Here is a 114,517-nt window from a genome sequence, read left to right as displayed (position 1 = left end):
TTAGGAGCGTTAATGACATGTTAATATAGGTAGGCCTCACTGCCTAACCCCATACAGTAGACTCCCAGTTCCTGGCTGCTCCTATTCCCAACCGCAGGCTTCTCCGTTGCACAACACTAACTTCTCTTCCATTCTATTGCACCCACCAAGATTTCAAGCACAGCACAAGGCTCAGAAACCACCATTACACCGCTTCTCGGTTGGAATGACACCGTGCCTTGCCGGTTCCCTCACTGCCTCTAACAAACAGCCCTACAAACATCATCAAAAATTCGTCTCAACTGCAGAAATAGACTAATCCGAATAGCTGACACTCTACGCCACTCTTTTCGTATGGTGCTACGTTTGAACAAAGCTTCCCGACTCCGATGGAAGCCGATTTTCGGCCCAAATCTTCATGTACAAACCCCGCCATTCTTACCTTAACTCAAAAGGAAAGGCCTAACATCCGGGCCACGGTGGTATAAGCCTCTCCGGAACTACGTCACACAGCGTCCGTCGATGGCCCGCAAAGTGCTACGGGAATTGTAGTCCCAGCCGTCAAACTGATTTAAAGCGGTATTGGAGCTAACTCGGTCAGTAACACATTTCAGTATAGTCTCTCTTAGTTTTTAAGTCAGTTCGAAACTAATTTAATTATGAATTATAATTGATTGATTTTCAGCTTCAAAATTAATATATAAATTAAATGGTAATAGGTGATGGTTTGGGCTTTGTCTTGGGCCACCATCTTTCGCTTCTGGAACCAAGGTATAAATCCAGTTCAGACGAATAACACTTAACAACTCATCTGTTAAAGTCCAAGGTAAAATGAGTTTGGACACTCTCACACTATTCCCCATTGGAACATTGGCCTTGAATAAAATTGTCCTTAATTAGGCAATCTTTTGGGCCTCCTTATCTCGAGAGACAATGGATACGCGCCTGGAGGTGGTCAGTGGTTTGTGAAGCAGCGCCTGGAGTGGCTATAAAGGCCAATTCTGGAGTGACAGGCTCTTCCACAGGTGCTGCAGAGAAATTTGTTTGTCGGGGCTGTTACACAGTTGGCTCTCCCCTTGCGCCTCTGTCTTTTTTCCTGCCAACTACTAAGTCTCTTCGACTCGCCACAATTTAGCCCTGTCTTTATGGCTGCCCGCCAGCTCTGGCGAATGCTGGCAACTGACTCCCACGACTTGTGATCAATGTTACACGATTTCATGTCGCGTTTGCAGACGTCTTTATAGCGGAGACATGGACGGCCGATGGGTCTGATACCAGTGGCGAGCTCGCTGTACAATGTGTCTTTGGGGATCCTGCCATCTTCCATGCGGCTCACATGGCCAAGCCATCTCAAGCGCCGCTGACTCAGTAGTGTGTATAAGCTGGGGGTGTTGGCCGCTTCAAGGACTTCTGTGTTGGAGATATAGTCCTGCCACCTGATGCCAAGTATTCTCCGAAGGCAGCGAAGATGGAATGAATTGAGACGTCGCTCTTGGCTGGCATACGTTGTCCAGGCCTCGCTGCCATAGAGCAAGGTACTGAGGACACAGGCCTGATACACTCGGACTTTTGTGTTCAGTGTCAGTGCGCCATTTTCCCACACTCTCTTGGCCAGTCTGGACATAGCAGTGGAAGCCTTTCCCATGCGCTTGTTGATTTCTGCATCTAGAGACAGGTTACTGGTGATAGTTGAGCCTAGGTAGGTGAACTCTTGAACCACTTCCAGAGCGTGGTCGCCAATATTGATGGATGGAGCATTTCTGACATCCTGCCCCATGATGTTCGTTTTCTTGACGCTGATGGTTAGGCCAAATTCATTGCAGGCAGACGCAAACCTGTCGATGAGACTCTGCAGGCATTCTTCAGTGTGAGATGTTAAAGCAGCATCGTCAGCAAAGAGGAGTTCTCTGATGAGGACTTTCCGTACTTTGGACTTCGCTCTTAGACGGGCAAGGTTGAACAACCTGCCCCCTGATCGTGTGTGGAGGAAAATTCCTTCTTCAGAGGATTTGAACGCATGTGAAAGCAGCAGGGAGAAGAAAATCCCAAAAAGTGTGGGTGCGAGAACACAGCCCTGTTTCACACCACTCAGGATAGGAAAGGGCTCTGATGAGGAGCCACCATGTTGAATTGTGCCTTTCATATTGTCATGGAATGAGGTGATGATACTTAGTAGCTTTGGTGGACATCCGATCTTTTCTAGTAGTCTGAAGAGACCACGTCTGCTGACGAGGTCAAAGGCTTTGGTGAGATCAATGAAAGCAATGTAGAGGGGCATCTGTTGTTCACGGCATTTCTCCTGTATCTGACGAAGGGAGAACAGCATGTCAACGGTCGATCTCTCTGCACGAAAGCCACACTGTGCCTCAGGGTAGACGCGCTCGGCCAGCTTCTGGAGCCTGTTCAGAGCGACTCGAGCAAAGACATGTCCTTAATTAGGCAAATGAGAACAGAAAATGCTGGAAATACTCAGCAGGTCTGGCAGCATCTGTGTAGAGAGAAACAAAGTTAACGTTTCAGGTCTGTCAACTGCCATTTCTGGCACTTTCTGTTCTCATTTCAGAGTTCCAGTATCCGCAGTATTTTGCCCTCTGTTAGGCAATCTGCCTCGAGATCATCACAATATGACTTTTATGAGAAATGGAAAACTGTACCCATAAAGTAAGAGCTTGGGAGAAGGTCTTGCATCTGCTTAGCTTTCATAGAGTCAAATGAAACATGGTGCCAGTACTATACGAACATTAGTGAGCAATAAAATCACTTCCCGTCACTGCAAAAGTTAAGTATAAGAACATAAGAAATAGGAGCAGGAGTAGGCCATTCAGCCCCTCAAGCCTGCCCTGCCATTCAATAAGATCATGGCTGATCTGTCCCAGGCCTCAACTCCTCTTTCAGGCCTGCTCCACATAACCCTCGATTCCCCAAGATTTCAAAAATCTATCTACCTCCTCCACATTTAGTGACCTAGCCTCCACAACTCTCTGAGGTAGAGAATTCCAGAGATTCACCACCCTCTGATAGAAGAAATTCCTTCACATCTCAGTTTTAAATGTGTGCCCCCTTATTCTGTAATTATGTCCCCTAGTTTGAGATTCCCCCACTAGTGGAAACATATTCTCAACATCTACCCTGTCAAGCCCCCTTAAAATCTTATATGTTTCAATAAGATCACCTCTCATTCTTTTAAACTTCAATGAATAAAAGCCTAACCTGTTTAGTCGTTCTTGATAAGACAACCCCCTCATCCCAGCAATCAGCCGAGTGAACCTTTTCTGAACTGCCTCCAATGTTAGTATATCCTTCCTTAAATACGGGGACCAAAACTGTGTGTAGTACTCCAGGTGTGGCCTCACCTGTAACAAGACTTCCCTATTTTTAAACTCTAATCCCCTAGCAATAAAGGCCAAAATTCCATTTGCCTTTCTAATTACTTGCCGTACCTGCATGCAAACTTTTTGTGTTTCATGTACAAGAACACACAGATCCCTCTGTACTGCAGTGTTTTGTAGTCTTTCTCCATCTAAATAATAATCTGCCTTTTTATTCTTCCTAACAAAGTGGATGACCTCACACTTTCTCACATTGAACTCCATCTGCCAAGTTTTTGCCCACTCACTAAACCTATCTATATCCCTTTGCAGATTCTTTGTGTCCTCATCACAACATGCCTTCCCACCTATTTTTGTATCATCAGAAAATTTGGATACACTACACTCTGACCCTTCCTCCAAATCATTAATATAGATAGTAAATAGTTGAGGCCTTAGGACCGATCCTTGTGGCACTCCACTAGTTACGGCTTTCCAACCTGAAAAAGACCCATTAATCCCGACTCTCTGCCTTCTGTGTGTTAGCCAATTCTCAATCCATGCCAACACTTATAAATGTAGTCTTATACCATTTCCCAGTCTATTACTCAGCGTTCTTTAATACTTATTTTTTACTTTGCTGGTTTTGGGTCTACATTCTCAGTATTGTATTTCTCACTTCTTTCCTGTCATTCATAGGAACAGGAGGAGGCCATTTGGCTCGTCAAGCCTGTTCTGCCATTCAGTGAGATCATGGCTGATCTGTGACTTAAACCAGTATATCCCTCCTTTGTCCTAGATGTCTTAATACCTTTAACAAAAATCTATTAATCTCCACAATTAAAATTAACAATTGACCTAGCATGAATTGCTGAGATTTTTACTTTAATACATTTTCGACTCATAACTTTGGTTAGATAATGCTATTCTTTTCACTTCTATTTGCTTCCTTTTTCTTCTTGCTGTCTTCAGTCCTCTTGGCTCAATTGTATTGAGGCAAATAGCTTTAATGCTTTTAAAAGGAAACTGTATGAGTACATGAGAGAAAAGGGAACAGAAAGATATGCTGAAAGGCTGAGATGAGGTCGATGGAATGGGAGGAGACTCGTGTAGCATAAACACCAGCATAGACTAGCTGGGCCAAATGGCCTGTTTCTCTCATGTATATTCTATAACTGATCTCAGTACCTTTTGGCAAGGGAGGAAAATCACTATTCAATGATCTCTATTGGTTGGCAAGTGAGTACTGGATTAGGCTCACCTGAGATAACAATTATTTTTGCAGATCCTGGCACATCCACCTGGCAAAAACCAAGGGAAGTTTTCTTCTTGGGTCTGGATCAGAGAGAAAGGTTTTTTTTATTCGTTCATGGCATGTGAGCATCGCTGGCAAGGCCAACATTTATTGCCCATCCCAAATTGCCCTTGAGAAGGTGATGATGAGCTGCTGACTTGAACTGCTTCAATCTGTGTGGTGTAGGGCTGTGCCATCTGCTACAAAGATGCCTGTGACTACTACTACAGTGTAGGACCAACAATCCACAAATAACTTGCATTTAGGTTGCACCTTGAATGTAGTAAAATGACCCAAGGCATTTCACAGAAGCATTATCAAACAAAATTTGACACCATAAGGATATATTATGCCTGGCCAAAGAGGTAGGTTTTAAGGAGTGTCTTAAGGAGTAAAGCGAGGTAGATTTGTGGGGCTGGAGGTGGTTATGGAGACGGAGAGGGGCAAGGCCAAGCAGGGATTTGAAAAGAGGGATGATAATTTTAAAAAATCAAGGTGTTGCTTAACTGGGAGCCAATGTAGGTCAGTGAGCACAGGGGTGATGGGTGAAAGGTACTTGGTGCAAGTTAGGATGCAGGTAGCAGAGTCTTGGATGAGCTTAAGTTTATGGTTGGTGGAAGATGGGAAGCTAGCCAGGAGTGTACTGAAATTGTCAAGTCTAGAGATAACAAAGGAGTGGATGAGGGCTTCAGCAGCAAATGAGCTAAGGCAGTGGCAGAATTGGGTAATGTTATGGAGTTGGAAATATGAGGTCTTAGAAATGGTACAGATATGTGGTTGAAAGTTAATTTCTGGATCTAATATGACATTAACGTTGTGAATGGTCTGGTTCAGCCTCAGACAGTTGCCATGAGAGGGATGGGCTCTGTGGTTAGGGAACAGAATTTGAGGTGGGACTGAAGACAATGGCTTTGGTTTTCTCAACATTTGATTGGAGGAAATTTCTGCTCATCCAATACTGGGCGTTGGACAAACAGTCTGCCAATTTAGAGACAGTGGAGGGATCGAGACGGGTGGTGTTGAGGTAGAGCTGGGTGTCATCAGCGTATATCCGGAACTTGATGTGCTTTTGAAGGATGCCATCAAGGAGCAGCATGTAGATGAGAAATAGGAGGGGCCAAGGATAGATCCCTGCAGGACACCAGAGGTAATGATCTGGGAGTGGGAAGAGAAGCCATGTATGTAATTATCTGGCTACAACTGGATGGATAGAATGGAACCAGGCGAGTACAGTCCCATCCACCCATAGATATACTGGTAGTAATGGTTGGGTTGGTATGCAATTTAGCTACAGCTCCTTGCAGCCTCCTGCAGTGCTAACTAGGGGATCATACTATGGAATGGAACAGAGGGCAACCCTCATCACCAGCAGCACCTCCACTTCAGCATCTGGGGGGGGGTGGGCAGCTCATGTGCTGTACTACTCTATCACTTGTCTTCAGAGTCATGACCGCATCCACGGTTTCCCTTCCATCACCTTTGGCCTGCCATTTCTAAACCCCTGTTTCTTCAGCCCTGGTTTCAGATGCTTTATGAGGCTTTCAGAATCTTTGTGTCTCTATTGTGACCCTTCCTTTAATTAACCCAATGCCTGTATATTTGACAGGCATTCCTCCAGTGGCCTCCAATCTTCCACCCTACCTAATCATCAGCTTATCCAAAACGCAGCTTCCTGTAACCTAACTCATGCCAAGTCCCGATCTTCCATCATCATTGTGCTAGCTGACCTTGCGTTAACTCCTGGTTAAGCAATGCCTCAATTTTAAAATGGTCATCTGTTTTCAAATCCCTCCATGGCCTCACCTCTCCCCATCTCTGTAGCCTCCTCCAGCCCCAGTTGTCCAAAATCTCCACACTCCATAAATTCTGGCCTGTTGCGTATCCCCAATTTTAATTGCTCCACCATTGGCAGCCATGTCTTCAGCTGCTGAGGCCCTAAGCTCTGGCATTCTGTCCCTCAACCTCTTTGCCTTGATCCCCTCCATTTAAGACACACCTTAAAACCTATCTCTTTGACAAAGCTTTTGGTCAGTTATCTTAATATGTGGCACAGTGTCTAATTTCGTTTGATAAGACTTCTGTGATGTGCCTTGGGACCTATTACTAGGTTTGAAGCACTGTATAAATGCAAGTCATCGTGAAGTCTCCTTAAACCCATCTGTGTCTGCACTTGGTGCTGTGGATAATTATGTAAAGAAGCTTACACTAGAAATTGAGTGCTATTGCTTTAACATTTCCCTTGGCATTTGTGCCAGTCCTTAACCATTTAGAACTTAAACCCAAAGATAAAAATCCACTCCTTATGTTTAAGCTTGTTTGTACCCTATCCATTGGCCTCTACATCACAAGATCATTTGGACTTGGGCATCAGAAGTACAATCTCAAAGTTTGTGGACAACAGCAAATTTCAGGGTGTAACTAATACCGAGGAAGATTGCAACAAAATATAAGAAGATATTAATAAATTTCCAGACTAGGTATATAATTGGCAAATGAACTTCAATATCGTTGAGTGTGAGGTGCTATATTTTGGTTGGAAGAATTACGAGGCCACATACTCCTTGGAAAATTAGTGTCTAAATGGGATACAGGAACAAAAGAATCAGGGGATACAGATACAGCAATCACTAAAAGTACCATTGCAGGTCAATTAAAAAAAAAAGCCACTGGGGTTCATTTCTAAAGGGGTATAATTGAAAATAAGTTATGTTAAAGAACCTTGCTTACCCCACACTTGGGAGAACGGTGAAGAGTTCTGGTCTCTATATTATAAAAAGGATATAAGAGGCATTGGAGGTGGTGTAAAAAAAGATGAAGGATACCAGAACTGAGGGGTTACACCTTTCAGGAAAGGTTGAGTTAGCTGGGGCTCCTCTTTCCAGTAAGACCTCAGAGGGCTTGAAGATTATGAAAGGCTTTGATAGGGTAGATGTAGAGAAGTTATTTCTATTTGTGGGGGAGACCAGAACTAGGGGCCATAAATATAAGATAATCACTCATAAATCCAATAGGGAATTCAGGAGAAACCCTTACCCAGAGAGTGGTTAGAATGTGGAACTCACTACCACAGGGAGTTGTTGAGGCGTATAGATACATTTAAGGCAAAGCAAGATAAATAAATGAGGGAAAAAGAAATAGAAGGATATGTTGATGGGGTTAGATGAAAAAAAGGTGGAAGACTGTGTGGAGCATAAATGCCAGCATGGGTCTGTTTCTGTGCTGTTCTGTACAAATACTATTTTCCATCCTGGCCAAGGTTAAATCAGATTAAGTGCAGAGTAAATCTCTAAATTCTTAGCAACATGCCGTAACTCCAAGAGTACCATCACTAGCGAGCCATTTCCCACACCAAAATCACCCTATGGAGTGATATTGTGCTACTGCACCCTCCTATATGTGGGTAGTTGCATGCAGAAAAGATAGAGATGAGAGAACAATTATGTCCGCCATGATTACTGTCATTTGTCTTGTTTTGAGTATGGGACTTCAGTGCCATCTATTAGGCCCTGGTGTCTAGTGTTCAAAGCCTCTGAAGAGGTGGCCTTGGGACTGTAATCGAAGCGAGGCTTCAAGCAATCATCGTCTGTGGTTTAACGTGGAAAATTTTCAGCCACATTTTGCGACTCCATAGCAGGAGCCTCCAATGTGCAAATGACTGCAAGCCTGGAAAGTCATTTGGGATGTATGGGTCATCTCCAAGATGGGTAGAAGCATTGGCCTGCAGGAGATGAGGTCCAATCAGAAAGTCTAGGCCAATGTTTTCAACTCACACCAGTCTAGTTCCAAATTACCTTGAGGTTTTTCTGTGCCACTGGGAAGCATCCTCCAGTATTAAACACAATCAAGCTCTTGCATATTATTGACTCTGTAATCACACTTTATTCATCTTCAATTATAGAGTTTTAAATCTAATATCCATAATTTCAGTAAATAAACTTACAAACTGCAGAATAAGCATCCCTAGATATGAATGTATATTTCCAGTCGATTACAAAAATAAAAATTGAAGTACATTTTAGAAAAATTATGAAGAGTTGGTTTCATTTTCAGTGGCTGTTGGTCTTCCATGTCAGAAAGGGGACAATCACCTGTAATAATCCACAACTATTAAAAAGCTATAGACAAGGTATAAAAAACACCTGCCAATAAAGTAATGAGGTGGCTCACTCACTGTTTGTGTGATATTGACTTGCACGGACCAAAAGGTCCCAGCTTTCATTCCCTGTTTGTACTGAGTTAGCTGATCTCAGCTGGGGCTGCAGTCGGGGCACAGTTCTCCTGAACACTATTGGGTTAGGGTGTGGATGGTGGGGCAGGGGTGGGGGGGTGTGGGGAGGAAGAGAAATGTTTCTGCTCCTGATTGTTATCCACTGACCCCTGCTCAAAGCACACATGAATGTTAGCTGAAGGAGAAACTTTGCTTGGCTGTGCTGAATCCTATGGATAAATCGTCTGCCAGAATCCTGGTCTAGTCTAACCCACAGACAAGGTCAGCTAGGGAAATAACTAGAAGTACAGTACTACAATAAAAGCAAAATACTGCGGATGCTGGAAATCTGAAATAAAAAACAAGAAATGCTGGAATCACTCAGCAGGTCTGGCAGCATCTGTGGAAAGAGAAGCGGAGTTAACGTTTCGGGTCAGTGACCCTTCTTCGGAACTACAATTACTGTAGTTTACTGTACTGTACAGTACTACAATTTGCCTTAGCACCACTGAACTAATTAAAGACAAAAAAAAAGTTTCCGTTCCTGATTACTATCTAGTGACACATGATGGAAGGTCAGAACTCAGTGGTGATGTTTGCCACCCCCTCTCTCCACAATTGGATTGGCTGCTGAAGGCCAGGAACTTGGTGAGAAACTGGAAGATGGCAGGTACATGGGTTATCTCAGTCTAGCATGCATTCAAAACAAGAGAAAAGTGGTGGTGGGGGGTGGGGGGGGGGGGGGGGGGGGGAAGAGTGGCGGAGGGAAGCGAGGAAAGAGGAGGAATGAAGAGTAAAAACTATTAAAAACTTCACACTTGTTACACGCATATATGATAGGTCATCTGCATGTCATCACTCAAACTTATTTTCAATCAAAAATATTTTATTCCTTTTTTCCCCATGACTGCAACCTGTTATTTTTATGGAAATGTGTAATAAGTTCTAAAAACATTTTTATTTGAAAATACTTTAGACCCTTTTGCTTTATAATATCAAAACTACAGCAAGATTAGAATCAGAGCCCAGCCATGAGAATTCTTCAATGGCCCAGTTATTCAAATCAGCATGTAACTGAGCCATTTCAACAATGACATCCTCTGGTTTAGGGAGGGAAAAAGTCAGTCAGGATTCCCTTTTGAAAATGCGTGAGAAGAATGTGATCAACCTGAGCTGTATTGATTTTCCTGTTGGTCTACGTTCATAAATGAAGATTGGTCAGAGAGGCAAGATTACAATTGAGAGATATCAAGTGTACAGCACAGACACAAATCATGTGGCCCAACTGGTCGAGGCCAGCATTTATGCTCTACACAAGTGTTGGATCCCATCAGTTACAAAGGGAGACGAAGTCCAACCGTAACAGTTTGGCTTTCGTGCAGAGAGATCGACCGTTGACATGCTGTTCTCCCTTCGTCAGATACAGGAGAAATGCCGCGAACAACAGATGCCCCTCTACATTGCTTTCATTGATCTCACCAAAACCTTTGACCTCGTCAGCAGACGTGGTCTCTTCAGACTACTAGGAAAGATTGGATGCCCACCAAAGCTACTAAGTATCATCACCTCATTCCATGACAATATGAAAGGCACAATTCAACATGGTGGCTCCTCATCAGACCCCTTTCCTATCCTGAGTGGCGTGAAACAGGGCTGTGTTCTCGCACCCACACTTTTTGGGATTTTCTTCTCCCTACTGCTTTCACATGCGTTCAAGTCCTCGGAAGAAGGAATTTTCCTGCACACAAGATCAGGGGGCAGGTTATTCAACCTTGCCCGTCTAAGAGCGAAGTCCGAAGTACGGAAAGTCCTCATCAGGGAACTCCTCTTTGCTGACGATGCTGCTTTAACATCTCACACTGAAGAGTGCCTGCAGAGTCTCATCGACAGGTTTGCGGCTGCCTGCAATGAATTTGGCCTAACCATCAGCCTCAAGAAAACGAACATCATGGGGCAGGACGTCAGAAATGCTCCATCCATCAATATTGGCGACCACACTCTGGAAGTGGTTCAAGAGTTCACCTACCTAGGCTCAACTATCACCAATAACCTGTCTCTAGATGCAGAAATCAACAAGCGCATGGGAAAGGCTTCCACTGCTATGTCCAGACTGGCCAAGAGAGTGTGGGAAAATGGCGCACTGACACTGAACACAAAAGTCCGAGTGTATCAGGCCTGTGTCCTCAGTACCTTGCTCTATGGCAGCGAGGCCTGGACAACGTATGTCAGCCAAGAGCGACATCTCAATTCATTCCATCTTCGCTGCCTCCGGAGAATACTTGGCATCAGGTGGCAGGACCGTATCTCCAACACAGAAGTCCTCGAGGCGGCCAACATCCCCAGCTTATACACACTACTGAGTCAGTGGCGCTTAAGATGGCTTGGCCATGTGAGCCGCATGGAAGTTGGCAGGATCCCCAAAGACACATTGTACAGCGAGCTCGCCACTGGTATCAGACCCATCGGCCGTCCATGTCTCCGCTTTAAAGACGTCTGCAAACGCGACATGAAATCCTGTGACATTGATCACAAGTCGTGGGAGTCAGTTGCCAGCGATTGCCAGAGCTGGCGGACAGCCATAAAGACAGGGCTAAATTGTGGCGAGTCGAAGAGACTTAGCAGTTGGCAGGAAAAAGGACAGAGACGCAAGGGGAGAGCCAACTGTGTAACAGCCCCGACAATCAAATTTTTCTGCAGCACCTGTGGAAGAGCCTGTCACTCTAGAATTGGCCTTTATAGCCACTCCAGGCGCTGCTCCACACTCCACTGACCACCTCCAGGTGCTTACCCATTGTCTCTCGAGATAAGGAGGCCAAAGAAAGAAAGTGTTGGATCCCGTCAGTTACAAAGAGAGACGAAGTCCAACCGTAACTTTTAGAAACTTTATTGCAGTATATGTTGTTACATTGCAAGGATACAAAAGGAACAAAAATCAAAACAAAAGAACATGCAAAAGAACAAAACATAAGAACATGTGCTCACTACAGCAAGCCTTTCTTATAGTTATTCAAACAAAACTAGTAACGCCGCCACCCACCCTTGTTTCTGAGTGGTTTGCAGACTTCTATTATCAGTGCATGATTGGTTCATTCGTCCCAGCATTTTATTCTTGCATCTTATTTCAGTAGTTTCACAACCCCCCTCCTTGAACTGTTAGGCTGATTATTAAACAATAGGCTACTATTAAACTATCTGCAGCTGTCCTGTTAGCTTCTGCTTGTTAATTTTTTATAAATTGGCTCCACAACTCCAGTTAGTTTGTTAGCTGATTAGCTTACTTTTGATCTGTCCCCACAGTCCCCCCTTTGATTCTTCAAACTTTAAGAATCATTCCATCAATCCCACCTAGGTGGCTTTAATGGTCTCTACTTGTCTAGAAACAGCCTTCAACACCCGAAGGGGTTGCGCTTAATACGTTGCCCACTTGTGCCACAAGAGGGGGCGGTGGGAGCTCTGTAAAGGCATAAGCTTGGCAGGGGCTTCAGTTACTTGTTTACTACAGCACTTAATAAGCAAAAACGTAAAATACAAAATTATGATTACAGGTTTGGTTCGCCAAAAGTAAGCAAATACTTAAAATGCATGCAAAGCGGATAATAAAAATTCTGAACATATTGGCAAATGGTAATTGTCCTGATAGCAGGTCGGTGTTTAGTCATGGGTCGCTCGCTTGATGGGACAGGCGTGTATCCAGGCTTTCTTCCCTTCCACCTTAACTGCTGCCTGGGTGGTCAGTAGCACCTGGAAAGGTCCCTCCCACTTGGCGCCCAATGGTTCTTTATGTATTTTCTTCACATAGACCCAGACTCCCATGACGATGTCGTGCCCTCCTTCTGGTGGGACACCCCAAGCTGCCGATACCTGTGAGGAAGCAGAACTGATAGCTTTTGTTAGGTTCTGACAATATTCTAGTAGAGCGTCACTCATCAGGTGACATCAGCTTTTCGCACATCAGTTGTTCTCGGCAGAGACATGGGTCCCCCTATTATTTCAAATGGACTCAGGCCCATAGTTCTGTACGGAGTCGCCCTAATTTTGTGTAGGGTTGTCACCGCCCATCCTGCTTTCCGGGTACCGTCAACAAAGGAGGAGCCGTCTGTAAAAAGGATTAAATCCGGATTGTGCAATGCCTCCTCCGCCGCTAAGGTTACTTCCTCTGTCACTCTCATAGTCTCCACGCAGTCATTGTCTTCCCCCTCTTGCTCCCCAGGCAACAGGAGCATAGTTGCTGGGTTTACCAGGCTGGCTCGGACTATATGGAGGTTGGGGGCCTTTAGGACCGTTGTCCATCTGGCTGCTGTCACTTGGGATACTCTATTCATGGATAGCAATTTGTGGACGGTGTGCGGACACTTGACTGTTAGCTTTTGATCCAAAACCAGACCTGCAGTAGCCATCACAGCTTGGCATGTGGCTTCCATGGCCCTTAGGCAACTGTCCCATCCTAGGGCCACGGTGTCCAGTTTTCTCAAATAGTATCCAATAGGCCTCTGTTGGTCCCCATGCTCCTGTATCAAAATGGCGGTCACGTATCCCTCTTTTTCATGTACAAACAGGGTAAACGGTTTCCCATTGTCGGGGATTCCCAGGGCCGGCGCCGAGCACAAGGCCCTCTTTAAATTCTCGAAGGCCTTTTGTTGGTCTTTCCTGAGAGTGACTGCCTCCTTCGAGGTCCGCTTCCCTTTCAAGAAATCATTTAACAGTTGAGCCAGCTGTGTGTAGGTGTCGATCCAATTTCTGTTGAAGTTACACAAACCCAAAAAGGACCTAATCTCCTGGATAGTGGTGGGCTGTTTGGCAGCCCGGATGGCTGTGGTCCTGTCCTGGGTAAGTTCCCTCTTTCCTTTCAAAATCTTTTGTCCCAGGTACACGACCTCTTCTTGGGCTATTTGCGCTTTGTCGATACTGGCCTTGTGTCCTCTCCGATGAAGGTGGTCCAGTATAGTACGCAGATCTTGTTCATGTTGTTCTTCCGTTTCAGAGGCTAACAGGATGTCATCCACGTACTGGATGATCGTGGAGTGCATGGGAGGTAACTCCCTCAAATGGTTTTGTAGGGCCGTATGAAATACCATAGGGCTGTTGTGGAAACCCTGTGGCAGCCGGGTCCAGGTGTACTGTTGTTGTTGAACGGTAAAGGCGAACCACGGATGGACCTCGGGTGCCAGTTGCCCCGACCAAAATCCATTGGCCATGTCGATAACAGAGAACCATTCATGTTCCGGCCTCAGGGCATTGAATATCATGGAGGGGTCAGCTACCAGAGGAGCCTTTTGATCAATACACTGGTTAGCCCTTCTATAGTCAACAGTAAGCCGCCAGGTCCCGTTTGGTTTCTGTACTGGCCACACAGGGCTGTTGGAGGTAGTGTGTGTTTTAACCAGCACGCCTCTCTCCTCTAATTGTCTAATTACAGATAAGATTCCTGCAATAGATGTTGGACTAATGGGGTACTGTTTAGTACAGGGCGGAGCGAATCCTGTAAACGTTACCGGTTCCATTTGAAGTAGCCCACAATCGTTCTTATCCCGAGCCCATATTGGGTGCTCCCTCAGCTCCTCCTTTTTCAGACTTCTGATAGACCATGTTACCTGGCCGCCTTCAAAATGCAAAGAGGAGTTCAGCTGGGTAAGAACGTCCATACTCAGAAGGGCCTGGTCCACCGGACCTATCCAGACTGGTGTTATCAATTCGTGTGGACCAAGACCAATGCATATGGGCTGAGTTTTCCTGATTACCAACACAATGTTCCCAGCCCCATGTACAGATTAGGTGTTAACGGACTGAATATTGAACAGCAGCAAGTGCAAACCTGAAAAAAAACAGTGGGTAAGCAAACTGAACAAACTAAGATGAAATGAAATAAATGCATAAAAAAAGATTGTAAAAAATGTAAAAAAGAAAAAATAACTAAAAATGAAGGTAAAATGGGGAGCTGTCATGCTCTGAAATTATTGAACTCAATGTTCAGTCCGGCAGGCTGTAGTGTGCCTAATCGGTAGATGAGATGCTGTTCCTCGAGCTTGCGTTGATGTTCACTGGAACACTGCAGCAATCCCAGGACAGAGATGTGAGCATGAGAACAGGGCGGAGCGTTGAAATGGCAAGCAACTGGAAGCTCGGGGTGCTGCTTGCGGACTGAGCGGTTCAGTTTGCTTACCCACTGTTTTTTTTCAGCTTTGCTGCTATTCAATATTCAGTCCGTTAACACCTAATCTGCACTAATGCTTTGTCTTTCAACACACCATTAACATATTGTTTGCCTTTGCTCCATGACCTTTTGGTCAGCAATGTGGCCTTGTCCAATCTACACCTTCTCCTTTGTTATCTCTTGCCCCACCTCCACCTCACTTGCTTATAACCTGTGACTTTTCTAATATTTGTCAGTTCCGAAAAAGGGTCACTGACCCGAAACGTTAACTCTGCTTCTCTTTTCACAGATGCTGCCAGACCTGCTGAGTGGTTCCAGCATTTCTTGTTTTTATTTCAGATTTCCAGCATCCGCAGTATTTTGCTTTTATTTCAGGTTACTGCGAAGTTAGTTTGAGATCGCTGTATATTTGTTGTCTGCAGGAGTGTTGTGCTTGGATCGTGTTCTACTGGCAATTGGACTACTTGGTATTTCTTGTTCGAATACTTCCCTGATTTGGCATCAGTTTCTTCGCAATGTCATGCCGTTGGGAGTGCGTAGCTGTTACGATCATGGTTCTGGACAGATGCTAATGATTTCCACTGGATTCCATGTTCCATCGGTTGGGTGTTGTATTCGTACCTTTTGTCCGATGTTTAAATTGGGTAATTCTTTACCCGCATGTCAGTCGTGTGCACCCTTCATCTTCCTGTTTGTCAATGAATGCATCTTGTACTTCTAGAAGTACCGATTAATGGTGACTGGAAAGGATTGTTCGTACTTGTCCGTCAAACAATAATTCTGATGGTGAAGGAATGGTTGCACTGAGCAGTGTCACGCTAAGATGTGCAAGTCATGTTTAGTTTGCCGTCATTTAATGATTAAGGACTTTACAGTACGTACCATATGTTTCGCCATGCCTTTTGACCTGGGATAGTGTGGTGATGAGGCAGTATGTTGAACTCACCACTTTTCACACATCGCCTTGAACAGTTTTCCAGTATATTGAGGTCTGTTGGCCGAAACAACTTCTTGCACTGCCCCAAATAGGCTAAAGATTGCACTCAAAGTACCTGCAATGGCTGTGCTGGATGGGTCATGTAACTGACTGATAATGCGAATTTCGACAAGTAGTCAGTCATAGCCAAGAACTTGGTCACGGAAGGAGACTTCCAGAGGGACAGCAGAAACGCTTTAGAGATGTCCCCAAAGCATCCCTGAAGAGGAGATCAGACATCCCCATTGACTAATGGAAGTCCCTGGCTCGTGACCGTCCTAAGAGAAAGCTCATTTGGGAAGGCATCATACGCCTCGAGGGACGTCGTCGGGAACATGTGGAGGTGAAATCGAGGCGGCAGAGGGAGCGCCCAAACCTCCAAACTACTCATCTAACTGACCCTTCAAGCACCACCTGCCCCTCATGTGGCAGAGTCTGCAGATCACGCATTGGACAAATCAGCCATCTCAGAACCCACTGAACCAGAGTGGAAGCAAGTGCTCCTCGATCCCAAGGGACAGCCTAAGAAGAAGACCAGATGATTGCTTGCAGGAGGTTCTTACCTGCTCTTGATCAGAGAATGACGTGCTGAGGGATTGGGGTGTGGTGGTGGTGTGAGTTGTGAAAAAAGAGGAGAAATAATAAAGGCAATTTGTATTATTATTGGTGAGGCCATGTCAAAGCAGTTATTGAACCAATGAAGTAGTATTGTTTCACAGGCATGATTGCAACGTACATAAATCAAATCAATCTCAAAAAAATTGTGATTGGTTGTTCTGATCAGGACCAGTGTTCAGTATCTCAGCGTGTTGACTCAGCGTTTCAGTTCATGCTTGGCAACCACAGCTCTGTGAACTTCATCTGGACCATCAGCTAGTCGCAATGCACGTGCCCAGCTGAAAAATTGAGCCAATGGGTAGTCACTGCTGAGCCCCGCTGCTCCAAATGCCTAAAAACACAGAAATAAAATGTCAGCAAACACTGAATTGGAAGATGATGCAGATCTAAGCCGGAGATGCTTAGCAACCATTGAGAGGAAAAGGAGCAAGTGGAATAAATTGGGATAGTAGCTCCAATGTTATCCTATGATCGCACACTCAAGGGGAAGTTACAACTGGTGATCAGTGGGCTCCTTCTATCCCCACCCCTCTCAATATGCGACATTCTACTTTCATTACACACATTATCCAGCAACTCACCCAATGACCAAAAAAACCACTCAATTAAGTCTGACGGGTCAGTGTCAAATGGGGGCTGGTCATTAAATGGCCAACCCTTGGATGGTACTAATACAATCCTGATATTTAAACTCCTGACTTAAAGATTATGCAGGGTAATTTCTCATGAATATAGCCCTGAGTTCCTTAATTATTTAAACCTTCAACGTACAATGGATGGACTCAGGTTGATCTGTCACTCGAATTAACACTGGCTTTCAGGCAAACCTTTGGCAGATTTCTTGTACTGTCAAATTAAAAATCTTGGAGAGCAGAATATATTTTAGCTTTTGGTTTTGTGTATGGGGTTAGAGATGTTGCAACTGTTAAGGATCATTCCCTGCAAATGTATAAAGGAAATGATCAGGTTTGAAGTTAACCCGCATTGGGCTTTTACTTAGAACCATTTATAGCCAAGCAGTTCACACAGGTATATCAGCAGAAAAAACAAAGACTATGTAACCCAGGCAGGAAGACAGAAATCTACATTTTTATTTGTGTAGGTTTGTATTAGCCACCCTCACCTGGATAGCACGATCAATGACATGTAACGCCATATTTGGTGCCACCAATTTAATCATTGAGATCTCGGAGGCCGCTTCCTGCAATAACAGAATATCTTATGTTCATAAAATACTGCAGTGAGCATGAACCAGGAATAAGAGAAAGGATGCAATACATAAGGGAGGCAGTATGACACAGAACTAGCTTCACAGATAAATGGATTACTAATGGAGCGCATTAAGAAGCAGCGATGACTTCAAAACTGGGATCTTACAGATTGCGTGTCCACAAAAGACTATTTGATCACCCATGTCACAGAATCATAGAAGGTTTAAGGCACAGAAAGAGGCTACTTGGCCCATTGTGTCTGTGCCGGCCAAAAAACAATCCACCTATTCTAATATCACCTTCCAGCATTTGGTCCGTAGCCCTGCAGCTTACGGAGGTGCATATGCAGACTCCTTTTGAATGAGTTGAGGGTTTCTGCCTTAACTACCCTTTCAGACAGTGAGTTCCAGACCATCACCATCCTCTGGGTGAAAATGTTTTTCCTCATCTCCCCTCTAATTTTTCTATCAATCACTTTAAATCTATGCCCCCTCATCTCTGACCTCTCCGCTAAGGTGAATAGACCCTTCACCTCCACTCTATCCAGGCCCCTCAACATTTTGTACATTTCAATCAGATCTCCCCTCAGCCTACTCTGTTCCACGGAGAACAACCCCATCCTATCCAATCTTTCCTCATAGCTGCATTTTTCCAATCCTAGCAAAATCCTCGTAAATCTCTGTCCCCTCTCTAATGCAATTAAATCCTTTCTGTAATGAGGTGACCAGAACTGCACTCAGTACTTAAGTTGTGGCCTAACCAATGAGTTATACAGTTTCAGCATAACCTCCCTGCTGTTGTATTCTATACATCAGCTAATAAAGGAAAGGATTCCATATGCCTTTTTAACCACCTTATCGACCTGTCCTGCTACCTTCAGGGATCTGCAGACATTCACTCCAAGGTCCCTCACTTCCTCTACACTTTTCAATATTTTCCCATTAATTGTGTATTCCTTTGCCTTGTTTGACCTCCCCAAATGCATCACCTCACACTTCAGAGTCATAGAGATACAGCACCGAAACAGGCCCTTCGGCCCAACGAGTCCGCCCCGACCATCAACCACCCATTTATACTAATCCTACATTAATCCCTTTTCCCTCTCACATCGCCAACCTCCCTCAATTCTCCTACAACCTACCTACACTAAGGGCAATTTTTTTTACAATGGCCAATTTACCTATCAACCTGCAAGTCTTTGGCATGTGGGAGGAAACCAGAGCACCTGGAGGAAACCCACGCGGACACAGGGAGAACTTGCAAACTCCGCACAGGCAGTACCCAGAATTGAACCCGGGTCGCTGGAGCTGTGAGGCTGCGGTGCTAGCCACTGTGCCGCCCATCCAAGTTGAATTCCATTTGCCACTTTTCTGCCCATCTAACCAGACCATCAATATCTTCCTGTAGCCCACAGCTATCCTCCTTGCTATCTACACACGGCCATTCTTCGTGTTGTCTGCAAACTTCTTGATCTTGCCACCCACATTTACATCCAAATCATTTATATATACACCACAAAAACCAGTACTGAGCCCTGCAGAACACCACTGGAATCGCAAAAACAATTACTTGTCATTACTTGTTAAAATGTAGCAGTTCTTCTGTGCATGACCAACAATAAGTTGGAGGAGACACTGTTTCATGATGGAAGTGTTAAGTATTATTTAGTATTGTATTATATGGTATATTAGATCTCCTGTGGCATTGCTCACTTGTGGTCTGAAACAGAGACTGGGAATGATGTGATTGTTTGGGGCAATGAAGCTGATGCTGGCTGAAAATTATAAACCAACAGAATATAAGTCTAGCATCAATGAGCGGCCCAGCAAAATTCAAGCACAGCAAGGGAGCAAGTGGCAGTAAGGTTGCATATGTGCAAATTCTTGAAAAATAAAAGAACAATGAGGGCTAAAATGAACAACACAAACCCAGTCCCAAGTGAGGAGAAGCAGAAAATTAATGCAGAGATTAGTAACAGTCCATCGGTAAAGTTTGTGGGCAACCAGCGTTCTTTATAAATATTTTTTTGATGAACCCCAAGTCTGAGAAGTTGTTGGGACACAAGTTGGAACACTCAAAGCAGTCAGAAAAAGATTTCACCCATTCAATTGTTTAGTCTTGTTATATTTTTATTTTTTTAAATTTATTTTTATTTAGAGATACAGCACTGAAACAGGCCCTTCGGCCCACCGAGTCTGTGCTGACCAACAACCACCCATTTATACTAACCCTACAGTAATCCCATATTTCCTATCACTTCCCTACACTAGGGGCAATTTACAACAGCCAATTTACCTATCACCTGCAAGCCTTTGGATGTGGGAGGAAACCGGAGCACCCGGCAAAAACCCACGCAGACACAGGGAGAACTTGCAAACTCCGCACAGGCAGTACCCAGAATCGATCCCGGGTCCCTGGAGCTGTGAGGCTGCGGTGCTAACCACTGCGCCGCCCATAAATTATTAAATTGTTTCACTTTTTGAATGGAATTTTTATCACCATAGACTGATAGAGGTTAAATTAATAGCACATTTAAAAAATTTGATTTTCTTTATCAATGGGTCAATTGGTAATTTCTTTTGTGAATGAGTCAATCAACATGCTTCACACCTTACAAATGGCTTCACGCTGCGTACAGGAGCATATTGGTTAGGTTACTGAACTAGTAATCCAAAGCCTTGGACTAATGATCCAGAGACATGAGTTCAAATCCTACTATGGCAGCTGGGGAATTTAAATTCAATTTAATAAAATGTGCAATAAAAAGCTAGTATCAGTAATGGTGACCATGACATGCTGAATTGTTGTAAAAACACCTTTGGTTTACTAATGTCCTTTAGGGAAAGGAAATCTGCTGTCCTTATTTGGCCTGGCCTACATGTGACTTCTGACCCACAGCAATGTGATTGAGTCTTAAAAGCCCTCTGAAATGGCCGAACAAGCCATTCAGTTGTATTCAAGAAGCTTCTCAAGGGCAATTAAGGATAGGCAATAAATGCTGGCCTTGCCAGCGGCACTCACATACTTGGAATGAAAAAAAACTGTGTGGCAGCCACAAAACATTATAACTGATAAATGGACTAATATGGCAACATTCTATAAACCAATAAGCCATGGAAATAGTAAGCATGCTTTACACAATGACTTAAGTATTCTAGTTGCTTGTACAGTTTTACAGAAATCCTGCTGCAGTCTGATTTAATGGGACCGTGGAGCAAAATAGAAGATTTCATTTTCAATGAGTCTTTACCTTGTTTCTCACTGTATCCATGAGGTGGGCGGCTTTCAATACTAGTAACCGTGCCTGCTCAATTTCAATCCGGGAGTTAGCAATGTCTGCCCTGATAGTGCCCTGCTCAGCTAATGGTCTTCCAAAAGCCACTCGTGTTTTTACCTATGTACAGTGGGTGGGAGATTAGAAAGTGAGTTAAAGTCTACATTGCATTACTACATTCCCTTTATAAAGTTTCATATATTTTAGCTGATGGAGCACTGGTGAATTAGGCCAGAAATGCCTGTGCTTTTGTCTTTGTGGGCTATTTAGATGCATACATGGAGCCTTCTGAGCTACGTATAAAGTGTAGGTCAATGTCCCCAATAATTTGCAGGTATTTCAAATTGTTGATACTAATACTCAGTGCCTTCATTTACCATTTATTTATTGAGGCTACAACACCGAGAGCAACCCTTTGCAACAGAGTGTATTGGCTGCATAGGGCCTGTGGGCTGTAATCTGGACTGCCCTGAATTAGCAGGATCTAAAATAATGGACAAAATAAACCCGTCCGTCCCCCAGCTTCCCATACCTCACATTTCTGGCAGGGTTAGACTTACACAAGTCAACCTCAATAAATAAACAAAAAGCAAAAAATAGGCAAATACTAGAAATCTGAAACAAAAACTGAAAATACTTGAAACACTCAGGAGGTCAGGCAGCATCTGCAGATTGATTAGACCAGTTAAAGCTTTGGGCATGGATCTTTCTTCAAAACTGGAAAATTAGAAGATGGCGGACAGGAAACAAAGAGTAGGGATAAATGGGTCTTTTTCCGAACAGCAGAGAGTGACTAGTGGGGTACCGCAGCTATTCACAATATACATTAATGATTTAGATGAGGGAACTAAATGTAATATCTCCAAATTTGCAGATCACTCAAAACTGGGTGGGAGGGTGACTTGTGAGGAGGATGCAGAGAGGCTTCAGGGTGATTTGGACAAGTTGAGCGAGTGGGCAAATGCATGGCCAATGCAGTATAATGTGGATAAATATGAGGTTATCCACTTTGGTAGCAAAAACAGGAAGGCAGATTATTATCTGAACGGCTATAAACTGAGAGAGGGGAATATGCAGCGAGGCCTGGGTGTTCTCGTACACCAGCTGCTGAAGGTAAGCATGCAGGTCCAACAAGCGGTAAAAAAGGCAAATGGTATGTTGGCCTTCATAGTGAGAGGATTCGAGTACAGGAGCAGGGATGTCTTGCTGCAATTATACAAGGCCCTGGTGAGGCCACATCTGGAATACCGTGTGCAGTTTTGGTCTCCTTATCTGAGGAAGGATGTTCTTGCTATAGAGGGAGTGCAGCAAAGGTTTACCAGACTGATTCCTGGGATGGTGGGACTAACATACGGGGAGAGATTGAGTCGGTTAGGATTATATTCGCTGGAGTTCAGAAGAGTGAGGGGGGATCTCATAGAAACCTATAAAATTCTAACAGGATTTGACAAGGTAGATGCAGGAAGGATGTTTCTGATGTTGGGGGAGTCCAGAACCAGGGGTCATAGTCTAAGGATACGGGGTAAACCTTTCGGGACTGAGATGAGGAGAAATTTCTTCACCCAGAGAGTGGTGAGCCTGTGGAATTTGCTACCACAGAAAGCAGTTGAGGCCAAAACATTGTATGTTTTCAAGGAGTTAGATATAGCTCTTGGGTCTCAAAGGGTATGGGGCGAAAGGGGGAACAGGCTACTGAGTTGGATGATCAGCCATGATCATAATGAATGGCGGAGCAGGCTCGAAGGGCCGAATGGCCTACTGCTGCTCCTATTTTCTATGTTTCTATGTCGTTCTGCTGGAACACTACAATCATGATGAGGAGACTTCAACTAAGATCAGTGTCTCCAGTTACAATTGCAAATTTCAACCAGTTTGTTTGTACAGTAAGGAAAAGAATACAAGGAAAGATCCCATTCTACTCAACAAAAAGCTAAACGAAGCCACATTTATGGCATTCAGTGTCTTAATCTTAAGACTGAGGAAGACAATCTGCCTATATAAAAAGATTTTTTTTTTTTTAAATGTGGAAAATGTATGGTAGATGTGGCCGGGGGTGGGGAGGGAAATTATCAAAATTAAAAGTAAAAGTATTGGTCATTTGCCAAAAATTCAAAACTGGGAGTTAAGAGTGATGCCTGACACATCCTAGAGGAGGCTACAGGGAGTGCTGATGACAGCCTGGGAGCAGACAATGGGCCTGCTTTCATAGCAGCAAGCAGTAAAGATAGGCTTTCAATGAGCTTTCCAACTGCATGTATTGATAGGCCCCAAACATTTGAACTGGAAGGAAGAAATTTTTGAATGAAGGGTTCTGACTATTTTTGTTCTGCATTTAATAGTTTGTATGGTTTAAAAATAACGCTCAGTGACTTCAAAGGCCGATATTGCTGTAGAAATAACAATGAGGCTAACAATGCTCACCGTTATTAAAGTGTATATCAAACAGCAACTTCCAGTGACCACACATACACAGTTAAAAGTTAAAATCCTGAAGTTGCTGTGAGTTACCCTGCTCCTCCAGAAGACGTACCATACTGGTACCTCATTGTAAGACTTGGCATGGAAATAGAAGGAACAGCGTGAAGTTGCTGTACTCACATGATATATACCCATTAAACTCGCCAGAAAAAGTTAAGGCTTGTCCATTTCAGTGAAATAATTTGTTTTAGTGGCACATTAAACCTTAATTATTGCCTAACAGCCTCTCGAGTTGAAAATTAACTTTTACAAGTGTGGAGTCACATTATTGTTAATTTTGGAGATTTAAAAAAATTAAAAATAAATGTATATTTAAATAATTTTAAAAACATTTTCTTTCTGGCTCATTTATCGATCTCTCTCTCTCTCAATCCCAGCTTTCTGCCCCTCTTTATTTCGCTTTCTGTGCCTGATTTGACACTCAATTACATATTCTAACTGCCACTTCCTGCTTTAGACTCTGCACTGCTTATTAATGACTCTTCAATCTGATTGATTAAGGAGATACACAGTGTCTTGTCCTGTTCACACAGGCCCCAGATGCCCCATAGAAGGAGCTGCACTTTTCTGATAGTTATCTGATTGGAACTTCTAGTTCAAAATTCTATGGAACGTTTATGGGCAAATACAAGTGTAACAAAAGTTGGTGCTGTTCTTTCACCGCTGAGAGTAAAATATGGCCCTATATATTTTAGTGGCAATTACTCAGCAAAGTTGGAGTCATAGTGAGGCTAATTTTTATTTCAAGCACGAATGGTGCAGTAGATGCTGAAATTCTTGATGCGCTCCTTACCCTGTTCCACCCACCATGATCTTTATGTGGACCAGCAAACAGGTGAATTGCCTACTTAATACTTCCCATACCTTGGGAGCCTTCTCTCAGCAAGGGCAGACATCGACGATGAAACTCAGCATCGCCTCCAGTGTGCTGGCACAGCCATCAGTCGTTTGAGGAAAAGAGTGTTTGACGACAAAGACCTCAAACCTGGTACCAAGCTCATGGTCTAAAGGGCTGCAGTGTTACCTGCCCTCCTGTATGTGTTGGAAACATGGACACTGTACAGCAGACATCTCAAAGCCCTGGAGAAATATCACCAGCGGTGCCTCCGCAAGATCCTGCAAATTCAGTGACAGGACAGGTGCTCCTATATCAGTGTCCTCTCTCAGGCCAACATCCCCAGTATGGAGAGATTGGTCATGGCTAGTCAGTTATGCTGGGCGGGCCACATCATCCGCATGCCTGACACAAGACTTCCAAAACAAGCTTTCTACTCCCAGCTCCGTCACGGCAAGAGGCTACCAGGAGGGCATAGGAAATGCTATAAGGATGTCCTTAAAGCCTACCTGAAAAAATGGGACACCTCCACCGATTCATGGGAATCTCTTGCTCAAGACCGTCCAAAATGGAGAAGAAGCATCCGCGATGGTGCCAGCGAGTTCTAACAACATCGACATGCCCAGGCAGCAACCAAGTGCAAACAGCAGAAGAAGCGTTCAGAATTTCGAGCATCCCATTCACTTGCCTCACCAAACACCACCTGCCCCACCTGTGGCAGAGTGCGTGGATCCAGAATTGGACAATTCAGTCACCTAAAGACCCACAACCCTGGAGTGGAAGAAAGTCATCCTCACGGCTTAGCAGTATGCAGGGAGAGAGGGAATGGGTGACCACCAGACAGTCAAAAAGAATCAGGCAGGTAGTGCGGAGACCCCCCGAGTGCATCTTACTCTCCAACAGGTATTCAGTTCTGAATACTGAGGAAAGTGATACTTCACCTGGGGAGTGCAGCCACAGCCAAGTCCATGGCACCATGGGTGGCTCAGCTGCACAGGGGGGGTACAGGGAAGACTGGAAGTACAGAGGGACCTTGCTGTATTTGTCCATAGATCACTGAAGGCAGCAGCACAGGTAGATAAGGTGGTTAGGAAGGCATATGGGATACTTGCCGTTATTAGCCGAGGCACAGAATATAAGAGCAGGGAGGTTATGATGGAGCTGTATAAAATGCTAGTTAGGCCACAGCTGGAGTACTGTGTACAGTTCTGGGCACCACACTATAGGAAGGATGTGATTGCACTGGAGAGGGTGCAGAGAAGATTCACCAGGATGTTGCCTGGGCTGGAGCATTTCAGCTATGAAGAGAGACTGAAAAGGCTAGGGTTGTTTTCCTTAGAGCAGAGAAGGCTGAGGGGAGATATAATTGAGGTATGCAAAATTATGAGGGGCATTGATAGATTAGATAGGAAGAGACTTTTTCCCTTAGTGGAGGGGTCAATAACCAGAGCGGCACAGATTTAAGGTAAGGTGCAGGAGGTTTAGAGTGTATTTGAGGAAAGAAATTTTCACCCAGAGGGTGGTTGGAATCTGGAAAGCACTACCTGAAGAGGTGGTAGAGGCAGGAACCCTCACAACATTTAAGAAGTATTTAGATGAGCACTTGAAATGCCATAGCACACAAGGCTACGGGCCAAGTGCTGGAAAATGAGATTAGAATAGTTAGGTGCTTGATGGCCGGCACAGACATGATGGGCTGAAGGGCCTGCTTCTGTGCTATATAACTCTATGACTCTGTGTAGGGGCAGATGATATTGATATGGTTCTTAGTCACAGAGTCATAGAGAGATACAACACTGAAACAGGCCCGTTGGCCCACCAAGTCTGTGCCTACCAACAACCACCCATTTATACTTATCCTACATTAATACCATATTCCCTACCACATACCCACACTAGAGGCAATTTACAATGGTCAATTTACCTATCAACCTGTAAGTCTTTGGCTGTGGGAGGAAACCGGCGCACCCGGCAGAAACCCACGGTCACAGGGAGAACTTGCAAACTTCGCACAGGCAGTACCCAAAACTGAACCCGCGTCGCTGGAGCTGTGAGGCTGCGGTGCTAACCACTGCGCCACTGTATTCGTAATGAATACTTTGCATCTGTCTAAACAAAAAAGAGGGGGACGATGCAGATATTGTAGTTAAGGAGGAAGAGTGTGAAGTATTGGATGTGATAAACATAGGGAGAGAGTAAATATTAATGGGATTAGCATCTTTGAAAGTTGATAAATCACCAGGGCCAGATGAAATGCATCCTCGGTTATTAAAAGAAGCAAGAGAGGAAATAGCAGAGGGTCTGACCATCATTTTCCAGTCCTCAATGGATACAGGTATGGTGCCGGAGGATTGGAGAATTGCTAACGTTGTACCTCTGTTTAAAATGGGAGCGAAGGATAGAAGGAATAATTACAGGCCAGTAAGTCTAACCTCAGTAGTCGGCAAATTCTTGGAATCTATTCTGAGAGACAGGATAAACTGTCACTTAGAAAGGCACAGGTTAATCAAGGATAGTCAGCATGGATTTGTTAAGGGAAGCTCTTGTTTGACCAACTCGATTGAATTTTTTGAAGAAATAACAAGGAAGATAGATGAGGGTAGAGCAGTTGATGGTCTACCTGGATTTTAGCAAGGCTTTTGACAAGGTCCCACATGGCAGACTGGTTAAAAAATAAAATCCCATGGTCTGCAGGGAAATGTAGCAAGGTGGTTACAAAATTGTCTCAGTGGCAGGAAACAAAGGGTAATTGTTGACGGCTGTTTTAGCGACTGGAGGGCTGTTTCCAGTGGCATTCTGCAGGGCTCAGTACTGGGTCCCCTGCTTTTTGTGATGTATATTAATGATTTGGATGTAAATGTAGGGGGCATGATCAAGAAGTCTGCGGACAACACAAAGATTGGTCGTGTGGTAGATAGTGAGGAGGATAACTGTAGGCTGCAGGAAGATATGATGGTCTAGTTAGATGGGCAGAAAAGTGGCAAATGGAATTCAACTTGGAGAGTGTGAGGTGATGCATTTGGGGAGGTCAAACAAGGCAAAGGAATACGTGATTAATGAGAAAATACTGAAGAGTGTAGAGGAAGTAAGGGACCTTGGAGTGAATGTCCACAGATCCCTGAAGGTAGCAGGACAGGTCGATAAGGTGGTTAAGAAGGCACATGTAATCCTTTCCTTTATTAGCCGAGGTACAGAATACAAGAGCAGGGAGGTTATGCGGGAACTGTATTACTCATTGGTTAGGCCACAACTTGAGTACTGTGTGCAGTTCTGGTCACCTCATTACAGAAAGGATGTAACAGCACTAGAGAGGATACGGATGACATTTACGAGGATGTTGCCAGGACTGGAAAAATGCAGCTATGAGGGAAGATTGGATAGGCTGGGGTTGTTCTCCTTGGAACAGAGAAGGCTGAGGGGAGATCTGATTGTGATGTACAAAATTTTGAGGGGCCCGGATAGAGTGGAGGTGAAGGGTCTATTCACCTTAGCAGAGAGTTCAGTGACGAGGGGGCATAGATTTAAAGTGATTGGTAGAAAAATTAGAGGGGAGATGAGGAAAAACATTTTCACCCAAAGGGTGGTGATGGTCTGGAACTCACTGCCTGAAAAGGTAGCTGAGGCAGAGAATCTCAACTCATTCAAAAGGAGTCTGGATATGCACCTCAAGTGCTGTAATCTGCCGGGCTACAAACCCAATGCTGGAAGATGGTATTAGAATAGGTGGATCCTTTTTCGGCCGGCACAGACACGATGGGCCAAGTTCTGTGCCTTAAACTTTCTAAGGTTCTATGATTCCCGAGGGACTGCCTACTTAAATATGCAAACTTGGATTCTATGTCTTTAAAGCGACTGCTGCAGGCCACTCTGGAAATGGGAGAAAATGTCGTAGTACTGATTTTTGTGAGGCCAGGATAAGCATGAATTTTATTACCTGCTGGCAGTCGCTTCATTTCCTCCCCACACTGGAGTTGCTTCCCCAGCCTTTAAGGGCTTGACAATACAGAGGTGCTGCCAGATTGTCCCCCCACAACTCCGATCAGTGAGCCACCCATCAGTGCTCATTCAGTGCTGGCAGCTCACTAAAATTGGACATCAGCCCTGGTGAGCTGAGTGGTCACGTGCCTCAATTACACAGGCCTCTCTTTGATGCAGTCTCCAATCCCACAACAACACTTGCAAACTGGAATTTACTGACAGTCTCCTCAAATTAATCCTTGACAAAGCACATCGGGAAGTTCTTTCTCATCTCATTGATGATCGAGGTTATGTGGGAACCCTTGCCAATTTTTCCCTTCCTTTTTAGCTTATTGTAATTCCTCCACTGGTGTCATGGTTAAGAATCACTAATTCTAAGGATCAAACCTGGAACCTCCCTACTCTAAATGGCACAGAACCAATTCTATTTATCTTATCTAAATCTTTGCTGGCCATTCTGCACCCATTAAGCTGGGTCTCAGATCCCAACCAATGCAGCTCCTCCACCTGTCACAAGGTGGTGCCATCAACCCTCCATTTCATCCCTTTCCATATGCAGAAGTAGAAAACGTCAAGTCACCTTGTGAGGGAGGAAAAGAAAAAACCCTGGATTGAAGCCACATCCTACTCCATCATGGTACAGTGAATTAGAGAAAAATTCTTTCATTTATATAGCACCTTATATTGTTAAAACATCTCTGAACACTTCTGGAATACAGGAAATTTACTCCCATATCAACAGCAACAAGCACCGTGACTTTGCACTTAACACAGGGTTGTCCAACCTTTTCGCGTGGGGGCCATATTACAACTTTAATCTTACATAGAGGGCTGGTGAGACAATTTCAGAAAGATAAAATCATTAAAAATTTATCTTACGGTTAATCACAACAACAAATGTGCATTTTTGTGAAGAAGCTTCAAATGAGAAAACTAATTTATTGACTTACTTTCTCATCACTATGTTGGACACTGATTTAGTGAGATACCTGCCATTTTTTTTTGCTTGCACAAGTAGTCAATGTTTGCCCACACATTTCTTGTCGCATTGCCGAGTGTTCCAGATAGACGTACATCTGTCAGGAGTGATCTTGATCCCTCTCTCTCCGTTTCTTCCCTCTCTGTGTTCCCCCCCTCACTGTTGTTTCTCCCCATTACTGTGTTTCCCTCACCACCCCCCCCCGTGTTGTTTCTCCCTTCTCTGTATCGTCCTTGCTCTGTGACCCCTCCTTCTCTGTCCCCCCTCTTTCTCCCTCTGTCATTCCTCCCCCCTCTGTTCCCCCCCCCCTCTCTCTCTTCTCTCCCCCCACCCCCCTACTCTCTCTAACAGTTGCAGGGAGCAGGAGCGCTCAGCACAGCAACTTTGTGGTTGGTCAGTTTCACAGCTGACTGGTGCTGACATCTGGAACAGCTGTTTCTGAACGTCGGACAGATTCGGGGTTTCCCGGCAGGCTTTAAAAAAAATCCGGAACCTGCCAGAAAAGCCCAAATCTGTCTGAAGTTGGGAAACCGCTGTTCCCGCGATGCTGGAACCTGTCAGCTGTGAAACTCGGCGTGATTTTATGAAAAAGCTGGCCTGAAAGAAGAAGACAATGGAAAATTTTTCATCTCTGAAATACATCCGCCGGCCAGATCCTGATTTAACAGGTCAGTGAGAGGCATTTTAAAATGATCAACCTCACTCAATGTCAGATACTCACTCGTTCCTTCATAAGTTGCAAAGCTCGATCTGCATAGCCAATGAGTCGCATGCAATGGTGTATTCTTCCTGGTCCCAGCCTACCTTGAGCAATTTCAAACCCTCGGCCAGGCCCCAATAGAATGTTCTCTTTTGGTACTCGAACATTTTCAAATACAAGTTCTCCATGACCTCCTACAGTAAAGTAACAAATGTGTTTTTATACCCATCATAACTACAGCAATATCTCCCTCTCATCATTACAGCTGTACCATCATCTCCCTTCTCAATCAGTCCAGACAGATGCATTATTTCTACTACTTCCCTGTCCCTACCTGACTACTGGATCAACTCTTCCCCTCCTGTCCTAACAGCTAGATAAATACCCGACCCCTTCTTTTCAGACTAGTCACAGAAAATGTACTCAGGTAGCTCTACCATCTCATGGCACTGGTCAGCCATCTCATTAGTTCTCAGTTCAGCCACCCAGCTGTTCACAGAATTATACAGCATAGGAGGCCACTTGACTGATTGTCCCTGTGCCAGCTCTTTGAAAGAAAAATAAATTAATTTCACTCCCCTGTTCTTTCCCCATAGCCATGCAAATTTTTCCTTTTTAAGTATATATCATCCAATTGCCTTTTGACAGTTACTATTGAATCTGCTTTGATCAACTTTTCAGACAGTGCAAAATGACTGATCTTCCCACTGGCTTTTGTGATTGTCTTAAATCTGTGTCCTCTGGTTACTGAGCATCTCACCAAGTGAAAACAGTTTCTCCATATTTACTCTATCAAAATCCCTCATGTGGTTTAGGGTGCCAACTGAAATGCTTCACAGTAAAAGATGGCTTCATCTTTAAGAGAAGGCCAATTCTTAGAGGCTTTCGTCCTGTCCTTTGGTGAGACACCAACAATATGGGCACAGCACAACAGAAAACCCTTGGCTCCTTTCCTCCCTAGATGAATGGAACTGTGCAGGGAGAGCAACATTGGTGGTTTTGTGAATTTTATGCTCATCAATGCTAGGAAGTGGTACAGTTTCCTATATCAAGCACACACTGTCAGCAACAAGCACTCTCAGATCAAAGATAACAGAGTTAGCTAGAAAATAACTCCACTTTGTTCCAGCCTCAGAAAAATACCTCTTCTGAATCAGTGTGGCACTCTCCCCCGTTTATACCAGACAACCTGTGGTTTCCCTGAACAAGACTACAAATTTCACATCACATTAGGGGCAGTTTAGTGCCTTGGAACATGTCCACAAGGAATTGAGTCAAGATTAAATAAACTTATTCGACAGAACCCTTGCAACCAATGGACAGAGAGAATTTCTAACACTGCTTCACCCAAGATATCAACCATACCAGAACCAACTGTGTCACCTTGGGCATCTTCTAAATGTAACTTTGTTCCAGGGTTATCTCCAAGCAGATACTCTGCTCATCTACACAGGTCCCTCAATTGCACAATACACTTTCACCTCACCCAGGTCTCCCTCCAATAATAGCCTGCCTCACCTGGAGGATCTTCCATCCCATAAACAGATAGGGGTCGGACAATCTTAATCCCTGGTGTATCCATAGAAACCAGAATCATGGACTGCTGTCTGTGACGATGAGCATGTGGATCAGTCTTTCCCATAAACACACAGAGTTTGCAGCGAGGATCCATTGCACCTGTCAAGACACACGCAAGATCAATCTGTGGAATCACACCCAAGACCAGAGAATCACAGGTGGTTGTCATACTTTCATAGATGGAATCATGTAACACATTGATCATACTGCTCATATTAATTCAGTTATAACACCCCTATAATTTTCTTCAACCTACAAATAAAATGCCACAATGGGCACTAGAGGGATGAACTCAGATAGACAAAATGGCCTTTTCTCATCCCAGCTCTTGCTTTATTTTCAAATTCAGATCCAAGAAATAAACAGATACTGTACTAACCCACCGCATCCTCTCAATATTCTCATTCAATCATGCTGTGCATTTTTCCTTGGTCATTCTTACCCGATATCCACCATTTGTGGCCATTGAGGATATAAATGTCTCCCTCTTCAACAACTGAGGCTTCAATGTTCGTAGCATCTGAAGAGGCAACCTGCACATTGCAAGAACAGCAAGGTCATACGGAATAATCAGAAACCTCTGAATGTCATGGTCATCCATAAGTGACTATCTCCTCGCATCAGAATCTACAAGATTAGCAAAAGTTGAAACTTTACTAATGCTAAAAAGCCTGAATACCAGTGCTTTAAAAAAAAACAAAATTCCCCCTCCTTTAAGGGTGTGGTTTCTTTCTGGGATTTGGTTCCAAGGACACAATCATTCAGTGTACCTCACCCAAGTAGTCATTCTTCATGTGGAACCATGACAAGGAATGTTAGCCAAACCATATTCTTTCCTCACCCAATGTCCATACATGCACCTTCCAGCAAGATTCAATGAATGGATTGTGATTAGGAGCAGAGACCCAGGCTAGTTTTTCTCCTCACCTTAGCTACAGAGGCCAACCGTAGTGTCCTTACTGCTGAGAATAGCTAAATCTGTACAAGTCAGGGACATGCTCCCTATGCAGAACCTATTGCCTAGTCCTATCTATGTTGTCGCTCCCCATATGGACCACAACAACTAGATTCTCCCCCTCTCATTGCAAGTTCCCCCCAGCCTGCTCCCTATATATACAGACAGGAACCTCACTCCCTGACTTGTACAGAGTTAGCTACTCTCAGCAGTAAGGACATTACAGTTGGCCTCTGTAGCTAAGGTGAGGGGGAAAAGTAGCCTGTGTCCCAGCTCCTAATCATGTCCAGTGTGAAGGGGAGAAGTGTTTTAAACCTAAGTAAAGATAATTACAAGGGTATGAAGGCAGAACTAGCTAATGTGAACTGGGAAACTAGGTTAAAACGTAGGACAGAAGAGATGCAGTGGCAGACTTTCAAGGAGATATTTAATACTCTCAGCAAAGATTTATCCCAGTGAGAAAGATTCTTTGAGAAGGTTGCATCATCCGTGGCTATGTAAGGAAGTTAAGGATTGTATCAAACCGAAAGAAACACTGTACAAATCTGCAAGGATTAGTGGTAGATCAGAAGATTGGACAGATTTTAAGAACCAGCAAAGAATAACAAAAAAAATACAGGGAGGAAGTAGAGTATGAGAGAAAAATAGTTAGTAATATAAAAACAGATAGTAAGAGTTTCTACAAGTATTTAAATGGGAAAAGAGTAAATAAAGCTTGTGTTGGTCCTCTGGAGAGAGTCTGGGGAATTGATAATGGAAAACAAGGAAATGGCAGAGGTGTTGAACAGGTATTTTGTGCCTGTTTTCACTGTTAAAGAATTTGAAAACTTCCCAAAGATACTTGAAAAATCAAGAGGTGAAAGGGAGGGAGGAACTTAAAACAATCACCATCACCAGGGAAAAGATGCTGGGAAAACTATTGGACCTAAAGGCTGACAAGTCCCCAGGACCAGATGGCCTGCATTCTAGGGTATTAAAAAAAGTGGCACAGAGATAGTAGAGGCTTTGGTTATAATCTTTAAAAAAAATCCTTAGGTTCTAGAAGGGTCTCAGTGGATTGGAAAATAGCAAATTTAACACCTTTATTCAGGAAAGGAGGGAGACAGAAAGCAGGAATCTACAGGCCAGTTAGCCCAACATCTGTCATAGGGAAATTGCTAGAATCCATTATTAAGGAGGTTATAGAAGGATACTTAGAAAATCATAATGGGATCAGACAGAGTCAACATGGTTTTGTGAAAGGGAAATCGCGTTTAACTAATTTATTAGAGTTCTTCGAGGAAGTAACAAGCAACGTGAACCTGTAGATGTGGTGTACTTGGATTTCCAAAAGTCATTTGATAAGGTGCCACATCAAAGGTTACTACTACACAAGATAAGAGCACATGGTTTAGGGGGTAACATATTAGCATGGATAAAGGTTGGTTAGCTAACAGGAAGCAGAGTAGGGATAAATGCATAATTTTCAGGTTGGCAAGCTGTAACTAGTGGAGTGCCATATAGATCAGTGCTGGGGCCTCAACTATTTTCAATCTATATCAATGACTTGGATGAAGAGACCAAATGTAAGGTAGCTAAATTTGTTGATGACACCAAGATAGGAAGGAAACTAAGTTGTAAAGAGTGTACAAAGGGATAGAGATAGGTTGAGTGAGTGGGCAAAAATTTGGCAGATGTGGGAAAACGTGAACTTGTCCACTTGGCAGAAAGAATAGAAAATCTGTATATTATTTAAATAGAGAAAGATTGCAGAACTCAGTAGTGCAGAGGGGGATCTGGGTGTCCAACACGAGTCACAAAAGGTTATTATGCAGGTACAGCAGGTGATTAGGAAGGCAAATGAAATGTTGTTGTTTATTGCAAGGGAAATGGAACATAAAAGTAAGGAATTTTTGTTACATTTGTATAGGACCTTGGTAGGACCACATCTGGGGAATCGTGTACAGTGTTGGTCTCCTTCTTTGAAAAAGGATATAATTGCATCAGAACCAGTTCAGAGAAGGTTCACTCGACTAATTCCGGGGATGAAGGGCTTATCGTATGAAGAAATTGTTATGAAAGTACTTCCATTTTTAAATATTTTTTGAGGACTCGTGTTTTAGAATAGTGGAGATGGATTCATTGGAGGACTGAAATGATTCCACAGATGCTGGACAATTTTTTAAAAGGGTCACTGGAAGGACTCTGTTTAAAAACATTTACTGGAAGTCATATGTCTTCAGCTAAGCAAACAACAGGTGCCTTCTGACTATGGGAATTGTTGACAAGAGAAATGGCATGTCAAGATTTATGGTGCTCAAGAGTGGGTTTCATTTTTGAATACTGTTTTGAGTCTGTTGGGTTTGTACCCTGCTGAAAGAAACACCCAGCTCATCTTTTCTCCACCTCTGAGAAACCCTGCAAAACAAAGCCAATGTGTGATAGCTGCAACGCCTGATGCCGCATTTCTCCTGAGAAGCTTCTGGAAAACTTCCTTCTGACATCTCCTGAATGAACTGCTTCTGAAAAGATCTCAGTGACCCGTCTATGTGTACTTAGGACGTCAGACTGTATGCCATCTGGAACATAACATAACTTATCCTTTTTCTTCAAGAATTAACAAGTACTTTGGCCAAAGCATTTTTATTTTTCCGGTGTGTGTGTGTGTTGGGTATTTAGAAGGGAAAATATATATTTACTGTCATATTTCAAACTGTGTTAAAGCTTTGCATCTTTATTGACTAAGTCTTGTTTTATAATAAATTAGTACTTTTGTTGTTTATTAAAGAAACCTCGTTGGTGGATTTTATTATGGAACTAAAATAGAGTACATAATTGGCTGCATCGGTAACTGGGTACACATTTAAGTATATGTTGTGACCTGTGCAGAAATGGAACTAGAGAAGGACAGTGCATTCCTCCCACATAGGTCATAACAAAAAGGTTGAACAAGTTGGGCATATACCCATTGGAGTTTAGAAGAATGAGAGATGATGTTATTGAAACATATAATATCCTGAAGGGTCTTAATAGAGTGGATACCATGAGGATGTTTCCTCTTGTGGGGGAGGCTAGAACTAGGGGACACAGTTTAAGAATAAGAGGTTTTCCTTTTAAGACGAAGATGAGGAAAAAAAATTTTTTCTGAGGGTCTTTCGTCTGTGAAATTCTCTTCCCTGGAAAGCAGGGGAGGCTGGGTCACTGAATTTATTCAAGGCTGAGTTAGATTTTTGATGGATAAGGGAGTCAAGTGTTATGGGGGGCAGACAGGAAAATGGAGTTGAGACCACAACCAGATCAGCCATGATCTTATTGAATGGCAGAGCAAGCTTGAAAGGCTGAATGGCCTACTCCTGCTCCTGAGTCCTATGTTCAGTGCACTTAACAAATGAAACAAAAAAGGAGTCCTAAGACATTAAAAATACAGTGACAAGATGTCGCTGGGATGCAGATGTAGGTCCTGTTTAAATGGCGATTTGGGTGCCTTTAGTTTGTTAACAAAAGAACTCCAAGGAGTACATTGGTAAAGTAACCTATAACTATATATCATTACATGTATAAAATAAAAACATTTTACAATTGTATGCCAGTTAGCACAACACTATATAGCTGGTAACATGGTTAAAAATGTCATAAGTCTGATTCCAATGGGCTCTGAGATCATAGAAAAACCTGGAAAATTGAATTGGATGACCAAAGAGTAAGGCATAGGATTCCCACAGCCTAACACATTCCAATAACCCTGGTCTAGAAGGTGACAGGTAATTCTGTAATTGAACTATGTACAAAGGAGAATGTTCCATGGGATATCAGAAAGAATTTCATTGGCAGGAAAAGCTTCATTGTTGATATTCTAATTTAAATTGCTGCAGGTTGTTGTGGTGCAATCCCAGAGCTTTTCAGCAGTAACTGTTGTGGTGAGGCTCTGTATCCTGTGGAAGATTGACAGACCAGCCATAAACCGCTACAGCCAATCTGTAGACATTACATCAAACAGAGGATAGGAAAAGGCCATTAATGTTTAAGTCTCTTTATCCTCTATTGAAAATGGCTAACTGTGAATAATTGGTCTGTGGTTTCATTAATTACAACACCAAATTATACATTTTTGGTAGTAGGATTTAGATATTAATAATTCTACCAACAGCTGCTATTAAAGGCTACTATTGCTTTGCAAACAAAGGTAGCCAAAGGAAGCAAGCTATTTGTAGATTTACTGTTGTGAGTGAATCTCGTATCTAGTCTCATTGTTGCATTATTAAAGTGCAGATGAATATTAATCTTGGTTCCAAAATTACATTTAATTCATTCACATAATGATGGCCATCTGATAATGCTCCAGATGTTGAAGCGATCGCCTGCATTGTTATCTGTTTAGTCTGCATTTTGAACGCTAATGCATAAGGGGCAGAGTCATTCATCATCTCAATGTATTATCCCATGGGAAGGCTTATGCAGTGGATTCTTCAGGCCTTCAGATGCCTCAGCAGCTACCAAGGTTAACTCCCGTGGGAATATGTGCTCAATATATTTGTATCTAGTTGCATTCTTGTTATAGGCAACTTTAAATATGCAAAAGGCAGAGGTCAGATCACCAGAGGACTCGGGTAATGGCTATTTATGTCAATACTGTCTGTCCTATTGAAATGAGTATCCTCCAAAGTAAAAAATAATTCTGACTATTTTAGAGCTTCACTGACAACGTTTTAAATGGGGGAGGAGCAGGTGGTGGAACAACAAAAGTCAGAATATCAGTTATACCTTGGGCTCAGTCATGGCAAAACAGGACCTGATTTTCCCTTCCAATAATGGCAGAAGCCATTGCTCCTTCTGTGCTTCAGTCCCATATTTCACCAGTATCTCCATGTTTCCTGTATCTGGTGCAGAACAGTTGAAAGCCTGTAAAACAGGGGACTTACAATGATAAAAAAAATACAGTAAACACATGTAAATAAATTTAAACAGGCCAATTTAAACCAATATTTTGCATTGATCTTCATGGTGGAGGACACTATAAACATCCTGACAATAATAGATGAGCAAGGTGTAAATGGGAGGGAGAAACTTGTAACAATCTCTATCACGAGGGAAAAAGTGCTGGACAAACTGATGGGACTAAAGGCAGACAAGTTGCCAGGGCCTGATGGTCTGCATCCAAGGGTTTTAAAAGAAATGACTGCAGAGATAGTGGAGGCATTAGTCATAATATACTAAAACTCATAGGATTTCGGTAGGGAACCAGCGGATTGGAAAACCGCTAATGTGACACCCCTATTCAAGAAAGGAGGGAGACAGAAAGCAGGAAACTATAGACCAGTTAGCTTAATATCTGTCATTAGGAAAATGCTAGAGTCCATTATTAAGGAAGAAATAGCAGGACATTTAGAAAAACATAATGCAATCAAACAGAGTCAACATGGTTTTGTGAAAGGGAAATCATGTTTGACAAATTTGTTAGAGTTCTTTGGGGATATAACAAGCAGAGTGGCTAAAGGGGAACAGTAGATGTAGTGTATTTGGATTTTCAGAAGGCGTTCGATAAGGTGCCACATAAAAGGTTATTGCACAAAATAAGAGCTCAGGGTATTGGGGGTAATTTGTTGGCATGGATTGTGGATTGGCTAACACACAGAAGGCAGAGAGTCGGGATTAATGGGTCTTTTTCAGGTTGGAAAGCCGTAACTAGTGGGGTGCCACAAGGATTGGTCCAAGGGCCTCAACAATTTACTATCTATATTAATGACTTGGAGGACGGGACGGAGTGTAGTGCATCCAAATTTGCAGACGATACAAAAATAGGTGGGAAGGCATGTTGTGATGAGGACACAAAGAATCTGCAAAGGGAGATAGATAGGTTAAGTGAGTGGGCAAAAACTTGGCAGATGGTGTTCAACGTGGAAAAGTATGAGGTCATCCACTTTGGTAGGAAGAATAAAAAGGCAGATTATTATTTAGATGGAGAAAGACTACAAAATATGCAGTTCAGAGGGATCTGGGTGTTCTTGTACATGAAACACAAAATGTTAGCATGCAGGTGCAGCAAGTAATTAGGAAGGCAAATGGAATTTTGGCCTTTAGTGCTAAGGGGTTAGAGTTTAAAAATAGGGAAGTCTTGTTACAACTGTTCAGGGTGTTGGTGAGGCCACACCTGGAGTACTGCATACAGTTTTGGTCCCCGTATTTAAGGAAGGATATACTAGCATTGGAGGCAGTTCAGAAAAGGTTCACTAGGCTGATTGCTGGGATGAAGGGGATGTCTTATCAAGAATGGCTAAACAGATTAGGCTTTTATTCATTGGAGTTTAGAAGAATGAGAGGTGATCTTATTGAAACATATAATATTTTAAGGGGGCTTGACAGGGTAGATGTTGAGAATATGTTTCCACTGGTGAATCTCGAACTAGGGGACATAGTTACAGAATAAGGGGGCACATATTTCAAACTGAGATGTGAAGGAATTTCTTCCCTCAGAGGGTGGTGAATCTCTGGAATTCTCTACCTCAGAGAGTTGCGGAGGCTAGGTCACTAAATGTATCGAAGGAAGAGGTAGATAAGACTTTTAAAATCTTGGGGTGTTGAGGGGTATGCGGAGCAGGCCCGAAAGAGGAATTGAGGCCTGGGAAAGATCAGCCATGATCCTATTGAATGGCGGGGCAGGCTTGAGGGGCTGAATGGCCTACTCCTGCTCCTATTTCTTATGTTGTTATGCCAAGCCAAAAAAGCAAGTGGACTCTTTGCAACAAAGATTCACAAATAATTATAGTAATACCTCAGGAGCAGGCAGAGACCTCCCCATAACCTCACACAGGTGAGCATATTCCAGATTTGTCAGTCCTGCTCCAAACTTAATCTCAGGATCAATTTTCAATGGTAAAAACATGTTCCAGAGACCATCTGCTTTAGCTTCATTCTGAAAATGCAAAGTGTAATCCTTTCATTGTAGGTTATTAGTCACCGTCTCCAACGATCATTTTGAAGTAATTCCCATCCAAATTTAGTCATCGCCCCACCACATACAACAATGAATCACCAGTCCTCAGAACAAAAAACGCACGTGACGTCAAAGTAGAGACTGAATGACTTGCTGGAGCTCTGCTGGGAATGCAGGCAGGTTCTAGTTATTTGTGAACCCTGAGTTTGAGAGAGTGTATATTTGAATATAAAAGTACCTGCCCTAATGATGTAAATGCTAAATGGTAAAATAATCTTCTAGGTTCAAAACATTACCCATCTCCCCACCTCCTAAACACTGCGTAAAACATACCACCAGACTTGATGGCTCCAATTTCCTCCTGACCTCCACCATATATAAACTCCAAATCCCAAACTCTGCCACCCACATTCTATCATGCTCACCTGTCACCCCTATCTTTACTGACGTCCACCTGCTTCTCAGGCCCAATACAGTGACTTCAAAAACTTCATCCTTCCTTACAAATCCCTTCACAGTTTCGTTCCAATCTACCCCTGCAACCTTTCCCAGCCCTGTGCACCAGTCCACACCTTCCGACTCTGGCCTATTCTGCGATCTTGCACCACCCCACTACCCCCAAAGCTTTCAGTCATCACGACCCTGCATTTGAACTCCCTCCCTAAACCCCTCCATCTTACTACATCTCCCACCTTCAAAAGTTTCTCAAATCTCTCACTTCAACGAAGCTCTATGCCAATTTTCTTAATTCTTCTATTTCAACATTCATGATCTCTTTCCTTTTAAGAACCTTGCTGTGAATTGAGAGGTTTTATTATAATCTTTTTATTTCCCTGATTCACAGCAATGAGCTAATCTATCAATATCCATGTTGAATGAGCAGCTCCATCGAGCGGCATCCCAGCATGACACCGAGTGCTGCCATGTAATAGCCTGTATGCATGTTAAAGATCAGCCCTGATTCCAATCTACAGAATACTCTGTGCGAATGCCTGGTGAAAGATTGCCCTGCTGATACAAATGGAGCACCTCCCAGATGTGTGTGGAAATGGAAAGGGAAATTAAAATAAGTATATATTATTCCTTAAGAATGAATTTTTCAAAATGGCTTCGAGTTGGAAAATTTTTTTTTAAACCAAAATACTTTTTGTATTGAATTCTCCTTTAACTCAGAGTCTGTAACCTAAAATATCACTTTTTTTTTTACAAAAAACTTCTTTCTCTTTCATCCATACTTTACCCCAGGGACTGAATAATTGCTTCCAAGACATTTTTCTTGAAAATTGTTTCTAGAGCTCTGGCCTAGACTAAATTATTTCAGAACGTGGAGATTTTGGTGTGCACATGCCAGAACATCACCTCTCGGTAGGGACGATTAAAATGCAGGTCCACCTGACATGCCCTTCAAAACAGTTAAACATACCTTTAGTTCCTCCATTTTAGGATTTGGGATCCATCGATTTTCAGCCCTCTGGTGCTCCATAAGTTCCTGCTCTAGGGGATAGATACGTTTATCCATGAACAAAGTCAGTTTGTGGTACAACTCTTGCGCTCGGGCAGGCAGCCCCTCAGGTGAGATAATCAAATGTCCTTTAGGAACTGAGACTAAATTTCTGGAATGGCTATCAAGCGAAGAGGCAGATAAAGAGCTTTGTCTGTTCCACGTAGTGTACTTTCTCAATGGAGGTCCTGGATTTCCAGTAGGAATTGATTTGAAGTTTCGGAATCCTTCCCTTACAGCAAACACCCATGCTAAGTCAGCTATTTTCTCAATATGTTTCTCAGCTGTTTCAGCTTTAGCTGAACTTGCCTGTCCTAAACAGAACATTGAAAAGAGAAAAGTGAGACCATGGAAAGATGTACACCTAGTGACATGTGCTATGGTTTATCAGTGTTCCAATTTGGATACTATAAAATGGATCACAGATGTCCTGACTGGACAAGCTGTTAATAGAGTAAAAATAAAGGGCTAGTGGAGTATTGATGTACTGCCACTAGTTTTATCCATAAAATATAATAAGTATTATATTCCATTGTATTGACAATGTATGCAGAAGACATTTAGGATCAGAACATTGTGATTTCATTTTATTTCTTCACTGAATACTTAAAATGACCAACTCAGCATTAGCTTGACTCAATGGTAGCCCTCTCACCCGAATCAGAGGTTCCAGGTTCAAGATCCATTGAGGATTTGAAGACAGAATCTAGGCTGATGGTTCAGTACTGCAATGAATGGCCATTTCTGTACTATTGGCACCATTTTTCAGCTGAGATATAAAACCAAGATCCTGTTCACAGGACCATATTGTGTGCAAAATGACCATTGTGCTTGCCTACAATAGTGTGCAACACTTCAAAAGTAATTTATTAATTATGAAGCACTTTAGGATGTTCTGAGATATGAAAGCACCTTTCAATTTTCTTTTCTTTCTTTCTCTATGAGCCAGTACAGAAAGCGTTGTCTGATCTTGCCCTCACTTGACAGACAGTATATTGTCAGGCAAACCCCACCTGCCAAGACTGAGGCACACATATTTCGCCACATGAATATAAAAACTTTAAAAATTGCAATCTCTGACTGGAAGGACATTTGCATAGTACCAGATAATGTGGAAACAAAGTGAGCCAGTCCCTGTTCCTCCAACACACAGAAGTGGTCAGGCCAGTTTTAATCACATGACTAACTGGCTGTTGCAGAGTTTTTGAACTCCCAACAAAGGAATTGCCAGGCAGAATGCCGTGTGCTCATGGACTGAGAACATCTCCTCTGCCTGTTCATCTCTCAGGGAAGTGAAACCATTGAAGACACATAAACACAGAGCGAGAAAAGGTTTCCTACACGAACAAGGCTTTTAGAAGACTACTGAACCCCAATGAAACACCAGACCATATCTTCAATCAAGGACTACAGCGAGTTCGAAAAACAGTAACAAGATATTGCCTCAAACTGTTCTGCTTACCTTTTCTTCTGCTCTATTCTGTCCCTATCTGCATGTTTATATCGCGTGTCCATGCTAATGTGGGCGCGTCGTATATCCGTAGGCGTGAACCATATTAGAGTTTAAGTTTTAAGATTTTAATAAATTTCCTCTTTCTGCTTTAAACCAAAGAAAGCCTGTTTGTGCTCATTTAGTTTGCCTGATAATTGGAAAGTTGTGAACAAGGATTCACAAAAAGGGAGCTCAAAACATGTGTTTAAAATTAAACCCTGTTATAATAAGACCAGGTGAAGACAGCAAAAGACCCCTTGACACATTGCTCATCTGGTTGTAACAATATTCATTTACTGAATCCAGATAGGACAACAAGTCACATCCAGGAAATTTATGCTCATTAGCTTGGCCTCAGTTGTAGTAAGGTTAAGAGAAGGGATAATTAGGGATGCTCTTGGCAGAGTAGGGATTATTACAGATATGCAATATGGCTTGTGGAAAAGGTCATGTCTTACCAACCTGGTTGAATTCTTCAAGGAGGTTACTAGATTGATGGATGAAGGTAGTTCTGTAGACATTGTATATTTGGATTTTCAAAAAGTTTTAGATCTCGAGCCTCACTATAGAGTCCTGTGGGATTGGATGGCAGTTCTGGATTGAACTGGGAATTGGCTGCATTCTCATGGACAGATGGTTGTCACACCACATAGAGACTGGTTACAAATGGAGTCTTGTAGGGATTAGTTCAAGGGCTGTTAAAAGTTTCACAATTTATATCAATGATCTGGAAAAAGGCATTGTGGATTCTGTCCATAAGTTTACAGGTGCCATAAAGATCTGTGCTGGTGTGAGATACATTGAGGAGAAAAAAAAGTTTATAATCTGAACTAGATGTGATGGAGGGGCTACAGTAGCATAGTGGTAATATCACTGGACTTGTGATCCAGATGCCAGGACTAATGCTCCAGGAACATGAGTTCAAATACCACCATGGCAGCTGGGGGAATTCAAATTCAATTAATTAATAAATCTGGAATATGAACTTCCCAGCTCCTCTTTGAATTAATGCCATAGAATCTTTCATGTCCACCTGAGAGGCCAGACGGCTGCTCAGTTTGGCATCTCATCTGAAATACGGGACCTCTGACAGTGCAGCACCTGACACTATATGTTAATATATTAACAGTTTTTACTTTATGATATTTGTAATTAGTTTCAAAGCTATATCAGTAGTCTGGTCAGCAAAGACACTGCCTGCTGGAGCACTAAGCCATAGAGATCAAAAGATTTCAAGTTAGATGCCTGGCCTTTGCCGATTAGCTCATGTTAGCCAGGGAGTAGATCAATAATTGAGTAGCTACAATTATCTTACAATCAACTCATCTGGGCTATATATGGGATTCCTGTTCCCAGTCACTATCCAGTAACCCTTCCAAGAATGGTACGTGAATTGATGTTGGTTGATAAAGGGAACAGGCATAGCTTTCCATGTTCCAAATGCTTGTCGATAGTCATTGGCTCAGCGGTCTTTCCCCATTGAGCCTTTGCTGCGGCTGCCCCAAGCTTTAGTACGTCCCTCAGCACGTAGTCCTGAACCTTGGAATGTGCCAGTCTGCAACATTCGGTGGTGGACAACTCTTTGCGCTGGAAGACCAGCAAGTTTCGGGCAGACCAAAGAGCGTCTTTCACCGAACTGATAGTCCTCCAGCAGTAGTTTTTTTTTTAGAGATACACTGAAACAGGCCCTTCGGCCCACTGAGTCTGTGCCGACCAACAACCACCCATTTATACTAACCCTACAGTAATCCCATATTCCCTACCACCTACCTACACTAGGGGCAATTTACAATGGCCAATTTACCTATCACGTGCAAGTCTTTGGCTGTGGGAGGAAACCGGAGCACCCGGCGAAAACCCACGCGGTCACAGGGAGAACCTGTAAACTCCGCACAGGCAGTACCCAGAATTGAACCCGTGTCACTGGGGCTGTGAGGCTGCGGTGCTAACCACTGCACCACTGTGATGTTTGATGTTTATCTCGGTGTGCATCCCTGGGAACAGCCCGTAGAGCACAGCCTCCTGTGTGACAGAGCTGCTTGGGATGAACCTCGACAAAAACCACTGCATCTCTTTCCACACCTGTTTTGCAAAGACACATTCCAGAAGGAGGTGGGCAACCGTCTCTTCCCCACCACAGCCACCCCGAGGGCATTGTGCAGAGGGTGCGAGACTCCGAGCGTGCAGGAAGGATCTGATGGGGAGGGCTCTTCTCACCACCAGCCAAGCTACATCTTGGCGCTTGTTTGAAAGTTCTGGTGATGAGGCATTCTGCCAAATGACTTTGGCGGTCTGCTCAGAGAACCATCCAACAGGATCCACCATCTCCTTTTCCCGTAGGGCCTTGAGGACTTTCCGTGCAGACCACTGCCTGATGGATTGGTGGTCAAAGGTATTTTTCAGCAGAAATCTTTCCATGAAGAATAGGTGGTACGGCACGGTCCAACTGGATAGAGCATTCCACAGCAATGTGACCAGCCCATCCTTCGCAACACCGGGGACAGATAGAACCTCAACACACAGTGACACTTGGTGTTTGCGTACTGGGGATCTACGCACAGCTTGATGCAGCGGCACACGAAGGTGGTCATCAGGATGAGGGCGACGTTGGGTACATTTTTCCCACCCTCATCCAGAGATTTGAACAACGTGTCCCTCCGGACCCGGTCCATTTTGGATCCCCATATGAAGCGGAAAATGGCTCGGGTGACCGCCACGGCGCAGGAGTGGGGTATGGGCCAGACCTACGCCACGTGCAGCAACAATGTGAGCGCCTCGCATCCGTTGACCAGGTTCTTACCCACTATGGAGAGAGATCGCTGCTCCCACAGGCTCAGCTTATGTTGTACCCTGGCTACTCGCTCATTCCAGGTTTTGGTGCACGCCCCGTCTGACCTGACGGTGAAGGGGACAAAGGATCGGTCAGCCCAGTTCCCAAAGAACATGGCCTCACTCTTGCCGTGGTTAACTTTGACTCCCGAGGCCAGTTCGAACTGGTGGCAGGTGCTCATCAGTCTGTGCACAGACAGCGGATCCGAGCAGAAGACGGTGACATCATCCACGTACAGGGAGGTTTTAACCTGAGTGCCTCCACTGCCTGGGATTGTCACCCCTCTTATGCTCGCATCCTTCCTAATAGATTCAGCAAAGGGTTCAATATAGCAAAGAAACAAGACAGGGGAGAGGGGTCAGCCCTGTCTGACTCCAGATTAAATCGGGAAACTTTCTGATTCCCACCCATTGATTGAGACTGCACAACTGATGTTCGTGTAGAGCAGTTTGATCCAATTGCAGATTCCCTCCCCAAACCCCATTTTGGAGAGCACGCCCATCATGCAGGTGTGTGATATCTTGTCAAAAGCCTTCTCTTGGTCCAGGCTGATGAGGCAGGTGTCCACCCTCCTGTCCTGTACGTAGGCGATCGTATCCCTGAGTAGTGCGAGATTATCAGAGATCTTCCTGCCGGGTACAGTGCAGGTCTGGTCAGGGTGAATCACCAACTCCAGAGCAGACTTGACTCGAGTGACTATGACGTTTGACAGAATCTTGTAGTTAACATTAAGCAGTGAGATGGGCCGCCAATTTCTGATTTCTGCCCTCTCCCTCTTCTGCTTGTGGATGAGGGTGATGATGCCTTTCCTCATGGATTCTGACATGCTGCTCTCGTATACTTCCAGCAGGTCCGGGCCGACTCAGTCCCACAGGGCCGAATACAACTCAACTGGCAAGCCATCGCTCCCGGGAGTTTTATTTGTCTCGAAGGACTCGACGGCCTTTGTCAGCTCATCTAGGGTTAACGGCTTGTCCAGTCTCTCCCTCATGCTGTCATCTAAGACCTCTGTGATAGATGACTGGGAGGCTCTGCTGTCTGTGGGCTTCGCAGCATACCGTCCAGCATAAAAGGATTTGATGATCCTTAGTATGTCGGACTGCGAAGACGTTACCACGCCATCCTCTTCCTTCAGACTTCTGATCACGGAGCTCTCTCTCTGTACCTTTTGGAAGAAGTAACGCGAGCATGTCTCATCCTGCTCAATGGAGCCGACTCTGGACCGGAAGATGATCTTGGAGGCCTCCTTGGCAAAGAGCGAGGCCTACTGGCTCTTCACCTCTTAGAGGTCCTCCTTGACCTCGACCCCTATCGACTGCAGCCGGAGCAGATTTTGCATTCTTTTCTGGAGTCGGGACATTTGCCTCTGTCTCTCTCTCGCCCTCTAAACACCTTTGAGGATAAAGAACCTCTTGGTGTTCTCCTTGATCGCTTCCCACCAGTGAACTGGAGACTCAAAGAGGGGTTTCACAGTTCTCCAACTTCAGTAATCCCTTTTGAGTTCCTCAATGTTTTCAGGGGTTAGCAGTGTAGCAATGAGCTTCCATGTCCCCCGTCAACCCGCTGGTCATCCTGTAAGTGACAGTCGGCCAGTAAGAGGCAGTGGTTGGAGAAGAACACCGGCTTGACGTCGGTGGATCTGACCGTGACAGTACGAGACACAAACAGGAAGTCAATCCTGGAACGGGCAGACCCGTCCGATCTTGACCATGTGTATCTACGCCGCACTCCGTCTGCAGGTTTGCTGAAGACGTCGTGCAGTTTGGCATCTTTTACTGTATCTATTAGGAATCTGGACGTAGCGTCCAGTTTGCTGTGGTCACTGCCGGATCATCCAGCTGCATCCTTGATGCAGTTGACGTCACCGCCTAGAATGACCGGCCTGGACGTCGCCAGCAATAGTAGGAGCTGCTGGAAAACAGTCAGCCGCTCGCTGCATTGAACCGGGGTATACACATTGATCAACCGGAGTGGAGCATTGTTGTACATTACATCTGCTACGAGGAGGCGACCGCCCACCACCTCCTTAACTTCGGAGATGGTGAAGTTACTTCCCCGCAGCAGAATACTCAGGCTGGAGGAACGGGTATCATTTCCCCCTGACCAGATCAATGGCCCATGGGACCACCATCTCAACCATTGTCTGTAGGTGCTGAGGTGTGGTATTCCATACTCCTGCAGAAACAGTAGGTCGGCTTTGACCTTGGCGAGGTAGTTCAAGGTTGAAACACATCGCGTAGTGGATTTAATGCTACGCACGTTAATTGAAGCAACCCTTATACCCATTTGTTTTTAAGTTAGTTGCTGTTTCCCACACCATTTGTCCTTGCTAGACGCAGTCCTTTGGTATGTTCCTGCATACCCATGGTGTAGACGAGCTGTTTCACGTTCGTGGGGCTCAGAAACCCCTCCTGGTTTCTCTTGCAGGGTTTGTTCCACTGAGGTGACATCGGGGGAGTCTTGAAGACAGCAAGGATTGGGCTGTCCTCTGCTGTTGTTTCCTCCTCGAAAGCATCACTGCTCCCGGCTTCCCGGAGCTGGAGCGCACTAGACGTGTTGTTGCCTTCGGTGTTCCAGAGCTGGGATGCGCTGGGCGGGTCGCTGGGTTTGGCACCTTGGGTTTGGGGCGCGCTGGGCCCATCACAACTTTCAGTGCCCAGGGGCTGGGGGGCTTCATTATTAGAACATTACAGCGCAGTACAGGCCCTTCGGCCCTCGATGTTGCGCCGACCTGTGAAACCATCTTCCAGCTCCCTTGAGTTCTGTAATTTCTTTTGTAGGTGCCGTCGTTCCGACACTTCCTCGTCCAGTGAAGAGGAGCTGCTGTAGTCTGTGTCAAATGATAGCCTCCTCTTGCCACTGGTTTGGGTGGTGACTTGTTCCGCTTTAGGCAGATTTTTCCTTGTGGTTTTCTTTTGCACCACTTGCCACTGACCTGTTTCACCATCAGCTGCCCCCTCCTCCATTGACTCTGGCTGTGGAGGGGGGCTTTCCGAGCTCAGGGAAGGTGTTGAGTCGCTGGTTTCAGCTGCCTCCCCTTTCTTCTTCTCAGGTGGGCTTTCCTTGCTGGGGGGAGTGTTGTGTGTCCCCTCCCCAGTACCCGACGCATTCGTTGTTCTTTCTCCTGGCCTTCCCTTGGGGCTTGCCACCTAAGCATAGCTGAGACAACGTTTGGGGCAGGTTTTGTAGAGGTGGCCTGCCTCACCGCACAGGTTGCAACACTTACTTTGTTTACAGTCCTTGGTCTGATGGCCAGACAACTGAATTGCAGTTAGCTGCCATGTGACCAGATTTGCCACAGGTGCGACAAACTCTGGGCTGCCCCGCATTGACTAAGAAGCCTCGATTTCCCCCGATAGCGAAGCTGGAGGGAGGGTGGATGATGGCTCAATTGGCATCGACCTTCAAGGTCACCTTGACCTGCCGCTTACTGGTCCAAATCCCAAGCGGGTCCCTGACATCAGTGCAGCTGCCAACCACTTCGACGTACCTGGCTAGGAAGGTGAGTACGTCCACAACAGGAACATAGGGGTTATAGAGGTGAATTGTCATCACACGGTCAGGTTGTGATGGCAGCGTAAAGAGCGGCTCCGCTGCGAGGATGTACAGCGGCGCCTGGTTTCCCTTCTCTTTGACGACCTTCAGTAGCTTTATGCATCCTGCCACATTCTTAAATGTGACGTCAAAATACCCACTGCTGGGGAAGTCCTGCAGGCAGTAGATGTCGGCAGCTTGGAATCCACAGCAATCAATGAGGATTCTCCGGATGAAGAAGATGCGGTCAAACGGTGCACCTCCTTCCTTATCCTTCACAACCACCCAAATGGTGTTGCGCACTCCTTGGCCCGAAGCTCTAGAATTGGTTATAGCCATTTGCTCAAAGCACCCAGGACAGGATCAAAGACCACTGATCATGGTTTCTCCCCTGCCATCTACCCATACTCTTTTACATTCTTCCTTTTCAATTACTTAACCAATTCCCTTTCAAATCAACGATAGTTCCTGCCTCAATATCCATTTTGATAAAGTTTGCCATGTTGTATAAACCAAGTGTAAAAAAAAAATCTAACTTCCCCTTCATGCTTTTAGTGATAATGATTTATGTCTTCATGTTAATGATTGCCAACTAGCAGAAACAAATCCTTCCCAATTTGCTTTCTCAAATTTTCCTAATTTTCATGCAATAATCCAACTGTAGCCTAACCAATTGGACAAATTCTACATCACTTCTTTGCTTTTCTATTCAGTGCTCTTATGTATGAGACTCAGAATCTCATTTGCCTTTTTATGACCTTGTGTGCCTACTCTCAAGTATCAGATTAGTTCAGTTGGTAAAAACTCTTACCTCTGAGGCAGAAAGCTATGGTTGAAGGCACAATGCACGATTTGAGCACATAATCTATGATATTCCAATGCAGGACTGAGAGTGAGCTGCATTATTGGTACTGTCTTAAGGATGAGATGTTAAACCACAGCCCCATCTTCTATTCAGGGGAAGTAAACAAGCTCATAGTATTATTCGAAGAAGACCAGAGCGCTCCCTTCGGATCCAGACAGACATTTCTTTCTCCATTTGCACCAGAAAAAACTGACCAGCTCGTCATTTATGTGAAAAATGTCAAAGAATCATTATTGCAGGTACATATGATTGATGGTTGACCTTTTGTCATTATCACTAATAATACTAATGTTTACAGGGAAAATGTTCAAGTGTTCATTTTAACACCAAAAACAAACTCTTCTGATAATTTCAGAAAGATGACTTTCAGTCGCCTGCTTTGCACAGAAATCAAATGCAACTTGTAGAACAGAAATTGTGGTATATCTAACCTGTGAGTGATTCTTTTGGCAGTTTTACTTCCTCTGCATAACTTTCCAAATCAGTTTTGAAGCATCCAATGCTCATCGAGTGATAAATCTGTCTGAATCCAGAGCAGGATCCTGAACTAAAAACAACTTCAAAGCAAAACGAAACAAGCCAAAGCCTCCATATGTTAAACCAAAGGAAGGTGCCATGGTCCAGATGGTGAGGCTGACATTCCTTGAAAGATGCCTTAGATATTACATAAAGGGATGCCTGCAGCTGCTGTATTGGCGGCTTCTTATGTTGCCCATGGTGACATCAATATGTTGCTTTGACCTTCTGTTTACAAACACTTTCCAACGCTTCAGCATTCTCTCTTGGAGAGATAATGCCAAGAAATTCATTGATGGGTGTAAAATGAGCATGTAAGCACTAATATGGCAGGTGGCTTGCGCACACAAATTCCATGCCACAGCAGATATGAAGGCAAATCTCAGAGAGGCGTAAAAATAATAGGGTAATAATAGTAGGGGATTTCAACTTCCCCAATATTAACAGGGATAGTCTTAGTGCAAAAGGCTTAAAGGTAACAGAATTCTTAAAGTGCATACAGGAGAGCTTTTTGAGCCAGCACGTAGAAAGTCCGAACAAGGGATGGGGCGGTACTGGACCTAATCCTAGGGAATGAAGCCGGACAAGTGGCATAAGTGTCAATGGGGGAACATTTCGGGGATAGTGACCATAACTCGAAGATTTAAGGTAGTTATGTAAAAAGACAAAGCTGGACCGGAAGTAAAGGTACTGAATTGGGGGAAGGCCGATTTCAAAATGATAAAACAGGATCTGACCAAAGTGGACTGGGAGCAGCTACTTGTAGGAACGTCTACATCAGACCAGTGGGAGTCATTCAAAAAGGAAACAGTGAGAGTTCAGAGCCAACATGTTCCCATAAAGGTGAAGGGTAGGACCAAGGAACCCTGGATGTCAGGAGATATAGAGGATTGGATAAGGAAAAAAAAAAGGGAGGCTTATGGCAGATTCAGAGGGCTGAAAACAGCGGAGGCCCTAAAGGAGTACAGAAAGTGTAGGGGGCTACTTAAAGAAGTAATTAGGAGAGCGAAGAGGGGACATGAAAAAACACTGGCGGGCAAGATAAAGGAAAATCCCAAGGCGTTTTATAAGTATATTAAGGACAAGAGGATAACCAGGGAAAGAGTAGGGCCCATTAGGGACCAAAGTGGCAATCTGTGCATGGAGCCGGAGGACGTAAGTGAGGTTATCAATGATTACTTTTCATCTGTGTTCACTATGGAAAAGGACGATGTAGGTGTACAGATCAGGGAGGGGGATTGTGATATACTCAAACTAATTAGCATTGAAAGGGAGGAGGTATTAGCGGTTTTAGCGGGCTTAAAAGTGGATAAATCCCCAGGCCCAGATGAGATGTATCCCAGGCTGTTATGTGAGGCAAGGGAGGAGATAGCAGGGGCTCTGACACAAATTTCCAAATCCTCTCTGGCCACAGGAGAGGTGCCAGAGGACTGGAGGACAGCGAATGTGGTACCATTATTCAAGAAGGGTAGCAGGGATAAATCAGGTAATTACAGGCCAGTGAGTCTAACATCAGTGGTAGGGAAACTATTGGAAAAAATTCTGAGGGACAGGATTAATCTCCACTTGGAGAAGCAGGGATTAATCAAGGATAGTCAGCATGGCTTTGTCAAGGGGAGATCATGTCTAACAAACTGGAATGAATTTTTCGAAGAGGTGACTAGATGTGTAGATGAGGGTAAAGTAAAAGCAAAATACTGCAGATGCTGGAAATCTGAAATAAAAACAAAAAATGCTGGAAATACTCAGCAGGTCTGGCAGCATCTGTGGAGACAGAAGCAGACTTAACCTTTCAGGTCAGTGACCTGAGGGTAAAGCAGTTGTTGTAGTTTACATGGACTTCAGTAAGGCTTTTGATAAGGTCCTGCATGGGAGATTGGTTAAGAAAGTGACAGCCCATGGGATTCAGGGCAATTTGGATCCAAAACTGGTTTAGTGGCAGGAGGCAGAAGGTGATGGCTGAGGGTTGTTTTTGCGATTGGAAACCTGTGACCAGTGGTGCACCGCAGGGATCGGTGCTGGGACCCTTGCTGTTTGCAGTGTACATTAATGAATTAGATGTGAATATAGGAGGTATGATCAGTAAGTTCGCAGATGACACAAAAATTGATGGTGTCACAAATAGTGAGGAGAAAAGCCTTAGATTACAAGACGATATAGATGGGCTGGTAAGATGGGCAGAGCAGTGGCAAATGGAATTTAATCCTGAGAAGTGTGAGGTGATGCATTTTGGGAGGACTAACAAGGCAAGGGAATATACAATGGATGGTAGGACCCTAGGAAGTACTGAGGGTCAGAGAGTTCTTGGTGTACTTGTCCATAGATCACTGAAGGCAGCAGCACAGGTAGATAAGGTGGTTAGGAAGGCATATGGGATACTTGCCTTTATTAGCCGAGGCATAGAATACAAGAGCAGGGAGGTGATGATGGAGCTGTATAAAATGCTAGTTAGGCCACAGCTGGAGTACTATGTACCGTTCTGGTCACCACACTGCAGGAAGGATGTGATTGCACTGGAGAGGGTGCAGAGGAGATTCACCAGGATGTTGTCTGGGCTGGAGCTGGATAGACTAAGGTTGTTTTCATTAGAGCAGAGAAGGCTGAGGAGGGACCTGATTGAGGTTTACAAAATTATGAGAGGCATAGATAGGAAGAAACTTTTTCCCCCTAAGCAGAGGTGTCAATAACCAGGGGGCATAGATTTAAGGTAAGGGGTGGGAGGTTTAGAGGAGATTTGAGGAAAAATTTTTTCACCCAGAGGGTGGTTGGAATCTGGAACACACTGCCTGAAGAGGTGGTAGAGGCAGGAACCCTCACAACATTTAAGATGTATTTAGATGAGCACTTGAAACGCCATAGCATTCACGGCTACAGGCCAAGTGCTGGAAAATGGGATTAGAATAGATAGGTGCTTGATAGCTGGCATGGATGCAATGGGCCAAAGGGCTGGTTTCTGTGCTGTATAACTCTATGACTCTAAGTGCCATAAAGATCTGTGCTGGTGTCAGATATATTGAGGAGAAAAAAAGTTTATAATCTAAACTAGATGTAGTGGAGCGGCTACGGTAGCATAGTGGTAATATTACTGGACTTGTGATCCAGACGCAAGAACTAAAGCTCCACGACCATGGCAGCTGGGGGAATTTAAATTCAATTAATAAATCTGGAATATGAACATATGAATTAGGAGCAGGAGTAGGCCATTCGGCCCCTCGAGCCTGCTCAGCCAAATGATAAGATCATGGCTAATCTGATTGTGGCCTCAACTCTACTTTCATATCTACTCCCATACCCTTTGATTCCCTTGTCAATCAAGAATCTATCTAACTCAGCCTTAAAAATATTCAATGACCCTGCCTCCACTGCTTTCAGGGAACAGAATTCCACAGACTAACGACCCTCAGAGAAAAAAATTCTCCTCATCTCCATCTTAAATGGGAGACCCCTTATTTTGAAACTGTGTCCCCGGCTCTTGTCTTTCTCACAAGGGAAACATTCTCTCAGCATCCACCCAGTCAGGTCCCCCCCTGGCTCTTGTCTTTCCCACAAGAGGAAACATTCTCTCAGCATCCACCCGGTCAGGTCCCCTTAAGATCTTATATGTTTCAATAAGATCACCTCTCATTCTTCTAAACTCCAATGGATACATTGGCCCAACCTTTCCTCATAAGATAACCCCTTCTTCCCGGGAATCAGTCCAGTGAATCTTCTCTGAACTGCTTCTAATGCAATTATATCCCTTAGGTAAGGAGACCAAAACTGTACACAGCACTCCAGATGAGGTCTCACCAGTGTCCTGTACAAATGTAGCAAAACTTCCTTACTTTTATATTCCATTCCCCTTGCAATAAACGACAACATTCCATTTGCCTTCCTAATCACTTGCTGTGCCTGCATACTAATCTTTTGAGATTCATGTAGCAGGACACCCAGATCCCTCTGTACACTGAGTTATCTTAGTTTAGTTTAGAGATACAGCACTGAAACAGGCCCTTCGGCCCACCGAGTCTGTGCCGACCATCAACCACCCATTTATACTAATCCTACACTAATTCCATATTCCTACCACATCCCTACCACCTACCTATACTAGGGGCAACTTATAATGGCCAATTAACCTATCAACCTGCAAGTCTTTGGCATGTGGGAGGAAACCGGAGCACCCGGAGGAAACCCACGCAGACACAGGGAGAACTTGCAAACTCCACAGAGGCAGTACCCAGAATTGAACCCGGGTCGCTGGAGCTGTGAGGCTGCAGTGCTAACCACTGCGCCACCCATATATCTCTCTCTATTTAAATAATGTACTGCTTTTCTATTCTTCCTACCAAAGTGGACAAGTTCACATTTTCCCACATTATACTCCATCTGCCAAATCTTTGCCACTCACTTAACTTATCTATATCCCTTTGCAGACTCCTTATGTCCTCCTCACAACTTACTCTCCTACCTACGTGTCATCAGCAAATTTAGCAACCATACATTCAGTCCTATATATATATATATATTTATTGAGGCCCCAGCACTGTGCATTCCACTCATTACAGCTTGCCAACCTGAAAATGACCCATTTATCCCTACTCTCTGCTCCCTGTTAGTTAACTAGCCCTTCATCCATGCTAATATGTTACCCCCTACACCATGAGCTCTTATTTTGTGTAGTAAGCTTTGATTTGGCACCTTATCAAATGCCTTTTGGAAATCCAAGTACACCACATCTACAGGTTCCCCTTTATCCACTTTGCTTGTTACTTCCTCAAAGATCTCTAATTAATTAGTCAAACATGGATTTCCCTTTCACAATACTCTGTTGACTCTGCCTGATTGCATTAAGATTTTCTAAGTACCTTTCTATAATCTCTTTAATAATAGATTTTAACCTTTTCCCTATGACAGATAAAAAGCTAATCTCAGTAATGATGATCATCCAGCTACCAGACTGTCATAAAAACCCATCTGGTTCACTAATGACCTTTAGGGAAGGAAATCTGCCATCCTTACCTGGTCTGGCCTACATGTGACTCAGACCCACAACAATGTGGTTGTCTCTTAACTGCTCGCTGAAATGGTCCAGCAAGCCACTCAGTTATATCAAACCGCAGAGAAGTCGAATAAGTCACTCTGGGTGTAGCTGCACCACATAGACTGCAGTGGTTTAAGAAGGAGGCTCACCACCACCTTCTCAAGAGCAATTAAGGATGGGCAATAAATGCTGGCCTTGCCAGTGACGCTCACATCCCATGAACGAATAAAAAGGGTCTGGAATCTAGCGGATGACATTTAATGTAGATGTAAGGAGTGTAATACACATGGATAGGACTGAGCATGCGTACATCATACCGAGCTCTGACGTGAAGTCTGTTCAGGGTCAAACACATGGGTGTTACAGTCTCTAAAGACCCACAATCAGTATCGAGTGGCTATAGTGAAAGCAAACAGGAGTTTCAGGATGTACAGCAAGGACAATCCAATATAAAACAAAGTATACCCTACATTCCTTGTACTAGACCTTGATCAGGTTCCATCTAGAAATCAGTCCAATTCTGGTTAGCCCACTTTGGAGATATAGATTTAGAGGAGGGCCCACTAAATCAGGGTGTCCAATGTATGGCTTGCGGGCCAGGATCCGGCCCGCCAAAGGTTTCCATCCGGCCTGCGGATGTAAACTGTACCTGGGCTGTTCCTCATCCTTGCCAGGGGTCTGTGACTGGAGATGGGAAATTTCCCATTGTCAGACCGGCTGTTAAAACAGATCACAAGTCAGTTTCACAGCTGACAGATCCTGACATAGGGAACATCAGCAACAGAACTTTGGACAGATTCGGGGTTTTTTAAAAGCCCGCTGGAAAACCCCGAATCTGTCCGAAGTTCAGAAACTGCTGTTCCCGATGTCAGGATCTGTCAGCTGTGAAACTGACTTGAGATTTTTTTTTAAATTGATCAACCATCAGCTGAGTGTTTCTGCTCTCTGCAACTGTCAGAGAGAGAGAAAGGGGGAAGGGATAGAGAGAGAGAGAGAGAGAAAGGGGGAAGGGATAGAGAGAGAGAGAGAGAGAAAGGGGGAAGGGATAGAGAGAGAGAGAGAGAGAAAGGGGGAAGGGATAGAGAGAGAGAGAGAGAGAGAAAGGGGGAAGGGATAGAGAGAGAGAGAGAGAGAAAGGGGGAAGGGATAGAGAGAGAGAGAGAGAGAAAGGGGGAAGGGATAGAGAGAGAGAGAGAGAGAAAGGGGGAAGGGATAGAGAGAGAGAGAGAGAGAAAGGGGGAAGGGATAGAGAGAGAGAGAGAGAGAAAGGGGGAAGGGATAGAGAGAGAGAGAGAGAGAAAGGGGGAAGGGATAGAGAGAGAGAGAGAGAGAAAGGGGGAAGGGATAGAGAGAGAGAGAGAGAGAAAGGGGGAAGGGATAGAGAGAGAGAGAGAGAGAAAGGGGGAAGGGATAGAGAGAGAGAGAGAGAGAAAGGGGGAAGGGATAGAGAGAGAGAGAGAGAGAAAGGGGGAAGGGATAGAGAGAGAGAGAGAGAGAAAGGGGGAAGGGATAGAGAGAGAGAGAGAGAGAAAGGGGGAAGGGATAGAGAGAGAGAGAGAGAGAAAGGGGGAAGGGATAGAGAGAGAGAGAGAGAGAAAGGGGGAAGGGATAGAGAGAGAGAGAGAGAGAGAAAGGGGGAAGGGATAGAGAGAGAGAGAGAGAGAGAAAGGGGGAAGGGATAGAGAGAGAGAGAGAGAGAGAAAGGGGGAAGGGATAGAGAGAGAGAGAGAGAGAGAAAGGGGGAAGGGATAGAGAGAGAGAGAGAGAGAGAAAGGGGGAAGGGATAGAGAGAGAGAGAGAGAGAGAAAGGGGGAAGGGATAGAGAGAGAGAGAGAGAGAGAAAGGGGGAAGGGATAGAGAGAGAGAGAGAAAGGGGGAAGGGATAGAGAGAGAGAGAGAGAGAGAAAGGGGGAAGGGATAGAGAGAGAGAGAGAAAGGGGGAAGGGATAGAGAGAGAGAGAGAAAGGGGGAAGGGATAGAGAGAGAGAGAGAAAGGGGGAAGGGATAGAGAGAGAGAGAGAAAGGGGGAAGGGATAGAGAGAGAGAGAGAAAGGGGGAAGGGATAGAGAGAGAGAGAGAGAAAGGGGGAAGGGATAGAGAGAGAGAGAAAAAGGGGGAAGGGATAGAGAGAGAGAGAAAAAGGGGGAAGGGATAGAGAGAGAGAAAAAGGGGGAAGGGATAGAGAGAGAGAAAGAAAGGGGGAAGGGACAGAGAGAGAGAGAGAAAGGGGGAAGGGACAGAGAGAGAGAGAGAAAGGGGGAAGGGATAGAGAGAGAGAGAGAAAGGGGGAAGGGATAGAGAGAGAGAGAGAAAGGGGGAAGGGATAGAGAGAGAGAAAGGGGGAAGGGAAAAGAGAGAGAAAGGGGGAAGGGAAAAGAGAGAGAAAGGGGGAAGGGAAAAGAGAGAGAAAGGGGGAAGGGAAAAGAGAGAGAAAGGGGGAAGGGATAGAGAGAGAGAGAAAGGGGGCAGGGATAGAGAGAGAGAGAAAGGGGGCAGGGATAGAGAGAGGAGATAAAGGGGGAAGGGATAGAGAGAGAGAGATAAAGGGGGAAGGGATAGAGAGAGAGAGAGATAAAGGGGGAAGGGATACAGGGAGAGAGAGAAAGGGTTAAGGCATAGAGAGAGAGAGAGAGAGAGAGAGAAAGGGGGAAGGCATAGAGTGAAAGAAAGGGGGAAGGGATAGAGAGAGAGAAAGGGGGAAGGGATAGAGAGAGAGAAAGGGGGAAGGGATAGAGAGAGAGAAAGGGGGAAGGGATAGGGAGAGAGAAAGGGGGAAGGGATAGGGAGAGAGAAAGGGGGAAGGGATAGAGAGAGAGAGAGAAAGGGGGAAGGGATAGAGAGAGAGAGAGAAAGGGGGAAGGCATAGAGAGAAAGAAAGGGGGAAGGGACAGAGAGAGAGAAAGGGGGAAGGGATAGAGAGGGTGAAAGGGGGAAGGGATAGAGAGGGTGAAAGGGGGAAGGGATAGAGAGGGTGAAAGGGGAAGGGATAGAGAGGGAGAAAGGGGGAAGGGATGGAGAGAGAGAGAGAAAGGGGGCAGGGATAGAGAGAGAGAGAGATAAAGGGGGCAGGGATAGAGAGAGAGAGATAAAGGGGGAAGGGATAGAGGGAGAGAGAGAAAGGGGGAAGGGATAGAGGGAGAGAGAGAAAGGGGGAAGGGATAGAGGGAGAAAGGGGGAAGGGATAGAGGGAGAAAGGGGGAAGGGAGAGAGAGAGAGAAAGGGGGCAGGGATAGAGAGGAGATAAAGGGGGAAGGGATAGAGAGAGAGAGAGAGAGAAAGGGTTAAGGAATACAGGGAGAGAGAGAGAAAGGGTTAAGGGATAGAGAGAGAGAGAGAAAGGGGGGAAGGCATAGAGAGAAAGAAAGGGGGAAGGGATAGAGAGAGAAAAAGGGGGAAGGGATCGAGAGAGAGAAAGGGGGAAGGGATAGAGAGGGAGAAAGGGGGAAGGGATCAAGATCACTCCTCACAGGAAGACATCTATTCAGAATACTCCGCATCACTACACCAAGTGTGCGGGCAAGTACTGACTACTTATGCAAGCATAAAAATGCCTGGCATCTTACTTAATCAGTGTCCAACACAGTGACCGGAAAGTAAGTCAATAAATTAGTCTTCTCATTTCAAGGTTCTTCACAAAAATGCACCTTTGTTGTTGTTTTGATTAATAGTAAGATGAATTTTAATGCCTTTATTGTCTCACCGGCCCCCTATGTAGGACAAAAATTGTAATGTGGCCCTCCACGCAAAAAAGGTTGGACAACCCTGCACGAGATTAATACCTACTTTAAAAACCCTTAGGTATCACAACAGATTTTTACTTAGAAAGATCCTGGAAAAGCATGACATCACATCATGCCAAAGGTACGTGGGACATTGCATAATGTGCCTCATGGCCACTCATATCTCCTGGAGCTCATTTTGATCATCTTTAGGGTGTTGGAGAGCAATATCCCAAAATTCCCTTCTTATCCTAAATTGGCCTAGGGCGTTCTTTTAAATCTGTTTTTTTAGTCTCCCTCAGGAGAATAAATAGCTGCTGATTGTGGGGACTATTCAGTGTTAGAGTCACAGAGTCATACAGCACAGAAACAGGCCCTTCGGCCCATCGTGTCTGTGCCGGCCATCAAGCACCTAATTATTCTCGTCCCATTTTCCAGCACTTGGCCTGTTGCCTTGTATGCTATGGCGTTTCAAGTGCTCATCTAAATACTTCTTAAATGTTGTGAGGGTTCCTACCTCTACCACCCCTTCAGGCAGTGCTTTCCAGATTCCAACCACCCTCTGGCTGAAAGCTTTTTCCCTCAAATCCACTCTGAACCTCCTGCCCCTTACCTTAAATCTATGCCGCTCTGGTTAGTGACCCCTCCACTAAGGGAAAAAGTCTCTTCCTATCTAACCTATCAATGCCCTTCATAATTTTGCATACCTCAGTCATGTCCCCCCTCATCCTTCTCTGTTCTAAGGAAAACAACACTAGCCTTTTCAGTCTCTCTTCATAGCTGAAATGCTCCAATCCAGGCAACATCCTGGTGAATCTCCTCTGCACCCTCTCCAGTGCAATCACATCCTTCCTATAGTGCGGTGACCAGAACTGTACGCAGTACTCCAGCTGTGGCCTAACTAGCGTTTTATACAGCTCCATCATAACCTCCCTGCTCTTATATCCTATGCCTCGGCTAATAAAGGCATGTATCCCATATGCCTTCCTAACCACCTTATCTACCTGTGCTGCTGCCTTCAGTAATCTATGGACAAGTACACCAAGGTCCCTCTAACACTCTGTACTTCCTAGGGTCCTACCATCCATTGTATATTCCCTTGCCTTGTTAATCCTCCCAAAATGCATCACCTCACACTTCTCAGGATTAAATTCCATTTGCCACTGCTCTACCCATCTTACCAGCCCATCTATATCGTCCTGTAATCTAAGGCTTTCCTTCTCACTACTTATGACACCACCAATTTTCGTGTCATTTGCAAACTTACTGATCATACCTCCTATATTCATGTCTAAATCATTAATGTACACTACAAACAGCAAGGGTCCCAGCACCGATCCCTGTGGTACACCACTGGTCACAGGCTTCCACTCGCAAAAACAACCCTCGACCATTACCCTCTGCTTCCTGCCACCAAGCCAATTTTGGATCCAATTTGCCAAATTGCCCTGGATCCCATGGGCTCTTACCTTCTTAACCAATCTCCCATGCGGGACCTTATCAAAAGCCTTACTGAAGTCCATGTAGTCCATCAACTGCTTTACCCTCATCTACACATCTAGTTACCTCCTCGAAAAATTCAATCAAGTTAGTTAGACAAAGCCGTGCTGACTATCCCTGATTATTCCCTGCCTCTCCAAGTGGAGATTAATCCTGTCCCTCAGAACCTTTTCCAATAATTTCCCGACCACTGATGTTAGACTCAGCGGCCTGTAATTGCCTGGTCTATCCCTGCTACCCTTCTTGAATAATGGTACCACATTCGCTGTCCTCCAGTCCTCTGGCACCTCTCCTGCGGCCAGAGAGGATCTGAAAACTTGTGTCAGAGCCCCTGCTATCACCTCCCTTGCCTCACACAACAGCCTGGGATACATCTCATCTGGGCCTGGGGATTTATCCACTTTTAAGCCCGCTAAAGCATCTAATACATCCTCCCTTTCAATGTTAATATGTTCAAGTATATCGCCACCCCCCTCCCTGATCTCTACACTTACATCGTCGTTCTCCACAGTGAAAACAGATGCAAAGTAATCATTTAAAGCCTCACCTACGTCCTCCAGCTCCACACACAGATTGCCACTTTGGTCCCGAATGGGCCCTACTCTTTCCCTCTTAATATACTTATAAAACGTCTTAGGATTTTCCTTTATATTGACCGCCAATCTTTTTTCACGTCCCCTCTTCGCTCTCCTAATTACGTTTTTAAGTCCCCCCCCTACACTTTCTGTCCTCCTGTAGTGCCTCCACTGTTTTCAGTGCTCCGAATCTGCCATAAGCCTCCTTTTTTTTTTCTGATCCAATACTCTATATCCCTTGACATCCAGGGTTCCCTGGACTTGTTGGTCCTACCCCCCACCTTAACGGGTACATGTTGGCTCTGAACTCTCACTATTTCCTCTTTGAATGCCTCCCACTGGCCTGATGTAGACTTTCCTACAAGTAGCTGCTTTCAGTCCATTTGGGCCAGATCCTGTTTTATCAAATTGAAATCGACCTTCCCCCAATTCAGTACCTTTATTTCTGGCCCATCTGTGTCACCTAGTTGCAACATGGCTGAATGGGACAGACTCAATGGACCAGCTGGTCTTTTTCATATGTACATACACTCTCTAGCAGGTGTCATTAGATAGTGATCAGGAGTGGGAATCCTTGCTGTCTTTCCCACTGCTAGCCACTGAAGCCAGTTCCTAGCTGAGAGCAGCTAACCCGGAACATTTGTGGCTTGTGTGGCTCAGTACCGGTCTGTTCAGCTTAGTATTATAATACATGTGGTGCATTTACCTTTGAGCCATTGGTCTCAGTCACTCAGGAGCTTGTATTACTCCTCCAAAACCACACAGGTCAAGATCCAATTGTCCAGTCCTTTTGCATTTGGTCACTAAAACATTTGTGCGATCCAGCCACCAACAGAAAACACTCCAACACATGGTCCAGACTCTCACCTTGAAGTGACCGCTTATAGACTCCCTGGAGTATGGCTGCGACTCGGAAAAAGGAGAAAGCCAAATAGCAATTCCAATTTTCAACAGGATCAAACCCCGTGTTGTCACAGTAAAGGGTAAGGTATTCCAAATCAGACAGGATTCCTAACCCCATCAAATCACAATTACTCATCCCTGTGGCAGAAAGAAAAGAGAAATTATGTGGGTATACACTAAATTAGGAGGAAACAACCACAAATACATCCACTGATCGATAGTTATGCAAAGAGAAGACAGATTCTTTTAAATGCAAGCTTAAGGAAAAAAAATTAAACAAAAGTAAGTATGTGTCAGGTGAGCCTTAGACATATGTATATTAATTGGTGATTCAGCCACAAACTCAAGCAACTGGTTCACTAGTCACTTTAGTCAGCCAGTTGAATAACATATATCTAATGAGAATCTGAACAGGTTTGATATTTATAATTTAGTAATTACAGAAAATAATGTTTAAAAATGGACTAAAACTAATTAAGTATCAAACTATCCGAATAAAAAATTGCAGATTTTCAGGTGGATTAACCTGCTGAGCTGTGAATTGACATTGTAATGGATTATAAAATCATCAGATAGCTGCTGTGCAAGTGGCTGAATAAGGCACTAGCTGTAAATACTAAGCCTCAAAACTCAACATGTGGCAAAGAACTCCCATAATTGCTCTGCCCATTGCCAGCATCTAACAGATCCCACCTCAGTGCTAATTTGAAGAATTTGTGCACGTGGCAAATATTTTTCACTAAGATTACATGCATCAATGAAACAGCCAGTAGGGCTCCCAGTCTGCATTGTTATCTCAGTGCCAGCAACACTCTGTATAGTGCATTTGCTGTTCACCACTAGTTCCTACTGACCAAGTGCCAAGGATCAAACATTTTCCATCACTGATATGGATGTTTCTTTTTGCACTGGTTTTTAAAAATGTTATTTCACTGGACATTATGCTGCCATATCACGTTAAGAGCAGAGCATGTAAAGTTTGAATTGAAAGCCCATGTTTGAACATTACCTCTACACTGTACTTTCATGGGAGTAGCTTGGTTTTAAAAAGCAGTAATGCTCCACCCACCAGCATGGACAGCCCTCAGTTTGATGATTAAAAAATGTTTTCTTCCACTTTGTTCCCCCTCCTCCTCTATTCAATGGACCAACAGTTGCTGGGCAGAGTTGCACGAGCACTGGTAGGTGGTATTTATTTATTTTTTTTATTTCCAAAATATACTTTATTCATAAAAATCTGTAAAAATTACATTGCCAAACAGTTTCAAACAGCACCAAAAAATACAAACATTGCAAGGGAGATCAGTTTCCTTCTATACTATCATGAGTTGCTCCACAACCCTTCCATTTCACATTTGTCATGCCAATTACAATTTTTTCATTTTACAGCAAATGCAAATTTTCCCGATACAGTTCGAGGGGTTTCCCATGGATCCAGCCCCTCAGTTCCGCTTGGTGGGAGGACCTTACACTGTGGTCTTTCCCCATTGAGCCTTTGCTGCGGCTGCCCCAAGCTTTAGTGCGTCCCTCAGCACGTAGTCCTGGACCTTGGAATGTGCCAGTCTGCAACATTCGGTGGTGGACAACTCTTTGCATTGGAAGACCAGCAAGTTTCGGGCAGACCACAGGGCATCTTTCACCGAATTGACAGTCCTCCAGCAGCAGTTGATGTTTGTCTCGGTGTGCGTCCCTGGGAACAGCCCATAGAGCACAGACTCCTGTGTTACAGAGCTACTTGGGATGAACCTCGACAAAAACCACTGCACCTCTTTCCACACCTGCTTTGTGAAGACACATTCCAGGAGGAGGTGGGCAACCGTCTCTTCCCCACCACAGCCACCGCGGGGGCATTGTGCTGAGGGGGCAAGACTTCGGGTGTGCATGAAGGATCTGACGGAGAGGGCCCTTCTCGCCACTGGCCAAGCTACGTCTTGGTGCTTGTTTGAAAGTTCTGGTGATGAGGCATTCCGCCAAATGACTTTGACGGTCTGCTCGGGGAACCATCCGACAGGATCCACCGTCTCCTTTTCCTGTAGGGCCTTGAGGACATTCCGTGCAGACCACTGCCTGATGGACCGGTGGTCAAAGGTGTTTTCCCGCAGAAACTGCTCCACGAAGGATAGGTGGTACGGCACGGCCCAACTGCATGGAGCGTTCCGCGGCAATGTGACCAGGCCCATCCTTCGCAACACCGGGGACAGATAGAACCTCAGCACGTAGTGACACTTGGAGTTTGCGTACTGGAGGTCTACACACAGCTTGATGCAGCTGCACACGAAGGTGGTCATCAGGATGAGGGCCACGTTGGGTACATTTTTCCACCCTTATCCAGAGATTTGAACATCGTGTCCCTCCGGACCCGGTCCATTTTAGATCCCCAGATGAAGTGGAAAATGGCTCGGGTGACCGCCACAGCGTAGGGTGGGGTATGGGCCAGACCTGCGCCACGTAGAGCAACAACGTGAGCGCCTCGCACCTGATGACCAGGTTCTTACCCACAATGGAGAGAGATCGCTGCCCCCACATGCTCAACCTTTGTTGTACCTTGGCTACTCGCTCCTCCCAGGTTTTGGTGCACGCCCCGGCCTTTCAGAACCATATCCCCAGCACCTTTAGGTAATCTGACCTGACGGTGAAGGGGACAAAGGATCGGTCAGCCCAGTTCCCAAAGAACATGGCCTCGCTCTTGCCGTGGTTAACTTTGGCTCCCGAGGCCAGTTCGAACTGGTCGCAGATGCTCATCAGTCTGCGCACGGACAGCGGATCCGAGCAGAAGACGGCGACGTCATCCATGTACAGGGAGTTTTTAACCTGAGTGCCTCCGCTGCCTGGGATTGTCACCCCTCTTATGCTCGCATCCTTCCTAATAGACTCAGCAAAGGGTTCAATACAGCAAACAAACAAGACAGGGGAGAGAGGACAGCCCTGTCTGACTCCAGATTTGATCGGGAAACTTTCCGATTCCCACCCGTTGATTGAGACTGCGCTACTGATGTTTGTGTAGAGCAGTTGGACCAGCAGTTCTGGTGATGAGGCATTCTGCGGTGGTGTTTATATCACAGTAATCATTATGTGCGAGTGCCAGTGGGCTGCTTGAACAAAGACAGCTGAAACTAATCCACATCAACACACTTTTCAGTAGAAAATCTAAAGTGAGCACCCTGGATGACTTTACCCTCACTAACCTGGGGCACGGAGGTAATTGGAGCAACCCTACCCTTCTCCAAGCTGCGATAAGGAAACTCAGCACAGATTCGGGATCAAATTTGAGATCTTCCTGGTGTTTGTGACTCTGAATCACACTGGGCAATGACACGTAACCATTAAACCCTCAGGGGAAATAAAGAAGGACTTACATTTTTAAAATCAGGAAACGGAAACAAAAAAGGAGAATAAAACATATATATGAAAACCACATTGTGTCAGCTTGGCTCAAGGTAGCACTACTAAAGGCCGGCTACCTGACACGAACCCGATGGGACCCGACATGTATCGGGCTTGGGTTGGGTCGCACTTCCGGGTCCGGCATTCGGGCTGGGTCGGACCCACTATATTACAATCTCAGGTAAGTGGCACCACTGTTAATGTGATTTTTGGACTAGAAAGGTGGTATTGTTATAGTTTTTTTAAGCTTGTGCAGAAAGGCAACAAAGTGAAAAACGGAAGATAGGTCGGGTCAGGTGCAGGAACAATGGAAGGAGTCGGGCCGGGCCGGGTCAGACGTGGTTCTGTCGGGCTTGGGTTGGGTTTCATTTGCAGCCCCGAGCCAGCCTTTAAGCACTGCTGCCTCAGAGCAAGAAGGTCATGGTTCAAGCTTTGCTTCAGAGATTTAAGTATACAACCGAGACTGGCATTTCAGTGCCGTACTTGTTTCTCTCTCATTTCCTTTATTTGCTTTCAGACAGCAGCTATTCAGGATCCTGCCATTCACACCTCCTCTAGACATGTATACAAATGCAAAATACTGCGGACGCTGGAGATCTGAAATAGGCCTGACACGTTGGACTGTATTTTACCAGCCACTCGACGCTGTGGGTCAAAGAACAAAGAACAAAGAAAATTACAGCACAGGAACAGGCCCTTCGGCCCTCCAAGCCTACGCCGATCCAAATCCTCTATCTAAACCTGTCGCCTATTTTCTAAGGGTCTGTATCTCTTTACTTCCTGCCCATTCATGTATCTGTCTAGATACATCTTAAAAGACGCTATCGTGCCCGCGTCTACCGCCCCCTCTACTTAAATGAACCCCCGTGCGTAATATCTCAGGGACTCGGCAGCAGCACTTCCATGTTGGAAGGCCGCTGAGTTCAAAGCATGCCACTGTGGATCGCAGCGTGCTAATAAAATTTAGCCCGTTAACTCTTATTTCTCTCTCCACAGATGCTGCCAGAAATGCTGAGTACTTCCAGCATTTTCAGTTTTTATTCGTCTAGACACATCTTTTGTTTCTTTACTTGTCCCGTTACCCATTCCCTTTGGCCTTACACCATGAAACCTTTTGACCTTTAATCTCTCCTGCCCTTGCCTATCACAGACCTTTCTTTTTGTTCTTTTTCCCACCCTCTCCCCACCTTTCACTTGCTCAAAACCTCTTACATTGTTAACATTTCTGAGTTCTGATGCCAGTTCACAGACCTGAAACATTGGCTGGAATTTTCCACCCCCACCCCCTCCTCCCTCACTGCCAATTGTAGCAGGCTGGAGGCTGGGCGTAAAATGGAGTGGGAGAAGGGTGGTGCGGTTCCCGTCGCCTTCCTGCCCCTGCTGCAATTCTAAGAGTGGCAGCGGCGAGAAACAGCCCGCCTGCCCCAGGCTAATTGAGGCCCTTAAGTGGCCCATTAACTGCCACTTATGAACCTCCTCCTGCCGCCGCTGGTATTTTACCAGCAGCAGGTGGGCGGCTCAGGACCCCCAGGAGGCCGCTCAATAAAACCTGGCGGCTTCCTTACAGGCTCGGAGTGGGGGGGGGGGGGGGGGGGGGCTCTCTTGATCGGACACCCTGTGCCCCACGGAGGGCCCCCTCACAGCACAAGCCACCCTCACTGCACTTCCCCCCCCACCCACAACCAAACCCCCTGGCCCCAGCCCATTGTCCCCGGCGAGGCCCCACATACTTACCTTTATTCCAGGGCCAGTGTCCCTCCTGCTCTTATGGTTAGGGGCAGTCCCAGCAGTTGCTACTGCTCCTAGTGGCGCTGCTGGGACGGAAGAACTGCCGGCCTGCTGATTGGCCAGCAGCTCTTGGAGGTGGGGCTTCCTGCCTCAGAGGGGTGAAAGTCCTGCCCAAGGCCAATTAAGGGCCTGGGCCACGTAAAATCATAGTGTGGCTTCCAGGCCTGACGGAGGCAGACTTGCCCCTGACTTTTTGGCCGTTGAGCCAGGCCTCCTGCCTAATGTAATTCTTCTTCTTTGGCCTCCTTGTCTCGAGAGACAATGGGTAAGCACCTGGAGGTGGTCAGTGGAGTGTGGAGCAGCACCTGGAGTGGCTATAAAGGCCAATTCTAGAGTGACAGGCTCTTCCACAAGTGCTGCAGAAAAATGTGTTTGTCGGGGCTGTTACACAGTTGGCTCTCCCCTTGCGCTTCTGTCTTTTTTCCTGCCAACTGCTAAGTCTCTTCGACTCACCACACTTTAGCCCCGCCTTTATGGCTGCCCGCCAGCTCTGGCGATTGCTAGCAACTGACTCCCACGACTTGTGATCAATGTCACAGGACTTCATGTCGCGTTTGCAGACATCTTTAAAGCAGAGACATGGACGGCCGGTGGGTCTGATACCAGTGGCGAGCCCGCTGTACAATGTGTCCTTGGGGATCCTGCCATCTTCCATGCGGCTCACATGGCCAAGCCATCTCAAGCGCCGCTGACTCAGTAGTGTGTATAAGCTGGGGATGTTGGCCGCCTCGAGGACTTCTGTGTTGGAGATACGGTCCTGCCACCTGATGCCAAGTATTCTCCGGAGGCAGCGAAGATGGAATGAATTGAGACGTCGCTCTTGGCTGACATACGTTGTCCAGGCCTCGCTGCCATAGAGCAAGGTACTGAGGACACAGGCCTGATACACTTGGACCTTTGTGTTCCGTGTCAGTGCGCCATTTTCCCACACTCTCTTGGCCAGTCTGGACATAGCAGTGGAAGCCTTTCCCATGCGCTTGTTGATTTCTGCATCTAGAGACAGGTTACTGGTGATAGTTGAGCCGAGGTAGGTGAACTCTTGAACCACTTCCAGAGCGTGGTCGCCAATATTGATAGATGGAGCATTTCTGATGTCCTGTCCCATGATGTTCGTTTTCTTGAGGCTGATGGTTAGGCCAAATTCGTTGCAGGAAGCCACAAACATGTCGATGAGACTCTGCAGACACTCTTCAGTGTGAGATGTTAATGCAGCATCATCAGCAAAGAGGAGTTCCCTGATGTAGTATTCTGGCCATTAACTGTGTTTCTCTCTCCACAGATGCTGTCAGACCGGCTGAGTATTTCCAGCATTTTCTATTTTTCTTTCAGATTTCCAGCATCCGCAGTATGAATTAACTGGTCATTTGTCTCATTATTATTTGTGGAACCATGCTGTACGCAAATTGCTCGCTTTGTTTTCTTATAACACAAGTAATTACACTGTGGGAAGGGTACAATATAGATGCAAGTTGTGTCTTTCAAAGAAACATCAAGGTCCCAATATAAATAAACACATTACCTTTCAATAGGGGGAAATCTGTTGGGAGATGGTGCACCAAACAATTATATGCCACATCAGAGAGGGGATCGCCCAATGTGGACAGTTCCCAGTCCAAAACGGCCAGTACCTCAGGCTTGTCAGGGTGGAAAATCAGATTGTCCAATCTAAATTATAGAGAGAGGGAGAGTACAGAAAAGAAAGGAGGTAGGGAATAGGAAGTTGGGATAGAGAATGAGGAGAAAGAATGAGGAGAGAGGGGAGAATGGGGGTGGGTGGTGGGGGGAAAAGAGAGAGGGAGAACCGGGGTGGTGGGGGGGTGGGGTGGGGTGGGAAAGAGAGGAGAGAGGGAGAACGGTGGGGTGGGGTGGGAAAGAGAGGAGAGAGGGAGGAGGGGGGCGGGGGCAGAGAGGGAGGAGGGGGGCGGGGGCAGAGAGGGAGGAGGGGGGCGGGGGCAGAGAGGGAGGAGGGGGGCGGGGGCAGAGAGGGAGGAGGGGGGCGGGGGCAGAGAGGGAGGAGGGGGGCGGGGGCAGAGAGGGAGGAGGGGGGCGGGGGCAGAGAGGGAGGAGGGGGGCGGGGGCAGAGAGGGAGGAGGGGGGCGGGGGCAGAGAGGGAGGAGGGGGGCGGGGGCAGAGAGGGAGGAGGGGGGCGGGGGGCAGAGAGGGAGGAGGGGGGCGGGGGGCAGAGAGGGAGGAGGGGGGCGGGGGGCAGAGAGGGAGGAGGGGGGCGGGGGGCAGAGAGGGAGGAGGGGGGCGGGGCCAGAGAGGGAGGAGGGGGCGGGGCCAGAGAGGGAGGAGGGGGCGGGGCGCAGAGAGGGAGGAGGGGGGCGGGGCGCAGAGAGGGAGGAGGGGGGCGGGGCGCAGAGAGGGAGGAGGGGGGCGGGGCGCAGAGAGGGAGGAGGGGGGCGGGGCGCAGAGAGGGAGGAGGGGGGCGGGGCGCAGAGAGGGAGGAGGGGGGCGGGGCGCAGAGAGGGAGGAGGGGGGCGGGGCGCAGAGAGGGAGGAGGGGGGCGGGGCCAGAGAGGGAGGAGGGGGGGCGGGGCCAGAGAGGGAGGAGGGGGGGCGGGGCCAGAGAGGGAGGAGGGGGGGCGGGGCCAGAGAGGGAGGAGGGGGGGCGGGGCCAGAGAGGGAGGAGGGGGGGCGGGGCCAGAGAGGGAGGAGGGGGGGCGGGGCCAGAGAGGGAGGAGGGGGGGCGGGGCCAGAGAGGGAGGAGGGGGGGCGGGGCCAGAGAGGGAGGAGGGGGGGCGGGGCCAGAGAGGGAGGAGGGGGGGCGGGGCCAGAGAGGGAGGAGGGGGGGCGGGGCCAGAGAGGGAGGAGGGGGGGCGGGGCCAGAGAGGGAGGAGGGGGGGGCGGGGCCAGAGAGGGAGGAGGGGGGGCGGGGCCAGAGAGGGAGGAGGGGGGGCGGGGCCAGAGAGGGAGGAGGGGGGGCGGGGCCAGAGAGGGAGGAGGGGGGGCGGGGCCAGAGAGGGAGGAGGGGGGGCGGGGCCAGAGAGGGAGGAGGGGGGGCGGGGCCAGAGAGGGAGGAGGGGGGGCGGGGCCAGAGAGGGAGGAGGGGGGGCGGGGCCAGAGAGGGCGGAGGGGGGGCGGGGCCAGAGAGGGCGGAGGGGGGGCGGGGCCAGAGAGGGCGGAGGGGGGGCGGGGCCAGAGAGGGCGGAGGGGGGGCGGGGCCAGAGAGGGCGGAGGGGGGGCGGGGCCAGAGAGGGCGGAGGGGGGGCGGGGCCAGAGAGGGCGGAGGGGGGGCGGGGCCAGAGAGGGCGGAGGGGGGGCGGGGCCAGAGAGGGCGGAGGGGGGGGGGGGCCAGAGAGGGCGGAGGGGGGGCGGGGCCAGAGAGGGCGGAGGGGGGGCGGGGCCAGAGAGGGCGGAGGGGGGGCGGGGCCAGAGAGGGCGGAGGGGGGGCGGGGCCAGAGAGGGCGGAGGGGGGGCGGGGCCAGAGAGGGCGGAGGGGGGGCGGGGCCAGAGAGGGCGGAGGGGGGGCGGGGCCAGAGAGGGCGGAGGGGGGGCGGGGCCAGAGAGGGCGGAGGGGGGGCGGGGCCAGAGAGGGAGGAGGGGGGGCGGGGCCAGAGAGGGAGGAGGGGGGGCGGGGCCAGAGAGGGAGGAGGGGGGGCGGGGCCAGAGAGGGAGGAGGGGGGGCGGGGCCAGAGAGGGAGGAGGGGGGGCGGGGCCAGAGAGGGAGGAGGGGGGGCGGGGCCAGAGAGGGAGGAGGGGGGGCGGGGCCAGAGAGGGAGGAGGGGGGGCGGGGCCAGAGAGGGAGGAGGGGGGGCGGGGCCAGAGAGGGAGGAGGGGGGGCGGGGCCAGAGAGGGAGGAGGGGGGGCGGGGCCAGAGAGGGAGGAGGGGGGGCGGGGCCAGAGAGGGAGGAGGGGGGGCGGGGCCAGAGAGGGAGGAGGGGGGGCGGGGCCAGAGAGGGAGGAGGGGGGGCGGGGCCAGAGAGGGAGGAGGGGGGGCGGGGCCAGAGAGGGAGGAGGGGGGGCGGGGCCAGAGAGGGAGGAGGGGGGGCGGGGCCAGAGAGGGAGGAGGGGGGGCGGGGCCAGAGAGGGAGGAGGGGGGGCGGGGCCAGAGAGGGAGGAGGGGGGGCGGGGCCAGAGAGGGAGGAGGGGGGGCGGGGCCAGAGAGGGAGGAGGGGGGGCGGGGCCAGAGAGGGAGGAGGGGGGGCGGGGCCAGAGAGGGAGGAGGGGGGGCGGGGCCAGAGAGGGAGAAGGGGGGGCGGGGCCAGAGAGGGAGAAGGGGGGGCGGGGCCAGAGAGGGAGAAGGGGGGGCGGGGCCAGAGAGGGAGAAGGGGGGGCGGGGCCAGAGAGGGAGAAGGGGGGGCGGGGCCAGAGAGGGAGAAGGGGGGGCGGGGCCAGAGAGGGAGAAGGGGGGGCGGGGCCAGAGAGGGAGAAGGGGGGGCGGGGCCAGAGAGGGAGAAGGGGGGGCGGGGCCAGAGAGGGAGAAGGGGGGGCGGGGCCAGAGAGGGAGAAGGGGGGGCGGGGCCAGAGAGGGAGAAGGGGGGGCGGGGCCAGAGAGGGAGAAGGGGGGGCGGGGCCAGAGAGGGAGAAGGGGGGGCGGGGCCAGAGAGGGAGAAGGGGGGGCGGGGCCAGAGAGGGAGAAGGGGGGGCGGGGCCAGAGAGGGAGAAGGGGGGGCGGGGCCAGAGAGGGAGAAGGGGGGGCGGGGCCAGAGAGGGAGAAGGGGGGGCGGGGCCAGAGAGGGAGAAGGGGGGGCGGGGCCAGAGAGGGAGAAGGGGGGGCGGGGCCAGAGAGGGAGAAGGGGGGGCGGGGCCAGAGAGGGAGAAGGGGGGGCGGGGCCAGAGAGGGAGAAGGGGGGGCGGGGCCAGAGAGGGAGAAGGGGGGGCGGGGCCAGAGAGGGAGAAGGGGGGGCGGGGCCAGAGAGGGAGAAGGGGGGGCGGGGCCAGAGAGGGAGAAGGGGGGGCGGGGCCAGAGAGGGAGAAGGGGGGGCGGGGCCAGAGAGGGAGAAGGGGGGGCGGGGCCAGAGAGGGAGAAGGGGGGGCGGGGCCAGAGAGGGAGAAGGGGGGGCGGGGCCAGAGAGGGAGAAGGGGGGGCGGGGCCAGAGAGGGAGAAGGGGGGGCGGGGCCAGAGAGGGAGAAGGGGGGGCGGGGCCAGAGAGGGAGAAGGGGGGGCGGGGCCAGAGAGGGAGAAGGGGGGGCGGGGCCAGAGAGGGAGAAGGGGGGGCGGGGCCAGAGAGGGAGAAGGGGGGGCGGGGCCAGAGAGGGAGAAGGGGGGGCGGGGCCAGAGAGGGAGAAGGGGGGGGCGGGGCCAGAGAGGGAGAAGGGGGGGCGGGGCCAGAGAGGGAGAAGGGGGGGCGGGGCCAGAGAGGGAGAAGGGGGGGCGGGGCCAGAGAGGGAGAAGGGGGGGCGGGGCCAGAGAGGGAGAAGGGGGGGCGGGGCCAGAGAGGGAGAAGGGGGGGCGGGGCCAGAGAGGGAGAAGGGGGGCGGGGCCAGAGAGGGAGAAGGGGGGGCGGGGCCAGAGAGGGAGAAGGGGGGGCGGGGCCAGAGAGGGAGAAGGGGGGGCGGGGCCAGAGAGGGAGAAGGGGGGGCGGGGCCAGAGAGGGAGAAGGGGGGGCGGGGCCAGAGAGGGAGAAGGGGGGGCGGGGCCAGAGAGGGAGAAGGGGGGGCGGGGCCAGAGAGGGAGAAGGGGGGGCGGGGCCAGAGAGGGAGAACGGGGGCGGGGACATAGAGGGAGAACGGGGGCGGGGACATAGAGGGAGAACGGGGGCGGGGAGACAGAGAGGGAGAACGGGGTGGGGGAGACAGAGAGGGAGAACGGGGGGGGGGGAGACAGAGAGGGAGAACAGGGGGAGGAACGAGAGGGAGAGACAGACAGACAGACAGATGAGAGTGAGAAAAAGTGTGTGTTAAACTGCAGTTTGAGGTATATAATTGATGTACAATACTCAAGCTATTTTAAATATCCAACACTGGAGCTGTGGTGATAGGTTTGTGGGTGTGCACTGCATCCCATGGTTTAAGTCAAGCGCTGGATTTTACCAAGCCCCCGACATTGTGATCTATGGCGGGGGGTGGGGTGCCTGACAATGGGTCTGGAAGAGGCCCACAACAGAACTTGACGCTACGAAGGCCCGGAACGATCCTCCCATTGGTGACGACGCGCCATGGCAGCCCCTCCCCGCCACTGGACGACGGGACATGAATTTCAAGATTTAAATTAATAAAAAATGAATACATTTAAATGGACTTACCCTCAACCTCTGGGCTGCGCATTGGCCGCAATCCTGTGACTTCAATTCCCCAACTGGGGCAAAGCGACGTGACACTGGTGGGGAGTGGGGAGGAGTTAATATTTTCTGTGTTGGGGGGGGGGGGGGGAAGACAGGGTCAAATAAATGTACTGGCTGTAAGGGATGGTGGGAAGGGGTGAACTCTGAACTTTGTGCAATCTGGGGAGGGGCGCGGGGAGGAAGGTCACATTTAAAAGGTAGGTTTTTTGGGGGAGAAAGGGCAAATAATTAATGTAAATGTTATTGGGGGGGTGGGAAAGGAGCATGAGAAATTTATTGGTTTTTTTTGGGGCATACTTCTTTAAAAATTTAAATATGTTGGCAGGGTTGGCTGCCCGTTAAAAATGGTGCCAGTGCCTATGCACAGGCAGCTGACGTCATTGCTGGAGACGTTATTGGAGGCAGGAGCGGTGGGGGGGGGTGTGGCGGACTGCCCTGGCTATTTGAATGAGCCACCATGCGGGAGATCGTGGCGGCTCATCAACGTGCGGCCCGCACAGGCGGGCCCGCCATTTTTTGAGCTCGATGCCAAGATCAGCAGCGGGCTTTTAAAATCCAGCCCCAATTCTTCACAGCCCGATGAAATTTAAACCACAACCTTAAAAATCATTCTTCATTGTTACCTCCAAAACACGTGGATAAATTTTTGTCAGATTAAATTGTTATCAAGCATTTAAACAGTTACATTACATACCTGAAGTCTCCGTGCACAATCGTGGTCTTTTCATGTGTTGGGAGGTTTTTTGGAAGCCATTTTATGAGCTGTTCCATTGCTGGAATGTTACAAGTCTCACTTGCTCGGTACTGCTTAGTCCATGTGCGTACCTGGCGCTCAATGTAATTGCCTAAGAATAAATACTATTAAAACAGATCAGCACAATACCAGAAGCAGCAAAAGAAATGAGAAGGAGGGGATCAAACCCTTGAAAGAAGCAAGGAGATTAGGCTGACAATCTATTGTCGACTTCTGCAGATGTAAACTTCCAATTTTTTCCTAGGTATATCATATTGTTTATGTACCAGATTTTCCACAATGGTTTTGTGAATAAATGCACTGCTCACTGTGGTACAGATACAGGTAGATCAGAAGCTCCTTGTTTCATTCCTGGTCTGGGCTGGATTAACAGATCTTAACTCAGCATTTGGATTGCTACAATTTGCCTTGGTGCCATTGGCTAGAAGAAAATCAGCCAGTTTGATGCTCAATCTAACACACCCTTAACAAGAAGCACTGATTACAAGTTGTGCAAACATAAGGCCAGCAGTATTGACAAAATACATTGGTATTCTGACAAACTGCAGCCACAGAAGAATAGGGTGTGGGCTCAGACCTGTGATTCAACAGGTAGAAAGATCTGGTTTTCAACTTGCATGACAAAAGAGTCAAAGTGAAAAAAGGGGGGAAAAAAACTAAAGAGGGTTAGGAATTACCCAACATCTGTTGAAAATAAAACCCTAGGAACCATTCCTTAGAAATTCTTTAGGAATAAGATAAAAATGAAATCTAACCAAACTCAAAACTTAGTGCTATACATAATCAGAAGGACAAATATATGCAAAGTAATAATAAATTACAATCAGGAAATGTTCCTTACCATATTTTCCATAATCCTCCAATCCAGCTGCGTGGATATCAACCTGATGAATCTGGCAGAGAACATGGTTCATGGCGGTGTAAATGTCTCTCCGCTGACTAACAGTTAATCCCGGCAATGTTGGGTCCTTAAATACCCTTCCCGGGCAGTATTCCATCAGGTAAAAGGAAGTCCCAAGAACACTGAAAATAGGAAATATTATGAGAACATCTCCGTTTGAAAAGGATGTATTATCATTTAATACTTGCAAGCAAATGCATTTTAACATATAGCAAGGTCAGCGGGCACCACATGGGTCCCCAGAATCAAACTCATTTAAACAAGCGATAGTCAATAGTGTATTATGTGCGCTTGCAATAGGAGTTCCAGTAGAATATAATTTGGGCTCAGCCTACTTTTCAAAACTTTAAAAACTAGGACAGGTCATACCCTGACAAAAATCCGCAAAGTCAAACCTACCAACTAGTCAATTTCTGAAAGAGATTGTACTGTCCCTTTACCACCTGCTCTCATTCCCTTGCCCTAATCTCATTCCCCTTCATTCTCCAGTATCTCTCATTCTCTCCCTTTTTCTCCATTAACTTTTCATACCTCCTTTTCTCTTCTCCCACTGTTTTCCCTTCTACTTCTCATTCTGTCTCTGTCTTTCTCTCTCTCAGCAGCTGTTTGTCTACATCAGGTAACATTACCTGACTTTTCTGTTGCATGCTTGAGTTTGTGATAATGGCAAGCTGAGACAATGCTACTACTTGTGTTAGCTTGTCTCAGTGGTAGCACTCTCACCTTCAAGTCCAAAGCTCATGGATTCCAGCCGCTTAGCAGGACTTGAGCACGCAATCAAGCCTGACCAGTGCAGTAATGAGGAATTGCCATCTTTCAGATGAGATGTCAAACAGAGGCCCCACCTGCCTGTTCCTGTGAGCATAAAAGATCCTGTGCTTCCCCTGGTGCCTTGGCCAGCAATCGTCCATGAAGTATCACCACCAAAAAAAGGTTAACAGCTCATTCATCTGATTTGCTTACTGTGGGCCCTTTCCATCTGTAAACTGGCTACCACATTTGGCTGCAAAACAACACTTCAAAAGTATTTTGTTGGCAATGAAGAACTATTTAAGTGCAAATTCTTTAGGTTATTTGCTATCATCTTATTTAAAAGCTGAGTTTGTGCCACAGGCCCATGAATTATTGGGTGGGTGGAAAGAGTTGCACTTCAATCACAGAAAAGTCGCATGCAGTTCCCATGATGGTATCTAATCACCCTAATTCAAGCTATTCAAGCCTTTGAGTCCCAGTTCATTGAACACATTCCTGAAGAAAGGTCATATGAATGCAGAGGACACCAAAGATGGAGTGGCTACCAGTGCTTGAATCACCCACATTAATAGCACTTCAGCGCTTGGTATTGTCTATTTCTACCCCCACCATGGGAAAGAACAAAATGTTTTTTCACCATTACAAGGTCAGGTTCATTAGGTATTCCAGTTGTTATGGAAGCACCCATTTACACACATTCTACATGTTTGTGTTGATATGCAGTGTACGCAGCTTGTAGTGAATAACCCCAGTCACCAGTGTTAATTGTATATTAATTGAGTGTTTAATTGTATTCAGATGGTGTGCATTAACTGGGGATTCACTTGTGCTCCTATATATATAGGAGCAAGCTGACACTGTGTTTGTTGGTTCTGAAGGTGCATGTTTGTAATGTGAATCTCTGTAAATAAAAGCTTATAAGTGCTGTTATGATCAGGTGAGGAGGGGTCGAAGGGCTCCCCTCTTTTCCCTCTTCTTGTTTGACCGCAACAGGGTTTATTTCTTTTTAAAAGTGAATGTACTTGCCAATTCAGTGAGTGCTTCACTATTTACGTACTATGATCATAAAAGAACCAATTGAACAGATCTTCTTGAGTTTAACAAAGAAAGAGGTTAGCTTATTGCACAAAAACCGATCAAAGTAAAATAATAAACTACTCTCCAACTTACTCACTCACACAAACACACTAGAGGGTCACAAGCGCACACGAATAGGTTAGAATGGGGAAGAATAGATTTGTTGGATTAGAGTCCGGAGCAATAAAAAGGGGTATACAGTCTGTGGAGTTTGGCGACTCAGTTGTCTTCCAGATGAACTCGGTGGTCCTGAGGCTTCCGGCTTATAGATGTGGCCAGCAGATTCGGTGGTCTTCCTGGAAAACAGCGATGTGTACAAGTTCCTTCACAGGGTCTCTGCCTGCCGCAATGATGCTCAGGTGGTTACGGCCAGCAGGCAGGGTTCATAAACTTGCCAGGTGGACAGGGATGGGGGACGGGGTTGGTGGGGGGAGAGAGAGAGCGAGAGCGAGAGCCCCCCCCCCCCCCCCCCACTTGGGTCTCTTCTGATCAGTGTCAGTTGCTTGTCTGGTGCAGAGAGAAAAAAGCCAGCTTAAAACACAGAGATGGTGGGCCTGTCACATGATGGCTCAATGTGTATTTCCTCTTGCAACTTAATTAGTTCATGTCAAGGACTTCCCTTCTCTCCATCAGGGTCCCATTGTTCAAGTGATTACCTTTGAGTGGTCTGTCTCCACCAGTTTAATGTCGCAAGATTGCCGTGAATGTCTTGTTAATGGAAACTGGTCAGGTGATGCACTCCAAACTTCTCAAGTCATTGTTATGGAGGGGGCTGGCCAGACATCCAAACTCCCTCTCAATGCAGTGGAATGGAGGGGATTTTGATGCAAATTTTAGTGGCCATTGTATCTGCTCTGTTCCTTTTTTCTTTCTTAAAATTTAATTCAGGTTTCCAGCCAGTGGATTTAAAAAATAATCTTTTGGCATAGCGCGTGTTCGTGACAGTGTGTAGAGATTAGGCTCCAGTTATATCCTTGACCATCTGTCTATCTGTGATAGAATCAGTTCTAACGTGGCTCGAATCCCATACTAAGTTGACATCCTGCCCCACTGCAATTGATGGAGCACATCTAGTAAACAAGTAGCATCATAGGTTTCGAGTACTTAAAAAAATATGTGCTCCCCCAGATTTTCTTTCCCCTTTAAAGATTATTTTATTTTTAGTCTCTCCCTTCCAGTGGGGACATTTAATCCCTTCACTCTATCCGATGTCCATCTCGGATACTAAGCAAGGCATAAAACTCCTTTTACTGTGGCTCAATAATGCATTTCAATAGCACCAAAAGACTGAATGTTTCCACTTGCCACACCTGCTAATTTTTAGAATCTGATTGAAAAATGATGATTTAATGCTGAATGTTGTTTAGGGTGTTCACATCTATTAGGAATTGGGTCACATTTTGTCTGACAACGCTTCTGTGAAGCACCTTGGGACGTTTTACTACATGCACGTTAAAGATGCTATCTCAATGCAAGTTGTTGTTGTTTTGGAGATCTAATCTCCACACAGTATATAAAAGATACAGACTTTATTCCACCAGATTCCAGAGGTGAAAGGACAGCATCTCGAAACCTACATCACCCAGGTTCCAGGCCCACCCCATTACACTTGTTGACTATTATTATATTACTGACACACACATACTTATACAATGCAACAGCTACAGAGCTTGACTTTTTACCTGGGGTCCTCACAGATGGCAAGTGTCCTGGGAACAGGAACTCCCATGGCTCTAAGAGCTTTCATCACCCTGAATGGACCATGAAATGAAAATGAAACTTCAAACCTTAATTCAACCTTCTAAAATACAGTAGGCAACAAAACATTCAGAACAAAGAGCATAATTAACTATATATGGCTTCTGCAACTGCCCTATTTTATTTTCTCTCCTCCTCCCTCAAGGTGCTGATTCTCAATGGCATATAGATCAACAGGTGCTGAAGGCTTTCACCCAATGCTGGACAGTGAGTGTTAGCAGGATATTTGGCTGTGGCCAACTATGACCAACCATGAGTTCATCCAACTCCCACATATACAATGCAGCAGGTAATGAAGAGCAAGAAATGTGTCTAAATTTCCCCTCCTTAGTCTAGGGACATTGAAGCCAATAATGCCAACTCAGCTGAAATCAACTAAATTGGCATAGATGGGAATCAAACTAGGGATCTTCCTGATCAGTAAGGCTCAATACCAGTTACATAATAAGGCATTAAGGAGCTATGAGCTGAAAACTTTATCTTTATGAAGTGCTGACCCAGGGACCCTGGAATTCCGAGCACATGACAGCAGACTAAGAATTAAACTATCAGCTCAATGAGCTGCTGATTGAGCAAGGAGGAATCATCGATTTTGTAAGACACAGAGGCTGGAATTTTATGCCACCCCAACGAGCCGGATGATGGCTGGGGGGGGATGTAAAATGGAGCGGGAGGCTCTGGGAGGCCTTGCTCACCTGCTCCCGTGTCCGCCCCCCTTTACGTAGAGCGAGGGGGTCGAAACATGGGCTGCCTGCCCCAAGCCAATCAAAGCCCTTAAGTTGCCACTTAATGGCCTTTGCCTGCCTCCACTCAGATATTACGTGTGGCAAGCGGGCGTTCTGGAGCCGGAAAAGGCCACCAGGTAAAAGCTGGCAGCCGCTCAGCACCTCGGGGGGTGGGCCCTGAAAATCGGGCACAGGGTGTCCGTTTGAGGGCCACCCCCGCTTCCCCAACCACCCCCAGGACCCAACACGCCCCCCACCCCTTCGCCTCGCTGGGGCCCGACCGATTACCCCCAAACTTACCTGGACTCCTAGCTTCATGTCCTCGGCTGGACTGCAGTCCCATTAAACAATTAAAGCCTGGGGACCTGTAAAATGCAGGACAGATCCCCAGGTGAGGTGGATGCGGGTTCACTACCAACTTTTACATTGGTGGCCGGCTCCCGTCCGCCCAATGTGAAATCCTGGCCAGAGACTCCCTCCATTTTACTCACAACACACCTATATTCTCTCTCCACTGCATGTGCTGATTGCAGTAGTTTTCCAGGTGGTTTCTTTCTCAGGACCAGCTGTTGGTCGCCACTCCGCATGTGGTATGTAGGGTTGGAACGACCATGACTAAATTGCCGGAGAGTCAACGGCTCTGAAATCAGATACAACTATTTAGCATATCAATCCAACTTCATTAATACAGTGGCATGGTGCACTGCTAAACTACCTCACTGTTCTAAAGAGTGGTAGGCTGCAGGTTCTCTCTGGACAACCACCTCCTGGTGTCAGACTGGTTGTCTCAGAAGAAGTAAGCAAGACAAGTCAATCTACAACCTTGTGGGCACTTCCTAACATTTAGTGTGTAAACATCCATCAGCAGACCATCTCCAAGCCTTCTCAAACAGGGAGGTGCTTTAGGGGTCTGGGAGTGGGGTCAGTGTAAGCAAATAGGAGATACAAATTCTAAAAAATGAAAAGGGCCCTAGCACTTCTCAATAGTCCATTTATCTAAATTAAAATTTAACTAAAAGAAAGAAGCCCACATCATCACTCAGAAATTAGCCACGCATATACAAATTACTCTCCTCATCTGGAAATGCAGTACACTCCAAAGCCAGGCATCCAGTCAGTCAGTTATGCTACTGCTTGGTCAAACATGGCCAGTTACTTGCTGCCTCTCTTCTGGGAAAAACATTTAAATTGCTGCAGAAAATAAGTGAGTATATGCAAAAAACAATCTGCAATTGCTACCTTGGAATGAAATTCCCATAGGAACTAAAAGAAATTGATGATGAAGGGTCAGGGTAATTGTACTATATCTCAATACAATAAAAGGCATGACATGGCACAATGGTGAATGTAATTACGAACCGTGCATTTATCTACTGAGACATCAGAGAAGCTCCAGGACAGTCTAAAACTGTCCTCTCTACAAACACTATTACACAAACTGCATCTAGCTGGAAAGTTTGCATTAGATCTCAAATTTCTTCTGGTTCAAAAATTGAAATTCCAGAAGGAAAGCATTTGTGCGAGTTGACCTATTAATCCCATTCCAGCTTGCCCTTTGTACACCATTATTTCATCATACTGTGCATTGATTCATATCATTTAACAGACTGCTACACTAGATTGAAGCTGATCAAGTATCACAGCATTTAGTACCCAAACAGAAATCATTCCAAAACTCCTCTAATAAATAGTGTCCCATTGTAATGAAGTTATTCCACAAATTCATATAATTCTGGTGTAAACAGTTCAGTATGCCCAGAGTTTGGGTCACAGCATGGTGCAGGAGGATGAATAATCTACCTGCTGAACTTAGCCCCAGAGTGGTCTGGAGATACTCTTTCAGTCTGTCTGTAGGAATCTCCAAGGCCTTACGAACAGCTTGTGTATCATGCACATAACCGTGCAACGGGAACCCCAGCATTGATTCCAACTCCTGAATGGCTGTAGCTATGTCTCCAACCTAGAAATTAAAACAAAAGACCTTTTTCAAATTGCTGATTTCCTGTTCTCCATGTAGTGGCATAAAGATAAACTTAACGTGAATGCATTTACAAACTCTCCTCACCGCCCCACAGTTCACCATTCAGACCACAAAAGTCCCAGCTTTGATTGTAGCCTAATTCCCAGCTAGAGAAACTGTTGCCCTCAGTCCTCCCCATCTTAGAATGGGAAAAATAAGCCATGGTTTTCACTCCTAGAAAATATGCATGCGTGTGTACAGGATCACCTTCTACTGTGATGTCTCAACAGTTGAATACCCTGCTGATATTCACTGTCTAGTTCATATATAAAGAGTACTCAGTTGGCCAAAGTACCAGAGGTCTGAAATGGCAACCCCAGGAGGAGAAAATGCTGTCAGATGATGGTGGGGAGGAAAAGCTATAGAAGAAATATTTAATTTCTAGAACACTATGGGGCCTTTACATTGTACCTTTCTCCAATCACTACTCCACTGCATGCTATTACCCTCCAAATTATGTTTCTGTGCCCAAAAACTATCTAGAGACAGCTTTACCTTAATAGTGTTGATTCCGAGCTTAGCTGCTGATTTCAGGTTTAGTCCAATGTCATCAAGGAAAATTGATTCTTCAGGGTGGACCTTCAGACGCTCTAAACAGAGCTTGTAGATCTCAGGACTTGGTTTGCAAAGTCCTTCACGGCATGACTCAATGATCTGCAAACAATGAAGAAAATGTAAGAAAGCAGTGAAGCAAAGGTCCTCAGTTTTCAAAACAATTTGATTTTTGCATCCGTCCCTTGCAACTTGTGTACTTCTCTCTGCTGTACTGTTTGGATCAGAGGCCAGATCTCAGATGAATTACACAAATGACAAGGGTTGGGAATCAGCATGATCGATGTAAGTTTAGGAAAATATCAACTGAAGTTTTTTAATGCAAATAATATACATCCTTGGTTACCTGATTATATGTGCAGGGAACAACAGCAGAACAGATCAGGCTTTCAAACCCTCATGTACCATAAAATCTATTCCTACCCATTGGGGACATGGCTTATACACTAATAGACATATTTTACTGCTCACAATTGAAAAATGTTGTGTAGTTTTTTCACTCATGTGACACATGCACTTACTTATACAGTGATTAAGCAGGCATCTTGAAAAGGATAGTTTTATTTCAACTGTACACAACCTCATTACCTTGTGCAATCATACTATAGTAATCAGCTAGGAAGATCATTACAGCCCAGCTCTTACGTCATTTATAACAGAAGCATCAACACCCCTGCCGGTCTCATACATCTTCATAAACTTAAGGCTCAAATACTCCAACATGATCATTGCCAGCCTTCTCTCCACATCAGCAAATTAACCAGAACTCGAAGGTCTGCATCCTACCTCACACAAAGTCCTGCCCATCCATCACCCCTTTCTGACTCAGAATTTTAGAATAATCATCCTCAAACCCTTATTGCTTTATTTCATTCTACCTCTGCAACCTTCCCAGCTCAACTATTACAGCAGGCAGGTGGTGTTGCTTTTCTGATTCTGGAAAACTGTCCATTTCCTCTCCCTCTGGTCCACAAGCTCCACTTAGTGTCGCTCAGATGAAGAAAGGAGTGCAGCAGGACTTGAAGCGGAGTCTGTTCCCCAATCTGTGCCACTGAGTGCTTACATCTTAATGCTCAGCACTGCTGCACAATAAGTAGGTTGAATTATAGTTCTTCCTTACACACCTACCACAGCAGAGATGTAGGAAAGGAAATAAAATCTTGAAGTGCTTGATGAATTGTACTTACCACATCAAAATCAACTTTCTCCACAGGCAAGAAACCTTGGCCTTTGAACCAGAAATTATTAGTCAATACAGCAGTTTGCAGTCCCTCTGCCCTGATGCACTGAATTGCTTCTCTAATTGCAGGACTCTGATTATTCAGCTGACTTGTCATTGCTAGTAAAAAGGACTTGATTGGATCAGAGGTCTGATTCTGTGTAAAGAAAAGAAAAACTGTTAAGAGTAGTGACAGAGAGAACCAAACAGAGAGAGAGAGAGAGAGCGCAAAAAAGCAAGCAAGAGAAACAACAAGAACAAGAAACAGTATACGAGAGAAAGATAGAGAGAGAAAGAAAGAAAAACGAGAATTGGGAGAGCATGAACGGTCTGTGTGAGGCTGGCTGGGAAACCAGAAATAAAAGAAAAAAGATGAGAGATTGGTAGTGATTTTGGGGTAGGGACTGAAAGGGGAAGAGAGTGCATGCATGCAAGACCAGGGAAACTGAGCGTAAGATGAATAAGATAAGGAAGAGTAGGATGGAGATGCAGAAAGGAGAAGCAAAATAGGGCTGAGACTTTGAGGTGCAGTGCACTGGTGGTAGGTTAAGAATTTGTGTTTACAATGCTGCATATCATATGTGTAATGAGCTCTTTATGTTGTCTGGTGCAACAGAAAATGAGATGCGTGGACTCCAGTTTGAAGATCGCAAACAGGTTTATTACAGCGAAACTACTATGCACAGTACAGAGCAAACTATTTACAGAACCTTCCTCTAGTTCTCAGAACCACTCTAGTTGCAGTGAGATTCTGGCTTCGAGTCATATGACTACATTCTGGTACTTAGCTCATTACCATACTAACATCTTAAAGGGACATCACACAACATCCCCTTTCTTTGCAAAGATAAGTCTCATATGCTATAAGTAACAATACATGAAATTAGATCAAAATTATTTACACATGGATACAGATTATGGAATTTACACATGGAGAAGCTTAAGAGTTCACACATCATTTCAGTGGTTTAACAACTCTTGCTCGGAGAATTTGCATCTCAACTGTTACTGTTTTTTCTGAGGTTTGTCCCTTTCTGCATTCAGTTTCTGTTGCTGTGCCTTCAACCTGCTAATATACTCTGTTGCTTTACTCAAGATGACCACTTTTGGGGCCTTGCCATTCTTGGAAAGTTCCAGCACTTCATCTTGAAGAGCCAATAGACAATGCTTCAACTCATTCTTCCTCTGCCTCTTCAGGACATCGACACTAGTACCTTTGCTCTTTATATGTGAGCCTACACCATGTGGCTATCGGAGTGCGCAGAAAAGAACTAGTGGAACACTGTCCTCATCCAACATCATCTTCTTTTTCTTTGACCTCCTTGTCTCGAGAGACAATGGGTAAGCGCTTAGAGGTGGTCAGTGGCTTGTGAAGCAGCGCCTGGAGTGGCTATAAAGGCCAATTCTAGAGTGACAGACTCTTCCACAGGTGCTGCAGATAAAATTGGTTGTCGGGGCTGTTACACAGTTGGCTCTCTCCTTGCGCTTCTGTCTTTTTTCCTGCCAACTGCTAAGTCTCTTCGACTCACCACACTTTAGCCCCGCCTTTATGGCTGTCCGCCAGCTCTGGCGATTACTGGCAACTGACTCCCACGACTTGGTGGTGAATGTCACAGGACTTCATGTCGCGTTTGCAGACGTCTTTAAAGCGGAGCCATGGACGGCCGGTGGGTCTGGTACCTGTGACGAGCTAACTGTACAATGTGTCCTTGGGGATCCTGCCATCTTCCATGCAGCTCACACGGCCAAGCCATCTCAAGCGCCGCTGGCTCAGTAGGGTGTATATGCTGGGGATGTTGGCTGCCTCGAGGACTTCGGAGTTGGAGATACGGTCCTGCCATCTGATGCCAAGGATTCTTCGGAGGCAGCGAAGATGGAATGAATTGAGACGTCGCTCTTGGCTGACATACGTTGTCCAGGCCTCGCTGTCGTAGATCAAGATACTGAGGACACAGGCTTGATACATTCGGACTTTTGTGTTCCATGTCAGTGCGCCATTTTCCCACACTCTCTTGGCCAGTCTGGACATAGCAGTGGAAGCTTTTCCCATGCGCTTGTTGATTTCTGCATCGAGAGACAGGTTACTGGTGATAGTTGAGCCTAGGTAGGTGAACTCTTGAACCACTTCCAGAGCATGGTCGCCAATATTGATGGATGGAGCATTTCTGATGTCCTGCCCCATGATGTTCGTTTTCTTGAGGCTGACGGTTAGGCCAAATTCGTTGCAGGCAGCCGCAATCCTGTCGATGAGTCTCTGCAGACACTCTTCAGTGTGAGATGTTAATGCAGCATCGTCAGCAAAGAGGAGTTCCCTGATGAGGACTTTCCGTACTTTGGTCTTTGCTCTTAGATGGGCAAGGTTGAACAACCTGCCACCTGATCATGTGTGGAGGAAAATTCCTTCTTCTGAAGACTTGAACGCATGTGAGAGCAGCAAGGAGAAGATGATCCCAAACAGTGTAGGTGCGACAACACAGCCCTGTTTCACACCACTCAGGATAGGAAAGGGGTCTGATGAGGCGGCACTATGCTGAATTGTGCCTTTCATATTGTCATGGAATGAGGTGATACTTAGTAGCTTTGGTGGACATCCGATCTTTGCTAGTAGTCTGAAGAGACCACGTCTGCTGACGAGGTCAAAGGCTTTGGTGAGATGAAAGCAATGTAGAGGGGCATCTGTTGTGCGCGGCATTTCTCCTGTATCTGGCGAAGGGAGAACAGCATGTCAATGGTGGATCTCTCTGCTCGAAAGCCACACTGTGCCTCAGGGTAGACATGCTCAGCCAGCTTCTGGAGCCTGTTTAAAGCGACTCGAGCGAAGACTTTCCCCACTATGCTGAGCAGGGAGATTCCACGATAATTGTTGCAGTCACCGTGGTCACCCTTGTCCTTATAGAGGGTGATGATATTGGTATCGCGCATTTCCTGTGGTACTGCTCCCTCGTACCAGCACAGGCAAAGCAGTTCATAGAGTACTGAAAGTATAACAGGCTTGGCACTCAATTATTTCAGGAGTAATGTCGTCCTACCCAGGGGCTTTTCTGCTGGCTAGAGAATCAATGGCATCACTGAGTTCCGATTTTGTTGGCTATACGTCCAGCTCATCCATGACTGGCAGAGACTGGGTTGCATTGAGGGCGGTCTCAGTGACAACATTCTCCCTGGAGTACAGTTCTAGGTAGTGCTCCACCCAGCGGTCCATTTGCTTGCGTTGGTCAGTGATTGCGTCCCCTGATTTAGATTTGAGTGGGGTGATCTTCCTGATGGTTGGCCCAAAAGCTCTCTTAATGCCATTATACATTCCTCTGATGTTTCCGGTGTCGGAGGCCAGCTGAATATGACTGCATAGGTGTTGCCAGTAGTCATTTGCGCAGCGCCTGGCTGTTCTTTGTGCTGCGCTTCTGGCTGCTTTAAGTGCTACGGATGTTAACTCACTGGGGGCTTTCTTGTAGTTCGATAATGCAATGCACTTAGCGGCTATGACAGGTTCCAGCTCTTCAAGGTGAGATTGAAACCAGTCTGCAATCTGCTTCACACGTTTGCCATAGGTGGTCATTGCTGAGTCATAGATGGCTTCTCAGATGTGGGCCCACTTGGTCTGTGCATCCCTTGTAGGAGTGTTTTGAAGGGCTTTTTCAAGTGAATTTAGAAACTTATATAACAGCTGTGGATAAGAAATTCTGCTAATGTTGATGCGCGGGCGACCCTTCTGCTTGGAGTGATACAGCTTCTTTGGTTTGAGTATAACCTTGCTGCACACCAGGGAGTGGTCGGTGTCGCAGTCCGCACTGTGGAAGCTGCGTGTGATTTGAACGCTGTTTAAAGAGGCTCGCCTTGTGACGATGAGGTCCAGCTAGTGCCAATGACGTGATCTCGGGGGCCTCCAAGAAACCTAGTGACAGGGTTTAGTATGAAAGAACGAGTTGGTGATGCAGAGGTTGTGATAGGTACACAACTCAAGCAGTCTCTGTCCATTCTCATTCATCCTTCCAATGCCATAGCGTCCAAGGCAGGAGGGCCATGAGTCATGGTCAGCCCCAACCCTGGCATTAAAGTCCCCCAGCAGGAACAGATGTTCGGTATTGGGGATGCTATTAATGATATTATGGAGTTCTTTAGCTTCAGGTGGGGAGCAGAGTGTTGGAGCATAGATGCTGAGTAGGTGTACTGGACCAGAGGCGGTGAGCAGTCGGTTGGACAGTATGCGTTCTGAACCATGTGACTGTGGCTCTATCATGTTGAGCAAAGAGTGTCTGATGGCGAAGCCCACTCCATGCTGTCTTGGTTCTTCAGGATCCCTACCCTGCCAGAAGAAGGCGTAGTCTTGCTCGCTTAGAGATCCGCTCGCAGGGAGGCATGTCTCCTGAAGTGCTGCAATGTCCACATTGAGTCTACTGAGCTCGTTGTTAATGATGGCAGTTTTCCGAGAGTCGTCGATTTGTGTAAGGTCTTCCGACAGGCCAGGACACAGTTCCGACGTTCCAGCTTGCAAAACGAAGGGTTGGTACGTTCTTTCCTTTTTTTGTTGTGCTGTTTGGTGCAGTATTACAGTCCACTTGTCGGGCAATGACCCTGAGCTCCAAGCACCCATTGAAGCAGGTGGACTGTGGCGGGACAGAGGCTGCCTGGTTTGAGGCGGGCGGTAGCTGTCCAGTGAGATGTGATGACCTCTCCCACCGACAAAGGCAATCCATGGCGCCCAATCTCTACGCCAATTGAGCTGGACTATAACCCGTAAGTGCTGCCTTCCGTGTTGTTTTGGTCGCTGTCAGGCGACTATGGAGTGACCTCTCCATGGCGCATGCCTAGGCGGATGTATGGAGGTTGTGAGTTGCCCAAGCGTCAAAACCCCCCTCTCGGCCTTCCTGGTGGGGTCCAAAGGAGTGCAGAACATGATGTTTGGCACCAGTATGGCGGCAGAAACTGCCGGAAACATACCAAAGGTGACACATGACCGCCTTCGGGGTTCCGCTCCGGATTTTCTGTTAGGGTTTGCTCCCTTAGCCTTGGTCCCTCCCAAGACGCCGACAAGGCAGTGGGGTTGTTAGGGCCCCTGCTCAGGGATAGGTGGATGCCGGTGGGAGGAGGTAGGGGGAAGGGGGTGCGAGGGGAAGATGGTGTGAGGGGGGAGCGTGCTGGGAGGGGGTGGAGAAAGGGGGTGCAGGTAATACAACATTATATCAGCTCCCACCATTGTCCTCTAGTGATCTGAATGCTGGTGGGGTACCTTCATTAATTGGTTAGTAGTAATGCACTTAAGAAAGGACCTCATCAAGATAATCGGGTTCTCGGTGAACCTGTTCGCTTCCATCTGCATTGTCTTCGTCAACAAGTGGATTGCGACCCTGGCGAGCAGGCCAGCCCACAGCCTCCTCGATATCAGCGTCCCCCAGGCTGACGCTGCGCTCGTCAACTACATATGCAATCACCAGTACTGGAAACCCTGACTGATAGTTTTCCCTTTTCTAAGCCCAGGCATTGTGAGGCTAATTATATGGATGTCAGTGCTACCCCAGCACAGACAGGGATCAAACTGGGGATTTTCCTGCTCTGTTTGACTTGACAGAACATTGGCAGTTCACTTACCACTAACCTGGTTCAGACACCTCACACTCCCAAGTTCGACTTCACAACAAAACAAAATTGCTGCTTGCCCTTGTACCCTCTCTAATGTATTCGTGTCCTTTGGAAATAAGGTGACCAGAAATGGATAAAATACTGCATGTGCTTTATTTATTATTTGCTCTTCCTTTCCTATTATCTCCAAACCTCCACATCCAGAGCAGTGCCCTAACTCCCATAGCATAACCAGCCATTTAAAGGAAAAGGAAATATGATCAAGTGGCTGTCTTTCTGTGTGAAGAAAAATGCATTGCCTTCACTAAGAATTTCCAGCTGAGATCAGTACTTCAAAATCATTACTGTTTTTAAATCAGGAAACCCAAGAGAAGGACCAGAGTGCAGGAAAGCTGAAGGTTGAAAACAGGAGAGAAGAAAGGTAAACCAAGAAGTAATGTTAGGTGGTGCTGAACTTAGGTTTCAAGCCTCGATAAGGCTGGAAGACTGAGGAAGGCAAGGAGTTCATAGTTTTGAAGTCCTTAAAAAGAATGTGTTAAAGTAGTAGACAATGCACTAAATCTTGATTTCAACACAGTAGGCTTGCAGAGGAAATTGAGCATGCAGGATTGCAGTTGCAACTTGGCCACAGTACTATCAATAAAGGACAGCTAATTTAGAGGTGAACTAAATAGATATGTTAAACAACAACTTATATTTATATAGCACCTTTAATGTAATAAAACCTTCCAAACTTCACAGCAGCAAAATAAAACAAAATGTGACACCGAGCCACATAAAGGAGATATTAGGTCAGATGACCAAAAGCTTGGTCAAAGAGGTAGGTTTTAAGGAGTGTTAAAGGAAGAAAGCAAGGGGGAGAGGTAGAGAGGTGTAGGTAGGGTATTCCAGAGCTTGGGGCCTAGGCAGCTGAAGGTGTGGCCACCAATGGTGGAGCGATTAAAATTGGGGATGCTCAAGAGGCCAGAATTAGAGAAGTGCAGATACCTTGGAGGGTTGTGGGGCTAGAGGATGTTACAGAGATATGGAGGGGCGAGGCCACGGAGGAATTTGAAAACAATGACGAGAATTTTAAAATCAAGATGTTGCTTGACAGGGAGCCAATGTAGGTCAGTGAGCACATAAAGGGGTATATTAGGAAGGCTGATTGTTATAACTGCTGCCTAACACAGGACATGGAGGCTGATTGCAGTACCATACTTACTGACCCAACTGGGATCACCTAACTCAGCACCAAACAGGAAAAAGAAAACATTGCTTTGTTTTAGTGAGTATGTTTGATTACCGCACTGGTAGCCTCTTCACTCTTTAGGTCATTGGCGGAACCTCGTAGAGGGAACCAGAAAGCCATGAAGAGCACCTCAACTACATTCAATATCCTCAGGAGAGGAGGGAAGAAAATTGTTGGGGAAGTGAAAGAATTGCTATTTTAAACCTGGTATATCAGACTCAATATATAATACTTACTGCAGCCACTGCCTCGACAAACTCCTCGAATTTCAGTTCTCCAAGCATGCACCGCTCCCAGGCAACAAGTTTCTCTCCAGTTAATATGGTTTTCCAGATCCATCCAGGTTGAAGACCATTCTTCAGCTCCCATTCTATTGAATACAAGGAGGACAGGCCACAGATTATAGAATAGTGGAAGGTGGAGCAGCTATAAATCCTGTTGCAAGTGCGTTATAGCTACTTCAACAAAAGAAGTACTAAAGAACATAGCAAATTACAGAATTTACTATATTCCATTTTAAACTACGCACGGACGAATACTTTAGGTACAGGTATTCCGCTCTCCCAACCCTGCACAGCTAAGAAAGCAGAAAAGCTTTTCCTGATTCTTCACTACCAACACTCTGAAACCTTCCAGGAGGAAAGGTGCAAAAGCAGCCAAGCAATGAGTCTGTCAGTCCAACCGCTATGGTCGCTTCAAAGAAATGTTCAGCATCAACTCATGTCTACACTTACAATCGCACAGCTGAGATAAGGAATGCAGAATTGCAGATGCAACCCTTCATCCTATCTTTCCATCTGTGATATGATTCAGGCATGGTCCCAGGGATCTTCATGGTCCCACTGAGCCACTAGGGTGCACATTCTTTTTTGTGCATCTGTTTTTAGATAAAATCTGCCACGCCATTAATAAACCCGTAAAAGCTCACTTCCAAAGGATTAAATTTTTTAAAAATCCTGCACATTGCTCACCGGCAGCCAATGTGGCTGGAGAAGGAACCAGAACTCCAGCCAAGTCAAAAATCACAGCTCTGTACTGTCGTGAGTTGGAGTGTTTCCATCGTGATGAAACCCACACCGAGCCACATGGATATTTGCACAGGGCCATAATGCTCTGTGCTTTGGAAAAGAAATATTGTGGAGCACAGAAAATTCCAGAAACAGACATGCTGGTGTGGTGGGCACTGCTGTAGAAAGAAACAGAGATTACAAAATGATGCCACAAAACAAACTGCAGCAAATATTTCTGAACGAAGAGTCTGAGAATGGTGAAGTTGCTATAGTCAGAACACTGGATTAGAAGACTCTAAGTCATACTTACTAACATCAGGGGCAATAAGTAAGGAGAGAAGAACTTGGCATGGAACTGACAGGGGCAGAGTCTTAAAGGTGGAGTCCTTTTGTGTTCCCATTTCCATCACTGTCTCTGGAGCAGCAAAGAAAATACCAGAAGCTATATTCCACTCATACTCTGACTTCATCCAGCTTTGACCTCAGCAAAAGGTGACAACTCTATTCAGTATGAATGATATCAAACCACCACTACCAGGAACACACTGACCAATGTCCAAAGTAGTGGCAACAAAAAGAATCCCAAACCACTCTTGTAAATCCCTGACAATCTGATTCCCTCAAGCAGATTCTAGCCTGTTACTCCTGGGTGTTTGTTTATTTGTCTATTTATTAACCACCTGACTTGCTCAATTAGATTCCAATCTATAATCAGCACCTGCATCAATTCTCTTTACATCTTCAAGTTTTAATTATGTTTGATGTTTATTCTATTAGGGTTGATATCCAATGTGATGCAGTAATACAGCTGCCCTGACACTGATCAATCTCAAACACTGGGACAGAACTAAAATACTTAAATCTAATGCAGTTCTTACTATAATCCAAACACCACATATCTGAAGATAATCATACACACACATACATCTACATACATACTTACTTAAGGTACAGATGGAACTTGTTTTGTGGTTCTAGGGCAGGGCTTGGGAACCTGCGGCTCTTTAAGGAATTGTGCGGCTCCCGACCTTGATCAATCGAACCCATTTTTTTCTCATCAATTTTTAGAAAATAGTTATCTAAATGTGTCTCCAACTTAAAAAGAACTATTAGATGTCTAAAAATCTCCTTGGCGATTGTTTTACCATGCAAAATGACATCATGCACCATCGTGTTAACGGCATACGCATCACCCGATTGCCAACTACGCGAGTCGCTCGTAGATGTGGACAATCAATAAAGGAACCAGCTGTGGCCCTTGTTTTGAGGCTGTTTGTTACAAAAAAGTTTAGTAGCACTGTGCGGAATATTAAGGTTGATGGTTTTTAAAAACAGATTAGTGTTTGAATTTAATTTGGGAAAAAATGGCATAATTAGAGGGGTTGAAATTGCTACAAAGATAAAAATTGAGAATTTCAAGATGAATGGACTGATTCATTTGCATTCATCCTGAATTCAGCTGGCCATGTGTCTCATTTGCAATGAGAAATTTGCCAACAAAAAAAATTAAATCTTGAGAGGCATTTTACTAAAAAGCACAGTACTTTTGCTGAAAATTATCCAGTTGAAAATGCTAGAAAGAAAGCAGTGGAGGAGCTGAAAAACAAGGCAGGCAAATCTAGGAACGTGTTCGTTAAGTGGATGAAATCATAAAGTTGCTCAATTACTGCTAGTTTTATGGCAGCTCAAGAGATTGCGAAATGAGGAAAGCCACTCACAGATGGTGAATATGTACGAGTACTTTATCAAAGTATCAGAACCGCTGAACAGTGATTTTTTTAAAAATTCAAAAAATTAAAGACATGCCTTTATTTGCAAAGACCATGAGGGACAGAACAGCGAAAATGGGACAGATATCACCAGCCAGCAAATTAAGGATATAAATTTAGCTCCAGGCTTATAGAAAGTTTAAGGCACAGAAAGAGGCCACTTGGCCCATCACGTTGGTGCCGGCCGAAAACGACCCACCTATTCTAATCCCACCTTCCAGCATTTGGTCTGTCACCTTGCAGATTACGGCATTTGTGGTGCTTATTCAGACTCCTTTTGAATGAGTTGAGGGTTTATGCCTCAACTACCCTTTCAGGCAGTGAGTTCCAGATCCCCACCCCTCTCTGGGTGGAAAAGTTTTTCCTCATCTCCCCTCTAATTTTTCTACCAATCACTTTAAATCTATGCCCCCTCGTAACTGACCTCTCTGCTAAGGTAAATAGGCCCTTCACATACACTATCCAGGCCCCTCAAAACTTTGTACATTTCAATCAAATCTCCCCTCAACCTTCTCTGTTCCAAGGAGAACAACCTCTATTGCTTGTGATGAATTGTATGCTGTTAATGATATTGCACAGATTGCTCTTCTTTGCAGGTATGTGAATTCCAAGGGACCCCAAAAGGAGCCCCTTAAAAGACAAAGGGAGAAGATATTTTCTCAGCTATTACTAACTGCCTAAAGACAAAAGGAATAGCTGCCAACAATATAATCTCAGTCACTACTGATGGGCACCGAGTATGAAAGGGATGAACAAGGGATTTGTTACTCTGTTGCAAAAGATGCTGGATCACAATGTGATATTTCATTGCATTCCATATTTCATCAAGAAGCACTCTGTGCCCAAACGTTTCCTCCTGAGTGCACGGAAGTAATGTTCCTGGTTATAAAGACAGTTAACAAAATAATGGCAAAAGGATTAAACAACTGGCAATTCTGTGCACTTCTTAAAGAGGTTAACTGTCAATATTCGGACCTTTTTCTCCATAACAAGGAATGTTGACTTTCCAGGGGGAAGAGTTCTTCTGCATTTTTCCAGTTGTTTGGAAGAATTGAAGGTGCTCATGCGAGAAAAGGGCTGCGACTTTGCAGAGTTAACTACTTCTTCTTAGGCAGTCCCTTGGGATCGAGAATGACTTGCTTCCACTACATTTTGATGGGTTCTGAAATGGCTGATAAGTCCACAGATCCAAAGTGGCTGCTGAAATTTCACGTCATGGCAGACATCACATCACATTTAAACGATCTCAACAAAAAGCTGCAAGGCAAGGGAAACACGGCTCTCGCCCTTTTGGTGAAGTACTTTCATTTGAGCGCAAACTAGCACTGTTTGCAAGACACACTGAGACAGGTTCCCTTGCTCATTTCGCATCAGTGAAACAATTCAAAGAACAGTTAAACAGTACACTTTACAAGGAAAACCTGAAAAAAAATCAGATTCTGAAAATACAAGAAGCTTTTGCAGGACATTTTCAGGAAAGGAAAGGGCAACTTTACAACTTGCGTTCAAACCCCTTGAAGCAGACACCTCGACACTCAACTTTTCAGCATTTTCAGGAGCGAGCCAAGTGGAAATTGAACTTGAACTGGAAGATTTGCATGACAAGGATATGTGGAAACCCAAATTGAAAATCTAGAAATCTTCAACACAGATGGACTGAAATGCACGATCTTAAAAAAAAGCCTAAATTGTGTTTGAAGTTTAGAATTCTTTGCTGGACATTTACTTGAAGAGATCCGCATATGGCGCACTATCCATCTTTGGATCTACTTACCTGTCTGAGCAAGTGTTTTCAAGCATGAATTTCATAAAAAGCAAGTTAAGAAGCCAATTGAATGATGGAAGTTTACAGTCCTGCTTGAAAATGAAAATAGCACACTGTCCAGATACCAATGACTCCCCTAAGGAATCCAACAGCAGAAATCACATTGAAGTAAGTTTTATTTTATTACTACTTGTCAGATTTCGAGAGGTATCATCCACTGAAAGCAATTTCACAGCTCCATTGAGTGCAGATAAGAGATCTTTACAAGCACTTAGTGAGCCCCTGTGGGGACAGAACAATGGGGACAGACCTAAGACAGCTAATCAATTAATTATAGACTACTAACAAACTAACCTCAGAGCTGCAGAGACAGCTTATCAGCAGAAACAGACTAACAAGCAGAAACTAACGGGACAGCTGCAGACTGCTTAATAGTCGCCTATTGTGGAACAATCAACCTAACGGTCCAAGGAGATAGGGGGATGTGAAACTGCTGGAGTAAGGTGGTGAAACAAATTGATAAGGCAGTACACCAATCAGGCTCTGACACCAAGAAAATGCAGAAGTTTGTAGACCAATTGGGAACAAAGAAGGGGTGTCACTGATTTGTATGAAGGACTATAAGAAAGGCTTAATTTGGCGCACAGGTGTGTGTGTGTCTGCTTTGCTGATGATGTAACCATTATGTACCGCAATAAAGTTTTTTAAAGTTACAGTCAGACTTCGTCTCTCTCTGAAATTGATGAGATCCAACAATTTGGCATAGTCGGCAGGATCGCTGGTGGATAAAGACCAAAGCCCTGGACATCGGACTCATATTGGCCCCAGGAGGCAAGGACCCCTCTTTACTTTAAAAAGTCCTTGACCGTTGTCTAGGTTCGCTACTCCACCACGCAATTCTGAACTTTTCCATGACTCGAGACCCCCTGTACAGGCGCGTGACTCGGCAGTATTCGACGACATATACCGACCAGGCTATAAAGCCCCACAGCATCCGCAAAAGAAGCCCCAGCTCGAGACCCTCTACACAAAATTGATTCAATGACTGACGAAGGCAACCGACAGTTACCAACTACTGTCAAAGGCGGGCGGGCCCCACCTGATGTTCCCGAAGATGAAATCTTTCGGCAGTTAAAAGAATATATAGAACAACAGTTTAATTTGGTGAAAACGTATACTGAAATTGAGCAAAAATATGGTACCTCCAAGGGACAGTGGTCCTTGGAAGATATAAAGAGAGTTTGGGGAAAAACAACCCGTTTAAAGGATAAAGAGCGGACCCAATGGTCCTTAGTTGTAATGGGCCAGATCCGACAGCGTAATGGAATTATCCAACAAGCTCAACATGACGGCGACCTGACTAATGCGAAGGACCAACTGAAGGCGGTTTGCTAACAATTAAGAAAGGAAAGCTTAAATTAGAAAAACTACAAACTGAAAAAGCAAGGTTGGAAACCGAAAATAAAGAACTTAAAAAACAATTATGAGACGAACGGGCAACGCAACCGAAGGGACCGGGGCCGTCCTGCAGACTCCACACGTCCCGCCTGTACCCGGACCTGGAGTCGTTACTAAAAGAACTACGAAAAACGCAACTGCGTCAAGACAGTCTAGAGGAAGCTGAGTCCTCCAGTGAAGAAAGTGATACTGATAATGAGCTCCCTTTTGCACGGCTCGCCCTCCCCGCCCAAAAAGAAATGCGTTAAGGTCAAGCAGGAAAAGAAGACTACAGACGGTAACAAGGTGATCACGTCTGAGCACAACACTTACTGGGTGCATGTCTCGGCGGATCCTGAGAAAATTGATAAATGGTCTGAAGAATTGCCTGACCTGACAAAGGGGGGCCAGAAGACATGGGAACAGTTGGAACGTCTGAAGAGAATTTACGACCTCCACCCGTGGGACGGGGTACAGATTCTGACCGTAATGGTGCCCGGGCGAGCAAGCCGGAAGCTAAGGAGGGAGGTCCAAACTGCTTTGGGTGAAGATGGTCAACTACTAGACGCTGGGTGGGTTGCGATTAACAAGTGGTTGCGAGAGTTTTGTCCTGCAAAAACGGACTGGAGCAAAATTGCAGCCTGTCGGCAGAAGAGCTCTGAGGAGGTGGGGGAGTATGAAGAAAGGCTCAGGTCCACCTGGGTGGAACACTCAGGGATAGTAGACTCTGCTCCAGAGGAGCTGGACGACACCAGGTTTGGATCCTTAAAAACCGCTTTTGTTGCTGGACTAAAGCCGGAATTGTCTAAAATGTTGAAGGCCACCCTACCGGATTGGGACGCAATAAGTTAATTGACAGATGCGCCCAGCTGGACAGGGACATGGGAGTCAAGCTTCGAGCCTTGCAGACGGGTCAGACACCGAAAGATCCTGATAAGGAGCACAATAGGCGACCCGGCACATGTCACCACTGCGGGAACGAAGGCCATTGGGCTAAGATGTGCAGAGCAAGAGGACGAGGCAAAGGACGCCAAGGATACAATCCGGCACCAAGACCAGGTCCTTCCCCTGAGGACAATGACCTAGAAAAATTCAAACAGTTGTCACCCCAGCAACGGAAGGAGATACTGGCGTTACATGGTGCAGCAAAAAACTAGTGGAGCCCTCCCTTGCCTTTTCGGCGCCCCTTCTGGCGCTAATAGAACATAGAAAAGATGGATTGTATATAACTGCGAGGGTGGGCGACCAGGACATAGACTGCTTATTGGATACCGGAGCCGAATTAACGTGCCTACCTCAACAATACAGAAACTCCCTACTGATGGATGGTAAGACTAAAACAGCTCACGGGGCTGGGGGCCACAGGTTGGTGATCAAGAAGACCCAGCCCATTCGCATTGGTCTTGGTCCGCACGAATTGATAACACCAGTCTGGATAGGCATGGCGGACCAGGCCCTTCTCGGTATGGACGTTCTCACCCAGCTGAACTCCTTGTTGCATTTCGAAGGCGGCCAAGTAACTTGGTCGATCAGAAGTTTGAAGAAGGAGGAGCTGAGGGTGCACCCAATATGGGCCCAGGATAAGAACGATTGTGGGCTACTTCAAATGGAACCGGCAACGTTTACGGGATCCGCTCCACCCTGTACTAAGCAATACCCCATTAGTCCAACATCCGTTGCAGGAATCTTACCCGTAATTGGACAGCTAGAGGAGCGAGGTGCGCTGGTTAAAACACACAGTACCTCCAACAGCCCTGTGTGGCCAGTACGGAAACCAAACGGGACCTGGCGGCTTACTGTCAACTATAGGAAGGCTAACCAGTGAATTAATCAAAAGGCCCCTCTGGCAGCTGACCCCTCTGCGGTATTTAATGCCCTGAAGCCAGAACACGAATGGTTCTCTGTTATCGATATGGCCAATGGATTTTGGTCGGTGCCACTGGCACCCGAGGTCCAACCGTGGTTCGCCTTTACCGTACAACAACAGTACACCTGGACCCGACTGCCACAGGGTTTTCACAACAGTCCCACGGTATTTCATACGGCCCTACAAAACCATTTGAGAGAGTTACCTTCCATGCACTCCACGGTCATCCAGTATGTGGACGACATTCTGTTAGCCTCTGAGACAGAAGAACAACACAAACAAGATCTGCGTACCCTGCTAGACCACTTTCATCAGAGAGGACACAAGGCCAGTATCGACAAATTGCAAATAGCCCAAGGAAAGGTCGTGTACCTGGGACAAAAGATTTCAAAAGGAAAGAGGGAACTCACCCAGGACAGGACCACAGCCATTCGATCTGCCAAACAGCCCACCACTATCCAGGAGCTTAGGTCCTTTTTGGGTTTGTGTAACTTCAACAGAAACTGGATCAACTTCTACACACAGCTAACTCAACCATTAACCGATCTCTTGAAGGGAAAGCAGGCTTCCAAAGAATCAGTCACCTTAACCAAAGGACAACAAGAGGCTTTCGAAAGCTTAAGGAGGGCTTTGTGCTCGGCGCCAGCCCTGGGAATCCCCGACAACAGGAAACCATTCACCCTGTTTGTACATGAAAAAGAGGGATATATGACTGCCATACTGACATTGGATACTATTCGAGAAAACTGGACACCGTAGCCCTGGGATGGGGCAGTTGCCTAAGGGCCATGGAAGCTACATGCCAAGCTGTGACGGCTACTGCAGGTCTGGTGTTGGATCAAAAGCTAACTGTTAAGTGTCCGCACACAGTCCACACATTGCTATCCATGAACCGAATATCCCAAGTGACCGCAGCCAGATGGACCCGATGGACAACAGTCCTAGAGGCTCCCAATCTCCACATCGTCCGGGCCAGCCCGGTAAATCCGGCGACTATGCTCCCGTGGCCTGAAGAGATGGAGGAAGAAGAACATGATTGTGTGGAGGTTATGAGAGAGACAGAGGAGGTAACCCTAGCGGCAGAGGAAGCATTGCTCAATCCAGATTTGATCCTATTCACAGATGGTTCCTCCTTTGTTGACAACGGTACACGAAAAGCAGGATGGGCAGTTACAACCCTACATGAAGTTGTGGAAGTGGGATGCCTGCCTTCAGGGACATCGGCCCAACAAGCCGAACTGCAAGCCCTGTCGGAAGCGTGTCGAATAGCAGAGGGGAAGACAGCTAATATTTACACAGACTCACGGTATGCTTTTGGAGTTGCTCACGACTTTGGTCAGCTGTGGCACAAAAGAGGATTTCTCACTGCTGCTGGTACACCTATTCGAAATGGGAAAGAGGTTCGAGACTTACTAGAGGCCATGCAATTACCACAAGAGGTGTCTATTCAGAAATGTAACGCCCATACGAAGGATAATACCATAGAGGTGTAGAGAAATGCCCTAGCCGACCAGGCCGCCAAGGGAGCTGCCTCACAGGGCGACTCCTTGGATGTACGGACGCAAATATGTAAACTGAGTGTACCCAGTCTGGCACAAGATCTACAAGTGATGCAGAGCGAATGCTCCAAGGGTGAAAAATGGACCTGGATAGAAGCAGGGATCAAGTTATGTGACGACGGCATCTGGAGGCAAAGGGACACCGAGAGACCAGTCGCGCCACAGGCGCTGATGCCCTTTTTAGCCCAACAAATTCACTCCTGGGGACAGCTGGCCCCGCAACAGATGACAGCACGGTTCCAGAAAAGCTGGTGGGGTCGAGGGTTTAAAAAACACGCCCAGTTGGTGGCTGACCGCTGTGTGGTCTGTCAGAAAAACAATCCAGGACCCACCACGATAATGCCTCAACTAAAAGCCCCTGCTCCAGCCGGCCCATTCCAGTGCTTGTGTTGACTATGTCACTCTTCCACCTTGTCAGGGATACACCGGCATTTTAGTCATCGTCGATAAATTTTCTAGATGGGTGGAGGCCGTCCCAGCCAGAAAAGCCACGGCCAACCACACCGCTAAGGTCCTGTGTAAGAATTACATCCCCAGATGAGGAGTACCGGTCAGAATTGACTCTGACCAAGGAACTCATTTCACAGGCGCGGTCTGTCAGGAAGTCTGTCGATTACTAAACATCATGTGGGATTTACACTGTCCTCACCATCCCCAGTCATCGGGCCAAGTGGAACGAATGAATCAGACTCTAAAACAGCGACTATCCAAGTATCACCAGGAAGGAATAAAGTGGCCTCAGGCATTGCCGATAGTTCTGTGCAGTATTATGGCGACTCCGAACAGAACAACAGGCCTGAGCCCATTTGAAATAATAACAGGGAGACCCATGTCTTTGCCGGGAACAATTGATCTACGAAAAGCTGATTGTCACTTGATGAGTGACGCTTTACTAGAATATTGTCAGAACCTAACAAATGCTGTCAGTTCTGCTTCCTCGCAGGTATCGGCAAGTGGGGGGGGGGGGGGGACCCACCAGGAGGGCACGACATCGTCCCGGGAGTCTGGGTCTACGTGAAGAAAATACACAAAGAACCTTTGGGCGCCAAGTGGGAGGGACCTTTCCAGGTGCTACTGACCACCCAGGCAGCAGTTAAGGTGGAAGGAAAGAAAGCCTGGATACACGCCTCTCACGTAAAACGAGAGACCCGTGATCGAATACCGATCGGTTATCAGGACACTCATTAATTGCTAATATGTTCAGAATTTTTATCATCTTCTTTGCATGTATTTTAAGTAGTTGCTCACTTTTGAATAACCAAACCTGTCCACATGGGGGAACTAATCGAATGTCCAGGGTATTACAGGTCAACTCTTTCCTTTAAATGTCTTATACATATGCCAAAGAAGTTAACCTCTCCCGCTGTTGGGTATGTGCACACGTGCCCATCCCTCAAGGGGAGGCATCCCCTTACGACCCATTCCCTTTAACGCGTCGGAGACGGCGGAATTGATCATAAAGGGGTCTCGGAACATATATAACGTAAAGGCCTTTAATAAAAATAGCGACTTGGGTAATTGGCAATCAGCAGGTTGTCCTTTGGCCGCCTTCATGGGGTGGTACCAGCCCCATTACGATCAGACCCAAGAGCCCCCGTTCTTGGTCCTTACTAACACCTCAGGCATGGGAAGATCACTGGGGTTCATATGCCTGGTCAGAGACCAAAGGCGTGGACAAGAGGTGGGACGAAGTAACTGCTCCCACTATTTCAATGTAACTCAGGGCGCTAAAGCTACTCTCCTGCGGGACCTTGAGGAACTAAAAGGGCAGGAGCACACTGCCTGGCAATTGGACCCCGAAATGGCTAAAAACCCCATTGCCTATAATGGTACTTACTTTATTTGCGGCAATAAAGCCTATCCCTGGTTACCGAAATTCTGGACAGGATCGTGCTACTTAGGCTATGTTACACCTTATATCCATCATTTGACCTCCCTGCCTAAGCCGCCTCAGGGGCAAAGGAAGAGACGAGCTATCACCGAGATGGAGAGGTTTTTCTCGATCTTGTTCCCTGGTATGGGACAGCTAAGCTGGCCAGGGAATCTATTAAAGAACAAAGAACAAAGAAAATTGCAGCACAGGAACAGGCCATTCGGCCCTCCAAGCCTGCGCCGATCCAGATCCTCTATCTAAACATGTCGCCTATTTTCTAAGGGTCTGTATCTCTTTGCTTCCTGCCCATTCATGTATCTGTCTAGATACATCATAAAAGACGCTATCGTGCCCGCGTCTACCACCTCCGCTGGCAACGCGTTCCAGGCACCCACCACCCTCTGCGTAAAGAACTTTCCACGTATATCCCCCCCTAAACATTTCCCCTCTCACTTTGAACTCGTGACCCCTAGTAATTGAATCCCCCACTCTGGAAAAAAGCTTCTTGCTATCCACCCTGTCTATACCTCTCATGATTTTGTACACCTCAATCAGGTCCCCCCTCAACCTCCGTCTTTCTAATGGAAATAATCCTAATCTACTCAACCTCTCTTCATAGTTAGCGCCCTCCATACCAGGCAACATCCTGGTGAACCTCCTCTGCACCCTCTCCAAAGCATCTACATCGTTTTGGTAATGTGGCGACCAGAACTGCACGCAGTATTCCAAATGTGGCCGAATCAAAGTCTTATACAACTGTAACATGACCTGCCAACCCTTGTACTCAATACCCCGTCCAATGAAGGAAAGCATGCCGTATGCCTTCTTGATCACTCTATTGACCTGCGTTGCCACCTTCAGGGAACAATGGACCTGAACACCCAAATCTCTCTGTACATCAATTTTCCCCAGGACTTTTCCATTTATTGTATAGTTCACTCTTGAATTGGATCTTCCAAAATGCATCACCTCGCATTTGCCCTGATTGAACTCCATCTGCCATTTCTCTGCCCAACTCTCCAATCTATCTATATTCTGCTGTATTCTCTGACAGTCCCCTTCACTATCAGCTACTCCACCAATCTTAGTGTCGTCTGCAAACTTGCTAATCAGACCTATACTTTCCTCCAAATCATTTATGTATATCACAAACAACAGTGGTCCCAGCACGGATCCCTGTGGAACACCACTGGTCACACATTTTGAGAAACTCCCTTCCACTGCTACTCTGTCTCCTGTTGCCCAGCCAGTTCTTTATCCATCTAGCTAGTACACCCTGGACCCCATGCGACTTCACTTTCTCCATCAGCCTACCATGGGGAACTTTATCAAATGCCTTACTGAAGTCCATGTATATGACATCTACAGCCCTTCCCTCATCAATCAACTTTGTCACTTCCTCAAAGAATTCTATTAAGTTGGTAAGACATGACCTTCCCTGCACAAAACCATGTGGCCTATCACTGATAAGCCCATTTTCTTCCAAATAGGAATAGATCCTATTCCTCAGTATCTTTTCCAGCAGCTTCCCTACCACTGACGTCAGGCTCACCGGTCTATAATTACCTGGATTATCCCTGCTACCCTTCTTAAACAAGGGGACAACATTAGCAATTCTCCAGTCCTCCGGGACCTCACCCGTGTTTAAGGATGCTGCAAAGATATCTGTTAAGGCCCCAGCTATTTCCTCTCTCGCTTCCCTCAGTAACCTGGGACAGATCCCATCCGGACCTGGGGACTTGTCCACCTTAATGCCTTTTAGAATACCCAACACTTCCTCCCTCCTTATGCCGACTTGACCTAGAGTAATCAAACATCTGTCCCTAACCTCAACATCCGTCATGCCCCTCTCCTCGGTGAATACCGATGCAAAGTACTCATTTAGAATCTCACCCATTTTCTCTGACTCCACGCATAACTTTTCTCCTTTGTCCTTGAGTGGGCCAATCCTTTCTCTAGTTACCCTCTTGCTCCTTATATATGAATAAAAGGCTTTGGGATTTTCCTTAATCCTGTTTGCTAAAGATATTTCATGACCCCTTTTAGCCCTCTTAATTCCTCATTTCAGATTGGTCCTACATTCCCGATATTCTTTCAAAGCTTCGTCTTTCTTCAGCCTCCTAGACCTTATGTATGCTTCCTTTTTCCTCTTCGCTAGTCTCACAATTTCAACTGTCATTCATGGTTCCCTAATCTTGCCATTTCTATCCCTCATTTTCACAGGAACATGTCTCTCCTGCACGCTAATCAACCTCTCTTTAAAAGCCTCCCACATATCAAATGTGGATTTACCTTCAAACAGCTGCTCCCAATCTACATTCCCCAGCTCCTGCCGAATTTTGGTATAGTTGGCCTTCCCCCAATTTAGCACTCTTCCTTTAGGACCACTCTCGTCTTTGTCCATGAGTATTCTAAAACTTACGGAATTGTGATCACTATTCCCAAAGTAGTCCCCTACTGAAACTTCAACCATCTGGCCGGGCTCATTCCCCAACACCAGGTCCAGTATGGCCCCTTCCCGAGTTGGACTATTTACATGCTGCTCTAGAAAACCCTCCTGGATGCTCCTTACAAATCCTGCTCCATCTAGACCTCTAACACTAAGTGAATCCCAGTCAATGTTGGGAAAATTAAAATCCCCTATCACCACCACCCTGTTGCTCCTACATCTTTCCATAATCTGTTTACATATTTGTACCTCTATCTCACACTCGCTGTTGGGAGGCCTGTAGTACAGCCCCAACATTGTTACCGCACCCTTCCTATTTCTGAGTTCTGCCCATATTGCCTCACTGCTCGAGTCCTCCATAGTGCCCTCCTTCAGCACAGCTGTGATATCCTCTTTGACCAGTAATGCAACTCCTCCACCCCTTTTACCTCTCTCTCTATCACGCCTGAAACATGGCCTCTGTTCTAGAAAAGGTGGCCAATGACACCGCCGAAGCCCTGGTTAAAATAAATGCAGAAATGGTGGCTATCTGGACAGTGGCCCTTCAGAACTGAATGGCCCTAGATTTTATCCTTGCAGAAAAGGGAGGTACTTGCGCCTTGATAGGGCCCGAATGCTGCACCTACATTCCAGACAGCTCCGAGTAGATCTCTAATCTGGCGGAGCACATCCAAAAGGAGATAGAAAAACTCAAACAACCCCCAACTCCCACTTATGGGATTGGGCAACCGGGTGGTTGGGCTCAATAGGGACCTCAATGGTACAGGGTTTGATCTTTTTTGTTATAATCATAACTTTGTATTTTATATTTTTGCTTATTGAGTGTTGTTGTAAACAAGTAACAGAAGCCCCTGCAAAGCTTATGCCCTTACAGAGCTCCCGCGGGCCCCTCTTGTGGCACAAGCAGGAAGCGTATTGAGCGCGACCCCTCCGGGTGTTGAAGGCTGTTTCTAGACAAATAGAGACCATCAAAGACACTTGGGTGGGATTGAGGGAATGATTCTTAAAAGTGTTTGAAGAAACAAAGGGGGGACTGTGGGGACAGACCTAAGACAGCTAATCAATTAATTATAGACTACTAACAAACTAACCTCAGAGCTGCAGAGACAGCTTATCAGCAGAAACAGACTAACAAGCAGAAACTAAGGGGACAGCTGCAGACTGCTTAATATTAGCCTCTTCTTTGGCCTCCATGTCTCGGGAGACAATGGGTAAGCGCCTGGAGGTGGTCAGTGGTTTGTGGAGCAGCGCCTGGAGTGGCTATAAAGGCCAATTCTAGAGTGACAGACTCTTCCACAGGTGCTGCAGAAAAAATTGGTTGTCGGGGCTGTTACACAGTTGGCTCTCCCCTTGCGCTTCTGTCTTTTTTCCTGCCAACTGCGAAGTCTCTTCGACTCGCCACACTTTAGCTTATAGTAGCCTATTGTGGAACAATCAGCCTAACGATCCAAGGAGCTAGGGGGATGTGAAACTGCTGGAGTAATAAGGTGAAACAAGTTGATAAGGCAGTACACCAATCAGGCTCCGACACCAAGAAACTGCAGAAGTTTGTAGACCAATTGGGAACAAAGAGGGGGTGTCACTGATTTGTATGAAGGACCATAAGAAAGGCTTAATTTGGCACGCAGGTGTGTGTGCGTCTGCTTTGCTGTTGATGTAACCATTATGTACTGCAATAAAGTTTTTTAAAGTTAGTCAGACTTCGTCTCTCTCTCTGTGAAATTGATGAGATCCAACAGCCCTGTCTCCAAAGGCAACTGAATACAATCACTTGACTTCATATCACCCTGAACAACCCATCCAACTACCAAATTTTGATTTACTATTTTTGCATCAACCTTTAAAAGTGTTTAAAAATATTTTCAAAAATGGGAGTCAGATGCAAAAATAAAATATGTTTACATTTTTGACCCAAAATAAATATTGGTTAGTGATCTCCGTAAATTTGACGGGGTTGATGGTAATTAAATAGCTTCTTTTTAAATTTTTTTTATTAACATTGAAGTAACAATTCAATTCAACATTTTAAAGGTTTTTACAAAATGTTTTGATAATAAACATCCTTTTTCATTGATATTTATATATGTAATTTTATAAGCATCAGTAAAAAGGTGCTGCATAGAAATCCATATATGTGTCTCTGTCTTGTTTTTCATTATTGGCTCTTGAGTAACAGCATTGCAGCTCTTGAGATATTGCATTTTTGACTAAATTGTAAGAAAGGCTCGTCTAGTTATTCAGGTTTCTGATCCCTGTCTTACAGCAATTCAGATTTGGAATATTTTACCACTAATTTTTTAAAAAATTCATTCATGGGATGTGGGCGTCGCTGGCTAGACCAGCATTTATTGCCCATCCCTAATTGCCCTTGAGAAGGTGGTGGTGAGCTGCCTTCTTGAACCGCTCCAGTCCATAGGAGGTAGGTACACCCACAGTGCTGTTAGGCAGGGAGTTCCAGGATTTTGACCCAGCAACAGTGAAGGAATGGTGATATATTTCAGGATGGTGTGTGACTTGGAGGGGAACTTACAGGGGGTCGTGTTCCCATACATTTGCTGCCCTTGACCTTCTAGTTGGTAGAGGTCGCAGGTTTGCAAGGTGCTGTCTAAGGAGCCTTGGTGCGTTGCTGCAGTGAATCTTGTAGATGGTAAACACTGCTGCCACTGTGCATCGGTGGTGGAGGCAGTGAATGTTTGTAGATGGGGTGCCAATCAAGCGGGCTACTTTGTCCTGGATGGTGTCGAACTTCTTGACTGTTGTTGGAGCTGCACCCAACCAGGCAAATGGAGAGTATTCCTCACACTCTTGACTTGTGCCTTGTAGATGGTGGACAGGCTTTGGGGAGTCAGGAGGTGAGTTACTCGCCACAGGATTTCTAGCCTCTGACCTGCACTTGTAGCCACGGTACTTATACAGCTACTCCAGTTCAGTTTCTGGTCAATGGTAGCCCCTAGGATCTCACTAACTTGCCCAGGAGAGGGTGCTCACTTAATACTCTATTGATACGTTGTAGTACTTTGGTCCCTGCACCATTAGACAGTGTTACTAGCTTTACAATTACATGCAGACCTGTCAGAATTTACTCACTTGTAGAGCCATCTGAAACCTGCATGTATGGATTTTGCACTAAAAAAATTAGGAATTTTGAAATCCCCCAAGTCTTTGACAGATTTTTTTTAAATCCAGACATTTTGCAGCAATTTATAAGTCACTATCTCCCTCTTGACTCTGGATCAACTTCCACATGAAGGAAATTTTCAGGTAAAGAAATCTTTCTGCAGCTAAACTTAGTTTGTTTCTTCATTTACAGAGCAAGAACTCAGTTAGTACTTTGAAGTGGACAGGAAAATACACCATTCCAGACTCAAGTAAAGCCAACTGCTCTCCAGATTTAGCTTATGTACTGTACTTATGAAGTTGTAGCTGGTCAGCCACAGCACTACAATAATACATGGACATAATGTCAGGAAGCATTTCTTCACAAAGGTAGTGGAAATCTGGAACTCTCTCCCCCAAAAAGCTGTTGAGGCTAGGTCAATTGAAAAATCTGAAGCGGAGATTAATGAATTTTTATTAGGCAAGAGTATTTAAGGTTACAGAACCAAGGTGGGTAGATGGAGTTAAGAAACTGATCAGCCGTGATCTGATTGAATGGGAGAATAGGCTAAAGGGGCTGAATGGCTTTCTCCTGTTCCTAACGTACATCTGGAGCACAGTTGGCTTTATTTGAGGGTAAAATTTTTTAGTATTCTTTGTTGCACTAATCCCAGATATTATGCTCTGTACAGAGTAAGCGGAGTTGAACAAAAAGACTTTAGGGCAAATTTTGATTCAAATTTCCACCGAATTCTGACAGCCATGCTCAATGACACTCTTGGATCTGTCCTGGTTCATTGGTAGCATTCCCATCTCTGAATCAGAAGGTTATGGATTCAAGCCTCATTCCCCAAAATAATCCAAGGTGAAACTGCAGTGCAGATGGGAGATGGAATTTAATACAGAGAAGTGAAAGGTGATGCATTTTGGCAGAAGGGATAGGAAGAGGCAATATAGACCTACTGGCACAGTTCGAAAGAGTGTGCAGGAACAGAAGGACCTTGGGGTCCATGTGCACAGATCCTTGAAGGTGGCAGGACATATTGAGAGAGCAGAACATATGGGATCTTGGGTGTTATAAATAGATGTATTTGGTACAAAAGCAGGGACGTTATGCTGAACCTTTATAAAGCTCTGGATAGGCCACAATTAAGGTACTGCGTCCAGTTCTGGTCACCACACTTTAGGAAAGGTCTGAGGGCCCCTGAAATGATGCAGAGGAGATTTATCAGAATGGTTCAGGAGATGAGGGATTTTCATAGAATCATAGAAAGTTTAAGGAACTGGAAGAGGCCACTTGGCCCATTGTGTCTGTGCTGGCCGTAAAACGAACCACCTATTCTAATCCCACCTTCCAGCATTTGGTCTGTAGCCCTGCAGATTACAGCATTTGTGGTGCATATTTAGACTCCTTTTGAATGAGTGGAGGATTTCTACCTCAACTACCCTTTCGGGCAGTGAGTTCCAGACCATCACCGCTCTCTGGGTGGAAATGTTTTTCCTCAACTCCCCTCTAATTTTTCTACCAATCACTTTAAATCTATGCCCCCTCGTCACTGACTCTCTGCTAAGGTAAATAGGCCCTTCACATCCACTCGATCCAGGCCCCTCAAAATTTTGTACATTTCAATCAAATCTCCCCTCAACCTTCTCTGTTCTAAGGAGAACAACCCCAGCCTATCCAATCTTTCCTCATAGCTGCATTTTTCCAGTCCTGGCAACATTCTTTTAAATCTCCTCTGTACCTTCTCTAGTGAAATTACATCCTTTCTGTAATGAGGTGACCAGAACTGCACATAGTACTCAAGTTGTGGCCTAACCAATGAGTTATACAGTTCCAGCATAACCTCCCTGCTCTTATATTCTATACCTCAGCTAAGAAAGAAAAAGATTCCTTATGCCTTCTTAACCACCTTATCGACCTGTCCTGCTATCTTCAGGGATCTGTGGACATTCACTCCAAGGTCCCTTACTTCCTCTACACTTCTCAGTATTTTCCCATTAATCATGTATGCCTTTGCCTTGTTTGACCTTCCCAAATACATCACCTCACACTTCTCCAGGTTGAATTCCATTTGCCACTTTTCTGCCCATCTGACCAGACCATCAATATCGTCCTGCCGTCCACAGCTATCCTCTTCACTATCTACCACACAGTCAATCTTTGTGTCATATGTAAACTTCTTGATCGTGCCTCCTACATTTATGTCCAAATCATTAACATATACCACAAAAAGCAGGGGACCCAGTACTGAGCCCTGCAGAATGCCACTGGAAACAGCCCTCCAGTCGCTAAAACAGCTGTCAACAATTACCCTTTGTTTCCTGCCACTGAGCCAATTTTGTAACCACCTTGCTACATTTCCCTGCAGACCATGGGATTTTATTTTTTTTTAAAAACCAGTCTGCCATGTGGGACCTGGCCAAAAGCCTTGCTAAAATCCATGTAGACCACATCAACTGCACTACCCTCATCTATCTTCCTTGCTACTTCTTCAAAAAATTTGATCAAAAGATCTTCCCTTAACAAATCTATGCTGACTATCCTTGATTAACCTGTGCCGTTCTAAGTGACAGTTTATCCTGTCTTTCAAAATAGATTCCAATAATTTGCCGACTACTGAGGTTAGACTGACTGGCCTGTAATTATTCAGTCTATCCCTCGCTCCCTTTTTCAACAGAGATACAACATTAGCAGTCCTCCAATCCTCTAGCAACACACCTGTATCCAGTGAGGACTGGAAAATAATGGTCAGACCTTCTGCTATTTCCTCTCTTGCTTCTTTTAACAGCCTAGGGTACATTTCATCTGGCCCTGGTGATTCATCAACTTTCAAGGATGCTAATCCCATTTACACTTCCTCTGTCCTTACATTTATTACATCCAATACTTCACACTCCTCCTCCTTAACTACAATATCTGTATCATTCCCCTCTTTTGTGAAGACAGACGCAAAGTATTCATTAAGAACCATACCAACATCTTCCGCCCCTACACATAGGTTACTTTTTTGGTCTTTTATGGTCTCTACTCTCTCCTTAGTTATCCTCTAACTCTTAACGTATTGATAAAACATCTTTGGGTTCACCTTTATTTTGCTTGCCAATATTATTTCATGCCCTCTCTTTGCTTTCCTAATTTCCTTTTTGATTTCACTCCTCTACTTTCTATACTCCTCTCGGCTTTCTGTAGTATTGAGTTCTCAGTGTCAGACACATGCTTTCCTTTTCTGCCTTATCTTACCCTGTAGGCTTCTTGATATCCACGGGACTCTAGATTTGGCCGTCGCACCCTTTTTCTTTGTGGGAATATGTTTACTCTGAACCCCTTGAATCTCCCCTTTGAATGCCTCCCACTGCTCCGACACTGATTTACCTTAAAGTTGCTGTTGCCAGTCCAGTTTCATTAAATCACTCCTCAGTTTAGTAAGATTGACCTTGCCCCAATTGAGAACTCTAACTCCTGTTCTATTTCTGTCCTTTTCCATAATTATGTTAAAACGGACTGAATTATGATCACTACCACCAAAATGCGCTCTCACTGCCACTCCTTCCACCTGCCCATCTTCATTTCCTAAAATGAAGTGTAAAACTACGCCCTCTCTTGTTGGACTTGCTACATACTGGGCAAAAGTTCTCCTGATTGTATCTCAAGAATTCTGCTCCCTCAATTCCTTTCACATTAAAACTATCCCAGTTAATACTGGGGTAGCTCCAGGGTTTAGCTCCAAGGTTGGCTTCGAGCAGCTGGGGTTGTTCTCCTTGGAGCAAAGGAGATTGAGGGGAGATTTGATAGAGGTGTACAAGATTATGACAGGTTTAGATAACGTAGATAAAGAAAGGTTGTTCCCATTAGCTGATGGTACAAGGACTAGGGGACACAGATTTAAGGTTTTGAGCAAGAGATACAGCAGGGATGTGAGGAAGAATTTTTTTAAAGTAGCAAGTGGTAATGATCTGGAACTCGCTGCCTATGAGGGTGGTGGAGACAATGAATGATTTCAAAAGGATACTGGATGGGTACTTGAGGGAAATAAACTTGCGGGGCTACGCAGAGAGAGTGGTGTAATGGGACTGACTGGATTGCTCTAGAGAGAGCCAGCATGGACTTGATGGGCCAAATGGCCTCTTTCTGGGCTGTAACAACTTCATGATTCAGTACCAAGGGTGCATTGTCTGAGATGCAGTCTCGCAGACAACCAAAGCTGTCTGCCCTCTTTGATGGATGCAATATATCCCAAGGTACTATTTAAAGGTCAGAAGTTGAGTTGTCCTGGCCAGTACCTATCCTTTAACCAACACCAAATAGATACCTGGTTATTTGTTTCACAGCTGTTTAAGATCTTGCTGTTTGCAAATTGGCTGCCATTTTTACCTACAGTTAAAGTAGCTAAACTTCAAAAGTAATGAATTGGCTGTAAAGTGCTTTGGGACATTTAGAGAGGCACTATATAAATGCATGTTCTTCTTTGTTTAAAATGTAGCCTTTAAAAAAGACTTGCCTTGATATAGCACCTTCCATGACCACCAGACATCTCAAAGTGCTTTGCAGCCAATGAAGTACTTTTAGAATAAGTGTAGGCACTGTGGTGACATAGGAAATGCATTAGTAGTATTAAAAATAAACACAGCTCTCTCCATACTTAACTGGAGTCACCATCTGTGTCAATCTGGCTGATCACATGTGTGATTCATTATATTTATCCAATCGTGACAGCCCTGTGTGTGGGCAAACAGCTTCTCACAATCCCACTTCCTTTTGCTGTTCACCATTCACTGCTGCCTCCTGTTTGTGATCATCTTGCCTTCGTACAGCACAATGCTGCAAGCCTCACAGATATCACTTCTTTGCAAATCATGTGGTATCACTTGCAGAAAGTCAACCATGCCTATCCATTCCTACCCAGTTAATTATCAAGGAAAGTTTCTAAGACATAAACCAAACACCAATAGCATTTTTTATACAAACTGAAGTCTGTTCTAGTTTTTCCTCTTATGTGGAACAACAGTATATGTGCACCATCTTTGTATATCATACTGCAAGAGTATGATGCTGTTCTCAATATCTTGGCTTGAGTATTGCAAAGAAAAAAGGTCACAAACTCGAATCTGTACTTGTAAATTACAGTATAAGGGGAACAAGTCCAGACCGCGACCTGAAATGTTAACTCTGTTTCTCTCCCCACAGCTACTGAGTATTTCTAGCATTTTCTACTATAATAAATAGACCTTGTGGTTTGAATAAAATATAGGACTGCCCAATCTCACACAATTAAAATTCAAATATATAATTTGTTTGATGCGCCTCATTATTAATAAGTCAGTGCAACGCTATTTGTCTAAACGAATTGAAAGCTTTCTCACTTTTCTTTTCCAATGCTAGATTTCACGGTGAACAGCTGGATGTTGTTTACAGTTCGCACCAGTCACTGGAGACAGGAGTTGAAACCAAATTCTTAAATCTCTAACTGGACCTTTATTCGCAGCCAGATGCGCTACAGCACGATGGTTATAATCATCAAGCCACCAATATTTAATCCCACACTTCTGGACTTGGACTTTTTGTCTTCGTCGTCACCCACCGACTGACATCATCACTCCGCGTCAGACTCTCCGCCCGCCCACTCGCTGACATCAACACTCCGAGACGAACCCATACTCCGCCATTTTGATAAAGGAAGGTCAGGGAGAGTTCAGTATTAGATTTGGTTATAGGTACGCACAAGAAAAATGAGCAGAACCAAAAAAAAAACACGAGCGAATTCGCCGTCCAATGTGAGACTTGCTTTTGCAGAACTGTCAGCAGTAGAGAAATAGGCTGACGAATAGGGCCAAAATGTGTCAGTTGTGGCCCAATACTCTGGCCTCTCAGTCAGAAAGTTTTGCCTTCCAATCTCACTCTAGAGATACAGACGGGACATTTGTAGATTTCTCATTCCATTCTCTTACATTCTTAGCTGTCTTCCAGTTGCATCAATACTGTTATAGTCATGTCAATTTCTTCGTTCTGAATTCCAAATATATCTACGGGCTTTTTCTTCTGTTTGCATCATTTCTGTGCTAAAAACAAGCCCTCTATGTAGGTCTTCTACTCTATCTAATTCTTTCTCAGGACCTCATTACTTTTGAGCTTCACACCTGTGGTTTCCACCCCTGAACATTTTGTGCTTGTTCGTAGACATTGTGAAAATGTCGAATGACCTGATTTAATTCTTACATGTGAACAGTTCACACTCACTTCCTTCAAGTAAAAGGTGTTGCTGTGGGTACCCGCATGGGTCCTAGTTATGCCCGTCTTTTTATGGGATGTGTCAAACATTCCTTGTTCCAGTCCTACTCAGACCCCCTCCCCCAACTCTTTTTCCAGTACATTGATGACTGTATCGGTGCCGTTTCCTGCTCCCACCCGGAACTGGGAAACTTTATCAACTTTGCTTCTAATTTCCACCCTTCTCTCGCCTTTACATGGTCCATCTCCGACACTTCCCTTCCCTTTCTCGACTTCTCTGTCTCCATCTCTGGGGATAAGCTGTCTACTAATATCCATTATAAGCCCACCAACTCCCACAGCTAGCTCGACTACACTTTTTCACACCCTGCTTCCTGTAAGGACTCCATTCCATTCTACCAGTTTCTCCGACTCCAACACATCTGCTCTGATGATGCAACCTTCCATGAAAGCGCTTCTGATATGTCTTCCTTTTTCCTCAACCGAGGATTCCCCCCCACTGTGGTTGACAGGGCCCTCAACCGGGTCCGACCCATTTCCCGCACCTCTACTCTCACTCCTTCCCCAACCTCCCAGAACCGCGACAGGGTTCCCCTTGTCCTCACTTTCCACCCCACCAGCCTCCAGATCCAAAGGATCATCCTCTGCCATTTCTGCCACCTCCAGCGTGATGCCACTACCAAATGCATCTTCCCCTCCCCTGTCAGCATTCTGAAGGGATTGTTCCCTCCGCGACAACCTGGTCCACTCCTCCATTACCTCACCACCTCAATCCCCTTCCCACAGCACCTTCCCCTGCAATCGCAGGAGGTGTAATACCTGCCCATTTACCTCCTCTCTCCTCACTATCCAAGGCCTCAAACACTCCTTTCAGGTGAAGCAGCGATTTACTTGTACTTCTTTCAATGTAGTATACTGTATTCACTGCTCACAATGTGGTTTCCTCTACACTGGGGAGACCAAACGCAGCCTGGGTGACTGCTTTGCGGAACACCTCCGTTCAGTCCGAAAGCAGTCCGAGCTTCCAGTTGCTGGCCATTTCAACACTCCCCCTGCTCTCAGGCCCACAACTCTGTCCTGGGATTGCTGCAGTGTTCCAATGAACATTAACACAAGCTCGAGGAACAGCATCTCATTTACTGATTAGGCACACTACAGCCTGCCGGACTGAACATGGAGTTAAATAATTTCAGAGCATGACGAGCCCCCCTTTTTATTTTTGGTTTTTTTAATGTATTTATTTTATTTTGGTTTGTCTAGTTTGTTTCTACTGTGCCTACCCACTGTTTTTTTCATGTTTGTGCTTGGGGCCAGGCTGTTCAGTTTTCTGTCAATTAACACCCTCTGTACTAACGCTTTGTCTTTCACCACACCATTAACATACCGTTTGCCTTTGCTCCATGACCTTCTGGTCAGTTATTCTCTGTGACCTTGTCCTATCAACATCTTCCCTTTTGTTATCTTTTGCCCCACCCCCACTTTACTTGCTTAAAACTAGCCTCTGCCAGTTTTGATGAAGGGTCATTGACCTGAAATGTTAACTCTGCTTCTCTCTCCACAGATACTGCCAGACCTGCTGAGTATTTCCAGCATTTCCTGTTTTGTTTTC

General features: G+C 46.0%; 2 protein-coding genes across 6 annotated transcripts; one reads left to right on the top strand and one right to left on the bottom strand.

Annotated features, from left to right (window-relative positions):
- Window positions 1-14,463: 14,463 nt before the first annotated feature.
- Window positions 14,464-112,264, bottom strand: LOC137382619 (acyl-CoA dehydrogenase family member 10-like). Of its 5 annotated transcripts, none has more exons than XM_068054796.1 (22): window positions 112,044-112,264; window positions 99,008-99,082; window positions 90,826-91,040; window positions 90,091-90,224; window positions 83,015-83,203; window positions 81,771-81,929; window positions 81,056-81,215; window positions 79,754-79,895; window positions 78,455-78,523; window positions 74,883-75,064; window positions 73,982-74,132; window positions 68,581-68,726; window positions 61,854-62,027; window positions 40,855-41,246; window positions 39,270-39,410; window positions 37,262-37,399; window positions 32,009-32,099; window positions 31,507-31,665; window positions 30,010-30,182; window positions 20,995-21,138; window positions 17,657-17,734; window positions 14,464-16,864 (listed from the first exon to the last, which is right to left on the bottom strand). In XM_068054796.1, exons 3-22 carry the CDS (start codon window positions 91,019-91,021, stop codon window positions 16,730-16,732), a joined length of 3,153 nt encoding a protein of 1,050 aa, XP_067910897.1. In that variant the 5' UTR covers window positions 91,022-91,040; window positions 99,008-99,082; window positions 112,044-112,264; the 3' UTR covers window positions 14,464-16,729. The 5 variants fall into 5 exon arrangements, with proteins under 5 accessions (XP_067910897.1, XP_067910898.1, XP_067910896.1 ...); XM_068054797.1 differs by having other exon boundaries at window positions 90,826-91,037; XM_068054795.1 differs by lacking the exon at window positions 99,008-99,082.
- On the top strand, window positions 98,752-99,195 carry LOC137382904 (ribonuclease H-like). Its single transcript, XM_068055481.1, has one exon. It carries the CDS (start codon window positions 98,752-98,754, stop codon window positions 99,193-99,195), a length of 444 nt encoding a protein of 147 aa, XP_067911582.1.
- Window positions 112,265-114,517: the final 2,253 nt, after the last annotated feature.

This window comes from Heterodontus francisci, chromosome 23 (assembly GCF_036365525.1).
Source record: "Heterodontus francisci isolate sHetFra1 chromosome 23, sHetFra1.hap1, whole genome shotgun sequence".
In the NCBI taxonomy this organism is placed as follows: Eukaryota; Metazoa; Chordata; class Chondrichthyes; order Heterodontiformes; family Heterodontidae; genus Heterodontus; species Heterodontus francisci.
Note: the sequence above shows the minus strand (reverse complement) of the source record. Positions and strands in the feature narration are given on the sequence as shown.

What these genes read in the sequence shown, in the direction of transcription:
- LOC137382619 (XM_068054796.1), bottom strand. Translation starts at nt 91,021, where the DNA reads ATGTCTGTTTCTGGAATTTTCTGTGCTCCACAATATTTCTTTTCCAAA. An exon ending in CTAAAATGGAGGAACTAAAG is followed by an intron (nt 39,411 to 40,854) that starts GTATGTTTAACT and finishes TTGCATTTTCAG; the next exon opens with AATGAAGCTAAAGCAGATGG. An exon ending in CCACAAATGGTGGATATCGG is followed by an intron (nt 31,666 to 32,008) that starts GTAAGAATGACC and finishes GTGTCTTGACAG; the next exon opens with GTGCAATGGATCCTCGCTGC.
- LOC137382904 (XM_068055481.1), top strand. Translation starts at nt 98,752, where the DNA reads ATGAGAGAGACAGAGGAGGTAACCCTAGCGGCAGAGGAAGCATTGCTC.